Below are 144,179 nucleotides of genomic sequence, written 5' to 3' on the forward strand. Positions count from 1 at the left end.
TAGGTCTAATGTTTGCTTGGCATTGTCACAGTGTCAATTCTAGGCAGTGTTGATTCGAGGCAGTGTCTAGTATAGGCAGAAAGTGTGAAGTCAAGGCAGTGTCAGAGAAGGCAGTGAAATGTCTAGACAGTGTCAATTCAAGGCAGTGTCAATTCAAGGCAGTGTCTATTCTAGACAGTGTCAGCCTACTCAGTGTCCACTGTTGGATTTTCGTGATAGGATTATGTTAAATCTTGACATACAATTATCTATTTCATTGTACATGTTTGTGTATAACATGCATTTGTTCATATAAAATCCACTTTCACAATTTTCTGTTTCTAAAATGATGGTTGTCATGAAATTAACAAAACTTGAAATATGTGTTTTTCTATTGGATCACGCTGATATGGCTGGAATAATATCAAAAACTCAACCGACACCCTGTGCTACAGCCATCAATGCCTCTGTCTTTTGGTAGCCAGTTGTGCTGTCATGTTTCCGTGGACTTGAGCGGTTGATGTGTGTGAGGAATCACTGTGTGACAGCAACACTGAGAGAATGTTATTGTCTTCTCTATGCAAATATGAAATGTCTTGTAGTTTGTAGTTGTCACAGGACAACAGTCTGGGTGCTGGTGGAGCTATAGAACCTCACTGTGGTATGTCAGATAGATACTTGGCACAGGTGGCTCTGTGCCACACGCTTCAGAGTTTTGGCCTTCAGTTTGCCAGGATCATCTGATTCCCAGATTCTCACAGTATGGTGCTTCTCAGCTCTGTAGGGGGCATGGGTGGCCCAGTCGTCTAAGGCGCCGCGATTCGCTGTGCAGAGTTGCGTCCCTTGAGCACATCAGAAGCCTATGATTGTGGGTTCGAATCCCGGTTCGCCCCGATTTTGTTTCTAGGTTTGTCAGCACCATACCCGTGCTCGTGGGTTTCACCGAAGTGGTAAACGTCTGAGACCTGCATCACTTCGGGCTTTCCTCCCACATTAAGCTGACACGCCACGATATAACTGGAATACTGTTAAAAGCGGTGTTAAACTCACTCACTCAACTAATTTTACTCAATATATAACCTCGTGTAGTTTATGAAAGAAATTAACCCTGGCTGAAATCAAAATTCAGAAATATAACTTAACTGACCACTTTATAGCACTGGAGGCTCTGATCGGGTCTACTAAAAGCTGCCCCAAACCATTTTAACATCACTTTAACATATATGGCTTGCTGTGGGAGTAAAATGTATGTAGCGACTGTAATACATCTAAATAAGATGCATGTTTTAGAACGTATTGTTGATTCACCAAAACAAGTCTGAAAACCAAAGTCAGCAGATGATCGTATCAAGTCTTCCTGCTGGAGGGAGCTGGGTTCACACTCAGTTTGATGGACTCGTCCATCTGCTCCAGCGCTATTCAGTAGTCAGATGCTTCTCTATATTGTGATTTCTGTATACAGAAATGTACCTTGGCTACATTCGTGTCAGCACCCCTGCAGTATACATCCGATACATCAGTTAGGTTCTAAAGCACCAACAACTCTCAGGATTTCAAATATCTGTATTACATGGTCACAGTGGTCACTTACCAGTAAGTGGTGTTGTATCAGAGAACATTTGTCTTGTGCTCCTATCCTGTCTTCATCCACACAGTGTAGTCTCTGTATTGTGTAACTGATGTATTGTGTAACTGATGTATTGGAGTAAGCAGAGAACTGTGGTGGTGTTTGTCTGACCTGATTGTGGGGACATGGGTGGCCCAGTCGTCTAAGGCGTTGGATTCGCTGTGCAGAATTGCGTCCCTTGGGCATGCAAGAAACCTATGATTGTGGGTTCGAATCCCGGTTCGCCCTGATTATGTTTCTAGGTTTGTCAACACCATACCAGTGCTTGTGGGTTTCACCGAAGTGGTAAGCATCTGAGACCTGCATCACTTCGGGCTTTCCTCCCACATTAAGCTGAAACAACGTGAAATATCTAGAACACTGTTAAAAGCGGCGTTAAACCCAACTCACTCACTCACTGACCTGATCGTATCATGCCATGTCACCAACGACATCAGTGTTCCGTGGCCTCAGTAAGGATTTGACATGGAAAAACTGTCAGTCAGATGTCTTGCTTCAGCAAATCAGTTCCTGCTTCATTAGTTCATTGTTTGATAAATGTGTGGTCAAACCACTTCTTATGATATAACACGTATTGGACCATGTTGAGACAGGCTGCAGAAAAAGCTGCCTAAAGTTTTCTGCTTCAACTTGACTGCAGTATTTTCTTCCTTAGGAGTTCACAAAGTGATTTGGTTTGCTTTGATTTACATATCATTAGTTTCAATACTTCAAGATACGTTAATGTTTTTTTGGACATATATTATTTCACAGAACTGACTTGGTGATTTGTATTGGTGATGAGCACGGCCATTTTGTTATGCTACATTGTGGCTTGGAACTGAAGCACATAATGTAGGTTTGTGGACAATGGGGTACAGTTGATGATAACATCCATTGAAACACTATACATTAAAATGTTTCAGCCACCGATATTTTCAGTTTAAACACATCTGGGGTTGATGTAAAATAAACATAAGAACCTGAAAACCAAGGTATGTTTTGATATGAGTTACCATGGTTACTTACTTACAATTACTTTTAATAATGATCTCGCATTTGAGCCGATGAACAAATAAAAGTATTTTGGTGATAGACTCATGACAACTACTTACATATGTGAACGTTTACTTTAATTATTTTTATAGGTTTTTGGGTAGTCTTTAATAGAACCACACATTTATGCAAATATACTATGTTTCTTCGACCTATTTCATTCAGACTTTGAAAAACATAACCTCTGAATGCAGTGGAATGGGAACATCAATATATGCATTGCATGCTGACATAGCTTCATATTTATTTCATAACTGTAAATGACCTTAATATTAATATATATACATATTGTATAGCATCATGTAAATGTCTCAACACATTCAGTATTCATTTCCCAGATTTAACAAGCATAATATGTAAATTGCAAAACGAAAGGTGATGGTACACACTCCCAGTTAACGTGGGTTCAGGGCAGCCCTGTGGTGTAACACTGTATTCCGGTGTGCAGAGTTACGTGTTGAACTGCTCTTTGTGGGTTCAAAATTCTACATATGCCACAATTACATTTAGTTGGTCAGCACCATACCTGAGAACGTCATGTCGTTTTCCTTCTGTTACACTTACCATGTACCCGAGTTTCACTTCAAAGCTTGATAGGGCATGGGTGGCTCTTTGTCTGAGGCATCGTGATTTGTTGTGCAGAGTTATGTCCCTTTGGCTTGCCAGAATCCTATGATGGTGTGTTGGAATTGTCAGTTTTGCTGTCATATAGTTGAAATTTGGCTGTGTTCAGCATTCCACAACAAACAAACAAATGCTATAGAGTAAGACAGGTAACAAAGAGATATTTTATGAATTGATGTAGAACATAGCTCAAATGGGTTTATGGTCCTATTTTCAGTCCATAGTCCTTTGCACTTTATAACACTTCTTGCGCAAAGACTTCATTGTATTCAACATACAGATGTGTCGAGTGTCTTTTGGTGGGGATGAACCAGATACTGTTGTATTCCAAGCTAGTCACAAAATGGCTTCTCATGAAGATTCACTCCAGCCTCATCACCAACTATCAATCATTCTGGAGCAGCTATTCTGTTGTAAACTCTAGTGGGTAATAGTGCTGCTGGTGTGTGGGCATACTTTGTCCATTTCAGACTCTTCAGATCATACTTACTTGTTGACTGTAGAAATCATCATACACAGTTGTGTGACATCCATATAGGACGTGTGTTTGACATTGTGAGAGGTTTGAATGCTTCCATGTTGTAACAGTCATTTTGTGGGAGTTAAGGAGACATCTTTGATTGTTTACTAATATCTGTATCAAGAACTGTAATGTTACTTTTCTAGATGATATTATGTTGAGACATGCAAATGTCAAAACATGTACAGTAGTATGTTTAACTAGGATGAAAAAGTATAAGAACCTTTTTTGGCCCACGAGATCTGTATAATTTGGAAAATAACGAAGACTTTCTGAAAGTAATATGACAGTTATTAGATGTGTTCATATGAATCAACGTTAGACTTTGTTCATGTCAACATGGGGCGGTCGGGTAGCCTAGTGGTTAAAGCGTTCGCTCGTCACGCCAAAGACCCGGGTTCGATTCCCGACATGGGTACAATGTGTGAAGCCCATTTCTGGTGATATTGCTGGAATATTGCTAAAAGCGGCGTAAAATCAAACTCACACACTCATGTCAACATGCATGTGTCCCAATACCACCAAATGTTGACATGACATAACTGTGAAAAAAAAAGGGGTTCAGAGGCTTTCAGGAAATGTTTTCTAAAATTCCAACAAGATCAAATTTTTATACCAAGCAGAACTTTAGGCCTTTTTATTTGTTTACCATGTCTGATCATGTCCCAAACTTGAAAATGATAGAAAAATGCTTCTAGTTGTCATATGAACATGTCCAATAACATTCAACTATAAGTTTGTTGCAACTTTCACTTTTTCTTTTCCAGTGTGCCAAAAAGAGGTCTTATAATTCTATATCATACCTTGTATTTCCTACATGTCCCAAATGTGTCCACATGGTCAGACAATGTCTATCCCATCCTCCCGAGGCAAGAGAGTTAACTGACTATAAAAGTCCAGTTTCCACCCTTCCCGAACTAGGCTGGTATTATGGAGTTACATTTTGGCTGGACTGACAAGTCTATGCATAGTCGAGCCCAGTATTTCCAGTCTAGTTCGGCAAGGGTGGAAACTAGACTTTTAAAGTCAGTTAACTCTCTTGCCTCGGGAAGATGTGTCTATCCACAGTACATTGTTTAGGCTATGCATGGACAGTCAGGAATTTCCTTCACACGGTGTGATAGTTTAAAGTAGCCCATTTTATCCAGGTGTGTTGTGGTCATATGTCAACTTGTTTAATGTATTATTGGAAGCTGTTTTGAACTCCAACCACATATGATGCGGGTAATTCATTGTGAGAGGGGTGATTCAGGATCAGTGCTTGTGTGTGCGTCACCTTTCCTGTGATGATTGATGTGATTCATCAGTAGATTAGAGGACAGTCATGTATAAAGGAATAAATATATTTACAAAATGTATCCATCAGTGTTTGTTTTATTTTCTTCGTAAGTAGAAACATAAAAACGTTACCAGATGTGAGATGAACTCACAAACTAATGCATTTGTTTTCCTATTAAAGATTACAACATCCCCCCAAATGGTAAACGATGAATATTCCAAATGGCTGCAGTCCCATCACAACATCTAAACTGAAGTTGTATGGAACTTACCACCCTACCTTAAAGTCCAGGCTTCTAGTGTAAATGTTTTATGCACCATTCATATATCTGTACTATTTTAATACTGGGCCACAAACGTGTGACAATGGCACCCCAAAACAAAAGTGTATAGAAAGGCTCATTAAAGCTGTTCTTGCCAAGCTTAGATAAGCATTCATCTAACTGTGAAATGTGCAAAATAAGTGTACCATGTTCAGAGAAAACGTGGCATTATGTACACCACACGCAACTGATCTGCTTAAGTTACTTCGTGTCAACACATAGTTGTATTCACTGATAATTTTAATGAGCATTTATTTTCTAGACATTTAGAGACAACCTTCTCATAACTTAATGTAAGGTAACTTGTTACATATATCCCGAAGGAGAAAGGAAGGGCAGACATGTTTCGTGGACAACGCAGCTTGCATAGTCTTACAATATATCAGTCATAAACTGATAAACCAAAAGGGTAAGACATGTTCTTACTTTATGTTTAAAGTTTTTTTGGAGAGAAGCTGTTATTCAAAAATATAGATATGGCAAGCGTGAAAAGGTGCATATACGTTTTTTGATGTAATCGTGTTAGTTACTACGGCCCAGTATTAAAATATTCCTCATATGTGAAGGGTGACCTTGATCTGTGACCTTTCCCAAACATTTTTAAAGCAGGGCACGACCAAGAGAAGATACAAAACTAAGGCTCCTAAAGCAGCCATTCTTTCTGAGGATGTGTAATGACAAAGAATTTAATGAATGTGACCTTTGACTTCATAACATATGCCCAAATTTCCAGGGTGAGGTAAAAGGTAGTATACCGTATTTGACGTAAGAAACGCCCCGCTCTAATAAGTGCCCACAGCGATATTTGCTAATATATTGGCAAGTGAACAATCCCAATTAGCATCCCTTCCGATTGATCAATGTACACAAGACTTATTTCTTTGTGTATAATACGCACTCTTGTGTTATATGCACCCTTAATTATGGGCAATTAAATTCTGGAAAAATATATCTGTCGTATATAAACAGTTCAGACCGTCAGCATAAACCAGGAAATTTATCTTTCAACTGTTTTTTTCCACCAAAATAATATTCGAATAAGAGCCCCCTATTTCTAATTTTGAGAGCGCCCTGTGCGCTTATTACGTCGAATATGGTATCCTCTTATGTCCATTGGGGGACCTAGGATGGCCAAGTCATCTAAGGTGCTAGAATTTACTGTGGTATGCCTAAAACCTACGATCGTGGGTTTCAATCCTGGGTCGCCCTGATAATGTGTCTTAGTTTGCCAGCACTCTGGCTCTCACTTTTTGTGCAGTCAAATTCTGACGAGACCCTGACAACAGTCCAAAGAGAGAGTTAAGTTCTAGTCACACTTTATTCTGTCCAGGAGCCCAATATATTACGCTGAAAACCATTCAAAATGTTGCCGATAGATGAGTTCAGGCAGGAAGAGTCAAGAGTGTTTGTCACAGACTGCTAAAGCAATCCCATTTCATATTCTGTTGAATGAAAACCTTTAATAACAAAGAGAAGTGATATGTGTGATATTTATTAAATAACTAGTGATTAAGGTTGGAAGGTTTCCTTCCCATATATTGACACATTACATTACATGACAGCAGGATATTTTCATATTGGACGGAGAAAGCAATAATAAAACACAACAAGCATAACACTGTACACTTCACTGCAGTGGCAGCATGTGCTAATAAACCTGAACATGTACACGGGTACCTGCAGCTTTGATTGAACTGCATGTAGACACACACTTTTTACAATGAACAAGAAATCCCAGTATCATTGGCAGGAGTGCCAGATCTTGTGGATCCTCCTCCTCCCTTGAAATACTCCTACATGAGTATATCGGTATGACAGACCAAAGTAATTTCATATTTTATGCAACATACTACAGAGTTTGAGGGTTAAATCCCTAAGAAATCATAACAGCGAACAACAAGGGCAAAAGTGAGCGTGGCTCACTAATACCCCCGACCCGCCTAGTGTGTCAGTAGTTTCAAATTAAATAATTGATAGGGTTAGGGTTTGAAAAATTCCTGAAAAAAATGGAAAATTAATAAAAACATTTTTTTTCTTTTGACTGCACCCCTCCATATGACACAGATTACATGTACTAAGTTTGAGATGAATCCACTGAATAGTTTAAGAGAAATCGCGCGGACAAAGTTTTCGGGACGGACGGAACCTTGGTATAAATATATACCTCCGACCTTTTAGGTCGGGGGCATAATTATTACAAACTTTAGGGCAGGGTTATCTCTTAAACAAAGATATGCAACCACTTTGTCTGACATGTCTGGCCCAGTCTTCAAAACCAGCAATAGTATTGAATCAAGTTGAAATTGTGGTCATTAACAGGAATTGGTTTCTAAGTCACCTCAACACTTTCTGAAAGCTGTGGCATGACATAGGAGCAGATGGAAGAAACCTGCTACAGAATTATTGAGATTCAAAACTGATCACAGTTGATACACAGCATGAGCGATGTCACATTTGGCTGCAAGTTGCAGCAAATATTGCAGAAACATATACTTTCAATCTTGTCATGAAGGTATGAATGTACTTGCAGAATATTGTTTGAATTAAAGTAATACCTACTGTTTGTCTTCAATTTTAAACAAAAAATGTCAAAAAATTGTTAACTTAGTTTTCTCAATGAAACAATGGATTTTGCATCATATATATATCACATATATAACAATATCATGTCACTTAAACTGTACATAGTAGGATTTTGACCATGGCCATGGCCTTGACCTTGACCTAGACCTTGACATGACAGAGAGGGCAAGTGGACTTCTGGCTGATCTCCGTCTGTATGGCTCTGTGTTTGCAGCTGCTACACAGCCAGTACTCGTACTCCATGATAGGTCGACCTGTCACAATGCAGGTGGGGAACTTGGTGTCACAGCTCGGACAGGAGGTCGACCTGACAAGATAAATATATTGACTTACAAATATAAACTTCTTTTTCTTTCAAATTATATAATATGATATCAAAGACAAATCTGGTTCCTTTAACTGAAATACTCCATCTGTTGAGAGATCAGTGATGTATCTGTTAAATATGTCCATAAGAAGATTGGAGAGTTTCCAAATCTGACAAAGCACAAGGTAGTACAAGCTAGTCTACAAGGTGCCTTCTTGCACACAAGAATTGACATTTCAAATTTGAAGAAAACTTAATTACCAGTGTGAAAAAATTGGAAACAGTTTTTATTTGACTTACACCAAAAATTTTTGTTTTTATTGCTGTTTTGGACCATGTGAGATGTTTTTATATACAGCTTATTTATTACTAGGGGTTGTAGATTGCGATGCATACATTTGGTGAAACTTGATTAGGCTATTTGTTTCTCCTGAAACTTGAAAAAACCCAGCCCTTTTCATGCATATTAGCCATAATTCTGCACTGAATTCTGCAAGTCAGATGAATACTTACAAGGTGACAAGGACCTGTTAAACAGTTGAACCCAACTTACCAGTCCGGGATCTGGGAGGCACAACTGTTACACTCTATGCGATTGACTCTGTTGTCTTTGGGGGAATGTCTGGAATACAATGGAAACCAGAGTTGAAACGATACAGCAAGATCATGATATGATATGTATCAAGATACACATATTTTTTTTCAGTCTTCCTTATATTGGGTTAGGTATATTTGCATAGGTATCATAGAGCTAGTTTTACCAAACACCAATTGTATATACTCTTGTTGATAAATCCATGAACTCTTGTATACAGTCTAACTTACTTTGTGAATATCTCCAGCGCAAGCTCCTCATACGGCTGTCTTTGTTCTGGGGAGAGGACATCGATGGACTCCAGCTTGATGAAGGCCTTGGAGCATGTCCCAAACGCCTTGTTAGCACATGCACACAGAGCTGGAAAACATGGGGAGAAGGTGTCAAACTGACAACTAGCACATACATTTGATCCATACCTTTTATTCATGACATCAGTATTGCTATCACGCTACTCCATTCCTGAAGGATTGTGACGACAGAGAAAATTACAGAATTCTTGTCAGTATGATGGTATTGTTTTGCAGAACAAGCACATAGTTTGACTTTCTTACATTATCAATACAACAATACACTTATATATATATTTATCAGATGTTGTGTTCTAATCTGCACAACAATAATAACTGCTTAGTTGAAATGGATGTTGGTGATTTTAAGTGATTCACTGATCTTCTAAATGAATATAATTGTCTTGACAGTGACAAGACTCACCCAACAAAGAGTAGATGTCTACAGGATTTATGATGTCCTCATACTCTCTGAGGTGTAGGGCTGTCCTCATAGCAGCATCAACATAGCCTACAGCATACACAGTCATAGATTACCCATCTACATAGCCTACAGCATACAGTCATAGATTACTCATCCACACAGCCTACAGCATACACAGTCATAGATTACCCATCTACATAGCCTACAGCATACAGTCATAGATTACTCATCCACACAGCCTACAGCATACAGTCATAGATTACCCATCTACATAGCCTACAGCATACACAGTCATAGATTACTCATCCACATAGCCTACAGCATACACAGTCATGGATTACTCATCCACACAGCCTACAGCATACAGTCATAGATTACCCATCTACATAGCCTACAGCATACACAGTCATAGATTACTCATCCACATAGCCTACAGCATATACAGTAATAGATTACTCATCCACACAGCCTACAGCATACAGTCATAGATTACCCATCTACATAGCCTACAGCATACACAGTCATAGATTACTCATCCACATAGCCTACAGCATACACAGTCATAGATTACTCATCCACATAGCCTACAGCATACACAGTCATAGATTACTCATCTACATAGCCTACAGCATACACAGTCATAGATTACCCATCTACATAGCCTACAGCATACACAGTCATAGATTACTCATCCACATAGCCTACAGCATACACAGTCATAGATTACTCATCTACATAGCCTACAGCATACACAGTCATAGATTACTCATCCACATAGCCTACAGCATACACAGTCATAGATTACTCATCCACATAGCCTACAGCATACAGTCATAGATTACTCATCTACATAGCCTACAGCATACACAGTCATAGATTACTCATCCACATAGCCTACAGCATACACAGTCATAGATTACTCATCCACATAGCTTACAGCATACACAGTCATAGATTACTCATCTACAAAGCCTACAGCATACACAGTCATAGATTACTCATCTACAAAGCCTACAGCATACAGTCATAGATTACTCATCCACATAGCCTACAGCATACAGTCATAGATTACTCATCCACATAGCTTACAGCATACACAGTCATAGATTACTCATCTACAAAGCCTACAGCATACAGTCATAGATTACTCATCTACATAGCCTACAGCCAACACAGTCATACATTACTCATCCACATAGCCTACAGCATACACAGTCATAGATTACTCATCTACATAGCCTACAGCATACAGTCATAGATTACTCATCTACATAGCCTACAGCATACAGTCATAGATTACTCATCCACATAGCCTACAGCATACAGTCATAGATTACCCATCCACACAGCCTACAGCATACACAGTCATAGATTACTCATCTACATAGCCTACAGCATACACAGTCATACATTACTCATCCACATAGCCTACAGCATACAGTCATAGATTACTCACCCACATAGCCTACAGCATACACAGTCATAGATTACCCATCCACATAGCCTACAGCATACAGTCATAGATTACTCATCTACATAGCCTACAGCATACAGTCATAGATTACTCATCGACATAGCCTACAGCATACAGTCAAAGATTACCTGTCCACATAGCCTACAGCATACAGTCAGAGATTACCCATCCACAAAGCCTACAGCACACAGTCATAGATTACCCATCCACACAGCCTACAGCATACAGTCAGAGATTACCCATCCACATAGCCTACAGCATACAGTCATAGATTACACATCCACACAGCCTACAGCATACAGTCATAGATTACTCATCCACATAGCCTACAGCACACAGTCATAGATTACTCATCCACACAGCCTACAGCATACATTCATAGATTACTCATCCACATAGCCTACAGCATACACAGTCATAGATTACCCATCTACATAGCCTACAGCATACAGTCATAGATTACTCATCTACATAGCCTACAGCATACAGTCATAGATTACACATCCACACAGCCTACAGCATACAGTCATAGATTACTCATCCACATAGCCTACAGCACACAGTCATAGATTACTCATCCACACAGCCTACAGCATACATTCATAGATTACTCATCCACATAGCCTACAGCATACAGTCATAGATTACTCATCCACACAGCCTACAGCATACATTCATAGATTACTCATCCACATAGCGTAGAACATACACACTCATAGTATTACTCATAGTATCATACATCATATACAATCATAGATATTCAAGATGTAAACAATATTTTCTTCATTATTACTGCATTACTGCATCTTCCTTGAAAATAATTGTTAGACAATTTGAGAAAGAAAAGAAAGAAACTAAACAATACCCCATTTCTTCATTCAACAAAACTGATATAGACATAACTGATGACTGACAGTGTTATTTGAATATGGTTGAAAATAACAATAGTTAAAAATATTAACCCTAAACATTCTCATTAAAACCAATAGATAGGTAAATATTTCACAATAATGGTACAGTCTACAGTATCTACCCAATTGTATCTGTGGTTTATCAGTTCCACATCCTACCTTCATGCAGCTGCCTCTGCGCCATGATGTAGAAGTGGTAGGCCTCGGCACCGCGCCAGGCACTGTCTATCAGCTTGGTGTCCGACATGGCTGCCGAGTCTTCTTCCAGGAAGCCAGCCAGAGCAGAGGTGGCCTAAAATATATTTACATACAGGGAATGTTTTCTCTGGACTTACAAATTCATATTCAAAGTGTTCAAATTTAAAGGGTGTCCTGTGGTCCCTGCTATAGTATCTATGACCCTCTAAATCCTCAACTTTATTAATTTTTTTTAAAACCTTTGCAATCAGCATATTTCAGGTATATAATTGTGCCTGTAAATAACTGAGTCTGGGCTAGACCTCTGGTTTATCTTGTTAAGACTTAATTATTTACTAGTTGCAAATATATAGCTGGTTTATTGTGCTGAGTGTGGTGTTTCAAACAACTTTCACTCACTCATCTTAATGTGGCTTTCTGAAATAACGTCTTCATTGCCTTAGGTCAATAATGCCAGTGCAATTTCCAAACAAACTACTGACAATTCATTAATGTAGCCCTGTCTACAAAAGGCACTCCTGTTTTCAAGGTATCACATAAGTCTGACAAGTACACAAGCACGGCACTATAACATACAGTGTTTTCCTAAAGGAAGGATTATCAATCTATTAGCTGCTCATCTAAACAGTTTCGGAATAAACTTGTCTTGCACATCACTTGACACATACCTCTACAGCTTTCTTGCCGGCATTCTTGCCTTTATTCCTGGACGTGAGTTTCATCATCTCGTGGTACTGCTCAATGAGCAGGCCTCCCAGAACATACAGCTTCTTCAGGTACAGAGGCTTGCTGCCCTGCTTCATCTGGTCGTCCGCTATCTGAGTAGGACCAACAACATATTTGTGCTTCGTGGAAGTGAGTGCCGCAGGGCAGACCCAGAGATGCCAACCCCACATTAAGGCAATTAGGAATATCTGGCATAATTGGGATCTAATGACAATTTTCAAAACATTTAGTTATCACATCAGTATGATTGACTGTATGATATCTATTAATGCATTGCATTGTATCAACAAACACCTCAGAACATGTTAACCTCCCCATCACTAGCTAAAACAAGTGATTATGAAGTGGTTGTATGTGTGACAATGACTGTAGTGAGGTCAATAATTGCTTGTTTGTTGTTTTACGCTGCACTCAGCAATATTCCAGCTATATGATGGAGGTCTGTAAATAATTGAGTCTGGACCAGACAATCCAGTGATTGACATCATGAGCATCAATCCACGCAATTGGGATATGATGACATGCATCATCAACCAAGTCAGCAAGCAGGACCACCCAATCCCATTAGTCACCTCTTACGACAAGCATAGTCACCTTTTCGGCAAGCATGGGTTGGTGAAGACCTATTTTAACCTGGATCTTCACCCGTCAGGTCATGGTCTAAATTACTGCCAATATATTTATATCATCAAATATGTCATAAGTGGAATTTGGTTCCAAATATTGTAATGATTCCACCACACTTGTAATGGTTGGCATCTCTGAAGACCAAGCAACAAATGCTGCATGAAACATTCTGTTACCGGGGTACATCCAAGACCAGCAAAAATCAGAATACCAATGACAAATTATGTTACATTTGAATACCAACATCAAACGTCCGTTCCTTCCAAGACAAGTTACAGTGAAAGCTCTGCTTTCAACTCAATCATTGTCCCCAAACTGTGCATTTAAACTTTCATAGACCATGTAGACCACCCACTCACCTTAAAGAGAAGTTTGGCAGCATCGAAGTAGTGTCCAGCTTTGCGGTACAACTCAATAGCATTGATGATCTTGTTCTTCTCTAGAAGGTGGCTGGCATACTTGGCCAGGAGAGAGTCAATCTCCCTCACGTTATGACTCTTGGCCAACTCAATAGCTGTGTTCCACTGGTTCAGATGGACACAGCTGTCAATGGCTGCCTTCACTCTGTTACACTGTAATCAGAATAAATACCCTACTTACTTGTCTGTGTTTGATGGGGAGACATGTCAAGCACTAAACTGGGTAGGAGGATCAGAAAAGCCTGCAGTGTTGCATGTCTTCTTACAGTGAGGGGATCCCATACTTCAAATGGCTGAACAAGGACAATTACCATCACGCATGTTTATATGTATTCAAAGAGATTACGAAGCCAAGATTAATTAACAGGACATTTATTAATCAGGATAATTTCAGAAGGAACAGTACAGAAAGAACCACTTGCTGTAATGGTGCCATCTTCCCGAGACAAGAGAGCTAACGGACTGTAAAAGTCCAGTTTCCACCCTAACCGAGCTCGGATAGAATTTCTGGCCTCTATCGTAGCACCACCAGTGGCTATTATGAATTATGTCTCTTCTATGTCCCTCCTATTGACCAATCAAATTCAACCTCTCATATCACTTGCTTTTGCTTCAAACAAAATGGCAGCCCAGTCAAGACAAACTGATCGATAATCAAGATCTTTATTGTAATAAAACGTGTCTTACTTCGAGAAGTGCATCAAATCACGTGAGCACCTTGATTGAAAACATGAACAGATTTGTTGACACTAAAGAGACAGTACACATGCTTTGTAAGTCCTGCAGTCGACCGAAATCTGCACAGCAGTTTAGGAACCAGATGTCGATTTCCTTACGCAATTTTGATTGGACTATGCATAGATTCGTTAGTCCAGCCAAAATATAAGTCCATAATTCCAGCCCAGTTTGGCAAGGGTGGAAACCAGACTTTTATAGACAGTTAACTCCCTTGCCTCAGGAAGATGTAATGGTACAGTTAGGTAAGGTTTAGGATCAAAAACTGCTCCCACAGAGATAATCGTTACCATGACCCATGTATGTGATTACTAAGGATAACAACCTCTAATACAAGCGGTAGAAGGACTTTATTAAAACCATACATGAGTTCTGTTGTCAGGGATGAAGCAGTAGTGAACAAACTTAGTTCAAACCAAAATGTTTTCAATAATAACAACTCAGAATTATATACTCCTGCACTGGTGTTTACTGTAAGGAATGTGGAATATACACAGTACATTTATGTCTTATACCTTGTGTACAGGAGCACTTATAAAGATTACTTACAGATTGGTATAGACGATGATAAGAGGAGCTTGTTAGAGCAGGGTGCTAAGTATGGCAAACACGGTATACTATAATATACTTTTAGAATACTCATTTCTAAAATGTGCTTGGTGCTGTTTTAACTAAATATGGGGTCTTGTGTCATCTCTTCATCCTTAAGGGTGAGGAGTCCTCATGGTCCCCAGGAGAGCAAATAAGACTTCAACAAAAGTAAACATGTCTTACATAACCATGACTACCAGTGATTAAATACAACATGAGCTTACCCTTATGTAGGCTTCCACAGCTTGCTTGCACATCCCCACACTGACAAACATCCCTGCAATGTCCTGGCAACATAAAACACAAGTCATAGGTTATATTCATACTGTCTAATGAAAATATGTCTTGTTGAAGCAAAATGAAATGAAAACTTAATTATCTCTTTTTGTCTTCATGTATGTTAGGTAAATTGTGGGATATGAAGTGGGAGTTTACAACACATTCAACTATATTCCCGCTACATCATGGCAGACTTAAGTAATTAAGCTGTTGAAGGCATGGCCATTATAATATGAGCCATCAGGAGATGACATTCCCCCGGTCTGGTGCAACTCAGAAATGGATTTGGGCTACTTAAACCCCACTTTTGGTTCATTGCCGTTGGATACATTCAATTCAGACATGCTGATGCTATAGCCACCTGTTTTTTCGAAATGGGGGGATGATAAGTCACTCTACCAGCCAGGTTAAACCATGGCGACTGCCAAGTCCTCATAGCCGTGGTCTTTTACAATAAGCATGGGGTTCTTGGGTCCTGTTCTATCCCAATATTCTCATGGTGTGGAAAAGCAGATCTTGTAACAATCACTCTTAACAAAGAGAGTTTGTGAAACAAGTAATTTCTATTGAAGTGTTGTTGAACTGAAGGAGGAGACAAGTGCCTGACCACACACCGGTAACAGCTTGTGGTTCTCCGGCAAGGCCTGCACCATCTTCTCCAGCCCAGAGTAGTCCTCCAGCATGTAGTAACACTCCGACAGACGCTCCTGGTTGCGGCCCTGCACATAGTACGTCACTGCCTGCTGCCTGGAATCACACAACAGCAAATTGTCAGTATTTATACGTGTTACATTTCAGAAGCAAATGGTTTAAAAGATGTTGTAAAAAATTGTACAGAATAAACCTATAACACAGTAACAGAACATGTGATTCACGCAAATCCCGCCTCCTACCATTTCTGTCTGTCAGCATAGTAGTCCCCAATAGCATTCCAGGCCTCCTCCAGCTGCAGATCATCCCCTCCAGACCCGGTCTTCAGCAGCTGTACCACCCGGAACCAGTCACCCAGCTTCTTGCGCAGATTCACAGCCAGGTCCCTGTACAACACCAGTCGCAACTCCCATCAATATTCCTTACAATATGTCAACACCTGTCACAACTCCCATCAATATTCCTTACAATATGTCAACACCTGTCACAACTCCCATCAATATTCCTTACAATATGTCAACACCAGTCACAACTCCCATCAATATTCCTTACAATATGTCAACACCTGTCACAACTCCCATCAATATTCCTTACAATATGTCAACACCTGTCACAACTCCCATCAATATTCCTTACAATATGTCAACACCTGTCACAACTCCCATCAATATTCCTTACAATATGTCAACACCAGTCACAACTCCCATCAATATTCCTTACAATATGTCAACACCTGTCACAACTCCCATCAATATTCCCTACAATATGTCAACACCTGTCACAACTCCCATCAATATTCCTTACAATATGTCAACACCAGTCACAACTCCCATCAATATTCCTTACAATATGTCAACACCTGTCACAACTCCCATCAACATTCCTTACAATATGTCAACACCTGTCACAACTCCCATCAATATTCCCTACAATATGTCAACACCTGTCACAACTCCCATCAATATTCCTTACAATATGTCAACACCTGTCACAACTCCCATCAATAGTCCAAACAATATGTCAACACCTGTCACAACTCCCATCAATATTCCTTACAATATGTCAACAACTATCACAACTCCCATCAACATTCCTTACAATATATCAACACCTGTCACAACTCCCATCAATATTCCTTACAATATGTCAACAACTATCACAACTCCCATCTATATTCCTTACAATATGTCAACACCTGTCACAACTCCCATCTATATTCCTCACACACAACATGTGTGTCTTGGCCAAGGAAATATAGCTCACTGACTGGGATATAATGAATAAGTAATATTCCAGCCCTCATTGTCAGACAGGCACAGGAACTGGATGCTGAGTACCATATTGGATGTATTGAGCATCCTGCTCTAACAAGCAAATATGTCAAAACTTTAGTGTCTTATACAAGGTAAATCTCAAGGAGACAAAGTATGATCTTATAACTTTCAAAGCTGAAAAATGTTTAAAAATCAGGGTTCAAAATTAACATAAGTTGGTTAATTCGAGACCAGAAAAGCTTAGGAAGACCTTATGACACTGTGGACCACCACTGTTACCATTAGCTAGCTGGTACATCTGTAGCAGATATTTATTCCAGACAAGAGAAAAAAATTATACTCTTGAAAATTACTACCAGTTGATAATTCTGTATGAAGGAGGCAAAAATAACACCACAATAGCAAGTGAGTTCCAGTCTTTGATAGGCATTTAGAAGTTGAAGACATCAAACATTTATGGATAACAAATACTTTATTGTTTGTATAGTAAGCTGTGTGTCACTGTGTCAGCTATGTCAGCTTAATGTGTGATGAAAGCTGAAAGGGATGCAGGTCTTAGACATCCACCACTTTATTGAAACCCACAAGCATTGGTATGGTGCTGACGGACACCCATGCCCTCATATCAGAACAATAAAGATCCAACTAACTTTGTTGATAGGTTTATAACAAATGACTTTCACACAAACCTTCTGTCCATCTCGACATATATTTTCTCAGCTTCCTCAAAGCGGCGGAAGTAGGCAGCTACCTCAGCTTGCTTCATTGTCTCGTTCTAAAAAGAACACAATAGTCTGGTCACTTGATCAGTTTGCAATCTTGGCCACTTATTTTGGTCAAGTAAGATTAGTGTTGAGACCAAACCTACTGAAACAGATTCTTCAGGACCTAATCAGGCTGGGGAAAATGGGAACAGGTCAAAATGGCCACAGGCACCCAAGTTAAAATGGCCATGGGAAAAAGTCAAAATGGCCACAAACCAAAACTCAAAATGGACACATGAAAAAGTTTAAATATAAGGCTTAAAAGAAATAAAAGAATTGGTTCTCAGGCAATGGTTTTTTAAAATATAGTGCAGGCGGGCTGTGTGTTTTTTTGGGGGGTTGTTCAAATTAGTATGTAACCAATAAACAATTGTGTACAATCAACCTAGGAAAGGGCCTCCCTACATAAATGTATTCCTTGATAAGGAAAATACTGGAATACACTATTTGAGTACCGTTGGACTTGGAATATTTAAGGATTTTTGGTGTTTTTTTTATAAAATGGAAATAAAAACGAAACATGCGATGAACTCTAGGATGATGCGGGCGGTGCCTGAGAACCAAGACTATTATTTTTTTTAGCCTAAAGTACAGGGGTAGACAGCATTTGTCATATCCAAATAGTCCACAGCTCATTTCAGACTAGTGGTCTGTGCAAATTAACTAGATTTTAGGAGAAAATAACTTGTCTGTTTAGATCTTTACCTGTCTCGGATGTATAAATAAGAAGTATTCCGATTTGAGGAGTAACTTAAGGCCCATGCTATTTTGCCACCATACCACATCAGACCTGCACATTTGGCCATTTTGACTATAACCCAGCAGACACAAGTGTTCTGGATACATACTACTTTGTAATCTACTTCCAATCATGGCAATGACAGCACATGTAGTTATTTATTGAAACTTCAGTCTCCTATGGTGATGAAGAACTAGTTCAATAACAATATTCATATCAAGTCTGGACCAGACAAACCAGTGTGTGATAATCAGTCAATTGATGCCACACATACAGTCATGTCTGTACTGAATGTTGAACTTCACAGGAAGTCACAATGGTATATACTAGTCACACTCGGCAGCCATTGTGTCCACACAATGCCCAATTTTGCTGCCTTATTGTGAGTTTAACATACCCATTTATGTCCCAGATTGAACACAGGGCTGAACAGAGAACAGTTTCTCAAAGTCAGTAAATAAGTTATATCTGAGACACTTCGTGCTGAGAAAGTAGAAAATAGGTACCTGTAAGTTTCCCAGTCGCTTGACAAACTCGATGCCCTGGAAGTCCTTACACTTGACAAAGGCCGTCTCTGCCACCTTCAGATTGAGCTGCTCTAGAGAGCTCTCCGCCAACAGCCGCCTGGACAAAATAATTAGGGAATATTACCCCTAGTAGTGGGGAGAACGATGCATCGGTGGAAAGCATTTTTTTACTTCTTGATACAAGTATCGATCACAATCGCACTTAGTAAAAAGTATTGATTCTTACCTTAAATGTATTCTTAACACTAATTACTAGTGTAACTGAGTAGTGTAAGCGTAAATAGTAAATCGTTAGTGTGCCACGTATTTGTCCATCCTGTCTATTAAAAAGATGGCTTAGATGATAAGAGCACATGTGATACATATCGGATCATGAGCAAAGTATCGTGATACGTATCAGTTGGTGTATCGTACCAGCACTATTTACTCCCAGATTCAAACACAACGGTGCAATTATTTTTAGTAATTGTCACTGATCATTATATTTTGTGCTACATGCTGATTGGCTAGTTTACACTGTTCCATTGTTTTCCTTATTAGGAAACTGCCCATAGCAACAACATGTTGTCATCTCAAAACAACATCGTCTCAAATAATTAAAGATGATGGCATCCATCGTTGATGACATCACTTATGTTTTTATGTGACATCTTCTGAGCTTATGTTTCCAACTGTAATTAGGAAGTCCACATTTTTCTACATGTACTCAGAAAAAAGACAAAAGAATGATGTCCCCGCTACTCAGAATTACGGAGTATCTGTCCCTCATGAAACAATGTTCAAAGTTCCTTGCCAATACATTGGACTAACAAAATTACAAATTTCTAATTCCCTCAACAGATAGTCCATAATTCCTCACTATTTAAAGAGTGATCTTTGAGCTACGTAAAAGACGTTACTGATTATCTTTCCTTACTGATTAATTAACTTTCCAAAAGGCAGTGCCCTAAATAAATCTATCATTGCCAGACTGAACAATATATTAATATACTAGTAATTTGACAAATAGAATGCAGTTGGAGTGACCAAAGACAGGGTTGAGGTAGTTCGGTTTTAACGCAGCTTTGAACAGTATTCAGTGAAGTGATGTAGGTCTTTGATGTTCACCACTTAATGTTTACAGTGTGGTATTGGGCTAGCAAATGAAGATTCATTATCATTATCAAAAACACAATCATTGGATTCTGGCACACTTAAGGGACACAACTCTGCACAGAGGCACCTAGTTTAGATGGACAGAAGCTGCTACCTACCACAGCCTGGGATGAGGGTTGTCTTCTATAAACTGTTGCGCATCAGCTATACCCACTTTCTCCAGCAAGTCACGGGTGTCTCGGAGTGACTGCAATCAACATCATTCATACCTATTCACTGACTCATATCTTGAATCTTTGGATGAAAAAATCAACTGAATGTACCTTGGTGTACGATTTGCTTTGACTAGATACTCAAAGCTTGTGTACCATTGGTATTCAAAATGATTGCAAATTTTGTAACAAGTTCTTTGAGGATGGCAGCAGAAGTAAACTCTAGCCCTATTTGAGTGTGTTACCAAGGAATAGCAAAGTATGACAAAACTGAGCACTTAGGGACTGGTCATTTATCATAGGGGTGGTGGGTCAAAGGGAATAAGGAAGGATCCCTAAAAAATATAACAGTCTCTAGGAGAAGGTCATAAAATATTACACACATTTGGGGAGGGTCATGAGAAAAAGGACATCTTATAATAGAATATAGTTCTGTTGCACTTTTTCTTTTTGTCAGGGTCATTAAAGAAAGTACAAGGACATGGGGAGGGTCATTCCAAGATATGACAAGCATTAGGGGAGGTAATGTCAGTACATTAGTGCATCAAGACCCCTGACCCCCTTGTAATAAATGAACACTGAGATACCATGCCACAGTTTAACATGAATACCCCACGCAGACACAGTATACTGACTGAGCCGACCAGTCCTTGTTTTAGCCCCTTAATGCCAAGCGTGAGGCAGGGTAACAACAAGTACCATCTTTTAAAGTCTTTTGGTATGACGCAGCCAGGGATCGAAGCCCTGACTTTCCACTTTCCAGGCGGACGTTCTACCACAAGACCATGGAGGTGGTCCCAAAATATGTACCTGTTATTACTTTTCTAAAGGGAATCCTCATTGATAGTTTACTTGATTAAAAACAAATACACAGATTTGTGGGCAGTGATTACGGAAGAGCTTGGTATGTCGTTTTATGATTTGTAGCCAATTGAAGACACAGAAATTTGCTGAATATCCTACAGTGCAAACTTTTCTAACAGATCAATCTGTAGCCCCTAGTGGTTCCACATAAAGAAATAGATATCAAATGCCAAACAAATGAGTTAGCCACAGCTACCTGCCCACAGTGCTAGCCAACATAGTCTAACTAACTTTCTTCAGTGTGTCCACAAGTGAAGTAAGACGAGTTCTATGGATGAACAACTTCTTTATTACAATTAGAGCGACGTTTCGATGTACATCCTAACACCTTTATCAAGCAAGTGGTGCTTGCTTGATGAAGGTGTTAGGATCTTCACCGAAATGTCGCTCTAATTGTAATAAAGAAGTTGTTCATCCATAGAACTCGTCTTATTTCATCACACCAACTTCTAAATGCCACTGAAAGATGTCCACAAGTGACTTTGTACCTTGATCTCCATCTCCACCATCTCCTCCTTGGTGGGGTTCTCTGGGTCCTTCATGATCTCATCCAGCAGCACGGACTTGATCTGGAGGTCATTGAACTGGCAGATGTAGCCGCTGCAGAGGATCGGCTCCTGGAATCATCATCAACATCGTCACAAAAACATCATGTGGGTAAAGCTGTATTTCCTAGTGGTCTGCACTTTGCATGACAACTGAGTTATTTGTATTTAAGTGCATACATATTACCGGTACTAATGTTCTCAAGCCTTATCAATACCTTCATAAGCCATGGATATTCTAGATAAGAGTAGGTCCCTAGACTTGATTCATTGTGTCTAATCACACCCATTATGATGGAAACATCGCTGCACTTTAGAAATTTAGGGAGATATGTAAATGTGCATATTTTTTTTCCATTCACAATACAATAAGCCCATTAACATGTTTTCTTACAGATGAATGTTTATCCAAATGTGGTTTAAATATTTCAAAATGATAAATACTTATAATTATACTATGATAGAAAACTTAAAATGGTGAGTGATTTCCCTTTTGGCCTCTATAGTAAAAATGGGAATTTGGCAGGGTAGTTATTAAGAGTGCCTAGTGCATAAGAATTCAGACTAACCCTTCCTTTTTTCAATTGGAAAGTTTGAGTTAATCATCAAGATTTATAAATACCTATCTCAGAAAAGTTATATGCTCTGAGTAGAGACCTGGGCCCACTTGCACAACTCCTATACTTTAACATAGGCTTACAATAGTTGTAGCGCTAAGATCGCTTTGTGCAAGTGGGACCAGCAGACATCCAAAAATGTTAAAACTTCCCAAACATCAACCCCACGGACCAGGTCTCAGGCAGCAGGGAACTCACTTCTGGGTCCAGATTCCTGAAGATGTACATCCTTGTCTTCTCCATCATAGAAAACAGCTCGGAGTTGTCCTGGATATGACATGATGTTAGAGTATATCTTACATAAGACACATTGATTTGTTTAATAGATAACCAAACATAATTGAGTACCTAAATATTTAATAAAAAAAAGGCTTATCTCAAACCAAAGTCCTCCATCCCTCAAATGGTTGCTCCCAAAAAATGCAAAAATGAAAAAAAAATAATCCTAAAATGATTGATGGCCTATTGTAGTATTCCTTAAGTAATATTGGAAATGGAATTGAATTGATTCAAATGCTATCCTAGCTATACCTCAAGGACAGCAATCTGGAATTGTGAAGTATAATCACTGTAACTTAACTACTGTGGACCACTGTAACAAAGACCTCACCTCAGCCCATCGCATGTCCCACACATCCTTTCTCTCAAATTTGAGATGCTCCCCAACAACTTCCCGCCCATCTTCATCCGTCACCCGTGTGTCTGGGTCAAAGAAGGTCAGCACACCAGCAATATCGATGATGGCGAGCCGGCTACAGAAACACAGGGAATAACTCTCAACATCACACACAAACTGGATATACATGTAGGTAGATATTTTGACAGTGTTATTTTCAGTAGTTAGGACATCTCAATTACCCAGGGTATTATACATGTATTTTCATCCTGTTAAGATAAATACTGTATTTGACATAATAAGCACCCAGGGCGCTCTCAAAATTAGAAATAGGGGGCTCTTATTAGAATATTATTTTGGTGAAAAACAACAGAGTTGAAAGATCATAAATTTCATGGTTTTGGCTGACAGCCTGAAATGTTTACATACAACAGGTATGTTTTTCCAGAATTTAATTTCCCGTGATTAAGGGTGCATATAACACACATATTATACGCGAATAAATAAGTCTTGTTTACATTGATCAATTGGAAGGGGTGCTAATTGGGATTGTTCACTAGCCAATATATTAGCAAATATTGCCATGGGCGCTTATTAGAGCGGGGCGCTTATTACGTCGAATACGGTACCCTGGACCCTTTCAACAACATAGCTTCTTTTTGGGTCGATTTGAAACAGGTGATTAAACAAATAGCTGTCCACTCAATTACACCATCAGTGAGAGAAGTTCTGTGCGAGGCTATTGACAGGAGACTGAGATGGTGATGCCACTTCCTGAACGAAGCTATGGTGTCATATGGGTCTGGCGTATTTATCACAATAGAATGAAGATATAATACACTAGGTAACTGAGGATGTATTTGGGGCTGAAAGAAAAGAAAAACATTTATTGTCATAAAATCTGTTGGTTAATGTCCTTGTTGTTCTGGTACATTTAAAGTAGTTTAGAGAGTACAGTAGAATTGATCCCTGTAACCTTCCAGACAGGCCCATAAGCAACTAAAATGGGTGGTCAGACAGGAGTATTTACAGGCTGCTGTGAGTGAGTGAGTGAGTGAGTGAGTTGGGTTTAACGCCGCTTTTAACAGTATTCCAGTTATATCACGGCGTGTCACCTTAATGTGGGAGGAAAGCCCGAAGTGATGCAGGTCTCAGACGTTTACCACTTCGGTGAAACCCACGAGCATGGGTATGGTGCTGACAAACCTAGAAACATAATTGGGGCGAACGGGGATTCGAACCCACAATCATAGGTTTCTGGCGCGCCCAAGGGACACAACTCTGCACAGCGAATCGCGGCGCCTTAGACGACTCAGCCACCCGTGCCCCCTACAGGCTGCTGCTAATCTAGTCTACACCAGACAAACCAGTGATTTATATTATAAGCAATGATCCATATGGCATATGATCAACCAAATGAGCAAATCTGACCATTCGATACATAAAGTCAGTATAGGACCTATTCCAAACCAGAAGTCCCATGAGGTATGTTTGTTTGTTTGTTTGTTTGTTTGTTTGTTTGTTCCCCATGAGGTATGACATGAGTCTACTAACCTGGAGGTGCAGTTGAGAGCCAGCTGGTGAGGTCGGCAGTTCAAGGCGTACTTGTGTGTGAGAGCCAGCATGGGCATGGAGTAGCGGTTCAGGGTCCCGGACTCCCTCCCCTGGCAAGACAATGTTCAAGATGATAAACCTGCTGCTGCATCACACACTATTCACAATCAATATTGAAATTGTAACACATCTTTAAAAGTGTGGCAGTGACAGATGTATTTCTTGTATATGACATGTAAAGTTCATTATTATCTTAGTCTTAGGGCTTTAGTGGGCGTACTATAAGTCATGTAGCTAAATAACTGCTTTCTCAGTCACAGTTAGAGTCACCAAATTTTAACACATAGCCTTGCTAATTTTAACACTATTAGTACCGCCTTATACCAAGCATGCTTACTGCATGAATATCTTACTTATTCAGACCTTGGTCACTGCTTTCAGCTCACAACTTTGAAGTCAATAGGTTGGTTGGTTGGTTTGTTGTTTTACGCCGCACTCAGCAATATTCCAGCTATATGACGGCGGTCTGTAAAATAAGCGAGTCTGGACCAGACAATCCAGTGATTGATATCATGAGCATCGATCCATGTAATTGGGATCGATGACCTGCATCAACCATGTCAGCGAGCCTGACCACCCGATCCCGTTAGTAGCCTTTTACAACAAGCATAGTCTCCTTTTATGGCAAGCATGGGTTGCTGAAGACCTATTCTACCCCGCATCTTCACGGGTCAGAAGAAGTCAATAGGATATCATACACATCTAAGTTTGGATTTTGGCCCATATTCCAAGACGTAGCTAGTGATCTAGCAACTGGTGTAGGAGTGTCCCCAGGTCAGGGACGAACTTAGGTCCACACTCCAGTGCACCGTTGCACAAAGCAGTTGTTGTAAGTCTATGATAAAGTGTAGGAGTTAGGACTGTCTTAGCACTAAGATCACTAGACGTAGCTAGTGATCTAGCAACTGGTGTAGGAGTGTCCCCAGGTCTGGGACGAACTTAGGTCCACACTCCAGTGCCCCTTTGCACAAAGCAGTTGTTGTAAGTCTATGATAAAGTGTAGGAGTTAGGACTGTCTTAGCACTAAGATCACTAGACGTAGCTAGTGATCTAGCAACTGGTGTAGGAGTGCAATCCTGCTACATATGTATAAATTATTCCAAGCAATTAATTACTTAATTCAAATTCTTAATTACTGATAAAAATAATAAACTGTCATCATGGTTATACTTACAACAAACAGAGTTTTGTCCGAAGCAGATATACAGCAGATTGGATCCTCGGTACCCTGGAATATACACACAAAGTCACATCATTTCAAACAATGACGGTCCTCATCCAAACCTACATGAATCAAACCAGGTAAAGGTCTTATAAATGCTTGAAATATGTAATCACTTCTGCTTAATTATGTTGAAAATATAAACAATGAAAATATTAGTGGTGACATTCCCATAAACCATTTTGTTAAAAAACATAAACCAATAAATATGCATTGTTGGTAAGTTTAACTCAATTTTTCAAACACGCATGCATCATAAGGGTTGAAACATTTAAATGTCCTGGCAATTCATTTGAAAAAGTGTTGGTCCAAAACCCAAAACCACTGCTCTAAGGTTTAACTTAAGCCTTAGAAACATAACTAGTAATTAAAACCAACAGTCTTTAAACCATCTTATGTTTCATTCCATCAACGTCATGCAAGCAGCCAACAAGCAGTGCTCCAGTCAAATCTTGCATATGTATTCCCACATGGGATTCATGCTGTGTGGGGAGCACGGTGGCCCAGTCGTCTAAGGCACCGCGATTCGCTATGCATAGTTGCAACCCTTGGGCATGCCAGAAAGGTATGATTGTGGGTTCGAATCCCGGTTCGCCCCAATTATGTTTCTACGGTTTGTCAGCAACATACCCATACTCGTGGGTTTCACTGAAGTGGTAAACGTCTGAGACATGCATCACTTCGGGCTTTCCTCCCACATTAAGCTGACACGCCGCGATATTACTGGAATACTGTTAAAAGTGGCGTTAAACCTAACTCACTCACTCACTCACTCACTCACTCACTCATGCTGTGTGCCTAAGTGTCTAGTCCCAGTTCAAAAAACATTCTTAACACTACAACCTTTTCATCTTCAGTATGTGAGCAAGTGAGATGGTTTTAACATGATTTGAACAGTATTCCAGTTATATCAGGGAGTGTCAGCTTAATATAGAAGGAAAGCCCGAAATAATGCAGGTCACGGACATTACCCACTTTGATGAAACCCACGAGCACAGTTATGGTGCTGACAAACCTAGAAACATTATCAGGGCAAACCAGGATTCGAACCCACAATCATAGGTTTCTGGTCAAGGGACACAACTGCACAACAAATTGCTGCGGCTTAGATGACTGGACCACCCGTACTTCCATTACAGTCATAGTTAATCCTTTCATTGATGACTGATTAGTTTCAGTTTTAATCACAGGAATCAACCAATTCACTTTGAACACTGTCCATTGATATTACTTCATTTTACTGAAATCATAACTCACAAATGTTATAACAGACAAGGCCTGTTGCAGTTTCATTGTTCCCTAATAGATGTGTTCCACAGTAAAATACTATTACAAATTGAACTATTATCTGCAATGTTATTAGACATAAGTCTTAAAGAATACTAAAAAAGAATGCTCTTGTATATTTCCATTCTCATTGTTAACTGATCATCAATCATTAATTGATTGCTTTTTTGCAACCAAGGACTACATGATTTGAACCAAAACCCAACACTCACTGCAGTACTATGATTGTTTAGTGGACAGAGGTCACATTCCCCAGAGAGATGTACACAGGTGTGTCCGACTAAAATTGTGAGTGAGTGAGTGAGTTGGGTTTAATGCCACTTTTAACAGTATTCCGGTTATATCACGGCGTGTCAGCTTAATGTGGGAGGAAAGCCCGAAGTGATACAGGTATCAGACGTTAACCACTTCGGTGAAACCAACGAGCACGGGTATGGTTTTGACAACCTAGAAACATTATTGGGGCGAACGGGGATTCGAACCCACAATCATAGGTTTCTGGCATGCCCAAGGGATGCAACTCTGCACAGCGAATCGCGGCGCCTTAGACGACTAGGCCACCCATGCCCCCACTAAAATTGTGTTCAGTCTGACCCATCAAATCAGATGACTTTTCAACAACTAATGGTGAATCAATTTCTGTCTTCAAGTGTACAGACAAACTAATAGGATCTGAAATATTCCATAAAACACAATGACTCCTTCAGCTAAGCTAAGAGGAACTGTATCATTGTACTGCATAGGCTATGTAAAATGCAAAATTTAACAAGAAGACAAAGTCATCAATATCAGTGATAATGATAGTGCAATCAAACGTGACATTGTCCATTATAAGTTTGTCAACCTGCTTGTGGAAGAGGTTGAGTGAGTGAGTGAGTGAGTATGGTTTTACGCCGCTTTTAGCAATATTCCAGCAATATCACCGCGGGGGACACCAGAAATGGGCTTCACACATTGTACCCATGTCGGGAATCGAACCCGGATCTTCGGCATGACGAGCGGACGCTTTAACCACTAGACTACCTGACCGCCCCGGAAGAGGTTGAATACAAAAGCTACTGTCTGACATCTCCTTAAAACTTTGTACGAATATCTGCCTTAGTAAGACTGTAATGATAAACAAAGGCTATAATCACCTTCCAGTATGTGAAGCCTAAGAATAGTTTGTATCCTTGAGCACTGTACAATTCACTCATTTAGATATCATGAATTGTATTGTAGAGCCTTATACAGGCAGGTATTGCTGCAGCCCTAACCTCTACAGGCAGTTACCAAAGTAAGGTACACAGTACACATAAGGTACAAAAGTTACATCTACTATGAATCAGTTTATAGCTTTGATTCTTGCAGTGTCTACCGCTGTTCCATATATGGAAATAAGAAAATAAAACATAATTTTAAGATCTTTGAAAACAAAGACTTAGACTGTTATTCTACAAAGTTCTAGGAGAAGTACAAAACAGAACTGAGGTAAAATTGTTAAGATTGCTTCCATTCAATTCAATTCAAGTCGAAATTAATAAAAATTATTTAATAACAAAATAATTGGGAGGAATCATAAATAGCAATGGGCACATCTACACAATATGGTGAATGTGTTTACCAAGTTTCTTAAAGATATCTCTAAAATAATGATCCAGTTCAGCCTTGGAAATGAAACCCACTGCTTGCATTCAATTAAGGAACTATGTCAAAACTTCAAAACTTTATATAAAACAAAAGAAACATTCGAGGGAATCATAAATAGCAAAAGGCACATAGTGCTGCACTATATGGTGGATGTGTGTACAGAGTTTCATAAAGTTATCTCTAATAGTTTTTGAGTTCTGCTCTGGAAATGAAACCCACTGCTTCCATTCAGTTCAGAGACTAAGTCCAAATTTCAAAAATTTAAATAAAATATATTAGAAATGAGTGAGTGAGTATGGTTTTATGCAGCTTTTAGCAATGTTCCAGCAATATCACAGCGGGGGACATCAGAAATGGGCTTCACACATTGTACCCATGTGGGGAATCGAACCCAGGTCTTCGGCGTGACGAGCGAATGCTTTCACCAGTAGGCTACCCGAACGCTTTAACCACTAGGCTACCCGACCGCCCCTATTAAAAATGAAGGGGAAACCTAAATACCAAAAGGCACCTCTACACCATATGGTGAATGTGTGTACCAAGTTTTGTACAGTTATCTGGTTTCCGAGTTCTGCTCCGGAAACGAAACGTGACAGGCAGAACCCATTTCTGTATCCCTCACCATCACGGTTGGGTGGAGGATAACAGCCATGTCGTTCTTTGAAGGATTCTGTTTAGGTTTTACCAGTTACACTGAAAACACCAACTTATTTCAATGACAAACTTTATTAAATAGTTTATCACAAATAATTAATTATATTTTCATATGGGTGTCAATACAAAATAATTTAAACCTAAATTTAGTAAAATTTATCTATGAACGCTGAAGCTATTTGCAAAGAGGTTTGAAGCTATTTTCATCATAATAAATCAATCTGTTGAGATGATTTTAAACGTGTTACATATTTTTAATGATCATGTAATGCATGCTGAGTCATATCACTCATAAAAGTATACATGTACTCATAAAATGAAAATGTGAAAAAATATCAGAATGTGTTAAAAGCATGCAAGCTTTCTTTCTCCACCAAGTAAGCTAAAACCAAATCATTCTATGTGATGTGAAACTTCACTACCCAACAAGACACATAAACCACTAAGTCCACAAAAATAAAATAAAATGAAAGGTATTTAGAGTATACCTGGAGTCGTCCTTTCAGCATCTTCAGTGCAAATAAAACACATGCTTTATTTTTATGAAGACTAGAAAACTATCTTAATAAAAATTCATACATGTGATAGTAATCAAAGCTACGAAGGCTAAAGTGGAGTGAGTGAGTGAATATAGTGTTACGCCACTTTTAGCAATATTCCAGCAATATCACGGTGGGGGACACCAGAAATGGGCTTCACACATTGTACCCATGTCGGGAATCGAACCCGGGTCTTCGGCGTGACGAGCGAACGTTTTAACCACTAGGCTACCCGACCGGCCCCTAGAGTGGAGTGAGTGAGTGAATGTTGTTTTACACTATGGCCAGGATTATTCCAGCTGTATCGTGGTGGTTTGTAAACCCCAGATTCCCAGAGTGGAATCTAAGCTGAATGTTCAATAAACAGTTTCTATTGAAATGTTGCGTTTGAAGACAATATAGATGCTTAAGTTAATTTATCACATAAGAGCACCGGTAGCCATGGCAACAACTGAGTCTGAGTAGGGTATACGCCACTTTAAACAGTATTTCAGTAATATCACGGCGAGCCAGCTTGGTGTGGGAGGAACGCCCGAAGTGACGCAGGTAACTTACCACTTAGGTGAAAGTGGTCAAGGTAACTCTGCTCAACGACTTGCAGCCCCTTTAATTAGACAGCTAGGCCACCCTTGCCCCTATGAATGATCCAAGATAAAATGTTGAGACAAAACAACCAATTCAGATAGAGTGTACAGATTGACAATATACTCACAGTGAAAGCCTTGCTGAAATCTACATCCTCTTGTGGAGCTGTTCCAGATGGCATGTCATCAATGTGGTACAGTCTGAAATTAATAGGAAGTTCCTAACATTCACAATACACCAGAGCGGAGAAACACATGCACCTAACAATCATGAGAGAGATTGACATTACATGTCCCAACCCCACCTAATCCTGAATGCCCCAAAACTTCCAAACAAATTGTAATCCAAGAAAAGTATTAATATGAAAAAGCTTTATCTGAAAGATCTCCACAAAGTGGTTCAAACTCCTGATAAGTGGAATTATTTTTCTGGTCTCCAGGAGTTTGAAACAACAGGGCTTGACTGTACATGATATTTTCCACACTAGGAGTGACCACGTCAGACATACTTATTCAATCAAAACTTATTCTGTCAATTTTCATCTATTATATTCAAAGATAGTTTCCTGAAAGATGGCCTGAACAACACGTATTGTTTTCTGAATAACATCTATTGCTTTAGTTTGACAAAATTGACAATTGTTGGACAAAATGACAGATTCTGTGTCGCTGTAGATTTTCTCAATGATCAGTCACGTTGTGTGATTCACAAGTTGTTACAGGATAATATGATAAATGCTGAACAGCATGCAAGGAAACAATAAAAGTACAATGTCAATATGAGCACAATATCCTTTATCAGATAACCTTGGTAACTACTTGAAGTGTGTCATGTCCTGTCCTTCGAGCTAGTCCAGAAAGTTATGTGGCTCCAATTCAACATGGTTTCAAAGTGAGAGAGAGGTGTAGGTTTTCTACATGTCCAATTTGGTGAAACTCATGAGCACGGGTATGGTGCAGACAAACCAAGAATCATGATCAAGGCAAAACTGGGACTTGACCCCAGATCCAACAAAAAGTGGTGAAACTCTGCAAAGCACTGCCAGCTTCTTAAACGAGTGGGCCTCACATGCCCCTTAAATGATCTCAAACCATCTACTGTTAATAATAATAATAATAATAATAATAATAATAATAATAATAATAATAATAATTTAAAAAAAATAATATCACCACCACCAATAATAATAATGATGATGATGATGATGATGATGATGATGATGATGATATATGTATGAATATCAATTCACATAATCATTGATCATGTTGATAACAACTGTGAACATGGTGTTGACATTCTCCTCCTCATCTTTGCCACATATTTGTTAAGTAGCTTTAATCATCATGGTTAGCATCTCTGCATGTGACCCTCTACATCATCGTCATTCTCCGGCATGTCTCACCTCTCTGAGCCTGCCTTCCTCTTTGTGGCCATCTCCAGGGTGGCCAGTTTCTTGGGGTTCTTGAACTGCCAGGTATAGAAGGCCTCCTTCGATGCTGTGATGATGTGAGTCTTGGTCATTGTCAGGTACATGGGGTCCATCTCTATGTACTTGGAGTCCAGTGGGGTGCCGATAGAGTTGCACAGAACCAACACATACTGAGGGTAGAAGAGAGTTGACTATTGATGTCCCCCTTTGTTAAGTCAATATACCATGCTCATCATTATATGCCTGTGGATCCATCATGATACAAATAATTCATTCATCAAGGGGAGATAAGTAATTATTATGTCCCTTTATCTTATACGCTTGATCTCTGCTGCCACACAATTGTTTAAACAAACGTAAAGCACAAATCAGAAATAAGACTGTGCACAAAAACATATTTATAAGATCGAACAATAAAATAATCATCATGTAATACGTTAATTACAGTCTACATACCTGGCCTACCATCTCGTCAGCTTTAGTTGCCAAGCAACAATAATCTCCAAAGGCTGTCACAGCAATGAGATTCTTTACATACTTCACATATTTCTGAAAATACAGGTCACAATAAAAATACAGTAAACTACATTTAAAACAAACACACAATGAAATGACAGATATAACGAACTATTTCTTCGTCCCGTCCATTTGCTGTATATGAATTGTACATATGCTTATAACGAACAACGGTTATAATGAATTAACATAAGTGGTCCCTTTGAGTTTGTTATAACCATAGTTTACTGTACATACCCCTGAGCAGAACCCAACAGGTAATACTATTTTATAATTAATCAGGCAATTAGTTTAATTATTTATAAGGGGAGGCAATCTATTTTCTTGGTTTTACCTCATTGTTCTTTGTGTCCCAGAAGATGACGCAGTGCTCCAGTCTGTCCGGCTTGGTGAAAGAGTACACCACGGTGTTGGAGCAGTACCCCCACTACAACACACACACCTCCATCATATATAACACACCACAGTGTTGGAGCAGTACCCCCACTACAACACATACACACACCTCCATCATATATAACACACCACGGTGTTGGAGCAGTACCCCCACTACAACACATACACACACACCTCCACCATATATAACACACCAGTGTTTGAGCAGTACCCCCACTACAACACACACACCTCCATCATATATAACAAACCACAGTGTTGGAGCAGTACCCCCACTACAACACACACACACACCTCCATCATATATAACACACCACAGTGTTGGAGCAGTACCCCCACTACAACACACACACACACCTCCATCATATATAACACACCACAGTGTTGGAGTAGTACCCCCACTACAACACACACACACAGCTCCATCATATATAACACACCACAGTGTTGGAGCAGTACCCCCACTACAACACACACACACAGCTCCATCATATATAACACACCACAGTGTTGGAGTAGTACCCCCACTACAACACACACACACACCTCCATCATATATAACACACCACGGTGTTGGAGTAGTACCCCCACTACAACACACACACACAGCTCCATCATATATAACACACCACAGTGTTGGAGTAGTACCCCCACTACAACACACACACACAGCTCCATCATATATAACACACCACAGTGTTGGAGCAGTACCCCCACTACAACACACACACACACCTCCATCATATATAACACACCACAGTGTTGGAGTAGTACCCCCACTACAACACACACACACAGCTCCATCATATATAACACACCACAGTGTTGGAGCAGTACCCCCACTACAACACACACACACCTCCATCATATATAACACACCACGGTGTTGGAGCAGTACCCCCACTACAACCCACACACCTCCATCATATATAACAAACCACGGTGTTGGAGTAGTACCCCCACTACAACACACACACACAGCTCCATCATATATAACACACCACAGTGTTGGAGCAGTACCCCCACTACAACACACACACACAGCTCCATCATATATAACACACCACAGTGTTGGAGCAGTACCCCCACTACAACACATACACACACACCTCCATCATATATAACACACCACAGTGTTGGAGCAGTACCCCCACTACAACACACACACCTCCATCATATATAACAAACCACGGTGTTGGAGTAGTACCCCCACTACAACACACACGCAGCTCCATCATATATAACACACCACAGTGTTGGAGCAGTACCCCCACTATTACACACACATACAGCTCCATCATATATAACACACCACAGTGTTGGAGCAGTACCCCCACTACAACACACACGCAGCTCCATCATATATAACACACCACAGTGTTGGAGCAGTACCCCCACTATTACACACACATACAGCTCCATCATATATAACACACCAGTGTTTGAGCAGTACCCCCACTACAACACATACACACACACCTCCATCATATATAACACACCACGGTGTTGGAGCAGTACCCCCACTACAACACACACACACAGCTCCATCATATATAACACACCAGTGTTTGAGCAGTACCCCCACTACAACACACACACACCTCCATCATATATAACACACCACAGTGTTGGAGCAGTACCCCCACTACAACACACACACACAGCTCCATCATATATAACACACCAGTGTTTGAGCAGTACCCCCACTATTACACACACATACAGCTCCATTATATATAACACACATATGTCCAACATCCTGACCAAGAATGGGAAATATCAGAGCATATCTGCATAAAACATGCAAAATATATCACCAATAGCCAGTTACTTTTGAGTTCTATGTACATGTATATGAATATGCATGATTATAAACAACAGGATAACAACACTAAGTAATTACCGAAAGTAGCCATTTCTGATTGTGCATCTGTGTGTTCTGTTATGGTTCTTTATTAATTGAATGCAGGCATGACCTACTCATAAACTCAAAAAGTGAATGAAGTCTTTGATATGCATTAATAGTTGGGAGAACATAAATACATCACATTTTTTATGGAACGTAACTTCTTTTATTCTTTGTCACCTGATGAATCATTCACCTGATGAGTGAGTGAGTGAGAATGGTTTTACGCCGCTTTTAACAATATTCCAGCAATATCACGGCGGGGGAAACCAGAAATGGGCTTCACACATTGTACCAATGTCGGGAATCGAACCCAGGTTTTCGGCGTGACGAGCGAACGCTTAAACCACTAGGCTACCCGACCGCCTCACCTGATGAAGGAGCACGAAGTAGCTCTGAAATGTTGTGACAAAGGAGAAAAGAAGATGCTACCCATAAAAAGTGTTATCTATTCATTACAGTGAACTAGGCACAAAAGTCTTACATCATGCTTATTCTTACAGGTATATTGCTGTTCTGATACACATGGCTTTATTTACCCCATTGTTTATTTGTACATTTTAAGACGAGGATGATTTCTAAATGCATGTTTACATTGGCTATTGTAAAATTAACAAACTTCCCTTCAGTTACCAGACACAGACAAGAAGTAGAAGAGTGTTCTCCAAACTTAAATATATTTTGCATATGTAACTTTTGGGGAAGTTAATCCATAAACATGATAATCTAAATAAATTGAAAGAAACAGATCAACATAAGATTCTCAGTGGGAAAAAGAGTTGATTGAATGACCTTGTAGTCGGGTCTGATGTTGGCGAAGTAGATGAAGGAGTCGACAGCCAGTGCTATCCTCAAGCTGCCTCCCTCCCAGGAGCAGGCGTACATCTGCTTGCCGGGAACCTTCAGTGTCCGCAGGTGCTGCAAATACCCATCACATATCATTTTCTTATTCATTACAAACCCAGATATGTCACTACACAGGCTGGATAAGTGAGTGAGTGATTGGGTTCAACAACGCTGTAACAGTATAAGATTACGATATGCCACAGCATGTCAGCTTGATGTGGGAGGAAAGCCAGAACTGATGCACTTAGCAGGTCTTAGAGGTTCACCACTCTTGGTGCTGAGAAACCTTGAAACAGGATCAGGGTGAATCTGGGATTCAAACATATGATCATAGGTTCCAGGCACATCTAAGGGACTCAACTCTGCAAAGTGAATTAAATGTTTCGTCCTGGATGTCTGGGTGAAATGACTTTACAAAGTAACGCAAAACTATATTTTATGACAATCAAACAGTTGCCAACAGTCAGGGAAGCACAATGAAACTGTCTGCAGTTCAAAACAGTTTGACATAGGCCTACAACTAGTTTTTTGTTTATAATGCACCATGTTGTACAATCATTAACCGATTTAATATATATAGAATTATCGTTTGCAAACATACCTATTGCCAGGCATTATGAATTAACTTTGATCACACATGTATAAAATTTGTATGAAAACTAAAATTGTTAAAAAATTACAAAACAATTAATCAATGTGAAATGTAAATAAACACAATAAATATGATTAAGTACAATTTCAATCCTAACATTAACAAATTTATTTGAAATGTTATGTATTAACACAATGGATTGTAAAGACATGACATCTACCTCTCCAAACGGTGTGTAGAACTGCACAACATTGACTTCCTTATCTTGTCCCATGGCATGCTGGGAGCCAGCTACCGCCAGCACATTCCCCGAGTGGTTCCAACCTATCTGAGCTACATGCATACCAGTGTCGATCAGGATAGGATCTGCAACACAAAAACATTGTCAGCAATTCTTGCTTAGTACAAGACCAGTATCAAACACAATGTATGCTTACATGAAGTTACATCTGATATTGTCCTTGATTATTTGAATTATATGACAATAAAATGCATGTCCAGTCGCATTATACTCATGTGGGGGAAATTCTGATGGAGATTGTGGCGTTACTTTCCAAATGAAGGTTTGGTAACGACTGTGTCGAGAAAGTTCACAACAATATCATGAAGATATAACAGGATAACACAGAAATGTATGCTTTAGAAGATTTGATACCACTGGCACATTTGATGGAAGAAATGAGATGACCTAAATAACATTCTTATCCTAGTTCAAAGGTATGAAAATTCTACATAAGTTGCATGTGGAGTTGACAGTCCCATGTTAAAAATGAGCATTTTGGGATAATTGCATGTTTTCATAGATTTATACTACACAGTGCTTTAGCTTCCCCACCTTTACCAGCAGACAGTACTGGCGCAGAGAGACAGTTGAAACAGACTATATACCCCATGCCCCAATACCCCAGAGTTATCCACCTCGGCCCATGCCCCCTCATATCCTTCACTGTATGGCAGCAGGCACAGTGTAGACAGTGGTGCCGGAAGGGTAAGGCGGAGGAGCCAGACGAAGTCCGGGTAGGCATGAAGGTGTAGCATCAGGGAAGTATAAAAACATTGCATTTATCCAATGTTTTACCTTACCTGACGCTACACCATGCTTTAATCAACTGACGTGGAAAGCAGGCTTACAGTGATAAGCCCGAGTCATGCCGTGCATTCAGGTTGACCCAGCAGTTGGCGCTTGACGATGAAATCCCAGGAAAGACCAATGTGGACTTGTCTGTGGGTCCACTTGTCGAACCTACAACAGGCCACATCAAGAGCATGAAGATCGCCAACCCTGGACACCATGGCAAAGGGCCAGTAGGAGGCAAGTGTTGAACCTCAATGAACCTCAATGGAAGCAGGTGCAAGTGCATCCTAGGATGCTTGACATAAAACCCTGGAATCCTGTTAAGGTCTTCAGCTGGAGAACGGAACTTCTCTTTCTGGGTGTCCAGATTGAACCCTGATGAAGGTGAAGAGTTCTGGCACTGTGGCAAGGCAGGTACCTAAGGCTATCAAGGAGCAGAAGGAAGCCAGGCAAGTAGCAATGGTGGAACCAGCAAAGGGACATTCCTGTGTAAAAACATCAGGTAGTCACCCACCTACAGGACGGTGGCCTACACCGGAGTGATATTTCATGGCAGAGGAAGCGGGTGGATGAGACCCCAGTTGAGTACTGAATATAGGTGGCCAGGTGAGGTAACTGCTGATTGGCATCTGAAGGATTCACGTACATGAAGTCCTGGAGAGCCTAGTACGCAAAGGCGGCCACTGATAATGGCTGGAAGACGCGTCGGAGAGCAAAGACTATGCAGGAAAGATGAGACTCTGACATGAGAAGAAACGAACTCGGAATGGAAGTCCCCATTAGCAAGCGCATGTTGTCCACAGCTGGAGAGGAGTTAACAATGGATGGTCGGACGGGAAGAATAGCAAAAGCATTGTCTGAGGAGAACAAGATGTTGGTGACCAACTGGTCGCATGGTAGGAGAAACGGCACCAGAGTCAGGAATTGGACAGTCCATCTGTGGGAAAAACGCCTTGTCCTAGCAAAGGGCAGGGCAGATGATCAGCAACCCCGGTTGGCATATTCAAGGGATGGGGTGTCAAACAGAAAGCAGTTCAACAAGGTCAGGAATGAAGTCTCGTACATCCTCAGAGTGGCGACCATAACTAAGGCAATAGCAATCAGGTTAGACGTCTGACTGGCACCACCTGACTGGGGAGGACAATCTATCCTGGCGCTGATCTGGAAGACCGTGGTGCAACCAGGAATCTGAGGCAAAGGAGGTGTGGCGCTAACCAGGCAAACGGTCCCGACACCGGCGATCATGAGCATGAGTTGAGGTGACAATCTGGTTATAGCTGGTGATCGTCTGGCGATAGCTGGCGATCGGCCATGAGTGGCGATCTTCTGGCAACAGCTGGCGAAGGTCTGTCAACAGCTTGTAACATCACTTCCTGAAGGCAACAGGGTGGTCGTCAGGTGATCATGAGCGGCGACAGGAACCAACCGACGGTGAGAAGTGTCAGAAGAGGCACAGGACCGCCGATCAGGCGACAGTCAGGCTACAGTCAGGCACTGGCGAAACCAGTGCTAAGGTGAGGTAGTGACAGGTCATCAGGACCGAATTAGGGTAGTTGATCCCAGAAGGCCACGATGGCTGTAGGTTTAAAATACAGACAGAGCACAGGACATCTTCTGAGGAGTGAGCCCCGGAGTGCAGGCACAAATGTGGAAAAAATCGCTGAGGTTGTTGGAAGAGGAGAAGGGAAGAACTTAAATAATGTATGACAGGTCAGCAACGGAGGAGAGGGGGACCTGACATGTTCTCCGTTCAACGAGTTGTTTCATGCACCTAAGAATAGCCTTTCTGTAAGTGTATTACGTGAAATCCTCAATTGATAAATCGGAGAATTTTTATTTTCGGGACATTGATTGCAAAAGTACATGCAGGACATCAAGACAGGCAAAGTCAATGGGGTCAACTCGACAGTTGGCCGTTCACACAAACTGTACTGCATAGAAGACATGCAGTATATAAATTTACCAGCAAAAAGGACCAAAACAAAACCTGTTCCTAGAACATTGTGAACCCTACACCCAAACACAACTCACAGCATGTAGCGTGCCAAACAGGAAACAAAACATATTACGCTTAAAAACTAGGAAATATGTTACCAAAGAGCTATTAACAAAAAAATAAATGAGACATTTACTAACAGTGGTAAAAACAATAGCAAAATTTACATTTGAAAGCACAATTCGTAACCACAAGACATGTTAAATTCAAGACGGCGACCATGATGCGAAGATGTGTTAAGTTACTTTGGCACCATAAATTACATAAATAAACGGCAAAAAGCATATATATATTTCCTGGGGAAGGATATACTGGATAAACACTACAAAAACTTCAAGAAAACCAAGAAAATTGAAGGTAACGTTCTCCTTATTAGCCTGTCTGTCATTTTAATAATACGAGGGAGCACAGGACAAGGTGTATAACTCTGGGGTATCCGGGCACAGGCTTTATAGTATGTGTCAACCGTCTCTCTGTTCCAGGACTGTCTGTTTGTATATGTTGGGAAGCCAAAGCACTGTGTAGCATCAGGTAACATAAAACACAATTTGTATCAGTAGAAATAATTACAAAATATTCTCACTGTTTGTGAAAACTACACATGGCTCCTGTATTGCCTCACACATTATGCACAGCTCTGTACAAGGAGATGCACATCATACACGCAGACAATCTGGAGGCAAATCCATTTAGTCCTACCATTAGAATTTGTATAAACAACACATTTTCTGGCTTTAGTATCCATAATGAATTTCATTATTACTATTCAATATTCTGTACATCATTTTAGACATAATCGTGTGTGGCTGATTGGTACTTACTTTCATCTACTTCCTGTCGCATTATCTGACAGCGACCATTGTCAAAACAGAGCGCAAAACATGGGCAGTTTGCCTCCACATATCCGTTGAGTCCATTATACCACTGCAGTCCAGCGATGTGGATAGCACCAGTCACGTTCGACAGACAGTGCACCTGGAGCTTGGTCTGGAATATTGATAAGGGGAGATAATACATAGCAGAGGATGAAAACAGCAATCACTTATATACTTAAGTAATTCAGTGTAATAGCATCCCTATACTTTCACATATACATGGATTGTCATAAAACCGATACAGTTTACAGGAACTTGTTTTTCAGCAGATAACTAACTCTCCAGGATGGTATGTCATCTAAAAAAGGAACGACCTTGGGTCAATTGAATAAATTACCGATGACATAGTTTTTACGGCATTTGATTGGTCTCTCGAAAATAGACATACGTCATTTGCATAATATTAATCTCTGTGCTATATGTTCATTGGTCAAAAAGAGCTTGGGATAGTTTGCGTTCACATAAGTTGAACTGAAAGAAAGGAAGTAAAAGTTTTCCGGGAAACGCGAATGAGGAGGTAACTCTAAATTGGAGGTAAACAAATCAAGGAAAATCTTTGCGAAATCAAAAGTTATCACAGTGAATTTAGAAATCTAGGTATTTCTCAACCAATTGTGAAACGGAAAAAAGCAAGACGCAAAAAATATTGTCTTAATTTTTATTTATAGACACAAAATCATAAATTAAGACGCATTTTGCGTATTAACGTCCCTTACCCTGAGGATATCGGAAGTATCTGAACAAGTTTCCCTGCAAGGATGTCAAGGTCACCACAAATGTCTACATTTATGATAATGGAATGTCTATCTAAAACCACATGTTTACCGATGCTGTAAATACTAAATGTTGTCAGTAATTTTCCTTACCATTTTTTTTCTATGTGAACAATAACAGCTGTGACAGACATGAGTGAGTGAGTTTGACGCCACTTTGACCAGCACTACAGCTATATCATGGTGTGTCAGCTACATGCAGGAGGAAAACCTGTAGTGATGCAGGTCTTTGATGTTTACCATTTTTGTAAAACCCACAAGCTCACGAACCTAGAACTATAATCAGGGTGAACCTGGGGTTAAGCCATGATCATAGGTTTCTGGCACGCCTAAGGGATGCAACTCCATGCAGCAAATTGCAACACCTTAGACAACATGGTCACCCATGGCCCCAAGACAGACACGATGTCACTCTGGCATGTAATGGCGTCATGATACAACGTATGAGGAACGCTTCTTGTTACAGTGTTTGATATAGTTCTACTTTCCCAGGCTATAGCACAGACTCACAATGAAGTTGCCAGTGTTGTCAAATATATGAACTTCTCCATTCAACATTCCAAATAAGATCTTCTTCCCATCCGGAGACCACTGAAACAAAGGTAGTTATTGTGAATGTAAATACAAGGTGAGGTGAAATTGGGTTTAACGTCGCGTTCAAGATTATTGCACTTATATAGCGACGTGCATGCACGTGTTTGTGTGTGTGGCTGCTTGTACTAGACCGGACTGATGCCGTTTTATAGTGCTAGCCCACTGAGATACCATGCCGCAGTTTAACATGAATACCCCACTCAGATTTATAGTGCTAGCCCACTGAGATGCCATGCCGCAGTTTAACATGAATACCCCACTCAGACACAGTATACTGACTCCGAGCCGACCAGTCCTTGCTTTAACCCCTTAATGCCGAGCGCCAGACAGGGTAACATCAAGTACCATCTTTTAACATCTATTGGTATGACGCGGCCGGGGATCAAACCCTGGACCTTCTGCCTCCGGGCAGACGCTCTACCACTAGACCACGGAGGCGGTCAAATGTAAATACACAGCATTATCATATCATATGTAATGTGATCAGCGCAATAAACCAATCTGATAAACTTGGCATCCTGTTATATCCAATAAACATGCAACTGAAGCTGAACTACTAATTATATGATGCATTGCCTTATTGCTCAATAAATATTGCCTATTTCCTATAAAGTTTACATAGGGGCTTGTGTGCATGATTCTGGCAACAAACAGTTTGCATGTATTATACTCAACAAAGGCTCACACAATACCACTGACAAAAACATCCAACTAATCATCGGCAATAATTTCTATTTAACTGCTGAAACAGAGCTCTCAAACAAAGGTACATTTGTACCTATGATCTTGACTCTTGTGAAGCAAGGTTATCAAATGAATACATTGAATGAATGTATTACAGTTAGGGTGTTTGTGACAATGGTCTGACATCACGGCTAAATTGGAAAGTTATATTGGGTGACCACACTTCAACTAAAGGTAAAACTGACAACACATTAACCATGGAACGTGTACTGACATGTCTCGAAGGTGCTGTACAATGTAACACAGTGATCATCTCACCTCAACACAAGCCAGCTGCAACCCTCGCAGTTCCTTCCCCCAGATGCGGTTACCATCCACAGACCCAACAATCACAGCACCTGAAACAGACCCCTGCCTTTACCACATACTTTTTATATAGCACCTGAAACAGACCCCTGCCTTTACCACACATTTTTATATAGCATCTGAAACAGACCCCTGCCTTTATCACACATTTTTATATAGCATCTGAAACAGACCCCTGCCTTTATCACACATTTTTATATAGCATCTGAAACAGACCACTGCCTCTATCACAAATTTTTATATAGCATCTGAAACAGACCACTGCCTCTATCACAAATTTTTTTATAGCATCTGAAACAGACCACTGCCTTTATCACATACTTTTTATATAGCATCTGAAACAGACCACTGCCTCTATCACACATTTTGAAATACACGTATTCACAGAAATCAATTACAGTTTGAACTAAAAGAACTAAAACAAAGGTTACATGGGACATGTCTTTTGAAAAACTGGTGCAGATATTTTTTCTTATTTGAGGAGAGAAAAAATGTTGATATTATTCTTATTTGTCCATAAAAATGGTAACCATTTCAAGGGAGTCCTGCCATCATTAAGGATTGCTCCTATAGTACTGGTATTTGAATGTAGAGACAACTAAATCTGTAACCTCTAACTAACAACAGGTAAATGACAAGGACCCCTTGACTTTCATGCATAATTCAAAACATTGCTGAAACTGTGAGACATCTAAGGACATCATCATCATCATCATCATCATCATCATCTTCTTCTTCTTCTTCTTCTTACCATCTTCATACACAATGCAGATCTTTTGTCCATCAGCATTCCACTTCATTCCCCTGACCACAGACTTGTTCCTGTTGTTAATCATCTCCTCATACCATGAACCTGCCAACATCACAGCTCAGCATCAAACCAAATAACACCGGGTGCTATTTCAACTGAAAATTCTAGAAATATATGGAGTGATAAGGGACATCAGTGTTGCCTAATTTTTTCATTTTTCAATTCAGGGTTAGAAATTGGCACTAGTCCTATAGTCCTTGCCAAACTGTCCAATGGTAAAGGTATCATAAGGACTAGTAGAAAATTTGCCATTTTTGAGAGTTTTGCTACATGTTATCATTATAAGGACTAGTTGACGAAAACTGTTAGTTTCTAACGCTGCAATTCCATTATAACCTATCAATTTTCACATAGCAAAGTGACTGCCACAAATGTACCAAATGGTAAAGCTATACTGAGGCTAGTAGAGTGTCAGGTGTTTCGGGGATATTCCTATATGTTACAACCAGTCACTGCTACTAAGTTTGTATCATCATATTATTGTGATGAAAATGATGCAGCGGTGAATTGTATCAGCATTAGTGGGGGATGCCAACTGATAATAAAATCAGATCTTTTACTTCAATGGCTTTCTGTCAAAGGAGGTCACATCAAGTGAACTTTCTGATGTGCCATACAGTGTGATGGCCTCTAAAATCTCAGTACAGTCTAGTGAAGCAATCAGGGCATAATTTCACATTTCTGTATCACCAAAACGAATATCAATGGGCAGTTCAAAGGAGAATAAAAAGGCTATGGTCATCTTACACCAAAATATTTATACTATCAATAGAACATGTGTTTTCTGTGTAGATTTTCTTCTGGCAAGATCATATTTTTTAAATGAAGGTGGTAACAAAATGAAGCCAAATCATTTTAGCAAGTTGACATTTAATTGGCTCAAGAACCCCGGCATTCTTCATTTTCACTGTCATATCAAAGTTATCTCATGATTCTTCTGGCATTATCTCCTACGGAAAGTTAATCAGACCTTGATGGCGAGTGCTACCTTATCAGAATAATGATCAGATTTTAATGAGATTGGCAAAAGGATGATCTGTCACTCCTTATGGTACTAAGAAGTTCTAGAGGGTGCTGCAGTACCAAAGCAGAGTGTTAGAAAAGCTGAATACAGTACATTCATATATCCTATTGTAGAGTTAATACTAAATATGAAGGTAATGTTACACAGATTACTGCTGACAGTGCTGTAGTAGAATGTAATATTACCTTTGTAAAGCATCCATACAATGATGAGGCCGTACTGGTCACTTGTGGTCAGCTTCTGGTAATGTTCATTCCATGTCACACACTGGACAGCACCTTCATGAAATTGCAAATGCAGGGCTTCAGATAGGTCAATTTTCCAGGACACTGACTGATCATCATCCAAAATTACCTTCTGAATTTTCAAATTTTGTCATGATATAGAAGAAAGTTCTGTTGAAAGATGAAACAATCATGTCACTATGCCATGTTTCTTGCAAGTCAATGAAAAGGTGTCAGTATACGAAGAAATCATAAATATATATATAATGACAAAGGAAAACAATTAACACTTGTGCTTACCAAAAATCAGATTTAATCTCAATATAGCAATGATTTCTTGAATTAATTCCTTCCATAGGATGGTGAGGTGAGGTGAAATTGGGTTCAGCGTCGCGTTCAAGATGCACTTATACAGCGACGTGCATGCAAGTGTTTGTGGCTGCTTGTACTAGTCCGGAGGGGGCACAGGTGGCCCAGTTGTCTAAGGTGCTGTGATTCGCTATGCAGAGTGGCATCACTTGGGCATGCCAGAAACCTATGATTGTGGTTTCGAATCCCGGTTCGCCCCGATTATGTTTCTAGGTTTGTCAGCACCATACCCGTGCTCGTGGGTTTCACCAAAGTCTGAAACCTGCATCACTTCGGTCTTTCCTCCCACATTAAGCTGAAACGCCGCGATATGACTGGAATACTGTTAAAAGCGATGTTAAACCTAATTCACTCACTCACTTGTACTTGTCCGGACTGATGCCGACTTACAGTGCTAGCTCACTGAGATACCATGCTGCAGTTTAACGTTAATACCCCACTCAGACACAGTATAGTGACTCTGAGCCGACCAGTCCTTGTTTTAGCCCTTTAATGCTGAGCGCCAGACAGGGTAACAACAAGTAACATATTTTAAGGTCTTTCGGTATGACGCAGCCGGGTCTATAGGATGGGCCAGAGAATCATAATTGGGGGTGAAGGCATTTAAACAATAAGCTATCTTAAAACAATTCTCTTGCACTACTGAATAGTTGGGTCAGTTTCACTTTTTTCATTTGCAAGGAAATCAACATGAAATTTGTGACCTGTCACACGTATCATGTTCAAATTATAAGTTTGTTTCAAAAAACAAAACGTAGCTATTAAGCAAAACATCTAAGAGTGTTGGATAAGCATTTGGGGAGGTATGTACTATCACTGCATTCATTAAATATAAAGAATATATTCTTTAAACTGTTCATTACTACAAACTGACCCTTAAACATTAAATATATGTGTTCAATTTCATGCAGCAACAGTTGAACCAGTGACGCTGATGATACTCTACTCACCACTATGTCCCTCAAGTGACTGGTTCATGGACAAATTGCTTGGAGCTGCCAGACCTTTCACTTTCATGTCTTTCCCTAGATAAGAAAACACAGTGTTAACAATAACAATCTCACATAGGTGCATGTGTTCATGCATGGTGTTAGTCCAAGGAAAATTATATACATGACGTGGTATTGTTACTTCACTTACATGAATAAGTAATTGAAGACTGAGACTATGTATATAAATATGATAATATAGTGTATTGTTTGTTTGTTTGTTGTTTAACGCCGCACTCAACAATATTCCAGCTATATGACGGCAGTCTGTAAGTAATCAAGTCTGGACCAGACAATCAGTGATTGACAACATGAGCATCGATCTACGCAATTGGGAACCATGACAAGCATCAATGCATCAGCCTGACCACCCGATCCTGTTAGTCGCCTCTAACGACAAGCATAGTTGCCTTTTACTTGCAAGCATGGGTTGCTGAAGACCTATTCTACCCCGGATCTTCATGGGCCGATGATATAGTGTAAAAAGGAATGATACTTATAAAATCATTATATTATTTCTTATTATACCTAATCACAGTATCCATCAGGATTTTGGCTAAGGTGAACAACAGTCGAATACACTGTAAAGAACTACAGAGGGTTAACTATAAGTTGAAGAAGTGTTTGTAAATGATTTCAAAGTATCTGTCATTAGCAACTCAAGGACAGGCAACTCTTTATTATCGCGGTATCACTGTTTTGTGGTGTGGTTTGTGTGGATTATGAGGTCTACATTAATTCCTCTTTGGGATTATGCATAATCAGTATTCATAAGATTATGTTGGGGCAAGGGACATTGTCCAAACAAGTGCATTTTTTTCTAACCAATATTGAATGTAGGTAGGGGTAATTCCACTTCAAAAACATTCCAGAATCTATCATAAAAAAAGTTTACATGTGTAATTACGAGTAGCAGTGACATACTGCAACGAGTCCTGTATTCGATCATGTGATGAAATATTGTGCTTAGATTTGCAAAAGTGAACAGTCAACAGAGCTTGCAGAGGGTGTGGATTATGAGATTTACCGATACCGCAATAATATAGAGCCCGCTATAATATAGAGTCATACTGTACCATGCGCAATGTACATCAATGATTAGTTAAACTCTTAATTTGGACAAAGATATATTGTTTACCTGTTTGGGTCTCCAATTTGAGCACTTTGAGCAGACCATCTTCTCCTCCACATGCAATGTAGCCATGCTCCTTGTTCCATGACACACACCGCAGTCGGGTGTTATTAGGAATAGCTATCTGTAACACGCAAAAGACAGTTAACAATAGCCTTTGGGTGTTAAAATAAATCATAATATACAGATTTTATGTTAAAAACCCATGACACTATTTAATAAAATACTTAACTCAAACACAAGTACCCCAGTGAGAAATGATATCATAAGATTAATTTCAGCAAGTGACTTGTTGCTAAAAAATGAAGCTGCTACTGCATTCGATGTTACAACAATGAAATAAAGAATTCATCGCAAAAATATATGTATATGTTTAAGATAATTTGTGACTGATTAATTTGTTGTTTAACACTGAAAAGCAGGAGAGTATGCAGTGCTAATGTCAGTTGCCATGAGAAGCTAACGATACATCAACTCAGCTTCATTGGCAACGGATTCTGGAATCAAACAGAAATGTCAATGAAGCTAAACATTTATTGACATCGCTAATTTTGGAATAAATAAAACGAACCTTTTTGCTAAGATAGACAAACATATTGCTGGTGGTCAAGGCTTATTTCTCTAAAGGCACATAAAGTATCAAACACACTACACAGAAATGTTGCAGGACGCCGCCATACTTCTCAGGAATGTATGGGAGATCTCGCGAGACTTGCGCAGAGCATGTTGGGTAATCATCCTTTTAGCGCAAGGTGCTCGTCGAGAAAGGTAGTGAGGTGATCTTGTGGCAAATTTTAATCACTTCAGAGAGCTCGGTTCTCCTATTTGAAATAGAACCAGAATAAAAATTTGAACTCAGAAGCAAAATAAACTTATTTCCATGTCTTAATTTGCAGGGTTAGCCGACAAGCTCAACAAAATCCGCGAAAATGGTTGCCCAAAAGAAATCGGTAAGCATGTTGACCACGTGGTTTGCTTTCACAACGCCATGTGGCGAAAAGGACCGAAGTATACATGGGTCACTTAGTAAGATTTCGCTAATGGCGTTATGATTGGTGCATTAATGTCAGTTGTAAGACTTATAATAAACCATATCGGAACATATTTATGAGCGGCCATTTGGTCAACAAAATACAAAGTTGAAAAAAATGACAAAAGTACGCAATTAAGGTCAAATATTACGAATAAAGAACTTAATGTTCCTAATAAAGGTCAAAATACAAAACAAACAGACGACCGTTAAACATACAAAGTTGAAATAAATGTCAAAAGTATGCAATATTAATAGTCAAATGTTACGAAAAGACGTCATAAGAAGAGAAAGAAAAATGTGTACGAAAGAACGTCAGTGAGCACGAAAGGACGTTTTCAATAAAGTTCTATATTCGTAATATACTACTCAAAAGAAGTTAAGGATCACCCGATTCTTTCATATTACTATAGTTCATCTCCCATGCCATGACAGATTAACTTTACCATTATGAAAGAATCGGGTGATCCTTAACGTCTTTTGAGTAGTATATTTTATCTTAATTGCGTACTTTTGTCCTTTTTTCAACTTTGTATTTTTTTACCGAATGGCCGTCCATACATTTGGGCGGCATGAGTAACATATGAAATGGGTCTGAAGGGGTCCTTATCGGCACGGGTACTACAGTTTTGTATCCCAGTTACGTTTCTGAATACAGAAATTTATTAACAAAATGTACCTAGCCAGACGCAGAAAGGTACCCTAAACGGGAATGAGTCCATATTCCGAAACCGGTTCATGTTGTTCTGGTTTGTCTGATGTCTAGTTGATGCTGGATAATGCTGTGCATCGTGGAATATTTGAGAAAAATATACAATGCACACTGCCATGTTGAATTTTACTGAGGTTTGACATACAGGACCATGTTCCACAGAGCAATGATTGTTGTCAGCCTAATTGGTTCCATGAACGGTTACATGTATGACACGTCCTGGGCCCGTTCAACAAAGCGATATCAGAGCTAAGATGATAACTTCCATACATAGGCTCTGAGATCGCTTTGTGGAACGGGCCCAGGATGTGTTGTACATGTAACCATTCATGGAACCAATTAGGCGCATTGCGCAATACAACCTACAGTGGAATGGACTTGGTTTCTGGTTTTGGCTAGGGTACATTTTTGTACACAGAAAGGGAAGACTTCCGCTCGTACCCCTCAAAAATATATATAATTAAAAGGTTTGAGCAGCAATGCATACATATATAACTTTTGGAGGGGGGGATATGGGCGGAAGTCTTTCTGTTGGGATTGTAGTGAAGGCTTGACATTGACAGTTGTCTTACCTTGTTGTGGCAAGATCCGCTTCTTGTAGGGGTGGTTGAGGGTAAAAAGCAATCACAGTATTCTTGATTGATTATATTTCGTGAATTACAGAAAAAGAGTGCAGAAAATATCAATGCCCGCCTGGCCCTGGTGATGAAAAGTGGGAAGTATGTGTTGGGCTACAAGCAGACTTTGAAAACCTTGAGAGGTGGCAAGGCCAAGCTGGTTATCATTGCCAACAACACCCCTCCCCTCAGGTAGGTGAACAAGAGCTGGATTCACATTCGTCCATTAGAAAAATGCATCTCTTCCAAAGAATCATTTCTGTAAAGTATACATCATTTAAGAACTATTTCACTTTGTAAGAGTGAAAGGAGATGTGAATGCTTATCTTTGAAAAAGAAAATTCCTTATGTGAAAATGTTACACTATGGACGTCAAACCCATGATTAAATGCATGTTTTGTAATGGACTTCGGAGCCTGATCTGGTGAAGATGGAGTCACACCTTATTAACATTTGTCTTCTTTATATCTCAAGTTGGCTCCTGTCAGTTGGGTTAACAGGTTTGTAACACAAGTGACTAAACATGTCCAGGTGCATTACACTGATTGATTCTGCATTGGACAACCTCTGGTGTAAGTGGAGCTTCTTGTATTGCTTCAAATGGATTTGTCATTTTCCATGTAGGAACTAGGGTTCAAAGTTATTTGTTTTGCAGATTGTTTTCAACATGGAGGTAAATTAAAGATATATTGTGAAAGCGTAGGATTCCTATGCTTGTAAGAAACGACTAAAGGGATTGGGTTGTCATGTTCAGTGACTTGGTTGATTGCATGTTATCGTACCCCAATACCTTGAGACGTTGCTCATATCAATCACTGTTTGATCTCCATCAGCATGATCACATTATTTATGGGACCATGAATGTCGAGTTTGTGGCTTAAAGCAGTTGTAGTCACTCGCCCAACAACCTGAACAATGATTTGCAACATTGTTTAATACCTTATTTTGCAGGTGGTTCTGCATTCTGATTATGTATCTGTTCTACAAAACTTCTGTTAATCATGTTAATAGCAACATGTTTCCTTTGTAGGAAGAGTGAGATAGAGTACTACGCTATGTTGGCCAAGACAGGCGTTCACCACTACTCAGGAAACAATATTGAGCTGGGAACGGCCTGTGGAAAGTACTTCCGAGTCTGCACCCTCAGTATCACAGATCCAGGTAGGAGGATTTGACAACTGATTGATCAAAGTTTTCAAAAGCTATTTTCATAGATTAAATTATTTATACATAACCATACTTTTCAATCTGTCTGATATGCCTGGAATATTGCTGAAATTAAAGATGTTGTGTAGATCCAAAATTTCATTTTGAGCACTTGACTAAATGTGTTTTTGTCTTTCAGGTGATTCTGACATCATCAGAAGCATGCCCACAGAGCAGCAACAGGCTTCATAAATATGTAAAGATCTTAATAAAGGTTGAAGCAAAACTGACAGATGTTGTTTATGATGTTGCAGTTCTGTGAATTGAATGGAATATTGCTTCCATATTTGGAAAACTTGCCAGATGAATTGGCAATCATGAATTTCAGGGTTAGAAATTGGTACTAATCCTATACTCCTTGCCAGTCTGCCCAATAATTGATGTATCATAAGGACCAGCTGAAATGTGACATTATTTAGGGATTTACTATGATATTACAAGGACTAGAGGACTAAAACAGTTTCTATCACTGAAATTGAACCAGAAAAGTAGCATGTGTCCAGCTAAAATGTCAACTGAGACTGATTGGAGGGCGTGTGGGTGCCTGCAGAGTTTACTTCCTTCACCTTGGGGTTACGTGTGACCCAGTTCTAAGGCACCGCAATGAGCTGTGCAGAGTTTCAACCCTAAGGCACACCAGAAACCTATGATCCAATGGTTCGAATCAAGGTTATCAGCATCACAACTGTGCTGGTAGTTTTTACCGAAGCTCTAAATATTTCCGACTTCCGTAACTTTTGTCTTACCTTCCAAGTCAAGCTGACGTAATGTAACCAAAAACGCAATGAGCTGTGCAGAGTTTCAACCCTAAGGCACACCAGAAACCTATGATCCAATGGTTCGAATCAAGGTTTATCAGCATCACAACTGTGCTGGTAGCTTTTACCGAAGCTCTAAATATTTCCGACTTCCGTAACTTTTGTCTTTCCTTCAAAGTCAAGCTGACGTAATGTAACCAAAACACTGTTCAGAGCGGCATTACCTTCACCTCAGCTGATAAAGGGTAAGATTCAATACTTGTCCTTGGTATCTTGCACCAAGTTGGTACTCATCAAAGGACAGCACCAGTTTGGCCTTTCACTCGCTTAAGACTGATTTCCAGGTTTAGAAAACCTATAAAGCAAGTCCCCTGCACGTTGCTTGTCATAAAAGGTGACTTAAATAGGATTAGGATTAATACATTCTGTGACTTGTTTTCAAAAATTCAAAAACAAGTTGAACCTTGGGTTGCTCCTGTGTTGCTGTAACTAACCTGATGCAACAGTACAGGCAGACATCAAACAGACCAAGAATAGGCAGTTCCAGGGTAACTATGCCCAGTGAAGACCAGTACTTGCATACCTTCCCTCTTTGGAATCAATTCCTGAAAGTGACATCATCAGCTGCTGATGCCTTGGGGCATGTGGTTAGTGGCAGACAGTGGCCAGGCGACTCCGGGCTCAAGGAATTAGGGCTAACAGACCTTACAGGACAGTTATTGACATCACCACATCGTTGTCAGAGATTGATATATAATGTTAGCATTGTGCGAATGGGCTAAGGGGAGTAACTCTGATTACCGGAAGAGTATTTACCGGAAGTGTATCGAATGTAAATAGAAGTTAGATGAACGAATGGATTCGGAAGTTGCTAAGAGATAGATCGTAGGGTAAGTAATAGAATATGTGAGGTAATATTGCTAGGATATTGATGTATGGTTGTCAAGGGAGTAACGGATGTATTACAGTTAGTTTTGAGTATGAATTGAAATAAACAAGACGTGTTCTTATACTCGCTCGTTGTGTGCTGTTTACATTGGTGGCAGCGGTTAAAAAGAAGATAAAATGGCAGGAATAGGTGTTTCTCAGTGGGACAGTGGTGATAGTAACGAGATTAAGAGTCATTTGAAGCAACTTGAGGCGTTTTTCATCGTGAAAGATATGAATGACGACAGGAAAATGGCCGCTAGTCTACACCTATCTTTGAAGGGCGATGCAAGGGAATTCTTCATCAGTTTACCCGATGCTCATCAAGACTGCTATACAGAAGCGAAAGGGGCGTTATTGAAGAGATTTAGCAAGGGACAATCTGTGCAACAGTTTCAATTGGAGTTGACAAACAGGCTTCAGAAGGAAAGTGAGTCTCCGATTGCTTTGAGATTTGCTCTAGAATCATTGTGTCAAAAAGCATTCCCAGATATAACTAGATCTGTTGACCAAGAATGTCTGGTTTTGGCTCATTTTCGAAAAGCCTTGAATGCAAATATAAAAGACAAACTGTCGTGGCTAGTAGCCGAAGAGGCCTCATTGGATGATGTTGTAAAGAAGGCAAATCAGATATATGTAGAATGTGGTCAGAGTAAGAGTGCAACAGTTGGAATGTTAGCAGGTAGTGACATGTCACATGAGGATGATCAATCTATTGTTGCTAAATTAGAAGAGTTGAAGTTAGTTCAACAGTCATTGTCAGAAACTGTAGCTGCAGTTGTAAAGTCAGCAGAATAGGGAAGGAAAATGTTATTCATGTGGCAGATTGGGTCATATTGCTAAGGAATGTTTCAAGAAATTCAATGGGCAATGTCACAAGTGTGGTCGTTTTGGACACAGAGCAAATATGTGCAGATTGTCAGGCAGGTCGATTGGGGAAACAAGATTTCAGGGAAACTACTAGAGGCTAGAAATGATGGGCGAACATTTCTGGCTAATGAATTTTCGCCAACAAATAACTGGGAAAGAACTGTATCTGCTACAATATCTGAAGATATATCTGATTATTCAAAGATTGAAATTCCTGGTTGTATTGGGGGGAGAAAGTGTAGGTGGTTGTTAGATACTGGAGCTCAGATCAGTGTTATTACTGAACAGTTAGCCATGCATATGAGAGGCAAACGTGACAAACCTCATTTTTCACCACGAACTGTAGATGGGGAGAGAATATCTGTTGTGTATGATTTAACCACAGACTGCAAGATTGGATCAAATTATATGGATTCACACCGGTTTACAGTAGTGAGGAAATCGGCTTACCCAGCTATTCTTGGTATGGATATCATATCTAAACTAGGACTGAAATATACTCTGGGTGATGACTGTTGTGAAGTGAGAGATCCGTCGAATCAGGAAAATGTATCAGAGAAATGTTCATCATCTCCACAAGTCAACTTGATTTACGCTACAAGTAATGTGACATTTTCCCCTCGTCAGTTTGTAGTTGTGAGAGGTACTGTTGCAAATGGAGAAGAAATGTCTGGAAATATTGGACTTGTGGAATCGGCTGGATATCGAGGGTCAGAACGATTTGGAATTGGATGTGGCAGAGTGTTAGAGAAGGTCAGAGATAATGGTACCATATTGTTGCATATGACTAACCCACACAATGATAGTGTTCATATAACAGCTGGTACAGTGATTGGGACATTTTCTACTGACTTGATTGATAATCCTGTTATTGCAAGCATTCCTGAGAAAGCACGTACAACTGAGATATCTACAGGAGAGAAGATTGACAAGATGGCAAGAGAATTGTCAAATGAGTCTGATGTAAGCTCAGATCAACAAAAGAGACTCTACAAAGTCATAAAGAAGAATTTTGATGTTTTCTCGATAAATGGGGAATTAGGCCGTACAAATGTAATCGAACACTGTATTCCAACTGGGGATTCAACACCGGTGTCACAGAGACCAGGCCGGGTACCCCACAATAGCTTGACAGATATTGAGGGATTTGTTCAGGACAGTTTGGATAAGGGACTCATTAGACCTAGCAACAGTCCTTGGGCCAGTCGTTTAGTGCTTGTACAGAAGGCAGATTCAAGTACGCGCTATTGTGTGGACTTTACTCGTTTGAATGATCGGACAGTAGGCGACAGCTTTCCAATACCAAGGATCGACGATAGTCTAGCTGCCCTTGGCAAAGCCACAATTTTCACAACGTTAGATTTGAATAAGGCCTATTACCAGATTCCCATGAATGAAGATGACAAATCAAAAACAGCCTTTGTGTGTCATAAAGGATTGTTTGAATTTAATGTGATGCCCTTTGGGCTAAAAGGTGCGCCACAAACATTTCAACGCATGATGCTGAATATAATGGGTGACCTCAATTGGGAAAACGTGCTGATATATCTGGACGATATTATAATTTACTCAAGTTTTGACGAACATCTTGAACATATTCAGAAAGTGTGTGAAAGACTTAGACAGGCAGGTCTGAAACTGAATGGGAAGAAATGCAACTTTGCCAAGAAAAAAGGGAAATACCTTGGTCACATAGTGGATGAGACTGGTATCAGACCAGATCCAGGGAAAATATCTGCAGTGAGAAACTTTCCTCGACCAACTAACGCAACTGAAGTGAGAAGGTTCTTAGGTTTAGGGTCTTATTATAGGAGGTTTGTGCGTGATTTTTCTAAAATTGCTAAACCACTGAATAGTCTGACAGAGAAAAATGCTATTATTGTGTGGACAGATGAATGTGAGAAAGCATTTGAAGTGTTACGTGAGAAATTGAGTAGTACCCCTGTGCTGGTATATCCAAACTTTGAGGAAGAATTTGTGGTAGAGACAGATGCTAGCAACATCGGGTTAGGGGCAGTCCTTAGTCAGTCTGGTAGAGTGATCGAGTATGCTTCACGGACATTATCGGCACCTGAACGAAATTATTCAGCAACAGAAAAAGAATGTTTGGCAGTAGTATGGGCTCTAGATAAATTCTGCATGTATTTGGAAGGAAACAAGTTTACAGTGATAAGTGACCATAAACCATTGTCCTACTTGCTGAAGTTGAAAGAACCAAAAGGGAAGTTGGCCAGATGGCGTGTTGCTATGGAAAGCTATGATTTCAAGATTCAACATCATCCAGGCGAAGAAATGGTTGTACCGGATGCCTTGTCACGTGCACCGCAAAATGTTGAGGTTGATGCTATTTGCCTAGGGGGTCTATGGACAAAAGAAGAAATAGTGTTGTTACAAGACAGTGACCAAGACATACAGGCAATGAAAGAGTGGTTGGAGACTGGTAATAAACCTAAAGATATCTCAACACATGTGAATAATCTAGTAACTGCACAGGGCAAGATGCTGAAAATATTGGAGGGTGTGCTGGTGATAGAAGTGGTAGATGGTAAACACAGAACTGTGTGTCCTAAGAGTGAAGCAAAGACTATACTAACAGTATTACATGACAGGATGGGACATTTTGGACCAGACAAAACTGTAGATGCTGTTAGAAGTGAATTCTTCTGGTTCGGATGGAGGAATGATGTGATTTCATGGTGTAAGTCCTGTCAGAAATGTCAAATAAGGAAAAATCCAACTCAACCGGATAAGCAACCAGTAGGAAATCTTGACATTCCTGTGAGACCACTCCAGTCATGGCATATGGACTTTGCGGGACCGTTTCCTACAACTGAACGTGGAAACAAATATATTTTTGCTATGACTGATCCTCTGAGTAAATGGGTAGAAGCTTTTCCGGTTCCGGATCAAACAGCTCAAACAACCACAGATGTCATTGCGAGGGAGATAGTGAGTAGGTATGGAGTACCAGAACAGATTCATTCAGACAGAGGAACAAATTTTGAATCTGCACTGCTGAAAGACTTGTGTGAAAAACTTGGAATTCGACGGACACACACAGCACCTTACAACCCTGCTTGTAATGGGCAGGTAGAAAGGATGAATCGGAACATTGCAGAGAGACTATCAATGATGATCGAGGCAAAGGATCAAAAGGATTGGGATGTTAAATTGCCTAATGCAATATCTTCGATAAGAATGGTTCCAAGTGCTGCAACTAAAGAGACACCCTTTGAAGTTTTGTTTGGGTTTAAGCCGAGAAACCAGGCAAGTGTGTTCACGTCAAACAAAACCCATAACATTGAAGAGACGAGAGAAGAAGTTCGGTCTAGGATTGTAAGAGAACAGTTGGGAAGAAAAGAAAGGCAGAGTAAGAATGTGAAGTTCCGTCCATTTGAAGAAGGGGAGAAAGTGTGGATGTATCATCCACATAAGGGAAATGGACTGTCTAGAAAGTTAGTGGGTAATAGATGGTCAGGGCCATTTACAGTGAACAAGAGACTTGGTGAGACAACATATCAGATAGTACCTCTTAAGGGGCGTGCTCGCACAAGAGTGGTGAATCATAGAATTCTTAAGAGACATTTCAGTCGACCAGGTCACCTCCAAGAACCTGATAGTGATACTATCGAGCATGAGCAGTGTGTGCCATCAGAGACTGTGACAGGTGAAACTAAACAGATAACTGCTGAAAGAGAAAGTGATCAGTGTGACAGTGCGCAGCAGTTTGTGTTTCCGTTGGACTGTATTTCCACATGTGATGAAGAGACTAGTCGGAGAGTGAGAAGTTCAAGGAGACTGAGACATGCCCCATCATGGCAAAAAGATTATGAACTCTAAATTGAATAATTAGGTGTTTTGTAAAAAGTGTTATTGATAATTAAATGTATATATTGTATTTAAGTATTTTCTAATTAATTCGCATTTTTGAATTGTACATAGAATAGGTTACTCTTATAGATTAGCAATAAGCATTCATTGTCTAGGAGGGAGGAATGTTAGCATTGTGCGAATGGGCTAAGGGGAGTAACTCTGATTACCGGAAGAGTATTTACCGGAAGTGTATCGAATGTAAATAGAAGTTAGATGAACGAATGGATTCGGAAGTTGCTAAGAGATAGATCGTAGGGTAAGTAATAGAATATGTGAGGTAATATTGCTAGGATATTGATGTATGGTTGTCAAGGGAGTAACGGATGTATTACAGTTAGTTTTGAGTATGAATTGAAATAAACAAGACGTGTTCTTATACTCGCTCGTTGTGTGCTGTTTACAATATCATGGCATTGGCGTGACTGGCACAGGGTTGTTTTCACTGATGAAAGCTGGTTCTATCTGTTCTGTCAGCTCAGCGGTACATGGATGACAATCTTCATCCAATTGTCCCACCATTTCTGCAACAGATGCCACGTGGTGTCCTTTATCAGCATGACAACCCCATGCAGCCTGAATCGTACTGAACATACTCCAGCCAGGGGGCACGGGTGGCCCAGTCGTCTAAGGCGCCGCGATTCACTGTGCTGAGTTGGGCAAGCCAAAAACCTATGATTGTGGGTTCGAATCCCGTTTCGCCCCAATTATGTTTCTAGGTTTGTCAGCACCATACCCCTGCTCGTGGGTCTAAATATGGTTTACATTTGTATACTTATCCTGCATTACTACGTTGAGATCTTTTCAATACACCGAAATTGGTCAGGCGGTTCATTTAGGAGCAGGGTGCTTAGGACACCTAGTTGACTTCACGTGATGCTAAGAACATTGTGGTGTGAAACTATTTCACACCAACTCGTATCAGTTCCCTTGTCAAGAGTGACAACTGTTGTTTCACACAGCCATCATACAAACCAGTGGTTGATATTGTGAGGACAATTATTTGGGGTACAATAACGCTCTTTCAGTCAAGTCACTAAGTCCGGATCCATGAAGATCTGGGGTAGAATAGGTCTTCAGCAACCCATGCTTGTCGTAGAAGGCGACTATGCTTGTTGTAAAAGGCGACTAACGGGATCAGTTGGTCAGGATCGCTAACTTGGTTGCTGCATGTCATTGTATCCCAATTGCGTGGATCGATGCTCTTGATGTCAATCACTGGATTGTCTGGTCCAGACTCGATTATTTACAGACCGCCGTCGTATAGCTGGAATATTGCGGAGTGCGGCGTTAAACAACAAACAAACAAACACTAAGTCCTACCACTCAATCCTGAGTCAACTCCGCAAGGCGAGGATATCTTCTGTCATGAAACCACACAAAGTGGCTGTTGAGCCAGTCAGAGAGCACATATCGGTACAGTAAACTACGTTTATAACGAACACGCTTATAACGAACTGATGGATAAGACAAACGGTTTTAGGGGGTCCCGTTCGTTTGATGTATATATGTTGATAACAAACAGTAATAACGATAAAAAATTAGTGGTCCCTTTGAGTTCATTATAACTGTAGTTCACTGTATATGGTCTCTGGGCCAATCATCTGGAATAGCTGATGGGAAGCAAAACATGAAGAGTGAGTGAGTGAGTATGGTTTTACGCCGCTTTTAGCAATATTTCAGCAATATCACGGCGGGGGACACCAGAAATGGGCTTCACACATTGTACCCATGTCGGGAACCGAACCCGGGTCTTCGGCGTGACGAGCCAACGCTTTAACCACTAGGCTACCCGACCGCCCCCAAAATATGAAGAACAAAGAAGAGAAACACTATGCTTCAGTTATTTATTCACAGTGGATTTAAAAGAAAATCTACTGATATTTGCATATAGAAAATATGGTAAATGAATTTACAATGATGTAATAAATGATAACAAAATATTGCAGCTTTGTTCTTTGAAGAACTTGGGCCAGAATAGATTCAATTTCGAAGTTTTAGCTGTATCAGTATTTCATCCTAAACGAATAGAACAAATTTTCAAATTTATACAGGTACAAAATGTCTGATCAGCTAATCTTTGGCATCAGACGAAATGCTAAGATGTTATTATGACCTTATGTACATAGGTGAGAATGAATAAAAAGCACATTACAACCTCCGAGCTTAGTAAATCTTGAAATAGTACATCATTGTAAAGATGATGTGGGGTATTTAAATTACCACGGATACAAGTTCACCAAACCTGTACAGATTGTTTCATAAAAAAACATAACTTCATTACATGATTGTTGTACCTAACGTGAAACCAGACGTCTATTTGATTTTGCACAGAAACACATCCAAGCAAGGTTGATGACTACGGGGATAGACACCATGAGACAAAGCCATATAGCCCATAGCTCATTTCAAACTAGTGGCAAATGTATCTTAAATGGTCTCGTGATTAGCAGACTTAGGTCAAAGTTTGTTGTTTAACGCCGCACTCAGCAATATTCCAGCTATATGTTGGCGGTCTGTTGATAATAAAGCCTTGCACCTGACAATCCAGTGATTGGTATAATGAGCATCGATCCACGCAATTGGGATACGAGGACATGCATACATCAACCAAGTTGGGCCTGACCCCATTAGTCAACTCTTACGACAAGCAGAGTCGCCGCTTTCAACAAGCATGGGATGCTGCAGAACTTTTCTTCACGGGTACTTGGGTTGAAGAATACACAGGATTATATGAGTTTGGTTTAACTCTGCTTTGAACATAACTCCAGTTGTATCACAGCATGTCGGCTTAATGCAGGAAGAATGCCCCAAGAGACAGGTCTCAGATGTTGACCACTTTGGTATGTCAATCCACAGAAACTAACAATCGAAATGTCTGTTTTAGTTAAGCACCTCCTCTAGCCTCAGACGAAACCATGAATTTTGGGCTGATGCAGGATTATTAAATGTTGGGAGGAGGGATCCGAAATAAAACAAATGGATGGATGACACACCCAACTGCACCTCTGTATCCACCGCCATTTTGTAGTCATGGATACAGGGGAGATAACAATGAAAGAGATAATTCACTTTCTCGTTTCTGCAGTTTTGTCACTCAATTTTGAAGGGAAACATTTGAGAATGAATGTATACCATAATACCAGAACAGTGGAAATATTGCAATACAAACGTATTGCAATATACAGGTATACCGTGAGTACTTGCAGTCCTGCTGATAGCTACCCCTTACAACATAGCCCATGTGTTGCTGTGCAAATGTATGCTGCTGGATTTCACATCTAGATATAATACATCATATCGTCGAAAAGGAAGTTATAAGAGAACAGTTAAGACTGGATGCTCCGACGAGCCAAACATGACAAAAATGATTCAGCATGTCATGTGACATCATTTAGGAATGTCCAGGAAAAGAAAACGTCACTCACATCCTTTGATGAAAGCTAGACACATATTTTAGCATGAACCACTAAATGCCTCCTGACACAGTATAGAGCTAATGTGAGAAAGCAGACACCTTGGCAAGTCCAAATACAAATATAATCCTTGTAAGGACCATTTCATTACTATAATGATAATAAGAGGGAGAAATGTATCAAAATCTTTACAAGTATTTCTTTTCTGTTTTTCAATGGCACAAACCTCTGGCATTTCATTTTTAATAACACACTGATCTTCATTCCTTTGATGATCAGAAAAACTAAAACCCTATTATAAAAGATAATGTAATGGACATATAGTACATTATTGCTTATCATATTGCTTTAGCAACTATTTCATACTGTCACCATATGTTTGTGCAAGAACAAAATGTGTAAAATGTAAATGCAGCAATGGCTTAATGTTGGTTACAATCCACAATGCAGAGGAAATGTCACCCACTCTGTGCCAACTCGACCAAAATAGTAAACAAAATAGGATCACTTTCTTAATAAACAATCTGACCTATGAAGCGAAACATGGTTTGAACCTTAATCTTGAAAGACAAAGTTTAAGAAAAACATTCCAAGCTTCAAGGATACTGACATATTTAGCCTAATTTACAGTTTCAGAAAGATTAACACTTAAAAGTTCAAAAATTCGAGGCCCCAGTCCTTGGTAAAAAAATGATACTAACTGTCTTGTTCGAATTTCTGACACTACAAGAAAATCAAGTGATTTTGTTATAATCATGGAAGTACTAAACAAACATCAGCTAGTGTTCTACTGACTCTAATCAAAGATAACAGCATCTAATGCCATTTAATCTCAGTGACTTACACTAATATATTCTAACTATGTATACTAGAGGTAAAATGTAGTCCAAGTCTTTATCAATAGGGATAATAAAAGGATTATGTACACTATAGATGCAAATTCAAATTATTCAACTTAATCCAGTTTAGTTCAGCTACAACATTAGTCTTAGTTATATCAGAACTAAGTAAGTTAGGGTTGGTTTAATCAGAGACCATATAATAGATTATTATATGGTCTCGGGTTTAACATGGACTTTGGGGAGGCTTGTAAACTAAGGGAGGCTTCTATGAATGGTATTTGATAAAAATTAATACACACTTCCGGCATATCAATTTCATGTCATTGTATTTTGAACATGTAAAAAGGCGTTTTAAATAGCACTCAATGACTAGCAATTACCGGTAGTCAGCAACATAAAAAATATGTACCACACACTCTAATTGATATGATCATGATGATGCTATTAGATAGAAGTCTTAATGCAAAATATCAAGGTTTAAGCTAGCAGTTTAAGCTTACTAATGTAAGGGTCAACTAACCGCTGGTCCTCTGACCATAGGAGGACAGAAAGGGCCTGCTGTGTTCAAAGTCCAAGGTCAAAGTGGGCCAGTCAATAGCCTGCACTCACACATTGACAGGCTGATTATTGTTAGCTATTGAGATGTTTATGACAGACCATTCCTTGCAACAAAAGCTGGCCCTGCTGGCTAGTAAAGTTTTGTTTTGTGGATCACCTATTCGTACAGTATTGAATCTATCAAACATTTGAAAATTAAGTCTTGATCAGTGTGATTCTCATGACCAGTAAAAGTTATTTTTCTTTTTGAAATACCACATTGGAAAATGCAATTTCTTTTCAAACATGATGGCAGGGTCAACTGGGTTCAACTGGGGCTCGCCAAATTTCAGCACTGTTCAGAAAAAGCAGCCAAAATAATTCCCAAGGGGAAAAAGAGGACCCATTAAAAGTATCTTTTACATCATACGTTTAAAGTGAGTGAGTTTGTTTAACACTGTTTTGAACACTATTCGGTAATATCACGGCATGTCAGCTTGACGTGAAGCCCAATCGGCATACACAGGTCTCGGACATTTACCACTTTGGTGAAACCCATGAATACAGTGGTCAGTAACCAGACACAAATATGGAATTCAAAGCTGTGGTTATAGGTTTCTGGCCAGTCTAAGGGATGCAACTCTGCACAGCAAATTGCAGCACCTTAGATGACTGCGCCTACCATGTCTGCCACATCTGAGAGTCAATACTCCCCAGTCAGCAATATTCCAGCTATATCAGGGAAGAAGCAAGATTCAGCTATATTTATGTACCAAGGAAATTCAACAGTTTGACAATGCCACACGATGAACACTGATTAAGCTAGCATGAAGAGCCACAGACAAAAGATATCCTACATATTGCACTGAAATGTTTCAAAGTTCAGCCATGCTGACGTTATCCTGAGGGGATCATACAAAGAAAAACGTAAGGTCTTTCAATTCAGTAGACAAGAAATATGATACATGGATAAAAATTGAATTACGAATAGAATGATAATAAATAGGATTGGGTTCTGGAAACTTCACCACTAGGGACTTGCAACACTGACTCACTTGGCTAATAATCATCAACATCCTGGGCCCAGCCTCACAAAGCTATCGTAGCACTACAGTCATCATATCAGCTTTGTGACAGTAGTAGTACTGTAATCACTTGGTGATACAGGGCCCCAGTCCATGAAGCGATCTAAGTGCAAAGGTGAACGTAACTCTAACACTTTAACGTAGATTTACGACTGTCCTAGCACTATGATTCCTTTGTGGATTAGGCCCAAGGACCCCGTTCCACAAAGCGATCGTAGCGCTACGACTGTCGTAAGTCTATGTTAAAGTATGGAAGTTACGATCATCTTAGCGCTACGATCGCTTTGTGGATTAGGCCCCTGGACCTAATGTATCGGTTTTCTCTATCTCTATCCTGTTGTTTTCATAATGAAATGTTCAAAACCTATTGTCTGTATGTAGGCACCACTTCAGATTTTCTTCAACAAATTATTCATATTTGATTCGTCTTCTGTTGCACAGCTTCACAAAATATTTCAGTATATGTGTTTATACACAGTACAAACATCGCCATACTTCAGAGAAACATTCAGATTTTTCACGTCTTCTATTTTCCTTCCTGAAAATTTCTCAAACAATGGAATCGTGTATAGTCCAACAATCTGATTTCTAAGGAAGTATCAATCCACATTATACACAATTACAGCTGAAGGATGTTGATCCATTCACAGTTTAGGATCACTTATTCAATGATCAGTAATTCTGCTGATTCAGCTGTTTCTTCAAACAATGGTCTTTTCGGCACTACATGGCTCAAGTCTATCAGCTACTTCTGCAGCTCACAACACTTCATTGTAGCACTTCATTCAGATCTACCACTTCACATCAACTCTGCATTACAAAAATAGAATGACCGGTATATGAATACAAATGTATACAATGTCCATCTTACAGGCAATACCCCAGCATGTTGTGACCAGTGAACAAATATCCACACTAGATATGTACCAAATGCTATACTGATGTATCTACTAAGCTACATATACATCATCCTCAGCAACACATCTGACTGGTCATCCAAATCAGCTGATCATCAAGTTTTGATCTTTGATTGGTTAATGAAGATCATGCCATACACATGAAAATCCAATTGGATGAAAAAGTCACATGACCAAGATGTTCATCATAAGTGGTCACTATCGATGTCATGAGATCATCTGCATGAGAACTTTTTCTGCTTCCCTGATTCCACTCAAATAAGCTCCTGTCACGGTTTGTGGGAACTGGCGGTTTGTTGCCTGAAAAATAACAGTTCAGTTCTTTTAGATTTTGATTCGACCGAACCTTTGAAACAATTAATGTCAATATCTTATGATCAACAGAATGAACTTCAATTAAAATAGACTTTAATTTTAGAGATAGACCCAACTTTGAACTTTTGTGGCAAGGCTGGGTCATACAAAAGTTGAGCAGATCACTATCTTTCACAAAGAGAAACAGCAATAGCTCTTATGATTGTAGACCCGTGAAGATCCGGGATAGAATAGGTCTTCAGCAACCCATAATTGCCGTAAAAGGCCACTATGCTTGTCATAAGTGGCGACTAACGGGATCGGGTCGTCAGGCTCGCTGACTTGGTTGATGCATGTCATCGATCCCAATTGCGTGGATCGATGCTAATGATATCAATCACTGGATTGTCTGGTCCAGACTCGATTATTTACAGATTGCCATCATATAGCTGGAATATTGCTGAGTGGGGCGTTAAACAACAAACAAACAAACAAACAAACTTATGATTGAAAGCAAACTCACAGAAAGGCTATATAGGGTGGCAATAGATGAGTGTTCCATTCACCCAACTCTGCACCATCATAACATTTCTATGAAAATATTTGCAAAGTCTCTTCTTTTCTTAACAATTGTTACTTAGTGGAAACATGACATACCTCCCCACAAAAGAATATCTTCTTTTCCACATCCTCTGCAAGAGCATCGTAGACAGCGCCTTCTCGTCCAACAGGCAGATAGCTGTACACCATGCCTGTGTTGGAGGGGTCCCTCCAGTGAGTCACAAACGACTGGCTCGGCTCCGGGACACTCTGAAATAGTTGCACACAGTCAGCCTGGGTGAGGGGAGGTGAAATGGGGTTAAACGTCGCGTTCACGATGATGGCACTTATATAGCAACATGTATGCATGTGTGTGTGTGGCTTCTTGTACTAGTCCAGACTAATGTCGGACTAGCCATAAAAATTACCGTGCCCCAGTTTAACATGAGTACACCCCACTCAGACACAGTATACTGACTTCAAGCCGACAAGGCCTTGCTTTAGATTTAGACCCTTAATGCTGAGCGTAGGCAGGGTACCATCTTTTAATGTCTTTTGGTATGATGCATACAGGGATCGAACCCCTGATCGTACTCTCTCCAGGCAGACACTCTACCACTAGACCACAGAGGTGGTCAGTCAGCCTTGGAGCATGACAATCTAGTGGAGCTTACTTCAACACAAGAACATATGCACATGAGTCGCACAGCCACAACTTAAGCACATCAAAACCTCCTCACACCTCTCCACTCACCCATAAAATGAAGCACATCATTTCTTACCTCATCTCTCCACTCACCTACAACTTAAGCACATCACTTCTCATCTCTTCACACACCCACAACTTAAGCACATCATTTCTCACCCCTTCACATCTCTGCACAAATCCACAACTTCAGCACATCATTTCTCACCTCTTCACATCTCTGCACACACCCACAACCTAAGCACATCATTTCTCACCTCTTCAGGAAAGAGCTTCCTCAGCACTGCAACACACATCTTGACAATCTCAGCATCTTTCTTCCCCTCTATCAGGGTGAGAGCATCCCCTGTGATGTGTGTCACTAGGATGTTAGTTTTACAATCAGGAGTCTGCAACAGAGGTGGATTCAGAAAGATCAGTCAATGATGCATGGTACATGGTACATGCAAAACAAGTATCTAGTCAAGCAATATATTTAATCCAGATTTTCAAATCACTGAAAATGATCTTCTTTCATAGATCACAATACTTCCTAAGAAGGGTTCGCAAGGGAGTTCCAAACACATCAAGGGACTCCAAGCCATAATCTAAAGATACCTTATATAGTCTATGTCACCGTGACCTCATGACCGGTATATCTTAGAGTGAGTCTAAGGTTGCTGTGACCCAAGGACCAGCATATATTTCAGCTAGTCTAGGGTTGCCTCGACCCTAAGACCACCATATGATAGCGCTCGTCTAGGGTCGCAGCCACCCAAGTCTTGTTTAATTTCAACATGAATTCATCCACAGAAGACTCTCCCTTACAAAAGCATCAACACACAATGTAAGTCCAATATTACTAATGCTGTTTTGATACCAGTGATAAATTATGATAAGTCAACTGCATGGGGCCCCAAGATTCAAACAAGTCCACAGCAGTCTATTACTTGTCATAAGTGCATTTTGTTGATTGCTGTGTCATGTTGCAATGGGATGTTGCTCATTGTGTCAACCACTGGTTTGTCCAGCCCAAAACTTACTAACAAGCTGTCATGATATAGATGGAACATTGCAGACTACATAGTTAACACAACAAACAGACAAACCAAATCCTATCTCCAAGTATCCTGATAGTGTGAAGTCAGAGGGACATCATATGTGAGGACTGTATACATATCTAAAAAAACGTCACTGTGTTGTCGTTTCTGCATATGCAAACAGAAACTCACCAACGGCAGTACAGATTTGTCTTCAACAAATTCAAGGCCTTTTCAAGGTACTTTACCCAAATACAAGGCAAACGGATGAACAAACACAAACATGATGCAAATATTCAGTGCTGGAGTGTAATATAAAGGGAAGTAACTCTTCCCAGATCACAGTCACATTCATTTGGTAGAACACTGGCAATTCAAGCAATCATCATGCAAACGAAGTATGCAAAATCAGCTATTAAGTTTAAATTCGCAGACTTTCACAAGCATGTTTGTATTTTGTGTTAAAATAACTATGAATTCTATGTGTAGTTCGGGTAGAATTCAAGGTCTTTTGAAGTAACATTTATTTTCAAGGTCTTTTCAAGCCCTGTGTGCACCCTGTGTTACCATGTATTTGAATAGATGGTTGTTGTAGCTGTTAACTTGATAATATATATCCAATGTCTACTCCACAGGCCTGTGTTATTCAGCTCACCTTTGAGGTAGACAGGTCATAGAAGGTGCTGAACAGGCCTCGCTTTGACTCATGGGGAGGAACATGGCCGAAGAAATCTTCACCTTTGGTTTTCTTGTTCCAGAATTTCTTGTCAAATTTCAACGCAACCTAGTAATCGGCAACAGAAAATTACTAACATAAATGAAATCACTGAAATTCAATGTAATTTGTGACCTCTATCTTGCCATCGCAAATACATATCATCTCCATCTATTCTATGTCTCTCCCTACTTATGTGAGGGTCTTGATAGGGGTGTTACAAGTCAGTAGATAGTAAAATTTTGGGCTTTTAGTAAGTAGTCATTATCTTATTGGCTTAGTCTGTACAAAAACTTGAATAGCGAATAAAATGTCAAGTCCAAATAAAATATGCAAAATCATCTCTATGTGAATACAGATTGTCAGTCTGTCTGTATGGACACATGGGAAAAACTGGTTTAGTTTTAATTAATGCTAAGCAGTTTTTAGGGACATATTACCGTAATCTTTATGATAAAAATTTGACTAATCTTACATTTACAATAGTGTATTTTCAGTTGTTTTACGCTGAACAGTACACCCCCATCAGGATCCTCTTACAACATGACAAATCTTCACATCAAGTAGCATTCTCCCACTTTCTACTGATCTCTACTCTAACAATAAACAATCCATTATCACTTGTAGCCTAAAAAGATACAATTCTTACTCAGCAACGCCTCTTGAAATGTTTTGTGGGCAGGGGATCATTTTTGTATGTGAAAAAAATGTGTGGGACCCAAGTGTCAGATTTCAATTTCTGTCCCAAAGCAAATTAAAATCGTCTCATTATGTGCGTACCTTCTCCACGAGCCCAGCCCCCAGTGCAATGACGGCCTTCAGTTTCCTCTCGGGCAGGTGTGGCTGGAACTGTATCTTATGATTCTTCAGAGTAGACAGGGGGACTGACATTATCACCTGACACAGACAAAAGATAACAGTGCAAACTAACTTTAAGTACATTAACAAAACCCATCATGTCAAATACAAAAGGATGCCCAAACTGCCAACAATTTTCAAAGCCTAAATATGATCACACCTAAGAAGAATAAAAATCAAACTTTATTCATATTTTCCTTACATCCTTCTTATGAAGTGAAAATGTTTCTTACTTTCTAACACATCACGTACAAGAAATATTCTCCAAAGAAGAAAATATGATCTCATGGTTCTAAAACTACAAAGAAATGTGTCTCAGAATCACAACCCTCAACTTTGTCTCATTTTGAAGGGACAAGTTCCCATACACAGATACAAAATGGAATAAAAAACTCTTGCCATCAATATGTTTATCCTGGCACAGCATAGAACTGTTTGGGGCACAACAAAACACACTGCTTGTCAGATGTCACCATTACAGCTAGTCTCTGAACAATTCCTAAAAGCAATGTCTCAAAAACAAGTCAAGTACAACACAAAATGACTTGAATTGTAAGTATAACATGTGACTGGAAGACCTGAGAAAGAAGACCTATTGTTTGAAGTGAAGACCTTTCCATAGATTTAACAATCCAGTCACTATGGAATACGATGTCAGTACTCACTGCTTTAGACTGGAAGACCTGACCTGAGGTAGTGGTCACAACAACTGGATCGGAACTGAAGTCAATCTTAGACACCTGAAACAGTCAGCATATATTTCAAATATGTGGTCTTGCCTAGTTAGTAGTAGCAATGTAATAGAGGCGCACGATATTACCAAATACCAATGAATACATACCACAATACGTTTGGAAAATACCAGCATATTGCATTTTTCACAATCATTTATATCATCTTGTTGGAATATTTTACACTAGTGTCAACTCAAATGGAAATTAAGAAATTAGCAACTTTTCCTGCCGTCGAAACATTAAAAAGTATTTGTGACAGTATCATGTATATGATGTGTCTATTACACATGCTTTGTGACCATAGCAACATCCAACGAAATACAAAGTTGTCAAAAACATGCAGGGGGGTGTTCAGGTCCATAACAAATAACAGATGAAAAAACGCATGCATTATATTGTGGTACGTATTGCAATACATGAATCATTATTGCAATAATTTGCAGTACAAAATTTAGGACAAAACCCATCACTACAATGTAACAACTGATATCAAATTATCAACACATCACATCTGTTCATAGTCTGCTGGCAATACATCACTGAAAAGTTACAAAATAAAATTGGCAACATGAACAGTTTCTTGACATATAGAATACTTTCTGTTTGAACTCACATGATGGTTTAACCGAACATCAAGCCCTTCTGCCATCTTATTTAGCACTTGAGAGTAACCTCCCTTGACAAAGATATGAGATCCGGCAAACTGGGGCAGAGCCTCATTCTGATCCCAGGAGAGAGCAGATACATTGTTGAGAGAGCCGCCACAGGCATACTCCAGGTTGCTTATGTGGAACTGGAGCACCTGCTCTTCTTGCTGAGGAGGGAAGGTAACAAACATTCATGATATGTTACATACCAAGGAGAGGAAGAACGACAGAACAGTTCTCTATGTAACAGAGATATATTTTCTATTCCAAACTAAGTACCCTTGGCAGGCAAATTGGAGGGGAAATGTTATTTTACACAAAATTGGGATTTTACTTAAGATCTTATTGTCTTGAATGTACAGGTATTTTAACATTGCATTCAATGCAATAATGTAAAGCTAAGCTTTAAAGCCTCTTCCTCTTGTATTGGTCCTGTTATCAGTGAAATACATGTCACCTCTACAAAATCATAATACCCGTGAAGATCCGGGGTAGAAAAGGTCTTCAGCAACCCATGCTTGTGGTAAAAGGTGACTATGCTTGTCGCAAGAGGCGACTATGCTTGTCGCAAGAGGCGACTAATGAGGTCGGGCAGTCAGGCTCACTGACTTGGTTGCTGCATGTCATCGTATCCCAAATGCGTGGATTGATGCTCATGATGTCAATCACTGGATTGTCTGGTCCAGACTTGTTTATTTACAGACCGCTGTCATTTAGCTTGAATATTGCTGAGTGCGGCGAAAAACAGGAAACAAACAACACCTTAACCATATACACATGAATTTGGAAATTCACATGATCACATGGAATCACCCTCAGAGGATCCTGGCATGGCAGTCATGGAACTACTGTCAGCTAGGTGCAATGACTTAGACAGCTGGGCCACCCATGCCCACAAAACCCATGTTGAAGTACAGTGTGCACATAACACAGTATTAATAGTTAGAAATCCATGTTGCTTAAGATTCCTCATGGTTGTGAAATCAGCACCTGCACTTTGATAAAACGTTAGTAACAAGCTCAATAACCATGACAGACAAAATAACATAAAACATATTTAGTCAAATACTAAACCAAAAAGCCAATACTTGATATTAACACGAAATAACCAGTCCCTTAATGCCAAGCACCAGACAGGGTAACAACAAGTAACATCTTTTGACGACTTTTGGTATGACACGGAAGTGAACCCCGGCCTTTCCGCAATCAGGACAGACAATCTACCACTAGGCAACAGAGGTGGTCAGATCACATAGGAATGTCTGCACGGTTATCTAAATCTGACATCCAATCTAAACCATAACATGTTATCAAGGCATCATCTGATCAAGAGAACATCTCATTAATGAATGGACTTCGCACACCTTGGTATCAAACGTGGTTTACGCTCTACTACTAGACCACGGAGGAGGTAGATTGCTAACAACATTTGCTTAGTTGATACTGACCTTTGTGAACATGATCTGGGACTCATCCACAAATTGTTGATGCATCTCATAGAATTTTTCTGAAAGCATGAAATTATGTGTGATGACATAGTAAAACAATAATATATTAGCACAGGACGAAGATCTTAATGCCCAGGACTCGGACCAGGAACACAATGCATGGTGTCTAAAATATCAGAGTATTTTTATTCTAAACATTAGTGGTGAATGTTTATTTCAAAGTCTACTCTTCATCTACAAACTCACCGAACAGGCTGACATCAGCTGTGATGTCCTTGTTCTTTCTCCACTCAGCAATGATATCCAGCATTGCATTGAAATGGAAGTCAATTCTGCGATCAACATCCTCTGTAACGACATGCCCATCCTCTGTGATGAGTGGACAATGTTCCCTCACTGGCGTCAGCTCCATCCCAGCCTGCCAGCAACAGACAGTACAAGTCAGCAACAGAGTGTACAAGTCAGCAACAGACAATACAAAACAGCAACAGGCAGTACAAGACAGCAACAGACAGTACAAGACAGCAACAGACAGTACAAGACAGCAACAGACAGTACAGGTCAGTAACAGACAGCACAAGTCAGCAACAGACAAGTATTTGTCACAAAGTGACGAAATGTCCCCCGCCTGTATATACACCATAGTTCCAAATATGAAGACAATCCAGTGTTTAGTTCTTGAGATATCGCGGCAACACCGTTTTCCAACTCCAAAAGCAGATTTGCCTGCTGTGACCTTGAAAATGGGGTCAAGGTCACCAAAACCGACTGGTGTCTGCGGTGTCTGTATATACACCATAGTTCCAAATATGAAGACAATCCAGTGTTTAGTTCTTGAGATATCGCGGCAACACCGTTTTCCAACTCCAAAAGCAGATTTGCCTGCTGTGACCTTGAAAATGGGATCAAGGTCACCAAAACCGACTGGTGTCTGCGGAGTCTGTATATACACCATAGTTCCAAATATGAAGACAATCCAGTGTTTAGTTCTGGAGATATCGCGGCAACATTGTTTTCCAACTCCAAAAGCAGATTTGCCTGCTGTGACCTTGAAAATGGGGTCAAGGTCACCAAAACCGACTGGTGTCTGCGGAATTTGTATATACACCATAGTTCCAAATATGAAGACAATCCAGTGTTTAGTTCTTGAGATATCGCGGCAACAAACAGGTGGGACGTACGTACGGACGTACGTACGGACGGCCGTGAATACTATATCCCCCGCTTCGTGCTTTCGCGCGGCGGGGGACAACAATACAAGTCAGCAACAGAGAGTACAAGACAGCAACAGGCAGTACAAGACAGCAACAGAGAGTACAAGACAGCAACAGACAGTACAAGACAGCAACAGAAAGTACAAGACAGCAACAGACAATACAAGACAGCAACAGACAATACAAGACAGCAACAGACAGTACAAGACAGCAACAGACAATACAAGACAGCAACAGACAGTACAAGACAGCAACAGAAAGTACAAGACAGCAACAGACAATACAAGACAGCAACAGAGAGTACAAGACAGCAACAGAAAGTACAAGACAGCAACAGACAATACAAGACGGCAACAGACAATACAAGACAGCAACAGACAATACAAGACAGCAACAGACAATACAAGACAGCAACAGACAGTACAAGACAGCAACAGACAATACAAGACAGCAACAGACAATACAAGACAGCAACAGACAGTACAAGACAGCAACAGACAATACAAGACAGCAACAGACAGTACAAGACAGCAACAGAGAGTACAAGACAGCAACAGAGAGTACAAGACAGCAACAGACAGTACAAGACAGCAACAGAAAGTACAAGACAGCAACAGACAGTACAAGACAGCAACAGACAATACAAGACAGCAACAGACAATACAAGACAGCAACAGACAGTACAAGACAGCAACAGAGAGTACAAGACTGCAACAGAAAGTACAAGACAGCAACAGACAATACAAGACTGCAACAGACAGTACAAGACAGCAACAGAAAGTACAAGTCAGCAACAGAGAGTTCAAGACAGCAACAGACAATACAAGACAGCAACAGGCAATACAAGACAGCAACAGACAGTACAAGACAGCAACAGGCAGTACAAGACTGCGACAGACAATACAAGACTGCAACCAACAGTACAAGTCAACAACAGTCACAGATAGCTCAAATCACTAACAGTCAGGGAAAGCTCAAGTCACCCACAGTCACAGATAGCTGAAGTCACCCACATTCATGGATAGCTGAAGTCACCAACAGTCACGGATAGCTCAAGTCACTAACAGTCATATATAGCTGAAGTCACCAACAGTCAGGGATAGCTCAAGTCACCCACATTCATGGATAGCTCAAGTCACCAACAGTCATGAATAGCTCAAGTCACTAACAGTCATAGATAGCTGAAGTCACCAACAGTCACGGATAGCTCAAGTCACCAACAGTCAGTGATAGCTCAAGTCACCCACATTCATGGATAGCTCAAGTCACCAACAGTCATGAATAGCTCAAGTCACCAATAGTCATAGATAGCTCAAGTCACCCACATTCATGGATAGCTCAAGTCACCAACAGTCATAGATAGCTCAAGTCACCCACATTCATGGATAGCTCAAGTCACCAACAGTCATAGATAGCTCAAGTCACCAACAGTCACGGATAGCTCAAGTCACCAACAGTCAGCGATAGCTGAAGTCACCCACAGTCATTGATAGCTGAAGTCACCAACAGTCACAGATAGCTGAAGTCACCAACATTCACAGATAGCTGAGGTCACCAACAGTCAGCGATAGCTGAAGTCACCCACAGTCACAGATAGCTGAAGTCACCAACAGTCACAGATAGCTGAAGTCACCAACAGTCAGCGATAGCTGAAGTCACCCACAGTCACAGATAGCTGAAGTCACCAACAGTCACAGATAGCTGAAGTCACCAACATTCACAGATAGCTGAAGTCACCAACATTCACAGATAGCTGAAGTCACCCACAGTCATGGATAGCTGAAGTCACCAACAGTCATGAATAGCTCAAGTCACTAACAGTCATAGATAGCTCAAGTCACCCACAGTCAGGGATAGCTCAAGTCACCAACAGTCATAGATAGCTGAAGTCACCAACAGTTATGAATAGCTCAAGTCACTAACAGTCATAGATAGCTGAAGTCACCAACAGTCAGGGATAGCTCAAGTCACCAACAGTCAGCAATAGCTCAAGTCACCCACATTCATGGATAGCACAAGTCACCCACAGTCAGGGATAGCTCAAGTCACCAACAGTCATGAATAGCTCAAGTCACCAACAGTCACAGATAGCTGAAGTCACCCACAGTCATGGATAGCTGAAGTCACCAACAGTCACGGATAGCTGAAGTCACCCACAGTCATGAATAGCTCAAGTCACCCACAGTCATGGATAGCTGAAGTCACCAACGGTCACAGATAGCTCAAGTCACCAACAGTCAGCGATAGCTCAAGTCACCCACATTCATGGATAGCTCAAGTCACCAACAGTCATAGATAGCTCAAGTCACCAACAGTCAGGGATAGCTCAAGTCACCCACATTCATGGATAGCTCAAGTCACCAACAGTCATAGATAGCTCAAGTCACCAACAGTCACAGATAGCTCAAGTCACCAACAGTCATTAATAGCTCAAGTCACCAACAGTCACAGATAGTTCAAGTCACCCACAGTCATGAATAGCTCAAGTCACCAATAGTCATGGATAGCTCAAGTCACCAACAGTCACAGATAGTTCAAGTCACCCACAGTCACGGATAGCTCAAGTCACCAACAGTCAGGGATAGCTCAAGTCACCAACAGTCACGGATAGCTCAAGTCACCAACAGTCAGGGATAGCTCAAGTCACCAATAGTCATGGATAGCTCAAGTCACCAACAGTCATGGATAGCTCAAGTCACCAAAAGTCATGGATAGCTCAAGTCACCAACAGTCAAGGATAGCTCAAGTCACCAACAGTCAGCGACAGCTCACGACATGAACAGTCACGATAGCTCAAGTCACCAACAGTCAGCGATAGCTGAAGTCACCAACAGTCAGCGATAGCTGAAGTCACCAACAGTCACATATAGCTGAAGTCACCGAAAGTCGGCGATAGCTCAAGTCAGCAACAATGACAGTTAACAAAAGAAAAGAAAGTCTCCATGTAATATTAGCAACAGAGACCAATGTCCCATAGACAGGTAATACAGACATTCAGAGAACTTCAACAAGACCCTCTTTGTCAGTTGACACATAGACAATAACCATGATAATTGACTTGCAATGATCAGTAAAATCTTCACACATATCCTCAGGAAGCATGTTTAGAAACATATTACTATTTATAACAAAGTAATCAGTTTCCTTGGTGATGACATTGATATTTTGTTCTTAGAGCAAGAATGTGAACTGTTTCAATCTAAGAAACATTGATTTAAGGATCTTGTGATATCTGTAGTTCCAAATTCTTGTTGTCAACTTTTGGTAAAGTCGAACTGTTCACTTGCTACACTGTTTCACTTACCTGACTGCACATTATGGCCACAGGGTTGTTGTAGCATCCTGCCAAGAGTTGTGCCCCTTGACCGACCACCACTCCAAGACTTGTGTCGTCATGGACCCTCCCTCCCAGGCGGTTCTGGGATTCCAATACCACTGCCTGCATCAACAGTATAAAAGGTCAACTGACTTTCCTGAATGTCAACATAACTACTGCTACCTAAAGGGTCGTCATGGACCCTCCCTCCCAGGCGGTTCTGGGATTCCAATACCACTGCCTGCAACAACAGTATAAAAGGTCAACTGACTTTCCTGAATGAAGACATAACTACTGCTACCTAAAGGGTCGTCATGGACCCTCCCTCCCAGGCGGTTCTGGGATTCCAATACCACTGCCTGCATCAAAAGAATAAAAGGTCAACTGACTGTCCTGAATGATGAAATAACTACTGCTACCTTAAGGGTAGTCATCAAGTGCTCAATCTAAGTCCTGCAAATGATGATGATGTTTATGATGTTTATGATGTTTGTTGTTTAATGCAGCACTCAGCAATATTCCAGCTATATGATGGGAGTCTGTAAATAATTGAGTCAGGACCAGACAATCCAGTAATTGACATCATGAGCATTGATCCACGAAATTGGAATACGATGACATGCATCAACCAAGTCAGCGAGCCTGACGACCCAATCCCGTTAGTCGCCTCTTACGACAAGCATGGGTTGCTGAAGACCTATTCTACCCCAGATCTTCACGGGTCTGCAAATGAACAACATGATCCTGCTACTATAGCATCATCTGGGATTGTCTACGTGTGAGACCTAACTAGTAGTTACAACACTGGTGTTGCATGCAGAAAGGTTAATCCACTGTTATGTATTTCGGCCATGTGGCTTTTTGGGCATATTTCAGATGCTTTTTCTGTGGGAGTGAATACTGCCCAACATCAAGAAAACTTCCTGACAAGTAGTTCTTACCTTACAACCGTAGTTCTTGAGAGCTCTTGCTGCTGCCAGTCCACTCATTCCGCCTCCAATGATTAACACCTCCTGATGAAGAAACGGTTACAATGTCACAAGAATCAGTGATTACAGTGTTACGTCAACTAGAAGCAGTTTTTGGTGGACTGCAAAGTCAATTAATTCATAAACAGATCAAAAGCATTCTCTTCTTAAAAGCAAAGTATAATGGTCACAGCTCATTGGAAATGACAAAATTTAGAGCAAAAGCATAAAACTTGTTCTGTAAAATCCTAGAAACTAGTAAAAGACATCTGGCATTGTTTTTAACACCTCAAAATGTTAAACTCACAATATCTATCTAAACCATGTGAAAACATTCAAACAAAGTATTGAAGCTCTTTATAAAGACAATAAACAATCAACAATAAATATTTGAACAAAGTTTTTTTAACAATGGTTCAGCCTAAACAATTTTTAGTTGGACAAAACGATTCCTCTTATGCATGTCCTAACACATCTTCTCTCTACTTTATCATTTTCATGAGTCCTATGGCTTTATATTTTGACTTTATCAGAGTAATTCCTGTATAAATCTTGTGTCTGTATAAACACATATGCCAACACCACCGACCTTCTGCAGCTTGGTCTGAGGTTTGAGGTCTGTTGGGGGTGACAGGAGACCTGTGTTGATGAAACCTTTCCGCGTGAGGTACCAGATGATACGATCCAGATCCTCCACACATCGGATACGTGTGATGCCACGGCAGATGAGGTCAGGAACAATCTTATCCACTGTCAGCCATTCCTGCAAATCACAGATCATAGAAACCGATCAAATCTGTTTTTATAATGACTCAATAAGTGCTGACATAAGCCTCAAAGATGAGGGACATATTTTCCCTTGACCATTGTTGATCTCTGTTCAAAATGTACACTGCATTGTTGACAAATAAAAAAAATTTTACATAAGAAATATGATCAGGTCATGTTACAGTTATTTGATGACTGCAATATAATTTTTAAAATGAAAAGAAAATCCTGAAAAAGTAAACGATCAGATGAATTAATGACCTGATATGATGTGATGCTCATAATCCGAATCAAATTTAAACACTTTACCTTGGTGTTCCGGGCCCACTGAACCATGACAAAGTTTCTGAGAGCCAGGTACAGGATGGAGTGTTCGTTTGCCATGACCGGGAATTCATCGATCTCATCATTCTCCATAATACTAGCATGGAAACTCAGGGCATGCTGGGGCTCCTCCGGGTGGGAGAATGGCCGGGCGTAGTCCGAACAATCGGCAAAATCTGCACACACAGGGGAAAATACCACTACAACCATAGGTTAACACTTTGGGAACTGCACTTATTCTTATTCTGTGAACTCGGACAGTTTTCTGCCAGCTCAACATCTCATACACAACAACAATACCTCTACTGGACATCATCTCTCACCATCATGACCGACTGTGGCAGCACAGATTTGAACATGAGTTGGGGAGTTTTGTATAACGCTGCTTTGAACAGTATTTCAGTTACATCACAGCTAACCCAGGAAGATCCAGGTTAGAGTAGGTCTTCAGCAACCCATGCTTTTTCTAAGCAGTGGCTATGCTTGTCATTAGAGGCAACTAATGGGATCGGGTGGTCAGCCTGTAAGTTATTGGACCGGTGAAGTTCCGGGGTCTTCACGACCCATGCTTTTCCTAAGCAGTGGCTATGCTTGTCATAAGAGGCAACTAATGGGATCGGGTGGTCAGCCTGTAAGTTATTGGACCGGTGAAGTTCCGGGGTCTTCACGACCCATGCTTTTCCTAAGCAGTGGCTATGCTTGTCATAAGAGGCAACTAATGGGATCGGGTGGTCAGCATGTAAGTTATTGGACCGGTGAAGTTCCGGGGTCTTCACGACCCATGCTTTTCCTAAGCAGTGGCTATGCTTGTCATAAGAGGCAACTAATGGGATCGGGTGGTCAGCATGTAAGTTATTGGACCGGTGAAGTTCCGGGGTCTTCACGACCCATGCTTTTCCTAAGCAGTGGCTATGCTTGTCATAAGAGGCAACTAATGGGATCGGGTGGTCAGCATGTAAGTTATTGGACCGGTGAAGTTCCAGGGTCTTCACGACCCATGCTTTTCCTAAGCAGTGGCTATGCTTGTCATAAGAGGCAACTAATGGGATCGGGTGGTCAGCCTGTAGTGTAAGCAATTGGACCCGTGAAGATCCGGGGTCTTCAGCAACCCATCCTTGCCGTAAAAGGCAACTATGCTTGTCGTAAGAGGCGACTATTGGGATTGGGTGGTCAGACTAGCTGACCTGTATGTCATTGTATCCCAATGGAGTGGGATGATAATGGAGTGCTATTATTCCACCAACTACTTACCAACTGGTTTAGCCTTTAGTTGCTTGATGATTGGGTCTGTACAGCTGAGCCCCACACTGTCTGGGAACATGTCCGCCAGGAGCCCCACCCCCGGGAAGCTGTGCAGGTACACCTGGTAGGTCAGCTGGCAGTACCACGACTGGTTCCGCAACAACTGCACCCGCTACAACACACAAGCAACCATACCATTATCAGGTCAAAGGGAACTGAAAGACAGTGAATGAAGGTTCTTCCAAGCATACTTTAAAACGTGTTGTCATACCACTATTAAGATTGTTTGAATTTCATTGGTTAATCCACATCATGTGACGAAACAAAATATTTCAGTGCTGACCCTACAACAGAAGTCTGACGCGAAAGAGTTTGGTCAATCACATGACTGACAAAGAGCTCGAATATTGACCTGTCACATGATCACCACTGACCTGCCACATCATTAATATTGATTTTGTCAACAAGAAAACATGACATCTGTGAGTTGCACAACACAGTTCGACGATCTCTCTGAAGAAGATCTTGTTCAAATGTTTGAAACATGGGACAACAAATATGAAACAAACATTTCATAAATTAATTTTAGTATAACAAAACAACAGATTAATCTTGAATCAACTGTATACTGACAACTGCAGAACAAATAGTACTTTATTTTTTATCTGATAAATAACTGCACTGATAACAGTGATAATTTTCAAATGTACATCTGAAGTAGTTGGGTGGATGTCACTGTCAGCTACAACTTCTTCCAGCAACATCACAACGGATCACCAAGGATCAGATTCGTATATACCACTGTAGGTGGTATTTACCCACAAGGCTGCACACCCAGCCCCCTTATAAAGCACCTTGACACAATAGATAAAACATTCATACCTCATCTTCAGGTACTGAACAGGCCTGGTACTGTTTTTCCTTCTGGAAAAACAAAATGAGCTGCATGAAGTACAATTGTCATTCCTTTCATGAAATCAAACTGTATTATGTGTCACGTTTGACAATTTCTGCACAATGTGTGCAGCAACCAGCATGTAGAAGCTATATAAAGGCTTCATTAACCCAAACGAAGAGGAACTGCAGTCCATTGGATATTTATATGGAATCTGGAGTGAGTGAGTTGGGTTTAACACCGCTTTTAACAGTATTCCACTTATATCTCGGCGTGTCAGCTTAATATGGGAGGAAAGCCCGAAGTCATGCAGGTCTCAGACGTTTACCATTTCGGTGAAACCACGAGCACAGATATGTTGCTGACAAACCTGGAAACATAATCGGGGTGAACCGGGATTCGAACCCACAATCATAGGTTTCTGGCGTGCCCAAGGGACGCAACTCTGCACAGCGAATCGCGGCGCCTTAGACGACTGGGCCACCCGTGCCCCCTAAGAACTAAGAACATCTGCCCAGATGTGTTGGTCAATGAGGACCGGCCCTATTACTAAGGACAGCAATATCAAGCACAAAATATCCAGGTCTGTAGTTATGAAGTAATCCATAAGTCTATGCAGCACTTCTTAAAACCGTTCTATATATCCCATCACACAAAACACATAGATCCAGTTTCTGCATGGAATGTGAGTGAGATGTGCATTTACGCCACTTTAAGCAAAATTCCAGAGCAGGGGACACCAAAAATGGGCTTCACACATTGTACCAATGTCGGGAATTGAACCTGTGTCTTTGGCGTGATGAGCGAACACTTTAACTACAAAACTACATGACTGACACTTTTGTGCACGGAAAACATTGAAGCAATTTATAACAATGAAAGTACTCATGCTAACAAATGCATGATCAAACTCACCTTCACACCAAGAGGCGACATTCCACACACATAGTTGCGCACCAGGTCTGACGTGACTTGAGCGTCACGTGTCATCTGGCGCCATCTTCGGCACGGAGGCTTATTACACTGCAACCAATATGGTAGCATCTTGTCACTCATGAACGCCTTAGTGGTGGGTTCTGATCGGCCATAGGTGGACCAGTCCATCTTCCAATCAGCAAATGCGTTGTACCCTTCTTTGTGGCTGGAACAGAGATCAAACAAACATTGTTACCTTGGTTACCAGGGGCAAAACAATTACAGAAAATTCAACTATGGTAATGCTCATAATCAGGACCTGAACATTCTTTATTGTAGTGCCACTGACAAGCACTTCTTGGACACTGACTAACCAAAGAACATAACTGGCGTTGATCAGAGATTTGAACCATCATGTTTGTCTGTTTGTTTGTTTAATGTTGCACTCAGCAATGTTCCAGTTATGTGATGACAGTCGGTAAATAATTGAGTCTGGACCAGACAATCCAGTGAATGACATCACAAACATCGAACGCAATAGGGATACGATGAATTACATCAACCAAGTCAGAGAGCCTGACCACATAATCCGGTTAGTGTCCTCTTATGACACTTATAGGTTGTTGAAGATAATTCTAATCTTTACAAGTCTTGAACAATCGTGAGCATGATGAGAAATGCATTGGACAGTCGCAGTTAAAAAAACACTGAACGTGGTGAAAAATATTAACATGTCAAATGTGTATGTAGACACAGATGGCTTGCTTTTATGTGCAAAGACATTTTGAAAAAGATATTTACCCTCTGTAGAAATGTTCAAAGCATTCATTACAGAAGTGTTCCCCTGATGACATGTGGTACCAGCGTGATGTGTACCCACTTCCGCAACACCTGCAGACACAAATAGACACTGGTAGTGGTAAACACAGACACACCTTGGTAAATACTGGCAGATAGACACCGTAAACACAGACACTATAAACACAGACATTGTAAACACAGACACTGATAATGTGAACAAGTATACACAAGCTTCTTTTTTATGTCAGTTGCTGGTCAGACCATTTAGTTTGATGATTCACTGTCAACTGTTGACACTGACATATATTATATTTTATATATCAAGACAAAGTTTCCTGATCATGCTGAAAATGCTACATGAATTACGGCCACAAGTTACATCCCCAATTACGCATATTCTGAACAGCTAAAATGATGGTTTTGATATTTTGTGCACATCATCATCATCATCATCAATCATCAATCATCAATCATCAATCAACATCATCATTATTATTATGGAAACAAGGTCCCATAACTAACATTGCTATCGCGAACTAATTTGTTCAAACTTGTCTCTACCATTTTGCATTTTAACCAATATCATGATAATGATGACAAGATGTGAAACAATTTATCAAATTGTTGATATTTGTTGTCATGGTGCCTGACATTGTTAAAAAATTATTGATGGATCTGAAGTCAATGAACAGACTTATAATCTTGCAAAGTAGAGTAATAGGCATCATATTTACTGACAGATTCAACTCCCAAGTATTTCATGTTAAGCAAGGAAGGTAAAACAGACACAATTACTTACTTTTCTGTGGATTTGGCAAAACATATTGGTGTGGTTGCCGCACATCCTTTTGTTGGGCATCTCTTTACTGGCTTAAAGTTCATAGAAGTCTTCTCTTGTGGTTCACAATCATCGGAATCATATTTTGCACTGCGTTTGATACAGCGACCTGATCTAAAAATGGTCAAACATTCAACATGTAATCACGATGTAGCCATTCAAAAGTTTGCTTGTACATGTTGTAAGGTCTCAGATATTAACACACCAATAAACCTTCAAATCACGATGTTTCTTCATAATGATATCCACAACTGAACATCGCATAATCTTGTTACTTAAGTCTTGCTTTTCCTAAACAAAAGTGAAGAAAATGTTGAAATTATGACTGGTCAGCAATATTTCAGCTGCACCACAGTGACCAATTTTACAACTTTTTGCAGTTGTAACCATCCTTTAAAATGTAATATATTTGTAATTAACATGATTATCAGTCTATTCATTTTATAAAGTGTAAATACTATCTGCTCCAGACTTGATTATTTACAGACTGCCATTTAGCCCAGGCACTGCTGTGGTTGGTTGGTTTGTTGTTAAACGCCGCACTCAGCAATATTCCAGCTACATGACGGCGGTCTGTAAATAATTGAGTCTGGACCAGACAATCCAGTGATTAATAGCATGAGCATCTATCAACGAAATTGGGATCGATAATATGCATCAACCAAGTCAGCGAGCCTGACCACCCGATCTCTTTAGTCGCTTCTTACGACAAGCATAGTCGCCTTTTACGGCAAGCATGGGTTGCTGAAGACCAATTCTACCCCGGATCTTAACAGGTCAACACTGCTGTGTGTGGCATTTCACAACAAACAACAAAACGTGTACAGTATTTACAAAGACAATATCCAGAGTGTTCATGACAAGCCTTTAGTTGGTTTATAGATGCTAAAGTTGACAATTAGGAGATAAACCTACTGTGTTTTGAAATTTGATGTAGTCCCGCTGTAGAGAAGATACCTCTAATTTTAATTTGGAACCGAGTGCTTTAACGGTGATTGATCGGCAGCCATTTTGTTATGAATCGATGTGTAGGCTATCGTTTTGTGGAATGAAAAGGCATAATATATTTAAAAGGGGTTTCAGCAGCAAACTGGAAACCTCTTCTTAACCAATCAGAATCAAACATTCTTCAATGTCATGGTAGAATCAGTAACACGACTATGAGAATGTTACAGTAAGCACAGGAAGCTATTTCTTTGAAGGTATTTTTACCTTTTTACTGCAACATCGGCATCATGGCCATTATTTTTACTTCCTTCCCCAGGCATTTTGCCTGATTCCATGACTTGTATCAGTTCACAGGTAACAGCTGAGATAGCACTCTCTAGGGTTTACTGCAAAATAAACATTACTTATAAATGCTGGACATGTGGGAAAAAAACACACAAAATAAACATTGATCATGTCAATGGAAAAAGTACAATCAGAGCAGTCTAAAGTGAAGCCAGTTAGCAGTTGGCACTGATGGAATATTTACATGATTGAGGAGACTCGATACTTGGACATTTCATAAGACAATGCAAATTAATAGGTTTTCAAATAATAGGTTTGAAATCTATAGGTTTCAAATTAATGTTTCAAATTGAGTTCAAATCTTGAAATAGAAAACATCGAAAAGTAAGTGACACTTGCAATGATTAGTTCTTGCATTGTCTGAAGTGGACACCACTATTACTATGGCGTTTCAATGCTCTACGCACAAGGGAGATCAAGCACCACAGTATGTGAAAGTCTTTACGTCATTGTCCATTAAGTGTTCTGTCTTGAATGTATTGTAAAATTCATGACAATTCATATTCAAGGATCCACATCACAGTATTTTGCAATGTATATTTGGTTAAATGAGTATTTGAAACTGGCTACCAGTTGGGTATGTTAAAAAAGTGCTTATGCATCAGGGGTCATCGAGTGTCCATAAGCTCCTCTCAGTGATCTCTCTTTGAGACACGTGTCTTTGAGACATGTGACCTACGAGGCTGTGATACTAAATTCTAAAGGTGCTCCCAAATATTGACTAAATGAAAAGGCAATAGTTGAGCATGTGGTCACTGCACATGCATAGTTTCATGCAAAACTATTAAGTAGTTTGAGTAAACTCTGAGAGTTATGGCTCAGAAACATAATTCAGGATTCCAAAATGTTACGGTTCAAAATGGTACAATAATAAAATATTTTTTCATAACTTTTATGGCTAATGAAACTTTTGTGTAATAATCATGCTCAATTATACGAACGCCAAGAAGAAACATATCCACATAATTTTATAGAAATCATCTTTTCATAAACTGTTATGACATGGCAGAGTTACTTATGTTCTTCTGTGCATGAAACGTTGGAATAACCCTTATCATGCTTATAAGATATGGAACGGATTAAGGAACTGAAAATATGGATTAGAAAGAATGCATTGAGAGAGCTGTATGTTGTAGAACTCATTGACAGAATACAAAACAATTGACTTAAGACCTTAGGTTGTGTTTTACAAACATCAATAATCATACAGTCGATGTACATGATGTACGCAGAATTCCATTATTTTTATATTATATGTAGGAACATACATAAAGTATGAGTACTCAGGTTATGATAACCTATCACACTGTAAGAAATTATGAAATCATTTACATGATCAAACCAATGTTTAAATAAGTTAAAAGACATATATTTTAAAATACACACATTGGAACTACAAAAAAACACAAAATAATAGCTAAATACATCAAATGTAATCATCATAATAACATGACTAACAACCACAATTGTTTCTAATAATTTTGGATTGGCATTGCAATACCTAAATATGACAACAAAAAAGTTACTATTAACTATCTAGAATGATCCTAAGCAAAAGATCAAAATGAGCAATTGATCTTCATGATATTGAAATGACAAAACACATTAAAATTGAAATTTGCAGTGATAAAGACAAATTCTTATGGTTCATAAAGCAAATATATTATCTATGTTGCTATACCAAGCAATCCTTGAATTGGGTCATTCTGACAGCAAATGGTTTAACTCAGCAGCAACGAAACCACAAGTTACTTATGGTTTCAGCATTAATCAAGAAGTTTTCAACAGCTTAAGTACAGCAGGTGCTAAAGATCACATTCCATCAAATCTACTGCCTCACATTTGTGGCAAGGTTAGCGGAAAAAGATTAAGAAAGTTTCCTAATATTTCACATAACGCCATGTCTACAAATCGAACATTTTCATACACTTGCTACTGTTAGTAAAACTACTTTGCAACAAAACCTATTTACAATTAACATGATTAAGAACATCAACACATTCATAGTCAAAAAGACTATGACCTAAAGCAAAAACAAAGATATTTAAGATTTACCATTAGGAAATTTCAATTATTACACCAAAAGTGTCAACCCTAGAGATGTTAGAGATTGGAAGTGCAGTACATCACTTATACCATGTATACATTTATGACTCACTCAAAATTACAAAAGGTAATAAAAGTGAATCAGTCATGACTAGACTAAACATCAGATTTGTTCACAATCAAATAGAAGCATTTTCAAAATATCAAGCTCTCCATTGAATAAAAATGGACTTTTGAACATGTCTTTTGTATTTTGCATGTACAGCTATCTGTATTTTTAACTAAAACTTGATATACTTAGCTGATAGAGCGTTGAACGGAAAAAATTGGTAGACAACATGGACAAAGTGGATTTAGTAAAGTATTCAAAATTAGGAATTTCTTGTGTGAGATAGTCATGTGCCAATAAACATGATGTAAGACAACATATTATCATGTAACTTACATCATGTACACCGTCTGTGTGTGTGTGTGTGTGTGTGTGTGTGTGTGTGTCTGTGTGTGTGTCTGTGAGAGGGGTGGGGGCTTGAACACATTTGCATCCACTTGTCCCAACTTTCAGCATCTTCTCACCATAATTTAGTTGCTGACCTTATTGGGCATGAATAATGTTTACTGGTACCATGTAAACTTATGCTTCAGGAGCAGGTCAAAATGGCCTCATGTCACAACGGCTTCGGGCTAATGGCTGAAGTTGCATAGTGCTATACACTGTTATATAAGTGAGATTGATTTTGCAATAATGTAATCTCAAAAGGGAAAAAAAACATAACTTGTATAATCTCACAACAAATGTGTCGTTATTGACAGCATATTTTAACCACTGAGTGTGCATACATGGCATAGGTCCGATCAGCAGATGATGTTGCTTATATTAGAAATAACAAATTAGAATAACATGTGAAATTACTTATCATATTCAAAATGTGACTTCATTGTATGATGTTTATGATGCAACTCGATGTGTGTTTACAAATATAAGTGAATATCGTCGTAAATACTCAGTATTGACAGGCTTAACTAATGTATCTCGGCTGTGAAGTTTGAATCCAATATCTAGCTGATAAGCGTGTATGAAATGCACAAGTAAACAGAACAATCGTGTTTTATTCAGAGCGTAAAATGATTTTTTTCAGTGAAAACAATTCAATTACTTTAAATTTAAAGCGGAAGACTATAAAATATGTATATTTGTAGCATGCATCTTGACAGCCATTCTGTGATTGTTTTGACAATAAATCTTGCGTTGAAAATCGCATGAATAGTCAGATTCATTTGGATATACAATGTCATGCATATATCTAATCTCAAAATAAGATAAATAACATATAAGACTGCTAATTTCGTCACTGCAATTAATTTTCAGCGAATATTTACCATAATATTAGCAGAAAATGTGTGTCAACCTCGCACATTTTCAATCTGCAAACAATGTCCCGGAAGTGCTTGACTTTTCGATCTTCATATTCGAAGGGGCATAACTCGACAAAATTACAAACCTCCCGTTAAACAAAATAGCACACACGGTGTGTGTGTGTTTATTCGACCACACCCCGAATAAATCCAAAATTAAATGTCATAATAAGGTGATTTTGCTATCAATGTTTTCACCCATTTTTTAAATATATCACCTGTCGAAGAGGTGTCAGTTAAATGGTTTCTATATCTAAGATGGATACTGCCGGAAGCGAGCTCACACTTTTAGATCTAGGGCTCTACACATATAATGCTGTTTACATTTCGTTCGTATTTAGCATTTCTGAATTTATTTGAAGTAAAGATAATAATAATAGTAATATGTGGGCTGTAATTTTAAGAAAATAACACACACAAAAATACACGTTAGAATTAATTAAAATGGCAAAAGAGAAAATGTATTTACCACGAAATTTACCACATAACATGTCATTATTGAACATATGTTTGTATAAGGAAGATAGTTTATGGATGTCAACTTCTTTATTATAAGTAACACTGTTAGTATATCGAAAACATATTCTTAAAAACTTGACATAAATCACGAACCATGCTGCAGGTGTGTGTAGTCTCCGAACAAATAATGCCATTTCTCATGGGCTTGAATCACCTGACATTTTGTCTACGACCGCGTTTATTACACCATACATTTCTCTCCTCTAATTGTTTTTGTAATCCTGGGTTCATACATAGAATATATCCAACTAGACTTCATTAATTTTATCACCATTTCATATATTTGAAAATAATAAATGCAGATATTCCGCAGTGATTGAGAAGGACTGGCGCTAGTACAACGGTAGGGCATATTTCTTTTCTTCTCCCCCCTTCCTGCGCCCCATATATACATAAAGTACATCGTCACGTTGGACGGAAATGGCGGGAAGCCCAGCCACGCGGCAAGGCCTCACCCGCCCGGCCCACGCATTATCTCCCGTGTCCAGCCGCGACACGCACTCTCCACTTTACCCACACATCGTAGCAGTGCCCCAGGCTATTCTCTTCCCAGATCACACGCTTCATGTTTAAACCCGTGTGTAATGGTGCAATGTCCTCGACTAATATTAATTTTAGTCTCTGAAACATAAGTGTTATTTTCTTCTTCTTTAAATAGTCTTTTAATACATAAAATAAAGAGGAGCGGGGTCTATTCATTTTCAGAAACCGATGACGCGTAGACTTGGTGTTTTTACGTTATTTTTGCTTCAGGGTCTGTTTGAGAGACAAGTATAATCCTTTTCGATCGAGTGTTCAGTCCAAAATTACAAATCCAGTTACTGCATCAGTAAATATTTTAACATTTAGTTTGATTTTAGCGTCGAACCACACGTTCATATGGTGTTACCCCAAATATTTTATTGTGATGATTATGATTATGGAGACGTTCTTACTCTTATAGAATATAACAATATATATAATTTGAATGTATGTTTTATTGACTATTATGGTATTATTTCAGTCTATATAAGGTTATTTGAAACGGGGTCCTCCCATTTGTCAGACAGTGGAATATTTTTAATTGCCACACATCCTTTACTCATAATGATATGAACCAGACACTGGAAATCTCCTTTAAGTTATAAAGGGATTGGTTAAACTGTAAATATGTTTGTTTTCACCGAATTTTGTGAGATGGTGCGTACTGCTTAAAAATATTATTATTCGACGTAATAAGCGCCCAGGGCGCTCTCAAAATTAGAAATAGGGGGCTCCTATTAGAATATATATTGGTGGAAAAACAGAGTTGAAAGATAAATTTCGTGGTTTATGCTGACAGACTAAAATGTTTATATGCGACAGATATATTTTTCCAGAATTTAATTGCCCATAATTAAGAATGCATATAACACACGAGTACGTATTATACGCGAATAAATAAGTTTTGTGTACATTGATCAATCGGAAGGGGTGCTAAATGGGATTGTTCACAAGCCAATATATTAGCAAATATCGCAGTGGGCGCTTATTAGAGCGGGGCGCTTATTACGTCGAATACGGTATACCCTAAATTCATCCAGTTATATCTCTAATGCTATCTGAATGTGTTTAACAATCTAATCAAAGATGTCTGGATTCCAATATTTTCAAAAACTGTTTCTAGAACACAGGATACTAAGTTATGATGGGTTCAGTAGAGAACTATTCAAGGAATTTTAACCAACTAATTCTTTCCTAGCTGAAATTAAAATTACAAATTCTGCTCTTTGTGATTTTAGCTATCTAAATAATTATACAATATCTTATCTTCTTTGGGAATGTGAAATTTTAAAATCATTCTGGGCAAGTTTTTAAACAGGATCTTTGAGGGATGTGTTCATGTGGTCAAAATACACCTTTCTTTTGAATTAGTTTTATTTGGATATAAAAAAAATGCTATTTCTCTTGGAAATAATTTCTATAATATTCTACAAATGTAAATGGAAAAAAAGTCCATCCTGACAAATCATTTTAGGAGAGAGTTAAAATTAAGTTATTTATTGAAAAAGAAATTGAGTCAACTATAAACCGCGTACAGAGTTGTATGCCAAGTGGGCCATTTTTCATTCATTGGTTGAAAATTAACAATAATAGTAAATAATTTTGTTTAAAAATTTCCCAGTACTAACTGTATACAAACATACAATGTTTTTTTTGTCTTTTCACTTGTTTTCTTTGTAATATTCAAAAAGAATAGTGTATTTACATTTTCTTATTTTATAGACGGGACTTGAATATAGAGGTTGTTATCCATAAAAGAGTGTCGTGTATTCATGCTCTTCTAACTTCTAAATGCCTGTCAAAGAACACTTACATGTACGTAGTCCATTATAGATAGGGACCGCCTCCGTGTCTGGTCTAGTCCGTCATACCAAAAGACGTTAAAAGATGGTACTTGTTGTTACCCTGTCTGACGCTCGGCATTAAAGGGCTAAAACAAGGACTGGTAGGCTCGGAGTCAGTATACTGTGTCTGCGTTGGGTATTAATGTTAAACTGCGGCATGATATCTCAGTGGGCTAGCACTTTAAATCGGCATCATTCCGGACTAGTACAAGCAGCCACACACACACACACACACACACACACACACACACACACACACACAATGCTATTGGACGCGATGTTTAACCTAATTTCACCTCATCACCGTTATAGATAGGTCTAATAATTTGAAATATATGTATGGATTAGCAATTTTGAAAGAAATTAAGAAATAACCTTGTTGCGATTTCTTTACTATAATGAAGATTAAACACGTCTTACCGACCTCCATCGTGCATGTCGGTTGACGTTAGTATATAGCAGGTCAGAACATAGTTCCACGTGGTCAATGCTTTCTGTTATAGGGTAATGAAATAGGGATTCAGTATGACTAATACACATTGATATTACCCCCTGGATAAAGAATTCTTCAGCTGTCACCTGTACATGGCTGTGTGGCCTTGTGTCTGACGACCAGCATAGAACATTAACTTCTGAGCCTAACTACGAATGACGTTACAGTATAGATCCTTGTAGTACACCTTCAACATGTAGTAAAGTACTGTCGGAAATGCTAGAAATTTGCTTTTCTGGCTTCATTTAATAAATACGAGTCATAGGACTATAAAAAGAGCATATATCAAAAATACGCAAATTGCCCTAATCTAGCCTGTCCTAACTGACACTGTGATTACGCTTAAAATGTACTTTTACAGGTAAAATGATGGTCAACTTAGAAAATGTTCGTGTGTTGTCATGCATGTATGAAATGGCCTGTAACCTGAGGTAATTACCTAACACCTGTTCGTAACCTGACGCACGTAAGACAACGTGACCGTGTTGTGCCGCCAGCACATATGTCCTGTTCTTATTCAGACGAATTTTCTTCCATGAGTTGAACGTTCGTTTCATATGGTCTGAAGTCGACAATGTCATATATTCCTGTATGGTCGCCTTCAGACTATCCATGGTTTGGGCGACAGTATCTGATTCCCCGACCTAGAAACATAATCGGGGCGAACCGGGATTCGAACCCACAATCATAGGTCCTGGTCAGGAGAGCGAATCGCGGCGCCTTAGACGACTGGGCCACCCGTTGCATGATTAGAAAACACATTCCGACTGTCACTTTCATGATCTGGTAAGCGACGCTCTGATTTGTTGGATGAAAGGTCGTTCTGACGTGACCCGTTATGGGATGTCCTCAGATCTTTGTTTAGCGATAGCGAGAACTAACATCTGATTTTAATGAGTTTATTCATTATATTCAAGTCTACCAAAAACATTTTATTTGTTTACAGATTACCCGGCAGATATAGTTGATTGTGCTTTTGAGTTGTCACAGGTACCGGCGTTCTTCTAGCTGGGATTCTGACCTTCGCTGCCCTGAAGACGATGTTGGACCGTCATCGCCACAGGACCATCCACAGATGCCTCTACAGCTCAACCTTGATGGAGAGCGGGCCGTACAGAGGAGGTGAGTTATTTCGTCACGGAGTAGAAGCAGATAAGAACTCAGAACTTCTATGCGAAGCTGAGATTGTGAATGGCGATGGCACGTTTTCCTCATCTCCCAGGGGCGGTTGGGTAGCGTAGTGGTTTAAGCGTTCGCTCGTCACGCCGAAGACCAGGATTCGATTCCCCACATGGGTACAATATGTGAAGCCCATTTCTGGTATCCCCCCGCCTTGATATTGCTGGAATATTGCTAAAAGCGGCGCAAAACCATTCTCCCTCACTCCTCATCTCCCAAGCCGTGTGGCCGGTTGTACATGCTGCATGCCGAGTTCCAAGGGTATATGTTTCCATTAGTTTATTGTTTGCTGCCTGACAGGACTGAACGCACGTATGAGAGGATCTTAGAGCAGATCTAAGAGACGATCCACACAACCTTGGCTTCCACTGGGTTCCTCGTTTTTCAGCTGGACTGAGAACGTGGTGCTCACAACGACGTACTAGCTGTATTTCCACCAACTACAAGCACTCGAGGATGCTTTTTTTCGCTACACACAGTGTATTTGGCACCGTAAGCGGGAGGAAGTTCTTATAGCAGACTATGGTAATTACCCTGATAGTGCCTCTAGGCTGATGCTGTCGCCGACTGTCCCCAAGGTCCGTAGGTACCTACTTCATGGACAATGTGAAAACCACTTGGATCGAACGGTCGTGGGCCAAAGGCATTTGGAACCATTTTGGAAATTCAGGCCAACAAACCAACAATAACCTTGAAGGATGACATCGCCATATGAGTGAGTGAGTGAGTGAGTTGGGTTTAACGCCGCTTTTAACAGTATTCCAGTTATATCACGGCGTGTCAGCTTAATGTGGAAGGAAAGCCCATAGTGATGCAGGTCTCAGACGTTACCACTTCGGTGAAACCCACGAGCACGGGTATGGTCGCCATATGAATAGATCTGCCCACTCGTACACTCGTGAGCACAAAGCAATGAAATTCCATACTTTCTGTGTTATTTCTGATTACGATTTAAATGTTAACACAGACAACTGGGGTTCGAGTGTTTTAACCCATTTCAACCATGGACAATATTCATAGAACCTACGCACTTAACTTGGTTAAACATAGTATTGATAACGGTATTTAAACCGACATGCAATAATTCCATGGTTGGCTGCGAGATAAGTGAGTCGCACCCATGTCATACAATGTGTTCCCAGTGTGCCACTGTTTGCCGGGTTATGAAACGCACGTCCCGGAGCTAGTATACAATTCATCTTGGACAACTGGTCCAGACTCGATTATTTACAGACCGCAGTCATATGGCTGGAATATTGCTGAGTGTGGCGGTAAACAATTAACAGACAAAATAAATGTCTTAGAAGGCAAATTAGCCGCTGCTTAATCCATTGTTACATGGTGGGACAATGCCTATATTATGTAATCATGTTTCAATCAAGAGATATCTGAACTTTTTAAACTTGTCATTAGAAAAACAACCAAACTTGGTCATCTCATCACTTTAGACAAAGTCCACTGAACTAATAATCCAAGTGTGAATGTCATTCATTTTCCTCCTTTTGACTGAGTATACTTGCTGTTATGGCTGGCCAGTACTTGTTAGAGAAACTGAAGCAGAGATCAATCTTGCTAAGTTTCCATTTCCTTGGCATTATGGTTTCAGAGATGTCAAAAATGTAAAAGTTTACCACAGACTGGCAGATAAAAAATATTTTTTTACAGAACACCTCTCTCCTGTTGTTTAATATCAAGCTGTATTATGGTTGTCTGTTAATAATTAAGTGATTGAAATAATGAGCATCTATATTTTTACACAGAAACCTCTCAGCCCAAGGGGTACCATCCTCCGGCCAACTAAGCTGTAAGCACGAGGGAGTGAATTTAGTTAACACGGTTAAAGGTTGTTTGAAACCAGTTTCCTGCTTCAGTAGGTTTCAGTTTCATGTGGAAGTAAAGCCAAAAGCTGTTGCAGTTGATAAAGGTTTACCACTTTGGCAAAACACTTCCGAACTGACAGACAAGGGAGGGAGCATTTCAGATCATCTCCATCCTAATTCTGTCCGAAGATGTGATGGCATCTGTCCGGGCAAATCTGTAGCCACACAGTTAAGTATGGGCGAAGCAAAACAGGGGTTCATAGTATGACCCAAGTACCATGCCACTGGCAGAGTGAGTGAGTGAGTGAGTGAGTGATGGAGTCAGTGAGTGAGTGAGTGAGGTAGGGAGGTTTTATGCCGCTTTTATCAATATTCAACCAATATCACGGCAGGCAACACCAGAAATGGGCTTCGCACATTCTTTCCATATAGGTAATCGAACCCAGGTCTTTGGCATCACAAACAACGTTTTAACCACGAGGCTACCCCATCGCCCTGTGGAGGACATTATTAGACCTGGGGATTATTGTTTGGAAGATATATGTCTAGTCATATGTACATCATTGCATACTACAGATACATTAATCTTGAAAGTAATTAATCTGGACAATTCTGGTGGTAAAAGTAGCATCCGAATTAACAGAGTTTCACAGCACAGATAGGTCATATAAAATATAACACCAAACGCTTCACTTAGATAAACATTGTATTTATTAGTCGCAGGTTTTGCCACACTGATAGTACAAACTAAGTGAAGATAACCGTCACGGGGACTCAATATGTACACCGCTGGATGGCCTTCCTAATGCCTGACCATCATATCTGTGAAAAGTGCATTGATACGCAGGCATGTTACGGCTGTGGGCATCCACCGGAGCAAGCAGAAAAGTGAGGGGCAAACATACTGAAAGCTTGTATCATCAAATTTGACCAAGAAAGCCATTGATCCAAAGTTATTTACAGAATGACAAACATTCACTTGGTAATGAACAAGATCTTTATGAATCAATGTTGTCTGTTCCAGATTATTGATTATATTTCCTCCAAAAATTGAATGACTTCCATCTGAATTTTGACATTTCTAGTTTGTGATTTTGTTGTAGTATAACAAAATATTATTATCTTGGAATTTGGTATATATACATTGAACAATTTTAAATATGGTTGAATGCTACATTGGGGGAAAGGCATATAAGCATATTGTGATATTTGCATCACCTTCTCCATTAGCATATGTGATGGTTTTATACTTCAACAACAATTCTGCAGGGGATACTTTGACCATGACATAACATACAGGATTTGACTTAAGCATTGATATACAGAAGTATCTATGTTAATGTGCTGCTCCTTCGGTACGCTTTTGTAGCCTGTACTCTTAACAAGTAAAACTGCAATCAAAAACACAATACTCGGTTCCATCAGTCAACACACAATTTGCAATGATAACCAATTACCCTTAGAGTAGGATTCAAGTGGTCGTCACAGCAGTGGTTTATCGTGTTCAGGACCCTGTTCCACAAAGTGGTCTTAGCCCAAAGATGAACGTAACACCAATACTTTAGCACTGACTGAGACACTTGACACAAAGATCGTTTTGTGGAACAGGTTCCTGGTTTGTAGAAGTGACAAGAAGGACATCAGAGGAAGATGCGAGTGGTTGTGCACATATCAACAAAGGCCTTTCCAGAATACGACAGCAACCAAATTTAGGTATTACACAATATCTTACGATTGTGCATTGAAGCGGGCACGTCTCCAACAGACCAGGAAATGACATCTGCTTGACAAAGTCAAGTCTCATAGCACAAAAGGCGTTCTTATGAAATGCCTGATCAAGATCATATCAATCCATCATGACAAGAAACAGCATGTTTAACATGGATTCTCATCGCATAATTTTCACATTTTATTTATGGAAACCAACAGTGATAGCACTTTTTAAAGTGTCATTCAGGGTGTTGTATTGTTGTCTTGAGCTATGTATACTACACGAAAGAAGTTAAGACACCCAATTCTTTCATATTGCTATAGTTTATCTGTTATGACGGATTAATTACAGTGATATGAAAGAATTGGGTGTTCTTTAAATTCCTTTGAGTAGTGTACATGTACAAACTCTTCACACTGATCCATTTAACTAAAAAATAGAAGTCCAGCATTGTCAGTTGCGGAAGAGGCTTTTCTAATGATCTGAAGACGTCTTGCTCATACTTAACAAACATGTGCACCCAGCAAAGCCACACCCTGACTTAAAAGAGCACTTGATTACAACGCTAGGGAAAGAAGGTATTCAGCTTGTGTCCATCGTGGTTGAGTCCGACGTTGAGATGGCATCTTTCTGAATGTTTTCATACATAGAAGACAGTTCTGAACTTGATTTGATCTGGGTAAGGAACTCATTCATCTGTGGACTCTTGTCTGAAAACAGAATAGGCAGCTTGTATCAAAAGCGTAACAGTGAGGAAGGCAATAACAGTAATGAGATGCCTGTGTCAATTACAGCAGCAGACAGCCTCCATTATATAAAACCACTCCTATTTACCAGGGATTATTTAGCTGTGCAGTCTTAGTAGTCGAAACAATTCAACAGCGTCTGTCGAAATAACTCAACTAATACCTAAATCTGACGAAGATTATTATTTCTCATGTGCTTTAAAGATTGGCTGAAAAAGACTGACAAGTAAGCAGAAAGAACTTTACCTCTGTTATCCTTATGGACTATTTAAAGGACTATCTTTAAGATGTAGGCATAAGAAACTAACTGTTGTATCGTGAAACAAAGTCCCACATAATTAAATACTGTGATCAATTTGTCAGGGTCAAGTACTGTACTTGAAAGTATCATGACAAATCAGGTGGCACCAATTAATACCTTCTGTACATTAATATACAACTGAGTCTGAGTAATGGCAGGCAGACAAAGGATCTCAAGTGAATCAACTTCAATCACACTTAAGCAGATCCCAGACAAGAAACAGACACAATGAGGAATACAGTGAGTAAGTGAGTTGGATCTAAAGCCGCTTTTAACAGTATTCCAGTTACATCACGCTGTGTCAGCTTAATGTGGGAGGAAAGCCCGAAGTGATGCATGTCTCAGACGTTTACCACTTCGGTGAAACCCACGAGAATGGGTATGGTGCTGACAAACCTAGAAACATAATCGGGGCGAACTGGGATTCAAACACCACAATCATCGGTTTCTGGCGTGCCCAAGGAATGCAATTCTGCACAGCGAATCGCGGCGCCTTATACAACTGGGACACCCGTGCCCCGAATGAGGAATACAACCGAGGCTAGCAGTATCTAACAAGGACCATACGAACCTGCATCAGTGATGTTGAGCAACGCAGCCACAGCTCGGAGGGCTGATCTCTTCAGCTCATCCTGCTTTTCAAACTCCTGCTTCACAGAATGGGCCTTCACCTTAGTTGTACAAGTTGCCCTCAGTGGTTCAACCAGTCGGTCCAGTCCTGAAACCAATGGCAAGTTGTTGCAAACATTTAACATTTGGGGATTTTAGTGAGTGAGTTTGTGGTACTTCAATCTTGGGTCGAGGAATGGCAAACCAATGGCAACTGCCCCAGCCATCAGAGCACAATGAATCAATGATGCACAATCTGGGGTCTGTGTTGCATTGGTGCTTTGAATAGTGTCATTGTTTTCGTACTGTTGTCTCCATTTTCTTGTGTGTTAATCCTAAAAAGAGTAATCTGTGAAGTTGTTATTTTTGACATATTTATTTATAAGAATTGACTTCAATGTGTTTTTGCGTTAATGAGTCATAAACATACAAACTGGTGTGCACACTTTCGTAAATCTGCTATAGCGTTTAATACCTCTATAAACGCAAAAGAAATTGAAGTCAACAGTTAAATAGATATTTATAATACCTTATCATATACAATCTCCTATTTGCTGTGGAAAGGGTGAAACAGAAAAATAATGACATTTACAACATATAGAGAAATCCATGACATTTCTAAATAAACTTCAGTCCTGCCATATCATAAGTAGATTCACATTTGAAACAACCCTGAACATAATAACCATGAAGTAATAAGTTGCTGCAACAGGAGAATGTTCCAACTTACTTTGAAGTACAGCATTTGGACAGAGATGTGAAAGACGGACCAGCATCAGGTACGTCAACATCTTTATGTCATAGTGGTCCTTAAGTCCATCTTCTACATGGTTGAGGAACTCGAATATGTCCAACCGATCTAAACAGGAGTCCAGCAGGGTGTACATACACTCGAAGGCTGCCTAAAATGGAGATAAATGGTTCTGAAGAACTGGTTGGCATCTTCAGCTATCTTTCAAAGAGGATAGCAGACCTCTAGCTATCGTTTGAGATATCAATAAATTTGCATATTCAATATTCAGGTGAAAACGTCCACTTCTCATCCTTCCTTTCTGTAATTTATTCAAGGTCATAGTTTTTAATATCAACATATTGTTAAACTGCTTGACTTTGACTACTGGTCAACACGACAAAGACTTCATATATTCTTCCTATTGCACTGAGATTGGAGCCAACATAATTCATGTAAACATATTGCCATTGTGTGGTGAGTGAGAGTGTTAAAATTTTATGTCATGTCAGCTGTAATCAACCATATTGTGACTTTTGTGTGATGAGACTCAAAGGGTGAGAAAGTTAATATACATTGCATTCATAAGTAATTTGTTCCAGGTTGGAACGTTACTTCATGTAAAATGTTCACTATGCTAACACACAAATCAGCTTGATCAAATGAAGGTAGCCAATGAGTTCTTGTTTCATGCATAGATTGAGAAGCAGTAGAAAAAATGTAGACACTGCATTGAAAGCTAAATATCGAACTGACTTAAAATCCAGCCTGGGTGTAAGCTGTGTTACAAACACTGTGGGTACGTCACTGTTTACTGTTTTAGTGATAAATTCAATGAACATGTACTGCTAGTTATTACACTGATGTATGTAGAATGGGAATTCAGTATTGATGTATACACTTCATCTGATACTTCATGTCTTCCAGCTTTTCAGCTTTTGGGCTGTTAGGTAGCCTGGGCCTCGATTCACAAAACAGACTTTTTGAACAATAAACTACAATCGTATCACTACTTACGCTTTGTGGATTGGGGCCAGGATAACCGTCGTTCAGAAACTTACCTTCCTAATGTCCAGACCATCATCTAGTGTGTGTTTGAAAGGACCCATTTCCACTTCCCGGATCAACTCTTTCTGTTGGAGATCAAACAAGAAAATTACAGATACTCAACCATGTGATAGCTTGTAAATAATTGATGTTTGTGCATGCAGTTCACACAGTTAATTTTGTCCTGTCTATAGGCTTATTGAAAGTCATCTCTCTCCTAAAAGATCTCACAAGTCACTGAAACGGACATGCAGTTATGACAGCCATGATGTAGTCAACCTTACTTACCCTTATCTTCGTTTCATTATAAAGATGGGGTAGAACTGAATCCAAGAGATCTCTAATTAGAGAGGGTTTGTTGTGAGCAGCCGAGTTGAAGGTCACTAAGGCCACTCGCCTCACATTCAGGTCCGGGTCTTGTAACGTTCGCAGGAAATCTCCAATACACCCTCGCAGCAATGTGTCAATACCTTGTGGCTGGAAGTAGTTTCGTTCAGACAATGTAAGTAGACAACCAAAGACAATAAAACACTTAAAGGTGGAACAGTGGAAGGGGGAGTTTAGGCTGCTTTTACCAGTATCTTGGTTGCAACATGCTATGTACATGTATTAGTTTGTATATTTGTTGTTTAATGCTGCACTCAGCAATATTTCTGCCATATGAAGGTGGTCTGTAAATTATTTGGACCAGACAATCCAGTGATTGACATCATGAGCATTGATCCATGCAGTTGGGATACTATGACATGCATCAACCAAGTCAGCGAGCATGACTACCCGATCCCGTTAGGCGCCTATTACGACAAGCATAGTTGCCCTTTATTGCAAGCATGGGTTGCTGAAGACCTATTCTACACCGGATCTTCATATATTAGAATAGCCCACATTGACACAGCTTGTGGACATTTACCATTCTGGTGCAACCCACAAGGACCCACTGACCAATGATCATAAATTCAAGTCTGGGAATCAACCCATGACCAGCTCAACCTTGCAGGAACAAGGGTCAATTCTGCACAGCCATTTGGAGCCCTCAGCTTTAGAACTGTGCCACTTGCACAGATTCTACCAACATGTTGTAAAAAATAATTCTATCAAACCCTGAACTATTTCTCTTATTTATGAAAACAAAAGTATTTCAGTGTAAAACTGTAAGGTCCCTGAAATGAATTGGTAGAGAGCCCCCTACCTGGTCTGATATTGTGAACTTAATTGCTGTGACGACCGTGCTACGTGTCAAAGCAGACTGGTGATTGAGGTGTTGTCTCAGGTTACCCAGGAGGTTCCCTGGGTCGATGAGGGTCAGTTTCCCCAGGCATTCGGACACAACATTCCTTGTTCCTTCCTCAGGACACTCACAGTGATTAAACAACATCGTCCTGGAACAACATGTCCACACTAGATTACAGCAGTCTCCTATAAATACTGAAACAAACTTGTGTTCTCCTGCAAAAGCTTTTTCAACGGAGATCATAACATAGCTAGTGAGAATGTAAAGTCTACTGTAAGTCCAATCACATGTTCGGGGACCCACAAGGAGTGGTCTGTGCCAAATGGAGAATAGAAAGTGTTGAAAACCTATTTTGTAACCTAAGAAACTAATACAGTCAAACACCATTGTGTTGAAGATGAAGGGACTATGTAAATACTTCGAGTTATACAAGGTGCGCCACATCCTACAATGATGAATAAAGAAGGAATACATAGGGACTAAGCTTTTACTCTGAGACAACCGTAAGTTTGACACAACAGTGTTTGACTGTATTTAGCTCAGACTTAAAGGCCTTATCATTTGAGTAAGACCTAACATATTAGTTTCTCAAAGAAACAAAACTTGTTGTCAAATGAGGGTTAAAGACAAGGATCTTGAAAGACAAGTCCTCATCTTCAAAAGATAGACAATACTTTTATTCAAATACCATAGCCAATATCAGCAAATAATCCAGAACCCTTCTTAATACTTTCAAAGAAAATACATGACAGTTCCATACTTTACTGCCATGAATATCACATCACTCACCATACTGTCTGTACATAGGGGCTGAGAGTTTCTACACCAGATGGGGAGCCAGACTCACAGCTGATGATCTGAGGAACAGATGATACCTTTTTAACCACACCCCTTTACCAAACCTTGTTTACCTGGTTACGTTGATGACTGGGACCATCAATATTTTTAAAAGTTAATAAGTCTCAAAACAAAAACAGACATGAATATCAAAACAGCACAACAGATAAAGTCTATGACAAGGTTTAACTCTAGCAGTCATCATAATACAACTATACTTCTACAGAACTTTTGACTTAGCTTTATTCCATATGATAATTTACAATAACTGTAAATGCAAGACAGATATTCAGACCCGATCATGCATATTTTTTCTCCCACTCAATATACAGAATCTATTCCCCACATTACTTTCAAGGAACTTTTTGAAACCTCCTGCCTTTCACGACCGCATAGAACAAGCCTCACACTTACCTCTTTCAGAGAGTGTAGTAACAGATACTGTCTTTTAGGCTGATTTTCTATTTCTTGTAACACAAATGGAAGGAATTTGGGTAGATTTCCAACACTGACATTGCCTGAAAATGAAGAATGTGTGAAAGACAACTCAAATAGAAATGTCACAACATAACTTAACTTTGATATCAATGGCGGACAAACTTATGGATGGACATGCTGATCGCTATATACCCTCCACCCCCCCGTTTTTCAAACCGGGGGGATGATAAAAACATCCAAGAATAAAATAACCCATTTGCAACTGTCAAAACAGATACGTAGCTCTCTAAAAGTATTATCCCAGTCAAAGTTGACAGTCTTCCATATACCTCTGCATGTCAAGTTAAGACCTGATGCGGTAATGTAGTTATGATACTCAGTGTTTCTAACCAGACTATAAACAGTTCATAAACAGGTTAGAAACTCATGGTTGTACTGCTCAAGTATTACTGCCCATGGAAAAGCCAACAGGCAACAAACCCTGGTAACACATGACAGTAGTCTGTAAAAAAACCAGTCTGGACCAGACAATCCATTGACTGACATCATGAACATCAAAATTGGGATACGATGACATGCATCAACCAAGTCAGCGAGTCTGACCACCCGATCCCGTTAGTCGCCTTTTACGACAAGCATGGGATGCTGAAGACCTATTCAAACTCACAGGGGACATAACATGAGCATCAGTGTTGAAACTGCTCTTTATGCAAATACGTCAAATTGTAGCTAGTATACCACAAGCCACATGTCTTGACTTATTTGACTCCAAACGTACATGCTGCACATATACTCAGTAAGGGCACGGGTGGCCCAGTCGTCTAAGGCGCCGTGATTCGCTGTGCAGAGTTGCGCCCCTTGGGTTTCACCAAAGTGGTAAACGTCTGAGACCTGCATCACTTTGGGCTTTCCTCCCACATTAAGCTGACACGTCATGACATAACTGGAATAATGTTAACAGCGGCGTTAAACCCAACTCACTCACTCACTCACTCACATACTCAGTATGTCTTCTCGACTCACCTAAAGCATATGATGCTGCTGATTTCACTTCTTCATTGGGAGATGAAAAAGACTCTAATATTACATTTTGAATCTCGCCTTGGCTACTTAAATCACTGCAAGAGAAAACCAGACATTAGTTCAGTTTAGGCACTCAAAAAGCATCTTAAACAGTTTTCAACATCATCAATAGTTTATGCCAAACTTACACATATACTGAACATTAAATCCATCAATATTTTACACTTGCTTGCATATTTATAGTGATGATGACACACAATCAGCCAGGCCACACACTGTAACATGGGGTACAAAGGGTATTTATCAAACTAGAAGATTCAAAGGAAACGGATAAAAATTGGAATATGGACAGTTGAGATGTAGATCAATATACTTACACATGTTTTCCTATTTCGCCGAGGGCTAATAATGAGAATAGAACTATTGAATCGGTTGACTTTGCATTCTGAAATAAAAAAATAATTCACATAATATTCAATTTATCATGTTTATGAAACATTGTAAAATCTATGGGTGTGTGTGCTGATATGTGATTGTTCAAAAACATTGTTAAATAGGATTGAATCCCAAAATCTTTGCATTTATGAAAACTGCAAATTTGAGAGATTGAGAGATAGAGAGAGAGAGATAGAGAGATAGAGAGATAGAGAGAGAGAGAGAGATAGAGAGATAGCAATAGAGAGAGAGATAGAGATAGAGAGATAGCAAAAGAGAGAGAGAGAGAGAGAGAGAGAGAGAGAAAGAGAGAGAGAGAGAGTTAATGTTATCTTCCCTATTTTTCATTCAGGTTTATGGGGATTATTGAGCAATTGATGCGTGGAAACTCAAAAATCTGAAACACCCAGCTGTTAATCAACTTCCAATGAAATCACCCACAAATGTGAACACACATATGGTTAATGCCCTAAATAGATTGATGAAAATGTTCCCTCACCTTAACATCACTAACAAACTGGTTGACAACATTGCCTGCCTCTTCAGGGCTCATCACAGTTAGTGCAGCTACAGATTTGGCTATGGAATGAAAGGCCTGCAACAAACAACCACATGACAATGATCACAAAATAACAATCCAACTAATGTCTTGAGATTCTAACGTGAATTCTCTCCACCATGTTTACTGTTCCTAATCTGGATTTTGGATTAATGAAGTCATAGTCACTCAGATAATTGTGAGTGAGTGAGTGAGTGAGTGAGTGAGTGAGTGAGTGAGTGAGTGAGTGAGTGAGTGAGTGAGTGAGTGAGTGAGTGAGTGAGTGAGTGAGTGAGTGAGTGAGTGAGTGAGTGAGTGAGTGAGTGAGTGAGTGAGTACACCACTTTCAGCAATATTCCAGCAATATCAATAGGGAGGATCAGCCAATCTGACAATAACTTCCAATTCATAAATGTCTTTATTGTCTCCTGGCCCTGTTCAACAACACAATCAGAGTATTACGATTAAAGTACATCCAAATTACTTTACGAAACTTGGGCCTTTGCCTTAATTAACCAATGTGCCATGCCAGGTTATCATAGTAAAGTAGCTTCCACCACTTCCTGTTAGTTGACAAATAGTGACTGACCTGTTTATGAACAGCAAATCCAGTGCCTGTTTGTTGTGGACTGTAAATTGGCATAATCAACAGCTGAAACAAGACAATTCCATATTATCTACCACGAGTGAGTACCACAATTGGAGAAGATTTCAGTTTCAAAAGAATTTAGTACATCTCAACAAGCCACCATGGTGTTGCCGACAGTTTCAATTTAACCCTACTTCAGTACAGTTTCAATTAAACCCTACTTCAGTACAGCAATTAACCTGAAACTAGCTCCTTTTGTAATAACATACAGAGACTAAAAAACCCTACACAACCTGATATTCTGCTAGTCCTCAGGATACCTTTAACATATGATGAATTGATTCAGGCTGGCAGGCTAGTCCAAATGTCTATCCCTATAGTATCCCTACCTGTAACAGATCTTTAAAGCCTAGTTTGGCTAAGCCAAGTTTCACTACAGACTGGAAGAATTCTAAGAGAGCTTTGAGTGCCCCGCCTTGTAGTAGGGGCGACTGTATCAAAACCAGGATCTGCGGCAGGATCTCCGACTGTATGTTGGAGATGGAGGATTTCTGTATCCGGGAGATGGACGTCAGGAGGTTCAGTGTTAACTGCAACATATAACATATCACATGACTGGGTGACTCACTCCAGTTTTACAACAATGGTTTGCAAATGTTCGATGGCATGAGAGAGTGGGTTTAATGCCGCTTTTAACAGTATTCCAGTTATATCACAGCATGTCAGCCTAATGTGGGAGGAAAACCCGAAGTGATGCAGGTCTCGGATGTTTACCACTTCGGTGAAACCCACGAGCACGGGTAAAGGTGCAGACAAACCAAGAAACATAATCATGACGAACCAGGATTCGAACCCACAATCATAGGTTTCTGGCAAACTACAGTTATAACGAATTAAAATTAGTGGTCCCTTTGAGTTTGTGATAACAATAGTTTTCTGTATATAACAATAGCATGTATCACAAAATTGACCCTTGATGTCAAGAAATCCACAAAATTCCATGTATCTGTAGACAATTATCATCCCTGTAGATAATAAACTTCAACATAACTGGTTTAACACAACTTTGAACAGTATCTCAGTCATACCACGGTATGTCAGCTTGTGAGAGGAAAGCCAAAAGCCTGGTCAGGATAGTGATGCAGGTCATGGCACACTTATCTCATCATTTCTTCATTTACCTGTGTTCGTCCTGTTAAAGGTCTGCTAGTAACAACATATTTTCCACCAACCTCAGCTTGTGTGAATCTATTGGTAGGATTTGACACAAATGCATCAGTCCTGAAGACGATTCAGTGTTGATTTTCCACCATAAAAACATGTCTGGCCACACAGACACAGCCATGTCAAGAACTGGTGGGTTGACATTGATGTCATAATTTTAGTGAACATTCTAACCAAAAATCTATCTCAGTGCTGGACAATATCTCATTGTCTAGGACTTTTCACTGTGTATGTATACTTATCTTGAAAAAAAAATGGATCCCATCTTATTTAAATACTCTGTTCATTGATAATAATTTAGTCGAAAGATTTATTTCTGTTTTACCACATTCTACATTGTGCTTAACAGGTGAGTTCAGTCATCAGTCATTGCATTCCATGGTGACCTCATAGGATTCCAGATTGTTGTTATGTCTGTCTCAGAACAGGGGAAAGGGAGTGCGAGGGGGAAAGGGAGTGCGAGAGGGAGAGGGAGGGGGAGAGGGAGAGGGAGAGGGAGAGGGAGAGGGAGGGATGCAGGGAGGAAGAAGGAAACTGACACTAGATGGTAACTGAAGTAGCTTAGCAAGGCGGAGAGGGAGGGAGGGAGGGGGGGGGGGGGGGGGGGGGGAAGAGAAGGCGGGAGAGGGAGAGAAAGTGGGAAACAGGGAGAGGGGGAGAGGGATGCAGAGAGGGATGCGGAGAGGAAGAGGGAGGCCAAGTGTGGGAGGGGGAGGGGGAGGAGAGGGAGGGGGAGAAGGATGCAGGGAGGAAGAGGGAGACTGACACTGGACGGTAACTGAAGAAGCCTAGCAAGCGTTAGAAAACTTCATTCCACTTGGAAGGTATTGTGTGAAGGAAAGACCCCTGACCTACCTGTGACACATGAAGGTCATTCTCATTGATGAGTGATGGCATTTCCTTCATCATGTCTGCGATCATCCCTGGCGTCAAGGCTGGACCTGGCAGAGAGGAAGGAAATGTGACTGGTTGTGTGCACACAGCAATGTTTCCACTGTCACTACATCCTACTGTGTACAAGCTGATCTGGAGTACCCAGTAACAATCACTGAGAGCTCCATATCATACCATCAGTCTCTTCCCAGTAAGCAAATGGATGGCTGTTTATCAAGGAAAAGTGTGCTCTACAAGATTCAAGTGTACCAACAAGAATACTTTGGATACATCTTGGAACATGATGAATGTCATTAACAAAAGAAAGAGAGATAATCATAATAATGAGCAGTTGTGTGTAGAAAGTTCCCCACTTCACTTCCCCTTTTCACTGGACTGATTGATAATAATACTCTGTTCAATTTCTGAATCCGAAGGTATATTTTTCATGAATCATAATCTGCACAAAGTTTGTCATATCTTCATTCCCTTCAACATCTGTTTGTATGGTCATATTTTTCATGAACCTCAGCTTGTGTGAATCTATTGGTAGGATTTGACACAAATGCATCAGTCCTGAAGACGATTCAGTGTTAATTTTCCACCATAAAAACATGTCTGGCCACACAGACACAGCCATGTCAAGAACTGGTGGGTTGACAGAGATTGATGTTTTTAACAAACATTTTAACCAAAAATGCATCTCAGTGCTGGACAATATCTCCATGCAGACTTTGTTAACACCAGTCATGCAATGTCATCTGTACTGTGAGTATGCTACTGCCTCCAGATCTACAATAACACACTTACCATAGTTTTTCACGAGAACATCTAGACACAACAGGGTACACAGTTTCAAAGCTCTTTGGTTTTTCCTCAAGAATGATGCCAAAATGGGAACCCCTTCAGGCGTTAGTCGCCTCTTATGACTAGCATAGTCACCTTTTACGGCAAGCATGGGTTGCTGAAGACCTCGTCTACTCCATATCTTTACGGGTCTCTAATTTTACCATGCACATGGGAAGTTAAAATTGGCAAATTTACTTTACAGATATCATCCAATGAGGATAAACCTTTGAATACACAAGACAATGAATTTGAAACGCGCGGAGCAAGGGCTCTGTCAAAAATGAACTTAAGACAAACTCATATTAGATCATGACCAGTAATATCAGTGTGTAAAATTCATTTCTCTAACTTAAATAGTTTGTAAAATAATTTATCCCTTTGACAAGCTGACGGACGGCAGGACAGACAGACAAACTCTGTTCCTATACCCCCACCCCACTTCGTGGTGGGGGATAGCATGGGAAAACATCAAGATTGTTACAGACTCAGTTTGTGTGAATCTATTGGTAGGATTTGACACAAATGCATCAGTCCTGAAGACGATTCAGTGTTAATTTTCCACCATAAAAACATGTCAGGCCACACGACACAACCATGTCAAGAACTGGTGGGTTGACAGAGATTGATGTTTTAAGCGAACTTTTTAACCAAAAATGCATCTCAGTGCTAGACAATATCTCCATGCAGACTTTGTTAACACCAGTCATGCAATGTCATCTGTACTGTGAGTATACTACTGCCTCCAGATCTACAATAACACACTTACCATAGTTTTTCACGAGAACATCTAGACACAACAGGGTACACAGTTTCAAAGCTCTTTGGTTTTTCCTCAAGAATGATGCCAAAATGGGAACCCCTTCAGTCTGAAAAACAAAAGAGTCATCAGAAGAAGACAAATCCCGACACCACCCACAAATTCGAAAGAACAAATCATCTGACTGTTACTTAAACAAAGTCCAACTTGATGAGAGAATTTCTATCTTATCTGTCAGTCCGTATAAAAGAGTAGTTATAGAGCTATCAAAACAATACCATGGAATTGGTATTTGGAACTTTGACTTCTATGTACACAACAATATGAACAGAGTCAAAGTCAAACTTGTTTCCAAGGAAACGGAAAAATATATAAACATAACAATAACATGGAATTTGGATTTGGAACTTTGTATTTCCATGTACACATCGATATGAACAGAGTCAAAGTCAAACTTGTTTCCAAGGAAACGGAAAAAAATATAAAGATAACAATAACAAGAAAACAGCATTATCACCATATCCCTCATGGGGCACATAAAGAGTTCAATAAAGCCTAAGAAGAGATAGGCACATGGGCTGCTTTATGTCATAAGTAAAAATGCTTAAATGTGAAACTTATACAAAGGCACATTCTCTGGAAAAAATAACTCAGTCTTGATAAATATTGCTTAGGTAGGCTAACTTGAGTAGTTTCTCAGAAACTTGTCCCCATTTCACACAGTATGCACTAAGTTGCAAATCACAGAGCAAGGGCCAGAACTCTCTTAAAAAAAGAAATGACCGGACCAATTGTCGAACTCAGTCTTGCGATGTATCTCTTAGATAAACATGCAAACTTTCATTCATGTAACTTCAGTAGTTTCTGAGAACACTTGTCCCTATTTCACGCAGTATGCATAAAGTTGAAAACCATGGAGCAAGGGCCATAACTCTGTAAACAATGAATTTATGACATCAAATTTTGAACTCATTTGAGATCATGACCAGTTACATCAGTGTGTAAAATTTCCTTTCTCTGACTAGAACAGTTTTTGAGAAAATTGTTCCCTTTGAAATGAGAACAGATGGACGGACAAACTCTGTTCCTATATCCTCCGAAACACTGTCTAGACTGAGCAAGTCTTTTGTATTGTAGAGTATGAATATTTGCTGATACTTACTAGGATTGGTCTTATATCAATCTTAAGGGGAGAACTGAAAAGACAAAATCAAACAGCTCTTACAAAGATGACATGAGAAGTAAGTGTTTTTGGACATTTTAGCATAGATATATAGTATAGACAACAAATACATCAATTATTCTGAAAGTGTATAGTTAAAACTACCTATCTAGATATTGCAATATGTGATGACATCCCAAATGAGAAGGTTTAGTTATGTCTGCAATTGACCAACATTTCTAAACATGTCTTCACAGAAAGAGTGCTTCAGATGAACAAAACCAATCAGACTAACTTCTTTGAGAGGCATTTAGAAGTTGGAGTACAAAGTAAGGATAAGATATATGGATAAACAACTTACAATTAGGAGGGACGATAAGGTGTAGGTTCTAACACCAGTAACGTCGCTCTTCATTGTAATAAAGAAGTTGTTCATCCATATATCTTATTCTTACTTAATTTTCATTTAGCGCTTCTCACTAAACTGGTTTATTAAAACCATAATGCACCTCTTTGTTTACCCCCTTTACATCATTTCCTCTTCCAATCTTCCCCCACTTACATCATAATTCTACTTCCTATGACGTCATCGAACTTTCTTTCTCGTCATCACCATCATCCGTTATGTTCTGTCAAACTTTTCTCTACCTAATTTTGTACAGCAATTCTCTACTTTCTGGCTCCTACCCACCCTCCCCCCTTCTTGCCACATTTCTATTCTCTCTCACCAATTTTGTTTACATATGTGGCACAGGGCAAACCATGAACCTTGCTTCTTTATTCAATAAATGTTATAGTTGGGCGAGTTCTTGTTGGCTACAAATGTGAACACTTATTTAATCACCAAGTAATCATCAAAATTATCAAGTCCCTGCTCTTCACCGAGAATCTGTTCAGTCCCTCTGTTCGCAGCGGATGAGAACCCTTAACTTAATTCACGTCTGCTTTTCTGCAGAAACTTAGTATTTTGCTGCTGGCAACATAGTTGCCCATTGCTGTTCTGCTGCTGCTTGCTGCCTGCTTGTAACTCATGTTGTCAAATATAACTCATGCTAATAATAGCTTAGGGCAGCCCACAACTCTCGCCACACCTATGACCTTGAACCCAACATAACCTTTTCTTATTTCTCTTGCCTTGTCATCTTTGACAAGGCAGGCTACTTTGCATAGGGTGTTTCAATAATCAGACACTATATTATGTGATACTAAGCACCAAAAGCTTCTTAAGAACATAAACACTGGGAAAATTACTCAAGATGAGACATACATGTTTCAACACTTACTTGGCTATCATGGTCAGAGCTCTCACTGTTGTCAGGCGTGTGATTTCATTTTTTAATCTCTCCAAAAAGATTGGTAAACACTCTCTAAGCTCAGCTGCTAGAGAGTCACCAAGATTACAAATAATTTGACCCCTGAAACAAAACAGGAAAAGATACAATCATACATACTGCGATAGTGAAATCTTATAAACAAACAAGAATAAAAACACCAAGGGTCTTCCTCTTACTACAACCACAAGATCAATATAGGCCTAATTATATCATTTTTGTTTGTTTGTTTGTTTGTTGTGTAACGCAGCATTTAGCAATATTCTAGCTGTATGACGGCCGTCTTCAAATAATCGTGGCTGGACCAGACAATCCAAGGATTGACAATATCATGACATGCATCAACCAAGTCAGCGAACCTGACCACCCGATCCCGTTAGTCGCCTCTTACGACTAGCATAGTCGCCTTTTACGGCAAGCATGGGTTGCTGAAGACCTTGTCTACTCCATATCTTTATGGGTCTCTAATTTTACCATGCACATGGGAAGTTAAAATTGGCAAATTTACTTTACAGATATCTTCCAATTAGGATAAACCCTTGAATACACAAGACAATGAATTTGAAACGCACGGAGCAAGGGCTCTGTCAAATATGAACTTAAGACACCGATTTTCAAACTCATATAAGATCATGACCAGTAACATCAGTGTGTAAAATTTAATTTCTCTAACTTAAATAGTTTGTAAAATAATTTGTCCCTTTGAGAAGCGGGTGGACGGTAGGACAGAGGGACAAACTCTGTTCCTATAACCCCATCCCACTTCGTGGTGGGGGATAACATGGGAAAACATCAAGATTGTTACAGACTCAGTTTGTGTGAATCTATTGGTAGGATTTGACACAAATGCATCAGTCCTGAAGACGATTCAGTGTTAATTTTCCACCATAAAAACATGTCTGGCCACACAGACACAACCATGTCAAGAACTGGTGAGTTGACACATATAGTATTTACAGTATGGTCCCGAACACCTAAACTATCTAAAATTTCAAAATGATTCTTGCAACCAAATCAACTTCGATTCATTAATTGCATATAACTTGTAAACAATAAATGTGTACGATACAGTGGGGTCACAGTACGTTAAGTATCATGATACTATGTGTGCGATACAGTTGATATTCTCTCTTTTTGCAGGTGAATCACAACCGTGAATCATTTGTTCATAAATTTCAAAAATTAAGAATGGGATATTGTAGGGCAGAAATCATATGGCCAGAGGCACTGTGAATGTTATGCTCTTTTTAGCTAACCAGGAAATACTAGAAAATCTGCGTAAGCTGGTGGTTGAACAGTTACTGTTAATATTAACATGTTTTTTCACCAATAACTTGTAATGTAATGTATCAGGATACAGGGGTTTTAAATCGATGTATTGTTTTGTGGGCCTCTTATCACAGTATCATTAAACCATAAGTAATTAATGACAAAGATCATGACCAGTTATATCAGTGTGTAAAATTTAATTTCTCTAACTTAAATAGTTTGTAAATTTTTTTGTCCCTTTGAGAAGCGGGTGGACGGTAGGACAGAGGGACAAACTCTGTTCCTATAACCCCATCCCACTTCGTGGTGGGGGATAACATGGGAAAACATCAAGATTGTTACAGACTCAGTTTGTGTGAATCTATTGGTAGGATTTGACACAAATGCATCAGTCCTGAAGACGATTCAGTGTTAATTTTCCACCATAAAAACATGTCTGGCCACACAGACACAACCATGTCAAGAACTGGTGAGTTGACACATATAGTATTTACAGTATGGTCCCGAACACCTAAACTATCTAAAATTTCAAAATTATTCTTGCAACCAAATCAACTTCGATTCATTAATTGTATATAACTTGTAAACAATAAATGTGTACGATACAGTGGGGTCACAATATGTTACGTATCCTGATACTATGTTTGCGATACAGTTGATATTCTCTCTTTTTGCAGGTGAATCACAACCCTGAATCATTTGTTCATAAATTTCAGAAATTAAGAATGGGATATTGTAGGGCAGAAATCATATGGCTAGAGGCACTGTGAATGTTATGCTCTTTTTAGCTAACCAGGAAATACTAGAAAATATGCGTAAGCTGGTGGTTGAACAGTTAGTGTTATTTTTAACATGTTTTTTTCACCAATAACTTGTAATGTAATGTATCAGGATACAGGGGTTGTAAATCGATGTATTGTATTGTGGGCCTCTTATCGCAGTATCATTAAACCATAAGTAATAAATGACAAAAATTACTCTTATTTTCACACATAACATGAACAACTTGGAGGTCAAGGCCAGCGATAACCACATTATCAACAGTGGTTGTCATAGTATTAAACATGTTCTAGACGTCACCATGTTACCACAGAGTGAAAACTGACCATCTAGTTGTTGCTTAAAGCTGCAGTCAGCAATGTTCTAGCTCTATCACAGAGAATTGTTCACACAATCAAGCAAGCCACTGAGTCCGACAAACTTTCATTTAGCTGCCTGAACCAGAAAGAACAGGTTACTGGGAATTCTACCTTGGATATTGCAAGGGGACAAAAGAGGAATAGTTTTAACCCATTCTTAATAGATTTAAGAGCCCCATATGTCATCAACTCACATGCACGAAATGGCTCTCTCCTTTACTTCCTGGTCTATGTCAGCAGCCTTGAGCCTCTTCAGTGTGCAACCATAGAGGTCCTTAACATAAGGCTTGTAGTCAAATGACACCTGGGTTTCTGAAACAAAGACATTTTCAGATACATATCATTGGTGAGGGCTGGCCTTGCCACATTTTAAACAAGTTAGACAAGTTGTTTTACTCTTAATACACTTGCAAGTTTGGGACCGGTGTTCACTTTACAACAGAAGCAGCACCCACATCCACCTTTTCTTGAATATTCCAAAAGTTGTCCATCAGAAAAATGGATCACAAACTACTTGGGCTATACAAAATCTGGAGACTGCTGATCTCACAAATATCTATATTCAGCTTTGATCCCTAAAGCCGTCAAACTCAGTCAAAAGATCAAAGCAACCTAATGTGTTTGTTGTGTGATGTAACACTCAGGATTATTCCAGTTATATGACGACTGCCTGTTATGATCACATTTGGACCACACAATCCAGTAATTGTTGTTGATGGTTTGTTTAACGCCGCACTCAGCAATATTCAAGCTATATGACGGCGGTCTGTAAATAATCTGGACCAGACAATCCAGTGATTAATACCATGAGCATCGATCCATGCAATTGGGATCGATGACATGCATCTACCAAGTCAGCAAGTCTGACCACCCGATCCTGTTAGTCGCCTCGTACGACAAGCATAGTCACCTTTTACAGCAAGCATGGGTTGCTGAAGACCAATTCTAATACAGAATCCCCACATGGTGCATACCCATGGGACTGGTTAATGAAAGAAAAAGTTGTTTTTCCCCGCTGATTATGAGCAAGTCTAGACCAACATGAATGTTTTCCTAGGAAGTTACTGCATCATAACATCATTGTAAATAATAGGAATCATACCTAGTGGCCGGAGGACCTTGACCAGCTGCTGGGTGACCAGAAGAGCCTCTGAGGTGATCTTGTAGAAGGGGTCTCCGACAGCATGAACTATCGGCTGGAACAAAAACAGTTGTCATGACTTTTGTCACAATAGGAAAGTGTTATATAAAATGAAATTTGCCTCAAAATCTCATTTTCAAAGGGGTGTTTGGCATCAACTATTTATGCAGGGAAGGGGTTTGTTTGTTTGTTTGTTTGTTTGTTGTTTAACGCCGCACTCAGCAATATTCCAGCTATATGACGGCGGTCTGTAAATTAATCGAGTCTGGACCAGACAATCCAGTGATTGACATCACGAGCATGGATCCACGCAATTGGGATCGATGACATGTATCAACCAAGTCAGTGAGCCTGACCACCCGATTCCGTTAGTCGCCTTTAACGACAAGCATAGTCGCCTTTTATGGCAAATATGGGTTGCTGAAGACCTATTCTACCCCAGAAGGAAGGAGTTGGTAATTTTTTATTTACTCAATTCATCAAGAAAATAAGTCTCTTTCATTGTGACAAACAAAAGATCAGAAAAGAATGCCCTGAAAGAATGTGCATACATAATAAGATTGTGTGTGATGGTATATGTTTAGCAGTGATTAACATTGTTGGCATGGGAACCACCCTCAAGATATTTCAAAGGGCTGGAAACACGAGTGGAAAGTTGTCAATGTTGAAGGTTGAAATATTCCAGTCCTTTATATAATCAGCTGGTAATCAAATCTGGGCCAGGCAGACTAGTGGATGATAGTTTGAGTACCATCAGTGTAACATGACATACTGTAAGTCATGATTCTTATTGTAACTGGCTCTTACAAGCATGAGATATTGGGGGCCTGTTCCATCCCCAAAACACCAAAAATGACACACATATACAGTAAGCATGGCAAGTTAAGTGAGGATGGGTTTGACCCAGTGTTTTGTTGTTTAACGCTTCACTCAGCAATATTCCAGCTATGACGGCAGCCTGTAAATAATCGAGTCTGGGCCAGGCAACCCAGTGATTGATATTATGAGCAACAATACACACCATAAGTGTATGATGACAGCAACCAACTGATTCAAAGAGCCTGACCATCCTATCCATTAAGTCGCCTCTTACGACCAGCATAGTTTCCTTGAGACCTATTCCCAGACTCCCACAAAGTTTATCCAAGCATATACTAACCGGCACAACAACTCGGATGTGTGGGTGGAACACTGCCGGTGGGTGGTGAAGCAGGATGGTGTTCAGGAAAGACAGAGTATCAATCTTCATGTTGGAACTTGTGTTCTTGTCACTAAGAATAGAAGTTCAAATATTCTCAATGTCAAAGAAACAAACTTTTGCTGGGATACAATTACTTGAAAAAGGGATTCCTAAAAGGATTGTGGTATATCAGCGCCTCTGTAGCCCAGTGGTTCACACACAAGGCTACAGACACCGAGGTTTCAAGTTTGATCCACTGAAACATAACGAAGACACACAATTTGTGAAGTAGATTGTGTTCAAATGCAAAATATATCTCTGGCAAGGGACATTTTATGCAAAATCCCTGGGCCAGAAGTACTTTCTTTGGAATATCCCTATGCCAGAAGAACTTTCCTTATAAACCTACTGGCTGTTTGTGTAACTCGATATGGAGTTTTTGAAATTGTGGTAACACCTGGTAGGAGGTATTACAACGATTGTAACACCTCGCAGGAGGTATTACAATGATTGTAACACCTCGCAGGAGGGCTTACAATCATTGTAAACCCTTCATAGAACCAAAACAACAAACAGCCTACGAGACGCACGTGCAGGTTTCGTGCCATTACGAGACGAGTTCATGACTGCAGGCGATATTTCATCTCCTATACAGGTTATATATTTGAGAGTTTTTATTACAGTTATTTTATTAAAAACTTCTATGCGATGAGTCGGTTTATAAGTTGGACAAACCATGTCTCCTTGAGATTACTAGAGATTGTAAACCTTCAGGTGAGGGAGACATGGTTTTTCCTACACATAGAATATCCCTGGGCCAGAAGTACTTTTTTCAGAACAACCCTGGCCCAGAAGTACTTTCTTTAGAATAACCTTGGTCCAGAAGTACTTTCTTCAGAATAACCTTGGTCCAGAAGTACAGTGCAGAGGTATATTCTGCAGCGAGTCCCTGCTGAGAAGTTATTCAATGAAATGAAGGCCCCCTTAAAAACAAAATCATGGTGTCACTGGAGGTTTATATGAAAGGTTCCACCTACCCGAGTGAATACTGAATGCCAGGGATTAAAGCTGTGAGGTGGTCTGTGAGAGCCCCAGGGAGAACCAGCACCAGCTCTGTGAGGAGGCTGAAGCAACCCTGGCGAGTCTTGATACTCTTCTCTTTTAACTGTTTGTGGATAGCTTTGATAACATCTGGAACCTGAGTCTGTAGCATAGTCAGTGGGCTGGAAAACAACACCTATTTATTAGGATGATCAAATATATATAGTTCAATACCACTGGATTATTTTTGCATTTTAGTCATTTCAAGGTAAGGTGCAAGTAGAATGAAGTAACTTTTACACATTACTTTCAGATAAAGAATAAGAGTTATTCTTACCCATCTTCCTGTTCCATAGAGTCTGGGTTGGCGGAGGCCTGAGGGCGAGTCTGGCGTAATAGTGTAACGTAGGCATGGAAGATGTCAGCCTTCACATTCTCTTCTCTCTCTGTAACAGGTCCAGATTATCATTACGTACAGTCAAGTCCCGTTACGTGGGTGTTTGCATATGATTATGCTGCATTAACAAATAACGAATATAAACAAAACTAAGAAGTATCAAAGTTTGTGATTGAATTTATCAGACAACACGATGGATAATGATATATGTTTGTTGCAGTAAAATAATTAAAAAAGGAAATATGCATATCATGTTTTGTTATACCGTTAAAATATATTTTCTAATCATGCAACCTCGAAAAGCTTAACACTGTATTCCAAACTCTATGAATACAGGCTGTATGACTGATCCAAAATACTTCTGAAAGCGTAGTCTGGAATGGAAGTCGCCAGCTTGAAATTAGTGCCGCAAAGCACAAGAAACCTGTTTTCTTAATGGCTAATGTTGACTTTTCCTGTTAGTCATTTCATTGGTTGGTCAAAGTTCTCAAAAGGTCGTTCAGATGCGACAGGTAATGGGATGTCCTCTGCAGTATTTCCGCTCTACCACACTGGTATGCGAGTGATCTATCCCTAAAAAAAATAGCATGGTTGACAGCATGATCCTTCCATTTAGGTACAATGAAACACTATCAGCCAGGTCACACAACCTATCCTCATTAGATGACTCTTGGACATGAATGGGGTCCTGTGTACCTCTTCTCTACCAGAGTCTCAATGGGAGTCAACACATTGAAATACTCCTATTTTGTTACATACTAAACAAGGCTGTGACAATAATGCACCTTTAAATCTGAGTATGAGGGCTGGGGACACAGTTTTGTAGAAGTCGATCAACATCTCATGTCGAGTGCCCATGATGGCATCAAGACATTTTGCAGCTGCCCTGCGCACCTTCCAACTCATGTCATCATCATCACTGTATTCCTCCTCTGAACCTCTGAAAGAAGATGCAGCAGTGAAACTAGAGAAGTGTTTGCATGACATGCAAAAACAGAACCCGCCCCATTCCCTCTTTTCTTCAAAGACCCAAAGTGTGCCCTCTAACTACCTTAATAACAGAGTTATATGCACCTCCAGCGAAAGGGGCCAAAAGCTGGTCCAATTTGGAAAGAGAAAGTCTAACAAAATTATAAGCACTTCCAAGATTTCCACTTTAATGACATCACTTCGAGTTTGGGAAAACCCATGACTAATGCAAGACAACTGCAAAACAGAGTCCCATGAAAGCAATATGTTTTTTCCTATTTTGCTCGATTATTTCTAGTTGAAAACATGGTTGCTTGCTATTACAAAGATTTAATACAACGACAGAGTGAGTTTGGTTTTACGCCACTTTTAGCAATATTCCAGCAATATCACGGCGGGGGACACCAGAAATGGGCTTCACACATTGTACCCATGACAACGACAGGGGGTTGGTTCAGTACACAGAGAATTAGACCTTACGAGTGATCATTCCAGTGACCTTTACAAACGACATTCAATGAAGGTAGCTCAAACCCTCACCAATTTAATGCCCTACATTTCATGGACCTCTAATATCAGTGACAAGTAAGGATTATCCAGCACATAAGCCAGACATATTGTCCCATTGTGGAAGTGAACATAACAATGAAACAACAGCTTGTCATTGAAAGTAGGTTATAGTGACGTACCACAAACATTATTTGTCTCCTTATCACTTGTCATAACCAAATAGTCAAATGAAATAACATTACATACAAAAGACCATAAAAATATCTGCAGCAAGTTGACAGTTTAGTGAGAATGGTAAACATACTTTATAAATGACCTTCATGGGGACCTTGACCTCACACTAAGGTCACTCATTACCCTTTTCTGATCTGGGCACCACCCTAAGAATGACATCTACCAAGTTCATTTGACCTACAGTAAATCCTTCTTGAGCTATTGTTTATTAAACAAACATTTCTTCAAACTATGACATTGACGATGACCTTGACATGACAGGTCAATGTGTCAAAAAGAATTCCCAGTGCGAATAAGGAGATAGAAAAGGTAGGAGATCCCTGGGATGTCCGCGTGCCACATGCCAACATTAAGTCTGACTATTTTCATGAGACACAAAGAAACACTTCAACTTACTCTTCATCCTCTTCTTCAGCTTCAGTGTCCATGGCTTCTTCATCATCATCATCATAGTTGTAGTTGGGATCATGGCAGATATACTGCAGGCAGATTGTGATGATCTGGGGATTGATAAATGTAAACATTGTGTCATTATACTTTGGACCAATGTCGGATTCAAATATTCACCACAAACTGATAACTTGAATAGTCACTGTTAATCCATTTACAAAGTTGCTTCCCTTATGCATGCCAAAAACCTACTGAAGTGGGTTTAAATCCTCATCACCCTAATAATGCTGCTAATTTTCTTCAGCCCCATACATGTCTTAGCAGGTTTAACAAAATGGTAAAAGTCTGCATCCTGTTTGGCTTCCCCCAACATGAAGCTGACACACCATGATATAACTGAAATACTGTTAAAAAGTGGTGTTAAACCCAACTCACTGATCATAACAATGTTTCTAACACTGGTAATTGTACACTACAAACAGTCATACATGAAAACAAACTCTAAATTGGTTAAATAAATAGTTTCAAGTTCAAATGTTACTGGTTATGTATTTGGAAAAGAAATACCTCTGTGATAAATGGTGACACTTCTTTTGGGCACCTTCTCACAAAGGACTCAAATGCCTGTAAACAATATTCTCTCAGTTCATCATCATCTTCTTTACAGAACCTCACAATCAGAGGAATAATCTTCTCAAGATGCTCTCCAAACCTGTGGCCAGCTTGTCGACTGGAAGTTCAAATGATGAAAATATTGATGACAAAACAAAAGTAGAAAGTGGGATTCCTCCATAAAAGTCTTACTGGTATTTGGTACATGACCTAACAGCCGCATTAAAATAACAAACAAATTATCATAAAATTCAATCATGCAATATCAGTGGCTTGGCCGAGAAACGGAGAACTACATCATTTTGATATTAAGTACATCAACACAGGTCAATTAAAGTAGCAAAACTGTGAGGCTTGCTAAAGTTCTATGCTATTATAGACAAGGGGTGATATAGTTGATATCAAAGAGGGTGAGATTTTATTTTTTATCCAATGTCATCAAGCTTTAATAATGAGTAAGAAATGTCTTGCCATACAAGTATCTCCTAACAATATTGGTGAGACAAAGTCTAATAATCACAGGTAAATGAGGAAACGTTTGTCAATCATGTCAATCATGTCAGTGACAAAACAAGATCAGCTCAAAACATGTCTCTTTGCTCTATTTTCAGGACATTTTAATGCAACCGGTAATGTATGGACTATCATGAGTTGGACAGGACAAAATTATACTACAATCTGGCTTTGGAATAGTGAGTTAAGTTGCGCACAGAATAAGGATTTAAATAACTGATTTGAGTCGGCATGCATTACTTGATCCACCCCTAACAAGTGCCTAAATATACAAATTACTGGTATATGAGGCTAGGACACTAATAGTTTTGTTTGACTTGCCTGATGGCTCCAATACACTGTATGTATGTTCTGGTGGTGGAAGTGGAGGTGTTCTTGGACAGCTCGGTGAGGAGGAACTCGATCAGCTCCAGGAACAGCTGGTTATTACAACTCATTACCAGATGACCTGCAAAGAAGAAAACTACACGTAAACTCTACCAACAAGAAAAGAACAGTCAGTGTGCCATCTTGGGGTTGGTCATTTAACCCTCCCAACTTCTAAAATGGGTAACATGTATTTTCAATTGAGTAATCAATCATACCAAAGTCAAACATCATAACAAACTTCATCTTCAGTAACAGACCAATCAGATAGACCTACAGAATGCCAAGATCAAATCTATTTCTGTTAACTAGGTTTATCATGTCATAAATATAAACGGGTGAGAATGGAATTCGTAGTCACTAAAATTTGCAGAAATTTGCGGATCCGCGGAAGATTCTCATCCTTGTATATATTTATGCTCATTTTTAACTCATTGGCAAGTAGTACAGAACCTGTGTACAAAGTGATGCCCAGAAAATTAAAACAGCATCAACATGGTCGGCAACATCTTCCCGAAGCAAGCGTGTCCATAAGCCTACATCAAAGTCTAGTAATCACCATAGCCCTTTCAAGGCTTTTCTGTGCCAATATTGATAGTCCTATCAGAGAACATTTACAAAATCAAAATCAAGATCAAGGTTCCAAAAAAATGGCTGCTGCTTGTCATCGCATGTCAAATTTGCAATTTGAAATTATTCCAACAATTAAGACAAGAAATATTTTTGAAAAAGTTTCAAATTTTCAATTGTCAATCAATTTGCCCCAGTAAATCTTGCCTTGTATGTATTTAAGAGCAAACTTCATTATATCTTAACTTAAGAAAGCCAGTTGTACCTATAGCAATGATGGCTCGCTTCCTGACTGCCAGTCGAGGGCTTGACAGCTGCGGCAGCAAGGCTTGCAGTATGGAGCTGTGGAATGTCACCAGCAACCCTGCAATGTAGTTGTAGATAATGGAACATGAAGACAAGAATGAAGGCAAAGTGATAAACACAACTTGATAACATCATATACTCATTACTGCAGACACTATGGCGAAACCGCATTATCGGTGGTTCGAGAAGGGAGCTAACTCCGTTTGCCTAATCGAAAGTTCGAGGTGGGCCCACATTCGAAACTAAACGCACTTCTTGTTGAGAACATATACTACGTAAACAAACCCGCATAACGAACTCATAATTTGTCTATTTAAAATAAGTATTATGACTTATAATTGGATTAAAATGTACAAATCAGATGGCAATACAGCAGAACTCACTTCTACGAACATCGCCAACTAGGTCGTGGGGTTATTAATATTCATGAGTTATTCCTTTTATGGAACAAGTTCTCGGAAACGTCTGAGGCTTGTATCATGTCCGAGATCAATTCAAGTGTAGACATATGTTCAGGCTTATATCGCCACCAACACTTATGATTAGATTGGTGTGTTATACTGGAAAAGGTAGAATGAGTGGTATTGCCTCTGTAATTTTAATTTGAAGTAGATTTAAGTTTCTTGCTTGGTAGCTATTTTTGTAAAACTAGTGTGGTCAGCTATGACGCAGTTATTCAAACTTCAAAGACTTTTGTGCCTTTTATGGAATTAATGTCACACGAAATGATTTATAAAGATATTTCCCATCAATATTACAAAATATGAATAATATAAAATGTCACATAATGACAAACGTGAGCCCAATAGCCTAAATGACTTCGTCAACCTCATGAAACCCAGCGATTTAAAAATGTGGGCCCACCTGTTTCGATCACTATAAGACGGGAACAATGTGGGCCCACATTTTAGAAAATGGTTATAAGTAAGCAAAGCTAATGAAGCTAGCGATTTTTTAATGTGGTCCCTCATTTTGCAATCACTATGACGGAAGAACGTCTACCCACTAGGCGATATACAAATGTGGGCCCACTTGTTTCGATCACCATATATGACGGGAACAATGTGGGCCCACATTTGAGAAAATGATTATCAATATTTAAGTAGAATTTCGCGATTAATAAATGTGGTCCCTCCTGTTGCAATCAATATGACGGAAGAACGTATGCCCACATTTAGGGATTGATTATCAGAACTAACGAAACAACCTAACGAAGCTAGGCGAAATACAAATGTGGGCCCACTTGTTTCGATCACCATAGATGACGGGAAAAATGTGGGCCCACATTTTAGAAAGTGGTTATCACCACTAAACCAATCTTAGAAGATGTACTGATGGAAACATAAATATATAATGCATTCAAACATTTAATTACCTTACGTTTTACCTCAGGGATAAGCTGGGCATTTAATAGCTGGACCAACAACGTGCAGCGTGGGTGACGCCATTTCTCGCAAATACGAAAACAACGGAGATAGCTCCCGTTTGAAATTAGAGTGACCTCCCTTTCCCAATATGAACCACTGATAATGCGGTTTCGCCGACACTATTGACTAAGATATTTTATGTCAAATATATTATTGCAGTTAAATCAGGGTAAATAGTGTTTTCAAACACTTTCTTATGAAACATGAAATTACCAACCTCCAAATCGACTAAGTAGATCTCCAAGTATGTCTAGGGCTTCTAGCTGTACAGAAACATCTTCTTGCTGTAAGAAGACATAATAATTTATTCACACCTCAAGCAGTTGACCATAACCAACTGATGCAAATTTGTCATTACAATATCAAAAGATTATTAATGGTTATAAATTCAGTTTGTGCCAAAAATGTTCAAGTTTGGTAGTCAGAACATGGCTCTTGTCAGCATTTTTCCTTTTATTTTAGTCTTATCGTATGGACTATTTAATTGCTGCCATTACTAGACCAAACTGAAATCTATTGGACTCTGGCTTCGAACTCATGGTTAAAGTTGCGGACAGGAAATTAATCAATATTTCATAAGTCCATAAAAACTATCTGTTACTGAGCTGCCATCTACTCAGCGGTAAAAGTGATAGTCCACAAGGAAATGTCACCAGTCCTTCGGAATTGTACTAGTCTCAGACTAGTGGGCTCTTTGAAGCCTGTAAGACTGTTCATGTGACAAAACTTTACTAAACACGGTAAAGGATAATGAGAGAAGATACATCTATCACAACAAACAATGTGAAAGTCAATAGAAACAAGACTGAAGGCTAATTTCTTAATGTCACTAGTCATATTAACAGCTTCACAAAGTAAAAATCAGCTTGTAAAATCACTTACTTTGGCAATAGCACTTGTTAATCTACTGGTGATTTTCTTGCAAATACTGGCTGCCAACGCTGTCGATGATGGTGGCAGTTCACTGATCACAGTCTTAAGTCCTGTGGTAAATTGTTATAGTTACAGTGATCGCTCGCTATTGCGCTCTTCGATAAAGCGCTACTTCGGTTATTACGCGCGGTAACGCATGGCTCCCAAAATTTATGTACACTATTATTACTGAGAGTTTTACACAGACATAATTGTATTGTTGTTCGTTGTTCATTTGCACATAACGCTTCTCATTGCATAATCAACCGTTTATCGCTGAATGGAGTTCTAATAATCTGTTTGAAAACATCCGCGGCAAGTCCCGGAAATACGATTGTTCAACTAGTTAACTTTTCACACTATACATCCTTTGATCTTAGAAGCGCATGCATGCAATAAAAGAGAACCACAAGCGAAGTTTATATTCTTAATTAGTGGGCAATCCAATTTAAGGCTAAACTGTCACACACATGTAGTTGCTGTCACAACACGGCGGTCATTCATTTCGTAATCGCGCTTTCGTAACATCGCCTGTTTTTCCCCGTAGTTATAACAAGCGATTTCATTGGATTAAAATTTGTTTCTAATGACGCTTTCTTGCCGAAATCTGCTACAAGTTTCGTGATTGGTCAATTTTGAGCACGTGACCTCAGGCAGCCAATCAAGCTGTGATACCAAGCTCGTGTTTGATAAATTTCAGAAGTTAGCGAAAGATTTTTTGTTAAATCGTGTTATTCTGAACGTTTTAAGCAGGAAATCACGATATATATTAAAAATATGGAACTTCGCGAATGTATCGTGCTAGGTTACGAGCTGTGACAAAGATTTTTCATGCATATATTTTTGCATTAATCGTTGTGTCCGAGCCGAGAATTCAAGGCGACGAAAGCCGAGATATCATTTGACTTACATTACACGCGATCGCACGAAACGATGGAAATAATAACTTAGATGTAAGTTTGATTACTTTTAGTTGATTTTATTTATCACTTTGTATAATATATTTAAAGATTTGCTTAAAATAGTCTTTATTTTGCTCTTTGACATGTTCGATGCGGACCCGTTGTCGAAATGTGTGTCCGAGAATTTTATTTTCAATAACATCGCGGGAAATAGTGAATAATTTTTTAATTTATTGATAAAAAATGATAAATTAGGATGGAATACGTATTTCAGACATTGTGAAATATGACAGATTTAATAAATGAATGATATTACAGGTAGATCTAGGTCCATAAAAATATATACTATTTTGACGTGACGTGAGATAAACACATAGGCCTATTGATGATTTGAGATTTCCCGAGCGCGCTCCCCCGCCTCGGCCTCGGTTAAACGGCTCATCGTCTATAACGCCCACCAATTATTTGGACCCCATTGGTAGCGCAATAGCGAGCGATCACTGTACTTCAATCATGTCAATGACTATACATGACATAAAAACTTACAACTGTACAAACCCTAATAGGTAAAGTGCTGATATATAGAGAATCTCACCCGAGTGTCTTTTGATATCAAATTTTTCAATACAAGTTTTTCTGCTTTTATCAACGATTCTTGATATACCCCGGTATTTGATATCAAAAGACACAAGGGTAAGATTCTATTTATCATCCAACATCCTTCTTCCAACTTTTTCAGTTTAGATCATAATATCCAACATTCTAATAGGCATCACATTACATTTTACTAGATAGTGAATGCTCTAGGTTGCCATTGTTATTTTTATACTGTTACTATGTTGCCATCTATTCTACCTTAATGTTCACTGTGTTCACTTCTATTTTCATGATTGTCATTATTCCAAATCTAGACAAACCTAGAAACATAATTGGGGGGGGGGGGGGAACAGGGATTCGAACCCACAATCATAGGTTTCTGGCGTGTCCAAGGACACAACTTTGCATAGACAATCGCAGTGCCTTAGACGACTGGGCCACCGAGAGCTCGCATTAATTATCTTGTGGTAGAATGCAGCTAAACATACTGTGTTTTCCATGTAGAGCTTGGTTACCTATTACAGTAAACTACGTTTAACGAACACACTTATAACGAACTAACAGATATAGTGAACTGGCCTTTTTGCCCCTGCCATTTGCTGTATATATGCTGTATATATGCTGTATATATGCTGTATATATGCCTATAATGAACTACGATTATAATGAACTAAAATTAGTGGTCCCTTTGAGTTTGCCATAACCTTAGTTTACTGGACATGAAAACAGAGATGTTTATCTCCTTAACAAATCTGACTTCTTTGTTCTTTTATCAGTTGCATACCTATGCTTGAGATGTCCCTGAGCTGCTCCTTGTCAGACAGCATGTTGCTGCACAGTGTGTCCACGATGGTCTCCACCTGAAACTCCTTCACTTTGTTCACAAGGGGACCAAGACTGGAATAGAACAAGAAACTGTCATCTACCCACTGTCAAAGATACGGATAGAACAGTAGTTTTTTAAGTGTGCAATAGTGCACTCATATAGATGTTCGGGTGTGCTCTTTGGAATTAAAACGTGACAACTTGAAGACAAGTTTTATCCATCTTTGAAAGCAGTGAATGTCATTTCAACATCAGCCAGATAATAAGCAGCTATATTTGATGGTTGTCTGTTGTTCAACGCCACACTAAGCAATATTCAAGACACATGTTTGCGGCTTATAAATAACTGTGTCTTGACCAGTCAATCCAGTCATGTCCAAACATCAATTGCACTTGTTATCAGAACAGAAATATCACATAGATCTTACATACACAACGAATATCACATATACATTAACACAATTCAATAAGTGCAAATCATTCCAACATCCAATTTTCCACCTCTCCTACCACTTGCAATTATGCTTCTAACAAAATGGTGGTGCTCCGTCAAGGCGATCTGATTAAGTTTATTGAAAAAAGTTTTCACAGGCACCCAGGCCAGTGCATGTGGACTTTAGCACAACACTTCAGTTTGTTGATTAAAAACCTGAAAAGATTTGGAAAATGTCTGTCAATTCCAAGTTGAAGGTACACATGATTTGCAAATGAACCAAAATTTTTATGGTAGTCGCCATGTTGTTAACGAACAGGATGTTAATTTCGTAATGTGATTTTGATTCAACTATGAATAGACTCCATAGTCCAGCCAAAAAATAACTCAGAAATTCCAGCCTTGCTCGGCAATGGTTGAAACGGGACTTTTGTAATCAGTTAACTCCCTTCAATCTAGGAAGAAGTCAAACATCCACTCTCTTGGACTTGCAGTGGATATTTTAAAATTATTATGTGTATAAAACCCTGAAACACAGCTGAATTACTTCCTGATCTTCCTAATTATGTGTTATGCATATCTGCTGTGGGGGCCATGTCATGTGTACGATCTTATTTTTTTATGCATTTCATATTAATCTGTGCCAATGCAGGGAACGTGGCAGGACAATGAATGCAAAGACTACACCATATCCATGCCTTAAGCATGCTTATAACAGTACACAATCATTACCCCGGCAAATAGATTAGTTTGAACTCAAATTACATCAACAGTTACCTGAGCACCATACTACTCAAACTGCCTGTTAGGTTCTGGAAGTGTTCACACTGACTTCACCAAATCATGTATAGGGATTTGCCTGGAAATTTTTACCTATGAGAGAAAATCTCCCCTGGCCCAAAAGCAATGAGATTTTTTGTTGTGTGATGAGATTTTGCTAATTTTCAGAGATATTTCATCTTCACAGTGGGGAAACCGTATTTGATTTTTGGTACTTGGGACTCAAATAATGTTGCAAGTAACATTACTCGATTATTTAGATATATCCTCAGATATCCTTTTTTCGTACATTAATTATTCCACTGCAAATACAACTTACAAGTACAGGGTATTTAAAAATATTAGCAGAAGTATAAACCAAATATTCATTGTCTACTTTAGGAGAAATTACACTAATATTTATGTATTTCTGTTCATTGTCGACTTGATGGGGAATTATTCGCGAGGACAATTATAGATTGTTTAGGAGGCATGTTTACCACCATCAGCTGTTCATTTCATTGGCATGCAGGAGACAACAATCTGCAGTTATCAAATTTCGACAATGTGTGTTCAGATCATAATTCAATATATTCAGAGTGATGACATGAAATAGCGACTGTTGTAAATGGTATTACAGTTTGTAGGCAAAAAATATATTATTTACATTCCAGTACTTTCTTCAATTTCGCTGTCTTACTTCCGTCTGAAGTGTGTACCATATCAGAGGCTGGGTCTCTGACTGTATCAAATGAAATCTTACCAATATGGACTTTTCAATTAATTAGAAGTGACAGTTCATTATACAATGACTATTGCTCCAGATTCACCCTCTTGTTTAATTTGCAACAATTAAGTCATTTATTTGCACAGAAGGCGGCGTGTTTGCCATATGCAGCAGCTGGAAAATGTTTATGAGTCACCGGAAGTTGAAAAGACAGTTGACATTAACATGTAAACCTAGCTGCATGGGAGAACTTGGGCACATTTTCAAGCCTAGCATGCCTTGTAAGACACCACCACGATTTTAGTTTTTATAACTCGATTTAGTGAGGAGCACGACCGAAGCCCAAGAAACTAAGCATCAAGTGTCAGACTGTTGGGCATGTTCACCCTTCCACTTAGGGCGTCACTGGAAATTTTAGGTATACATCAACTCAAAAGCATCACCATATATTGATTGAAAATAAAATTAATGATTCTGTATGTGTAAAGATAAACATTATCTATGTTCACCTGCAATTATTCATTTGATGATAAATATAACAAGGCTGATCCCTTTAGCGTGTTTATTGTTAAAATTGATTTCCATATTTAAATGGTTTCACCTTTTATTTAACTGACACAGTGCATATATCATATATATTTCAAATAAAAACATTAATATATACTAATATATCTACAATATTTGGACTTCAGAACAATCAGATTTCAAAAGGTACATCATGTGTGAATTCAAATGCATTCTTCATGATGTTTTTCAAGTGCAAGTAATGAAATTTGCCACTGGTTGCTAAGGCAAGTTTATGACACTGTTTTCACAGTTCACGGTAAATTTTGAAAATCGTCATGCCAAGATTCAACGACAATGCAGGAAATAAAACTATTTGTAGTGTTGAAGCTGGTGAATCACAAGCATCAGTGGTAAGGCATGTCAATAACGCTCACTAATCTCTCTGCCACTGAAGCAAGTTATAGGGATTTATCTAGGATTCTAAACAAAGTGCCAATGGCGGGCAAATTGGGGCAAAAACATTATTTTGTTCAAAATTGGGATTATTTAAAAAGTTTTTAATGTTCCTAAATTCGGAGGTACTTAACATTGCATTCAGTGCGATAATGTAAAACTGAGCATTAATGGCTCTTCCACTTTATTGGCCCTTTTGTCAGTGATATACAAGTTACCTCTACAAAGCCATAACTATAACTACAGAACATGAATTGGGAAATTATTAATTCCAATTTGGGAATTCTTACTGACATTAGCTGCAGACTTTGGGCTAAATATCAGCATTTGAGCAGATCTAGATAAATCACAGTGCTAGCAGGAATGTTTACACTCAAGACACTAGTTATTACTGATAAAGTTGAAGGAATGATTTTGGATGATAAATAAAATATTGTCTTGAGTCTTCCAAGCTCAAATGTATCAAGACTTGTTGATAAAGTAAATATATGCTATTTGTAGCTTTTATCAACTCTTTATCTTTATATATTTAATAGCTGAAGACACTCAGGTCAGATTCTCAATATATCAGATGTTGCATACAAGAGATTTGGTGGAGGAGCCATTTCTCATTGGCTTCGAACAGATCTTGTTCATATCCAGGGCAACTTAACAGGTGTGCGTTATCTTGACGAGATCTTACATTCTCGCATTGCCCAAAATCTGCATGCTCCAGGTGCCATTTGTCAGCATGACAATGCTTGTGTGTACACAGCATGAGTGTACAAAATGTTTGAGAGATCAGAACATAAATGTACTGCCCAGGCCTCCAGAAATCACTGAATCTCAACCGAATTAAGTTTTCTGGGATGGGCTAGGCTGGTGATTACATCAAACAGGGCCACAGCATCTGCAGCAATAACACCGCGCTCTTCAGGAAGAATGGGTTGCCCTTCTACAATGGGTTGCCCTTCCTCAGGCTTCTTGGTTTCAAGTGCATGGGTGCCGGGCCAATAGTGGACAGAGTGGGCTTCATGACTGCTGTATTCAAGATTGACTTAAATTGTCTTCTCTCTCTTAAAAGACTTCTCTGTTAATGTTTGTGAAACTTTGTTTCACTCTTTAATGTTCATAATATACACATCCCACATATTGTGGCAGATTTTTCTTGGTTCCTTCACCATTACATCTTTGAAACTTGAAATGATCCCAAACTTGACCTCCCCTCCCCCAACTTCTACACAGGAGACAAGATGAACAGTACGTCATGTGTAAAGCAGAGCTCCAGATAAGCTCCTTATCTGTGTAAAATACTATTTTAATAGGTAGACACCTATTTTATAGGTACACACCTATTTCCTAAACAATCTTCTGAAAACCATAACAAAAACAAGAGATTCTTCATTGGTTTTAAAGGCACTATTAGATACATGTACACTTTCGCCAAGACTCACTGGGAATTCTTTTGATAATACAAATTGATATAAGGAAATCCATATCATGGTACACGCTACAGAAATTAAGCTCAGCTACTCAGTAAATCCAATTAGCCAACACTTCAGCATGGAACTAACACAAAAATTAGTGCCTGTTTTCCAGTGATCACTACCTGATTGTTTACCCCCGAAATTTGAACATTGGACTAATTTGTTAAAAGAGAAAGCTAACCCATACTCTAACTCACAACTAACCCAAAGGATCGTAAAGGGTGCCCAACCTTTAGTATTGTGAAGGAATGCTTGATCGGAAAGGAATACGTAACCATGCTAACCCTAATTGTCGTAAAGGGGTGCCAGATAGGAATGGGGATCCAAGAGCCAAGGATAGAGTTGGGGGTAAAATACCATAATCCTAACACAAACTCTGAGGATCGAAGAGGCACTGAGATCAGTGAGCAAGGGTGTCAGCATGAGCTATTAAGCTCTCTAAGGTAAACTGTAATGTTGCCATAAATTCCGGTGAAAACATGACATACCACTTGACAGCAAGGTTTTGGACTTCTCCATTCTTATCCTCCAACAGTTTCAGCAGCATCTTGACCACCTTCCTCTCACTATCATCATCAAGCTTGATTGAATCCTTCTGAAGTTCGGCCATCAAGTCATTTGTTGCCATAAATCGGAAATCTTTGTCACTTGATGTCATCTGAAAAGTGAGAAGAGATTATTGGATAATCCATAAGTATTGTCGAGTAAGGTGCTAATCTCTGCTTGTCTGAATTTAAGTTTTAGTCACAAATGGGTAAATGGGATCTTAATCACAACCATAAAACAGAAGCTCAACAAACTACAGTAGACTGTTATCTGACAAAAAGTGTTGGTCCCGGCACAGACCCTTATATTAACATATATAAAACTGTGTAATCTGACATCTGCCTATTCTGATTTCCGACACTGTTTTGTGGTCCAATGAGCACATCCGCTGTGTAATCCGACATCAACACAGAAACATTCATAGAATACTCAATTGTGGTTGCATTGTTTTTATAATATGCATTGTTAGCTGAAGATTAGTACATGTATTTAGTATATAACCTTCAATAAACACCCAGTTAATGTTCAACAAGGATTAATCTACAATGAACCAATTAACATTTCATACTTGGTGCAACCCAAGTGTTAATCCTTAATTGTATCCTTAATTGAAAGGCTGAATTATGAACTGAGTGAATCATTGAATGTGCATTCAGCCATGAAACTGTCTAATCCGACATTTTCACCTGGTCCCTAGCAGTGTCGGATTTCACAGAGTCTACTGTAAATTAAAACTCTTACAATAAAACATAAAATACAATACTGTTATAGGACTGAATAAGACAGGGGCTTTGGACTGGTGTATAAAGTTGTAGACTAGTGGTATGTCAGTAGAATTTCACGCTTAAAGAGGATGTCCTCAAGCATTATCTGTACATCATCTTCAGAGGTGTATATCAAAGCCTAGTTTCCACCCTTGCCATTCCAAGCCAACTTTTCTTGGCTTGATCAGGTAGAACATGAGTTGTGTCCATTGTGATGAAAATGTGACCCCCAAATAACTGGCTTTACACCTGATTGATATCATAACATAATGAAAAGATTTGACATTTCATCACTGACAAACAAAATGACAAATTACCACATTAAAGATACTTAGATACTTTTTCTTGATGCATTTGGCTTTAAATAATAGAAGCATACAGGCTACATGGTATTAAGTAACACTGCACATCGCAGTAACATGAAACGTTCAGGAGTTATCTCAAAAAAGCACTGCATATCAGTCACTGCGATAAGTGTTCTTAAAGAAACAAGTTTGCACTCGTATACATAAAAGTACTTGGACAAGTAGATTGAAAACATAGAACTACTCCAAAATATTTGTCCTTGCTTAATTTTTGGAAGAATTTCAGTGCAATTTTGACAAGCGATCGTGTTGTTTTAAACCCAGATTTTCACAGAAAAGTGGTCTTGGAATGGCAAAGGTGAAAACTTGACTTTTATATAGGCTAGTGGACATGCTTGCCTCGGGAAGACGTCTATACTTAGGCAAGTAAAAGTTTCAGGTTATTTTGCACAATATTGTAAGGTTACTCAGGTGTACGGATGAACTATAGAGGGAAAACTTGACAGCTATAAGACACTGTTCCTAACTGCATAAGAAACATTCTTTAATATTGCCACATGCACAATCACGTTTTCAAAGCGTCAAGTATTTGCCTACAACGCACTTGTGTATTCACAGCCCCAGACCATTCCCAAATCTATAGCTAGGTCTAGGCCCATCACGCTAATATTAGGACACGACTGCACTGGCCAAACACTGGAGCACACAGGCAGCTGATTCACCTCCTTCATGACATGACAGTATGTCAGATAGAATATCAAATTTTCATTCAAGAATTTGTAATGGAAATGCATCGACGTTTGTCAGGACAACCAGGCCTATTCAAGTTTTGAGTTATTTTTCTGTTTGGCTTTGACATGTCACATGTTCGGTTCAGATGGAACACTGCATATGATTCAAAATGTATGAAATTGCAATAGAATGTGGGTTTTACCGCAGAAAATGTTTATTTAGCACAGCATGCTCTATATGATTTCATGGCATGTATACATGATAAACGAAGGCATGTATACATGATAAACGAAGGTTCAAGAAGAGCGAGACAGCCCTCGGGAAAAAAAATGGCAGCGACCATGATGACCGGCAAGTTTGGCGTTCTCACCTTCTCAAGAAGATTTGCGATATGATACGACACGCTAGCCATTTTGGAAGAATCTTACAATAGGTGTCAACAACGCATACACAATAGTTTGCTTAAATCACACTTTTGTGACTAAATATTTCATGTATCTCCTCTAAAACTGTCCATCCATCAAACGGAAGTATAGGAGTTCTCACGCATGCGTACAAGCAGCGCCCAAGAGCGCCATCTTCGACGAGAAACGAGCAGTCATGAGATAACTCTCGTAACCTGGCAAGTAGTTGGGATTGCTTAGCCATCATTATATGGAATAGAGAAGTCAAACTATTAGAGAACTTCAAATATTTCACGTCAATCTAAATATGGCTTTTGGCAGAATAGAAGTGAAATAGATAGAAGAATACTGAAGAATTGTTTATGGGTTTTCGGACGCTTAAATCGAAACATGTATAGTTTTCTCTCTAATCACATGAACAACTGCAAAACATCTCATTCTCTTTTAAAAGACAACTTTCTCTTAAAAACAAGCCATCATCTGGGTATTTACAAAGTATGTGTGATGCTACACCCCCCGTTATAGCACGAGTAATCACGATAAATCTGACCGTCCGAAAACATATCCGAAAACCTACGATCCGGATAAACTTTTAGGCGTTACTCAAACATTTCATTTTTTGTTTTAAAAGAAACAAAGTGTGAACAATTATTGTCCTTTCACTTAACGAATATTGTTATACACTTTAACAAAATATTACTATAGACTTGGGAGTTATTGATACCTGTACATCGCTTATTCGGTGGCCGTGACACTAAATGTCTTGGTAAAATATAGGTCCTAAGTGTCCCATGCAGACTTGTAGTACGAGGAGACTAATGTTGCTAGAGTGGTTTAAATGGTGGATTGTGTGGTACCTGCCCCGACGGCTCACGGGTTTTCTTATCCCCAATCACATTAAAATCAGATCTTAGTGCTCGCAGGACATAGCGATAACTACTGTGCTGCTACGAGCACTAAGATCTGATTTGAATGAGATTTTCTTAGCTCAGAATCGATTGTTTACAGAGCCCCCTGGGGTAGTGGAATATTTCGGACTGCGGCGTAAAATAATATCACTTTACCTCAACCTAAATGGTTCCATTACATTTGGATACAATAAGGTTCACTGAACCGTTCGTTTCGATATGCCCCTACAATCGCCCCCGTGGTGCAGCGATAGAAACTAACAGTTTTAGTCCACTAGTCCTCATAATGATAACATATAGCAACACCCTTAAAAATGGCAAATTTCTATTCGTCCTCATGATACCATAACTATTGGGCAGTTTGGCAAGGACTATATGACTAGTGCCAATTTCTAAGGCTGTGGTGTAGTGGATATATAGTGAAGGTCTGCTAGGACTTCAAGCGGATGATGGGTGGTAAGATCCCCAAACCGAGTCCAACCAGAAGACGTTAAAATTGTCCTCTTCTTGTTAGCCTGTCCAGCGCTCAGCATTGAGACTGGCCTGCTCGGAGTCATTATGATGTGACTGAGTGCTGATCGAGTTAGTGGGATATAGAGAGTCTCACCCTCGTGTCTTTTGATATCAAATATATCAACGAGTTTGGATATATTTCATATCAAAAGACACGAGGGTGATATTTTATTTATCATCCAACATAATTCTTTTTCAGTTTGTAGACAGTAATAAGCAGTGTCTTAAGTGTAAAAAGTACTGTTAAACAGCTTCGTATCAGAGCCATTAGTGATGTCATTTGATTGTGACGTCATGGTAACAATGACGTCACAATGGTCTTCAAAGCAATGTGATGCAATTTCATTGCAGCGATATCTACAATATTGATGTCACCCAAGCGTTATCTCCTGTGAGTGTCTGCCTGGCCTGCCTGGCGGCGCCCGATATTAAGGGGGAGAAACAAGGAATACCCCAGAACCCACAAACACCATCCCATAGAAAGACATTACACGATTCATCTTCATTTTAATAATACATGTCACAATAGATCTATTACTAATAAATGAGCCCTATCATATCCTACACGCACATATAAACTGACGTCCAAAAGAAACTTTACCAACTGAAAATATAAATTTCAGACAAAGTATAAATTTATTTTCGATGAAGTCTATCTAAAACACGTAACCTAAATACAACAATAGTGTATGCAGAAAATGTTAATCGTCTGTTACATGTTTGCGAGATAACACGCGAAAAAGTGAAAAACACGTGCAGCACGGACAACTGCAAATGCACGTGCGGCTAAGGGTATAAAACGATTGCAACGGCAAGTCAGACATCCACAGTGATAAAAAAAAACACACAAAAGAAATGCCACGACTCACAGTCGAACAACGTGAACGAGCCTTGGGTATGGTACAGATGGGAGCCACCCACGCCCATATTGCACGAACCTTCGGTTGCTCCCGTGTTGCCGTTACCAACTTGATGCAACGTTACAGACAGACAGGGCGGACCGCTGACAGGCCAAGAACAGGCAGACACAGGGTGACCACGCCCCATGATGACCGGTACTTGCGTACCTTGCACCTCCGAAATCGCTTCCTGACAGTGACGTCATCGGCCACAAATGCCTTAGGTCACAGGGTTAGTCGACAGACAGTGGCCAGGATACTCAGGGCTCATGGAATCAGGGCTTTTAGACCATACAGAGGAAAGCTATTGACAGCGCAACATCGTCGTCTGCGATTGAGATGGGCCCGGACTGTACGACGTTGGCAACGACGTGACTGGCAGAGGGTTGTCTTCACTGACGAAAGTCGATTCTGTATGTTTAGGGCTGATGGAAGACAACGTGTTTACCGCCGAAGGGGTGAACGAACGGCGGCGTGTTGCGTGCAGGAGGTCGTACCATATGGTGGAGGGAGTGTCATGGTGTGGGGAGGGATCTGTGGGCAGGAGAGGACACCGCTGGTCATCGTTGACGGAAACTTGACAGCTCAGCGGTACATGGATAACATTCTTCGTCCAGTTGTCCTACCATATCTCCAACAGCAGCCACGTGGTGTCATTTATCAGCATGACAACGCTAGAGCCCATACAGCCAGAATTGTCACTAACTTCCTCGAAGCCAACAACGTCAACGCCCTGTCGTGGCCTGCACGCTCACCCGACATGTCCCCCATAGAACACCTCTGGGACTTGATGGATCGTCGTGTTCGACAACGACCACACTCTCCAGCCAACCGGCAAGAACTGATCTTGGCCCTCCAAGAAAAATGGCGTCAAATCCCACGTGACCTCATCAGACGACTGACTTTGTCTGTGCGTCGAAGAGTTTTTGCGTGTATTGAGGCATTTGGTGGTCACACACGCTACTAATGACTTGTTATTGAACGTGAGCGATTGTTTATGTACTCTGCCTATTGTCCATGATTCTGAAAGCTCGAGTTTTGTACCATACCCAACTTTGGGGGGCTCTGTCGCCATTCTCGGTCGCGGTATGATTGTCATTTTCAGTGTTGATTATGTTGATATATTGATCTTCTCAATACACTTTACTTCATGCATGTACGTTTTGTTGTTTTTGAGCAAGAGTGATTTCAAACTCTGGTAAAGTTTCTTTTGGACGTCAGTTTAGATTAAACCTCATGCACGTATGGGGGTATGTAACAGCGATTCGCGACAGGGTTGAATTTTTACATCACACAATTTTTCATTATTGACAGCCAGACAGAAGTGTTCTAGAGAGATAATGCCAGGCCGCGTACTGCACGTGCCACTGTTGACTATCTACAGAATGAGAACGTGACAGTTCCCCAATGACTTGTTGGACTAGTTGGAGTACTAAGTAGGGATACGATTTATGGATGAACAACTTCTTTATTATCCCCCGCCCAACAAAGTTGGCGGGATATATATAGAAACGGGCTCTGTCCGTCCGTACGCCCGTCCGTCACGTTTCGTTTCCGGAGCATAACTCAGAAACCGTTCAATATTTTTTCATGAAACTTTGCAGGTCTGTCAGGTACATGCTGAACTGGTGCCTTTTGCTATTTAGAAATTTTAGAAATTTTCATTTTTTACGTTTCCATGGCAACAAGATGGACTTAGGTTCTATGAGGGTAGGGTTCGTTTCCGGAGCATAACTCATAAACCGTTCAATATTTTTTCATGAAACTTAGCAGGTTTGTCAGGTACATGCTGAACTGGTGCCTTTTGCTTTTTATTTTTTTTTTTTTTTTACGTTTCCATGGCAACAAGATGGACTTAGGTTCCAAACTCTTCTTATTTTTACAATTTCCCTGACAAGTTCCACCTCGGTTAAAAAAGGTTAGGGTTTGTTTAGATTTAATTACGATAAATTCTGCAACAGGGACGGGGGATACCACGCTGAGCCACGTTAGTGGCAAACTCTTGTTACAATTAAGATTAACCCTCTGTTCACCAACCGGTGGTTAGGATCAAGTGGTTGCGTTTGAAGGCTCGCGAGGCCAGTTGTCAATGGCTCCTCTTCCTGTTATAGTACACTCAATCACCGCGGTTGTGATTGAGTAAAACAAAGAGTGCGAAAAGAGATGCCAAGGCTCAAACACCTTACGTCGAACGACTGTAAGCGTGAGTGGTGCTTGTACAACTCCGCCCGGGGGAAGGGATGATTCGCTCGCTGTTGCCAACAGGGTTGCCCGACCTCATGATAAATTAGTCTATATAGCACAAAGGTTTTTTTTGTTTCAGCTAATCTCATTGTTGGTGATGGTAGCCATGGAGACGGATGGGGTGTGTTTGGGTGTGTTGTTGTTGGAAGCTGGAAACACGTTTAAGGATCGTTTCCACTCAAGGAAGGGGGAAATGCACAGTGTGAGATAGGATAAGTATTAATAAATATACAATTTATTGTAAAATTGACAAGTCTCCATTTGGATTCATTTATGATGTCCAACAGTTTCTCAGATAGCTTCAGAGAATGTACATAGGAAAAAACTACCATGTCCACCCTCCTTTACAGGGAGTGTAAGAAATAGATAATTCAATTTTGAATTGAGCAAGACTTTGATAATGGCCATTCTACCAAGAGGAGTAATTATTCTTTTCGCCCACCTGTTTATTATTAATTGAACCCCAAAACGTTTGTTTTCAAATTTCTTCTGAGCCATGACACTTAAGTCTGTTGAAAAGGTAACTCCTAGTAACTTAATTCCACTCAGTTTTTAACTGGGCAAATACCTAACCTAACTATTCTTTCTAGCATCTATCCAAATAACATGAGATTTCTCATAGTTAATTTGCAAGCCTGACATATCAGCAAACATGTTTAATGTGTCAACCGTAGCTTCAAAAGATTCTTGAGGGCTGTCTAGTATAAATATTATATAAATCATATATATTATCTAATATATATGATTTCATTGGACAAGATCAGGTTTGTTGGCCTGGACAGGTCTGAGGGCAGTGAAGCTGTGTGCGGGCCTATTCCAAAGAATTCTGTATTTATCATTTTCCATGAAGAGCCTCCGTGTTAATCAAACCACGCCCTCCCATTACAGCTGGTAAACATAAGCGATTGAGGGAAGAGCGAGGGTAGTGTGATCCATTGTCTAACATGATGCTTCGTGTGAGTTTGTCAATACACTGAATTTCTTGTTTCGTCCAATCAACACCAATAGAATATGAAAGGACGAACTGCAGCAAAAGTATTTGTGGCTTTGATTTTATTGCGAGCGTTCAGCTCTGAACTACAAATGTTCTTAAGTCTACATTTGCAGTTTGAACTAATTTGATCATCAGACAAATAAATGGAGGACATACCACCCTTGACCTCACCCTGGGAATTCTTTTGGCATATGTTATGAGAAGGTCAAAGCTCATGTTCATTAAATATTTTGTTATTACACGTCCTCAGAAAGAATGGATGCCTTGGTATCCTTAGTGTTATATCTTCTCTTGGTTGGTGCTCTGTTTTCGAACTGTTTAGATTAGATCAAAGGTCAAGGTCAATCTTCAGGTTATTCTAAAACAGTTGTCAGTGTCTCTGGAGGCTGAAATGTTTATAGAGTAGTTTATTTGCCCTTTACGCAAAGTGGAATCTGTTTCGGCAGAAAATGTACGATGGTTGTTCTCTTGCATTGACAATGTATATTTACTTGAACTGGGTCGATGTTTCATCATAAGCTCAGTAGCATTCATCTATGCTGAGTCAGCTACAAAAGAAATGTTTGGGCCGAGACTTTAAAACTGAGCCCCACTGTGTCGCAAAACGATTATATTTTTATCAAACGTTTTTCTTTACTTATAAGCTGCAAAATCTCTGAACTTGTACACGTAATTCAAAATTAACATACTGTTTTCATTAGTTTCAACAAAATCAGTTATGGTACTCTCGTGTCACTGGATTTTCTGGTTCATCGATCACTTGATTGTCTGGTTTGTTTACAGGCTGACGTTGCTTGGCAGGAGTACTGCTTCAGATAATACATACTTACTTCCTCTCTTCAACTACTTTGATCGGTGTAGTATTCAAGAACAATTCAGGTTCATTATGCATTTTCCTCTTATACAGAAATGCATGTCTTGTACAGTGAAAACTTAAAACGGTTCTCCTGAGACCACTTATGAATTTTGTTGAGACACATTTGCAGCTGTCTCTCAATAACATGCATGTTAGTTCCGCGACAAGACAAATTAAAGTCGTCAACAAACAAAGAACCACCCGTGTGTTCATTTAGCACTTTGGCGAGACTGTAAAGTTATTTGTACCGGAACTGCTTGAAGATCAGTTTTGAGTGGCACTGGACTTTGAAGTATGTTTTGACGAACCATCACGGACACACCACCTGCTTTCTCTGTGTTTGAGGATTAACTTTGAAAATATCATACCTACGATAATCTACTCTATCAGTTTCCTTCAGGAATGTTTCCTGAAGACAAAATGCTACGGGATTGAAGTCCTGCTGAAGGAGCCCGAGTTCATTGAAATTAGGCCTAAAACCTCAACAATTCCACTGTATTATATGTTGTGAAGAAGTCATGATTTGGGTGCATTTATAAGGGATCTACGCCTTGACTTTGAAGGCGATACACTTCCTGTTCTTTGATAGATGAGTTCAGACACATCCATATCTTTCAGGAATTCAAACTTCAAATGAAAAGGAATCTGTTTTGAGTTGAGATTGAATATTTGGATTGGTATGATTTCCTGTATCAGACTGTGTGTTAGATAAGGAATCCTTCTGTGAAAAGGAATCAGTGTGAGACTGAAATGGCTTCAAAGGAGCTGCTAGCAGTTCAACAGCTTCTGTAGCAGACTCTCCATGTTGTAATACGTATTCAGTTTCGACAGTTCAGGATGGGTAGATATTGTCCATGTTAAGTCAGTCTGACATTCAATTGAAGCTTTTGTCACAGCTGGTCTTTTGGTAACACATGCATATGACTCATTTTGGTGAAAGGATGGAACAAGTTTCTTGGCGTCTTTGTAACTCATGTTCTGAGTACGTTTTATCTTTCTGATTTTCATGTCCCTTTTCCATACTGGACATTTTTTGGATAAAGATGAATGTTGCCCAGGACAGTTGACTCATTTTTTGAAGTTGCTGTCGCAGACACACGTGATTGCTCTCCACGGTGAACACAGGTTACAGGATCTGTGCATGAATTTATTCCATGACCAAAGTCTTTACATTTATAACATCTCAACGGATTTGGGATATACATTTCAACTTGAAGATTGCACTAACCTGCTTTGATGGATTTGGGTGCAGTTGGAGAGACAAACGAAAACAGGTATGTATTGGTTTGATTCACTTGAGTGAAGAGTTCTGACGCCTGGAGAATCGTTTGACATGTGGGACGGCTTGATCTTTCAACTCACAGAGTATGTCAAGCTCTGTCATATCCTCTAAAAGATGATCCCGATCTCTAACAACCCCTTTACTTGAGCTAAGTGACCTATGGGCAGATACTGAAACAGGAATTCCAGCCAAGGTATCAGTAGACACCAGGTTACTTGATTGTTGTCTTCTAGCACATACTATGAGAAGATATCCAGATCTCATTCGTTTGATATTCTTTACATCACCTGCTATACCATACACCCCTTTTGAAATAGCAAACGGGTTGAGTGCAATTGGTTCTCGGTCAGGAGACTCAATAAGCAAAAACCTTGGCCCATATTCAACTTGTTTGGGGGGTCGATGACTATCATTGGTGCATAGATCATTGTCAAGCTGACTTTTCTTTAAGGGGGTTTCAAGATCCATGTTGGTATATATCATGTTTCATCATCCCAGCTTCCCACCCACCATGGAGTGTCATAAAGACAGTGCTATAAACAAGTAGATCTCCGACTTGCAGCACCAAGGATACTGGGATGATATACTCAAGCAGGAAAATTAAACAAGTAATCATTCCACCAATTGGACAATGAGCCACTGCCTTCTGGGCATACGGCTCTCGGCAAAGAACATACTTGTAAATAATACATTTGAAATTCACTGAATATAACGTTGTGCCAAGACAAAAACAGATTCATAGGAACTGTTGAAATTTTGAAATAATTGACAAATTTGTGCAATACAATTGATATGCACAGGGATTGGCATGACCAGCCAATTGATAGGACTTGGCCCATCCTAGCACCCATCTAGGCGAAGTAAGGGTCAAAGTGGTGTTTTGGGAAATGGAACGCTATTCCTGGAACCAGTGCCCTCAACCACCAGATTCCCGTCCTCCGCCGACACAGGGGCGCAACCCACGGCAAATTCCGTCTCCTTTTACAGGGGGCCTTGTCTTGTGAGTTCATCTCATATCTGGTAAACTTTTTATGTCTCTATTTAATACGTAGCTACAGAAAAATAAAACAAATACTGATGGATACATTTGGTAAATATTTTAATTTCTTCATAAATGACGGTCCACAAATCTATTGATGAATAATTTCAATTATCACAGTGAAGTTCACACACACAAGCACTGACTCTGAATCACTCCTCTCATTGAATTATATCAGTTATCACAGTGAAGTTAACACACACAAGCACTGACTCTGAATCACTCCTCTCTCATTGAATTATATCAATTATCACAGTGAAGTTCACACACACAAACACTGGCTCTGAATCAAATATTACATTACACAAGTTGACAAAGGACAATAACACACCTGGATGAAACAGGCCACTTTAAACTATCACTGTGTGAAGGAACCTCCTGACTGTCCATGCATAGCCCAAACAATGTACTGTGGATAGACATTGTCTGACCATGTGGACACAGGAAGGACAAGGTATGAATTACAACAAAACCTCTTTTTGGCACACTGGAAAAGAACATTTAAAAGTTACAACAAACTAATAGTTATGAATGCTTTTGGAGATGTTCAAATAACAACAAAAAGCTTTTTTCTTTCCATAATTTTCAAGTTTGGGTTTTGGTTGGTTGGTTTGTTGTTTAACGCCACACTCAGCAATATCCCAGCTATGTGACAGCGGTCAGTAAATAATCGAGTCTGGACCAGACAATCCAGTGATTGAAATCATGAGCATCGATCCACGCAATTGGGATTGATAACATGCATCAACCAAGTCAGGGAGCATGACCACCCGATCCTCTTACGACAAGCATAATCGCTTCTTCCGACAAGTTTGGGTTGCCGAAGACCTATTCTAACCTGTATCTTCACGGGTCTACATATTTATAATGATGCATAGGATTTATTTCCAAACAATCAACCTACTGACTTTAGGCAGCATTAAATTACACGATCATTCACAGTCGCCTTTTACGGCAAGCATGGGTTGCTGAAGAGCTATTCTACCCCGGCTCTTCATGGCTCTCAAGTTTTGGACATGATCAGACATATGGTAAACATAAGTGAACAAGGGTGATGCTTTTAAAAGTTATGGTTCTGTTTTGTTCAAAGACTTGCTCTTGTTGAAATATTAGAAATGACTTCCTGAAAACCTCTGAACTTATCTTTTTTCATCACATTTATGTCATGTCAACATTTGGTGGTAATGGAACACATGCATGTTGACATGAACAAAGTCTAACGTTGATTCATATGAACACATCTAATAACTGTCATGTCACTTTCTAAAAGTCTTCATTATTTCATAAATTATGCAGATCTCATGGACCAAAAAGGTACTCACTACTTCATCCTTTCTAGTTAAACTTACAACTGTACTTTGTGACATTCAAATGTCATGTCAACATAACGTGTAGAATTATATCATTACAGTTATCGATACATATATTAGTTATTATTGTCTCCATTACTCCCACGAAATGGTTTTACAACAGTATATTTCATATTTGCATAGAGGATAAAATAACACCTGACATAATCACACTTCAACAATGGAAAGTCCACGGAAAGATCTCAGCACAACTGGTTGCCCAAAGACACAGAGGCATTGATGGCTGTCGTATGGTCAGCCAGAAAAACACATGTTTCTTTGTTTTGTTAATTTCATGCGAACCATCATTTCAAAAACAGAAAATTGTGAAAGTGGATTTTACATGTTATACACACTAATGTAAAAGGAAATATAGCCTGTCATTACTTGTAAAGAATTAACATAACCCTAGTTGACACTTTCTGGGCTTGCCTAGACTTGGATCTGCCCAGGCTGGTGACTGCGAGTGGCTATATCTAGCAGCATGTGCAGTGCCCGTACATTACCAGCATGTGTGCAGGTGTACAATTTAAACTGCTACAGACCTAGTTCGAGCGCACACTGCTAAATATGACCACTCGCAGTCACCTGACTGCTGATCCATAACCAGATTGTAACCACAAGATCAAAACAAAAATTGAAACTTCTAATAAATTGTACATCCATAATACTTATCCTATCTCACACTATGCATTTCATCCTTGGCCAGGACTCGTGTGTGTTTCATAAGCCACTGTTGGTGATGGTAACCATGGTTATGGCGGGGAAGTGTTTGGGTGAGGTGTTTTTTTAAGCTGGAAACTTGTTTTAGGATCGTTCCCACACAATGACAGGTGCAGGATGAAATGCATAGTGAGAAATAGGATAGGTTTTAAAATTTGGATATTTCTTGAGTTTTTGTCCTTACAGTATGTCATATTCCCTATCACCTGAATGGCTTGTTTTCACTTTATAACTGTTAGCAAACATGCAGCTGTCATAGTTAAGCATTAATTGTGATATTTTGCTATTCTATTTCAAGTGGTGAGGACTGCAGTTTTATTTTCCATCTTCACTGGACCCACAACTTAACTTATAACAAATCCCATTTCACTCACTGGTAGATGCAATGAAACATCATTTATCTTGACGGCTCCAATCTCAGTAACATTGTCTGGATTAACAATTACCAACTTACAGAATCAGTGACAAAGAGTGATGCAGTTGTTCCCAACACTTGATAGCAGGTTTCTAGATGCACAGGGTCCATAATAACAGGTTCTCACTCATGTGGGAAGCCACCAAAGTCCTCTCTATGAACATCAACAACTGGCAACAAAGGAAACTACAAGAAGCCATTGACATCAGGAGACACCAGCCAGCCATGAACCGTGACCAGGGAAGCTATGTGCCTAGTGCTTGGGACTTACCGTATTCGACGTAATAAGCGCCCCGCTCTAATAAGCACCCACGGTGACATTTGCTGATATATTGGCTGGTGAACAATCCCAATTAGCACCCCTTCCGATTGATCAATGTACACAAGACTAATTTA

General features: G+C 39.6%; 4 protein-coding genes across 6 annotated transcripts; 1 reads left to right on the forward strand and 3 right to left on the reverse strand.

Moving 5' to 3' along the window:
• Window positions 1-6,862: 6,862 nt before the first annotated feature.
• On the reverse strand, window positions 6,863-48,294 carry LOC124146862 (WD repeat-containing protein 35-like). Of its 2 annotated transcripts, XM_048390736.1 has the most exons (33): window positions 48,148-48,294; window positions 47,583-47,700; window positions 46,406-46,480; window positions 45,048-45,140; window positions 43,779-43,880; window positions 42,980-43,059; window positions 41,894-41,974; window positions 40,557-40,722; window positions 36,885-37,030; window positions 36,019-36,144; window positions 33,259-33,351; window positions 32,865-32,957; window positions 32,382-32,578; window positions 31,107-31,179; window positions 30,344-30,364; window positions 26,238-26,291; window positions 25,004-25,113; window positions 23,444-23,585; window positions 23,032-23,100; window positions 22,160-22,288; window positions 20,754-20,842; window positions 19,480-19,597; window positions 18,160-18,245; window positions 16,439-16,582; window positions 16,160-16,292; window positions 15,491-15,553; window positions 13,881-14,093; window positions 12,837-12,986; window positions 12,130-12,262; window positions 9,586-9,672; window positions 9,102-9,231; window positions 8,830-8,898; window positions 6,863-8,276 (listed from the first exon to the last, which is right to left on the reverse strand). In XM_048390736.1, exons 1-33 carry the CDS (start codon window positions 48,169-48,171, stop codon window positions 8,111-8,113), a joined length of 3,573 nt encoding a protein of 1,190 aa, XP_048246693.1. In that variant the 5' UTR covers window positions 48,172-48,294; the 3' UTR covers window positions 6,863-8,110. The 2 variants fall into 2 exon arrangements, with proteins under 2 accessions (XP_048246693.1, XP_048246750.1); XM_048390793.1 differs by lacking the exon at window positions 30,344-30,364.
• Window positions 48,247-51,367, forward strand: LOC124149031 (60S ribosomal protein L30-like). 2 transcript variants are annotated; one of them, XM_046520364.1, is made up of 5 exons: window positions 48,247-48,344; window positions 48,473-48,526; window positions 49,982-50,127; window positions 50,966-51,096; window positions 51,281-51,367. In XM_046520364.1, the coding sequence occupies exons 2-5, from the start codon at window positions 48,506-48,508 to the stop codon at window positions 51,331-51,333; spliced, it is 351 nt and encodes a 116-aa protein (XP_046376320.1). In that variant the 5' UTR covers window positions 48,247-48,344; window positions 48,473-48,505; the 3' UTR covers window positions 51,334-51,367. The 2 variants fall into 2 exon arrangements, with proteins under 2 accessions (XP_046376320.1, XP_046376328.1); XM_046520372.1 differs by having other exon boundaries at window positions 48,329-48,352.
• Window positions 51,368-63,854: 12,487 nt separating this feature from the next.
• LOC124149042 (lysine-specific histone demethylase 1B-like) lies at window positions 63,855-87,419 on the reverse strand. The gene is made up of 20 exons (XM_046520387.2): window positions 87,322-87,419; window positions 83,818-83,939; window positions 82,567-82,719; window positions 81,768-81,857; window positions 80,967-81,192; window positions 80,039-80,080; window positions 79,166-79,328; window positions 77,900-78,090; window positions 77,412-77,585; window positions 76,796-76,867; window positions 75,843-75,977; window positions 71,571-71,742; window positions 71,325-71,383; window positions 69,843-70,043; window positions 69,161-69,235; window positions 68,418-68,534; window positions 67,578-67,706; window positions 66,161-66,292; window positions 65,315-65,467; window positions 63,855-64,663 (listed from the first exon to the last, which is right to left on the reverse strand). Exons 2-20 carry the CDS (start codon window positions 83,886-83,888, stop codon window positions 64,571-64,573), a joined length of 2,448 nt encoding a protein of 815 aa, XP_046376343.1. The 5' UTR covers window positions 83,889-83,939; window positions 87,322-87,419; the 3' UTR covers window positions 63,855-64,570.
• A 7,008-nt stretch (window positions 87,420-94,427) lies between these two features.
• LOC124149049 (cullin-associated NEDD8-dissociated protein 1-like) lies at window positions 94,428-132,717 on the reverse strand. The gene is made up of 32 exons (XM_046520399.2): window positions 132,528-132,717; window positions 130,299-130,468; window positions 125,425-125,537; window positions 123,112-123,212; window positions 122,447-122,513; window positions 120,762-120,860; window positions 119,882-120,008; window positions 119,003-119,165; window positions 118,442-118,545; window positions 117,118-117,272; window positions 116,273-116,381; window positions 115,932-116,117; window positions 114,874-114,985; window positions 113,676-113,769; window positions 112,768-112,885; window positions 110,118-110,249; window positions 108,835-108,868; window positions 107,682-107,781; window positions 106,049-106,134; window positions 104,359-104,559; window positions 103,970-104,032; window positions 103,342-103,437; window positions 102,785-102,852; window positions 102,408-102,502; window positions 101,361-101,464; window positions 100,899-100,966; window positions 100,068-100,257; window positions 99,167-99,355; window positions 98,893-98,964; window positions 97,832-98,003; window positions 97,064-97,210; window positions 94,428-96,155 (listed from the first exon to the last, which is right to left on the reverse strand). The coding sequence occupies exons 1-32, from the start codon at window positions 132,567-132,569 to the stop codon at window positions 96,028-96,030; spliced, it is 3,705 nt and encodes a 1,234-aa protein (XP_046376355.1). The 5' UTR covers window positions 132,570-132,717; the 3' UTR covers window positions 94,428-96,027.
• Window positions 132,718-144,179: the final 11,462 nt, after the last annotated feature.

The sequence above is a fragment of the Haliotis rufescens genome, unplaced genomic scaffold (genome assembly GCF_023055435.1).
Source record: "Haliotis rufescens isolate VD_foot unplaced genomic scaffold, xgHalRufe1.0.p SCAF_1, whole genome shotgun sequence".
Lineage (NCBI taxonomy): Eukaryota > Metazoa > Mollusca > Gastropoda > Lepetellida > Haliotidae > Haliotis > Haliotis rufescens.

Coding starts and splice junctions, on each gene's coding strand:
- LOC124149042 (XM_046520387.2), bottom strand. CDS start 83,888: ATGGAATCAGGCAAAATGCCTGGGGAAGGAAGTAAAAATAATGGCCAT. Junction 81,193..81,767: donor TTTGAACATTTCTACAGAGG/GTAAATATCTTT, acceptor TCTCTGTTCCAG/CCACAAAGAAGGGTACAACG. Junction 70,044..71,324: donor CCCAGATCATGTTCACAAAG/GTCAGTATCAAC, acceptor TTCCCTCCTCAG/CAAGAAGAGCAGGTGCTCCA.
- LOC124149049 (XM_046520399.2), bottom strand. CDS start 132,569: ATGGCTAGCGTGTCGTATCATATCGCAAATCTTCTTGAGAAG. Junction 130,469..132,527: donor TCGCAAATCTTCTTGAGAAG/GTGAGAACGCCA, acceptor CTCACTTTTCAG/ATGACATCAAGTGACAAAGA. Junction 125,538..130,298: donor CAAAACCTTGCTGTCAAGTG/GTATGTCATGTT, acceptor GTTCTATTCCAG/TCTTGGTCCCCTTGTGAACA.
- LOC124149031 (XM_046520364.1), top strand. CDS start 48,506: ATGGTTGCCCAAAAGAAATCG. Junction 48,527..49,981: donor TGGTTGCCCAAAAGAAATCG/GTAAGCATGTTG, acceptor CGTGAATTACAG/AAAAAGAGTGCAGAAAATAT. Junction 51,097..51,280: donor CCTCAGTATCACAGATCCAG/GTAGGAGGATTT, acceptor TTTGTCTTTCAG/GTGATTCTGACATCATCAGA.
- LOC124146862 (XM_048390736.1), bottom strand. CDS start 48,171: ATGTTTGTCTATCTTAGCAAAAAG. Junction 43,881..45,047: donor TGTATGGATGCTTTACAAAG/GTAATATTACAT, acceptor TGATGTTGGCAG/GTTCATGGTATGAGGAGATG. Junction 22,289..23,031: donor TCAGGAATCTGGACCCAGAA/GTGAGTTCCCTG, acceptor TGATGATTCCAG/GAGCCGATCCTCTGCAGCGG.